We start from the raw sequence: 144,179 nt of genomic DNA, 5'->3' as shown, positions 1-144,179 counted from the left end.
AGAGAGAGAGACAGACAGACAGACAGACAGACAGACAGACAGACAGACAGACAGACAGACAGACAGACAGACAGACACAGAGAGAGAGACAGAGAGAGAGAGTAAGAGAGAGAGAGAGGAAACGGGACTGCCCTAAGCTTAGGAGCAGAATACCGTCTCCGGCCAAAGGTCACAGTTGTTACCGTTGTAACGAGCTGGTTCACATGGCCACAGATTTCTCTAATCCAGCAACTGATAGGGTGGATGATATCCCTAGAGAGGGTAGGAAGTAGGAAGTGTCATTTGACGCTTTAAACGTCAAGGGGTCAGTGTTAAGGATACAGACCTGATCCACAATGATAAGATCCTACCGGTCATAATCAGACAGAATAGGTCTGATTCGATGTTCCGGGTAAATGTGAAGGTTAACGGCCTTGTTGTATAGCTGTGGTAGATACGGCGGCTGAGATTACCATGGTTTCTGACAGGGAGTGGCTCAGTTATCGGAAGAGGTTCTGGTGTTGGAACATTTGTAATTGCAGGGATAGGACTGCAGATGAATGATTTGATTGTGGGACCAGTGACCATCCAAGTGAGTGACATTGTATTTCAAGAGAGGGTCTATGAAGCCCTGTTGACTAATACATGTTACTCGGGCTGGATTTCTTGACAAAGCATGGAGCCACTATTGACCAAGTAGGGACCACTATGTATCTAAATGGCCAGATAGTTCCCATGGCTCAAGAAGGAGGGTTAGTCGAGGCAAGAATGGCAAATGTGTGTCGCTCGAACTGTTATCATCCCACCAAACTCGCTGGACATGGTAAAGTGTTCTTTGGGAAACCCAATTTAGGCTTAGTGTGGTGACCTAATAGTGCATATGTCGGCCCATGTCAATGAAGCTGGGCTTAGGCTGCCAATGGAGAACATGAAGGGAATCCATGTTAGGCTAAAGCAAATGATATTGGTTGGACGGACAGAAGATGTACATTTAGTATGAGCCTTGCTCGAGATACTTACCTCAATAAATGGGGTACGGCGGCAAAATGTGATGAAGTTATCACGGTGCCGGACCATCTCGGAAACCCTTTTACACGTTCGAATATAAAACGGTAACGATGGGGAACAGGTGCAGATGGCTGGGTTCTTACGTGAGTTTGAGGATGTATTAGCTAAAAACGAGTATGATCTGGACAATTTCGCGGCTGTGGAGCATTGCATATATACGGGGGAAGCCAAGCCCATTAGGCAGAACATTCATATAATTCCGGTCGCTTTTGTAACTGGGTAAGAACACCATCTTAAAAAGATGTTAGAGGCGGGGATGACCCAGCCTTATAATTCAAAATGGTACCCCGCACCTGTGTTGGTTAGAAAGCGTGATGTGTCGGTTAGGTGGAGTGGGGATAACAGGAGGTTGAACTCAGTCACGGTGAAGAACGTGTATCCTTTGCCACTAATTGAAACTGACCAGAAGTGGTTTTCAAAGCTGGATGCTTATTCTGCATATTGACAGATTAAGATCAAGGAGTAAGACAGGAAGAAAACTGCGTTCACGACTAAGTATGGGCTATTCAAGTTTGTCCAGTTGTCATTCGGTTGATGTAATGCACTGCATGGTTTGAATTGGAACAGTGTTCTTGCCTTCCTGGATGACATCCTTGCTATGAAAAGACATTCTCTGAACATATGCATACACTACGGAGGTATTTGCCAGGTAACCAACTAAAATTAAAACCCAACAAGTGTGAGCTATTTTATTGCTTATAGTGGAGTTTTTGGGCCGTACTGTAGGACCACAGAGTTTGGGGTTGTCCTAAAATTACGTTAAGGTGATGGTTGACGTGCCGTCGCCAACCTGCTCTCAAGATGCAGAGCGGTTCTTGGGGCTGGTTAATTACTACCGTATGCTCATGCCTCAGTATGCCGGAAGGTCGAGGGCACTGTATGAAGTAGTAAAAGACAATGAGTGGGAGATGACCAAGATGTGGCTTTCCTTGATTTGAAAGAGATCCTTGTGTCTGCCCCAGTCCAAGGAATGCCTAATCGGAAAGATCTTTTGGTGCTTGACACCGATGCTTCTGATAAGGCGATCAGTGGCGTTCTCAGTGAAATACAGGCAGAGGTCCCTATGGTTGTCTGTAATGAGTCATATGCACAGACTAAAGAAAAGCGGCGGTTTTGTACTGCGCGCAGGGAATAGCTAGCAGTAGTGAGGTTTTTCTCTTCAGTTCGGCCACTACTTGCGAGGCAAACGGTTAAAGGCCCAGCCTCACTATGATGACGGTGGAGCCCCTGTGCGTGATCCGGGATCTACCGGGATGAACCGGGGCTCTACCGGGATGATCCGGGGCTCTACCGGGGACACCCTGGATTAACCGGGGACGACCGGGGACAACCGGGGCACAACCGGGTAAGTATTAAAATGTTTTATACCTCCGGGATGAACCGTGAGTCACCGGCAAAGACCAGCAACGACCGGCGCGTCACCGGGAACAACCGGAAAGGCACCGGGAACAACCATACAGACCCCGGCAGAGCTACGGCAACGCCCCGGTTGTCACCGGTGGTGCCCAGGTGGAGCCCCGGTGAATGCCCGCAGAGTCCCGGTTTAGGTACGGTACATCGGTTAACTGGCGCTCTGCCGGGACGCAACCGGCATTCACCGGGGCTCCGCCTGGGCATTACCGGCGACGACCGCGATTTAACCGGGGTGTTGCCGTAGCTCTGCCGGGGTCTGATGCCGGTATAGCCCCGGTGAGTGCCAGCGGTAGACCGGGGCTCTGCCGGGACGCTGTCGGCTTTCATCGGGGCTCCACTTGTGTATTACCGGCGACATCCGGAGCTCTGCCGGGGCTTCACCGGGTTAATCCGTAGCTAGTCAGAGGTTGACCGGGACTCTGCCGGGTTGTTGACCGGCTTCAACCGGGGCGGCACTGGGAAGTAGTGTGACCGCGTTTAAAATTTTCGACGAATCATCCCAGTTCTCGCCGGTCGACCAGCGAAAGCAAACGGGATGGACAGGGGCTCTGCCGGAAATAGTGAGACTTGGGCTTTATGGAGCGCAATGACCACAGTAACCTTACTTGGTTATTAAATTTCAATGTGCCACAAGGACAGTTAGCTCGATGAATGCAGGAGTTGAGTCAGTTCGATATGGGCATTGTCCACCGTGCTGGTATAAAACATGCGAATGCAGACGCATTGTCACGACTGATTGCTTACGGGGGAGACCATTATGAGCACGGTGGTCCCTGGAGGTTCTGCCATTTTGTGGTTGTCCGAAATGCACTTAGGCAGAGGATCAATGGGATGGGTTTATTCGCGTTGTTGAAAACGTTGTTTCACTATTATCGGTAACAATCCTAGAGGTTAAAACCGGAGAAGACACGTGTGTTGCGAACACTGATAGAGCTATCCCAAACAGACCGGGACGCTCTTCTTAAAGAACATCAGTGCGCGGTGGAAGACTTCCAGTTTATTCGAAAGTGGTTAATGCATGGTACCCAGTCCGCTGAGGGAGAGTTTTTTTCTATCAAAAAAGCCTCCAAGTTGAATTGGGTCAATCTTTCATGTTTTACAGTGGAAGATGATCTGCTTTGGCAAATCGACCCAAAGTAAGATCTTTCGCAATTATTGGTGCAACGGGCAAGAGATTATGTCTTGAACCATGATATCCCTATGTCCGGGCATCAGGGTGATCAGCGTACCATTGAGAGGGTTAAGGCCAAGTATTCCTGGTATCGCATGTCAAAGAACATAATCAAGTACGTATCCAGTTGCCCGCGTTGTTTTTTTCTGTTAGCAAAAAACCTAACCGTAAGTCTAACGGCGAGATGATTACATTTCATTTTAGACTCCCGATGAAGAGGGCTCACAAAGACTTTCTAGGTCCTTTGCCATTAAAGCAAAGGGGAAATCGATATTTAATGATGTTGGTTGATCAGTTAACTAAATGGGTAGAATGTATCCCGTTACCTTCGCAGACAGCTGAGATGACTGCGTAGGCAGTGGTGAATCAAGTGTTCTATATGTATGGGGTACCAATGGAAATAATGACTGATCGGGGTACTAATTTTGAGATCCTTTTGCTCGCGCAAGTGTGTAAATTATTGCCCATTCATAAGACTCGAACAACTGCCTATCGACCAAGTACCAAAGGTCAGGTGGAAAGGTACAACCGCGAACTCATGGATGCCATCAATGCTATGTGGGTTCCCGACAAAATACGTGGGATGAAAACCTACCGAAAATAGCGGCGGCTATGCCTTCACCAGTGTGTATGAGTATCAGTTTCACCGCTTACCACTTGGTGCTTGGGAGGGAAGTTTATACTCCTACTGATCTGGTCATCCCATTGTCATCTCATGAGGCCCAGTTTGTGACTGAGTATTACCACATTAAAAAACAAATCATAGTGTCAGTTGATGAAACTGCTCGGAAGTGTTTAAGTGGGTGTCATGCTCACATGAAGAGGGACCATCATGTGAGGTTTTGCCGGAACACCTGTTGGAAGGATGACCTGTTGTATGTGCTAAATATGTCGGGAAAAAAAGGCAAAGCTAAGAAGTTATTACCACAATGGATTGGACCAGGGGTTGTAGAGAAATAAATCACTAAATTCCCTATACCAGGTCCGATTACGGGCGAAGAGGGTTAATATGAATCATGACCGATTGAACAGTTGTAAATAAGACAATCCTACTGCATGGGTGGTTCGAGAGCGACAGTGTCGGTCTTGCGGAAGATGTGCAAGATAGGAGAATGTGTAGGGGAATTTATCATGGTCCCTTTATGATCGCTTCCGATGTGTGTGAGGAATGGTTCAATGGAATGTGTGTGGGAGTTGCGGGGGAACAGGGTGAACAAACAGATCTATATACATGTCCATGGTGTAGGATAAGTTAGATCTATATTTATCGTACGTATGCCGTTAGATCGTGTAACTTATGCAAATTATATGTTACATTTTTTATGTTTTGCAGGACGTTGTTTGTTGTAAGCTGCATTGATGGCGCGACGTATTTCTTGAGGTCGAGGAGGCCAATGGTCCGGAAACGTTCTGGAGTTCAAGGCGGCACCTGGTCATTGAGCTGGGGACCATGTTGCCCTTGGACCATGGAAGAGTAGAAAGGACAATGGAAGGCTAGGTTAGTTTAACATAAGCGTAAGGTCGTCTTAGTGTTTTAGCAGAGGTCAGAAAGTACGGCCACCAAATTCTGAGTGACTCGTTCATTAAGACGGTGTTTGCGGTCCTGAGAAACGGCGGAGGACTCCGGGGGCTTCATTCAGAAGGACGCCCCGGGGTAATGTAGAGCTATCCAGACCATGGCCAACGCCGATTCAGGTTCCGATAGCACTGGACATCCCTTCGTTGCAATTGAGGTCAGGGTCGGGGAGGGTTAAGGTTAAACCTGAACTAGAGTCGCTCGTGCCCAATCTAACATCGCTGGATTTTATTGCGTTGCCGGTTAGGTCGAAGTTTTGGAGGGTGATTGTCGAACACGAGGGAGAGGCATTTGTCTTAAATCCAATATCGCTTGACTTCCTTGCGTTTCCAGTGAGGTCGGTGGAGGTAAATGTCAAGCCAGAAGGGGAGGCAACCATGGTCTCGCAGCCATCAGGACTGGGCTTCACTGTTTTGCCATTGAGGTTGACGGAGGCTGTGTTCGCAGCTAGAGACTGTGAGAGACTGTACAGGCCTCTAGATAGAGGTGCAGATTGGAATAGAGGGGTTACAAGAAACAGGTCCCTGTCCAAGCAGGCTGATGTAGGCTTTAAGAGGAAAAAACGGGACTGTTACGTGTGTGGTGCAATGGCACGGTGTATCAGGTACTATGTTGAGACCCGGCATTTTCCGCCTTTGTTTCATCGAGAGGCATGGGCGAATCCGGAGATTGACCCTGCGCGATACAGTGGGCTCATATGCCTCATCAATAATCTGGATCTCCAGAGATTTAGAGAGGCTATGAGGGTCGTCCGGAGGTTCATATTTTACATCCACCTCCCTGTATTCCACGTTGCTCGGATAAACTCGCGGGCGCTCCTCTTACATTGGAAGGTGTTGGCTGAGTTGCCGAGGCTATGCAACCAAGAGTTCAGAGAAACTTTCTGGCCCAAAGGTTTGACTGGCGTCGCGGCGTGGTCCAGTGCTACTGGGCCGACTCAGGAAGCTAACTTGATGCAGAGACCCGGACCAGATTGTTGTCTGGTGGTTAAGGCGACTGTGTCAGCTCGGGAAACTGATTTGATACAGAGGCCCAGATCAGATTGATATGTGGCGGTTCAGGTGACCGGGTCGACCCAGGAAACTGATCGATACAGGGACCCGGACCAGAGTGGAGTGTGGTTGTTGAGGCTAACGCGACTGTGTAAAGTCCAGTAGTGGATTTGATTTAGAGACCGGGGCCAGTCATTTGTGTAATGGAAGAGGCCCAGATGATGGCGTCGGTGCAAGCGCCACAGTCGATTCAAGAGCACGGGTCTCTGATGGAACAGTGTAAATGGGGCAATAAGGTCGAATTCGCACCTGTGGTTCTTGAGTGGATTTCGGCTAGGAATGTGGAACTGTCCGCATTCGACAGCCATGATCACTTAGACAGCAGTAGTAAGGTGACCAAGGCTGGATCTATTGATGGTCTTGTGGGGCTAACACCTCATGTACCGTTGCGGATTGATGGGGGTATTGCGGTTTTCAGCAATCAACCCATCTACCCAAGGGAATATCCCTGTGTCACTGGCTTCGAGTCGGCTGTTGGTGTGCAGCCTAAGGGACGTTAAATGGTCGGTAGTACAGATGGAGAGTGAATTGAGGAAGGATGGGGTGGTAGCGCTGGGAGAGATCGGTTTGGACCGATCTGTGCCAGAGCGGGAGTTGGGTAGGCAGGAGGAGATGTGTGTAGGGCTGGAGGAGCTGGCCTAGGCGACCAGGGATCTTGCATATAAGGGACCGGACACTTGCTCGTGTGAGGATGGTGATAATGCTCTTCATCTTATGCGGGAAAACGTATGTCCCACTCAGCAAACACATCTTCTGAGTTGGTCCTTCGCTTTCCCTTTGTGCTACTTTAGCATCTCAGAAAATGGCCGCGCGCTTCGATGAGGTGCAAAAGTCAGCAGTGCAAGGAATTCCGACCGACCAACTGCTGGTGGAGACCGCCTCTCCCAACTTGTGGGTAAGAGAGATAATACTCCGGCGTACGTGGGTGAGGTTGCTCATAATGTGGCTCAAATCCGAAAGGTGAACCTCGGGGAGATATTGCGTACTTATACTGAGAACGGCAGACGTCTTTATAACCTGTAGGTGCATCGGATGCTGGTAATAGTCTGTTTGCAAGTTGGGAGTTGGTGTGCCACTTTTTGGGGCGTCCTTTAACTAGTGCATGGGGATGTCGCATGTCTTGTAGACACTGGCCGAAGGGTGTGAATAGTGAAATGTACACACTGAGGGTTAGACTGGAATAGATCCTGTGTTTACTGAGGGTCAATAATAAAATAGGAGTACGGTCAAACAATTGAATATGTGTCAGGATCCAGTAAGGTGGTATATTTGCCTTGTTAACACTCTAGAGGCCACATTTATGGTCTGATCTTCATAAAACTTGGTCCAAAGATTTGCACCAATGATATCTTGGTCGAGTTTGAAACTTGGTCACTTCAGACCAAAAACCATTTCACTTGATCAAAGTAAAGAAAAAGCTTGTTTACACTCAAGAAGTAACATGTATTGTCCAATCTTCATCATACTTTGTCAGAATATTTGTCCCAATATTACTTCATCTGAGTTCAAAAATGGTTTTGGTCAGATGAAAAGCATGGCCGCCAGGGGGCGGTGCAGTTGTCCTTATATGGCTATAGTAAAACCTTTTTAAAACACTAGAAGTCTTATTTTTAGTCCAATCTTCATAAAATTTTGTCAAAACATCTGTTCTAATCATATCTCGGCTGAGTTCTTAAATGGTTCCGGTTCGTTGCAAAACATGGCCGCAATATGGCGGGACAGTTTTGCTCATATGGCTATAGTAAAACCTTGTTAACAATCTAGAATTCTTATTTTTAGTCCAATCTTCATGAAACTTCGACATAACATTTTTGCCAATGATATCTCGGCTGAGTTCTTAAATGGTTCCGATCCGTTGAAGAAAATGGCTTTTTGCTTATATGGCTATATAAAACCTTGTTAACACTCTATGAGTCACATTTATAGTCCAACCTTTTTGGAACTTGGTCAGAACATTTGTTCTAATGATAGCTCGGCTGAGTTCTAAAATGGTTACAGTTCGTTGAAAAAAAATGGCCGCGGGGAAAGCGGCAGTTTTTCTTATATGACAATACTAAAACTGATTGGCGTGTGGCTATGATATTAATTAATGAATACATCATTTTAAATGATAAATAATCATATTAGCGTGTGGCTATGATATTAATTAATGAAAACATCATTTTAAATGATAAATAATCATATTATAACGAAAAATCAACTTTTCTGAAAAAAAAGTTCACTTTCAAATATATATATGACAAGATATTCAAAAGCGATGCACCCTGTTTTCGGGTGATTTCGAGTTGAATACCTTGTTATATATATTTGATAGTGAAATTTTTTTCCAGGAAAGTTTATTTTTCGTTATAATATGATTATCTATCATTCAAAATGATGATTTCACCAATTAATATCATAGCCACACGCTTATCACCTGTGCTAAAACCATGTTAACACTTTAGTTGTAATGAGAATGTTGGTGCACAATGATGATAATTAAATTTTTGTAGAAATTATAAATAGTGGTAAAACCAATAATACAACAAGAATTGTTACATATAAATCTTATTTGACCTTTTATTCACTTATTCTCTATGAAACTCATTTATACATGTGCCTGCATTGTTTCAGTTTAATACCCATGTGATTATTGTGTAACACTCCTTGGAAATTGGCTCTCATTAACTAGGCAATCCCTTAAGACCTTTGTCTTAATGTCAGATTGACACCATTCATAAGATAGATTACAACTTGAAACGTTTTAGGCCAACAGTGTGCAGTCAGTCAGTAGTTTGGGTGTGATTATGAAGGATTTGTGATTTTAACAGGCTTTATTGTTGTTTCAATTGGAAATATCAATGCAAGGTGAGTCTGAAAATTGTTTTAGTTGTTTAAAAGCAATATGTAAAAAATGTGAACAATTTTTAAGTAAAAAACAACAATTTATCACATCTTTTAAGAAGCACACAAACTGTCTGGTTAAAAAGAAAAGTTGTTTTGGCAGTTGTTTTTGAAAAAATAATGTATTTATGCTACATATTTTTGCAGTTAAATTATAAATAGTTTGACAGTTGTTTTAATATGATACATTTTCCAATGTCTTGTGTTTACTTCTATATTTGCTTGCACATATTTATAACTATGAAAAAATCAAGTAATGTTGTGGACCTTAAAAAAAGATCAAAATTAAATTTCTAGTACATTATTCCCATACTCATTTACTTCTTTACAACCGACTTTAATATATGATAACAATTCAACATATTTGTATTTAATTGTGCAAAAACTATTTCATGAACACTAAATCTTTTGAAAAAAAATACAGAGATGCTAAGCCATCATGTTTATCTCATGATTTCAAAGCTGGACAACAATTTGTGGAAAAAATATACTTCCATTTTCTTCTGCTGATGCTCATTATTAAATTACTGTCCTCATATTACTTTTTTCCAAAATATAGCTTTGTTGCAACGGTTAACACATTTTAAAATAGTTAAAAAACTGGTTTTTTAAAAGACATAAACACACACAAAACTACTTATAACGCATACATGTATATATCTGCCAAAACAACAAACCCTTTCTTTTCACAAAACAATGTTAACAACCCTTGCTTAGCGTTAATGCTAATCAGCTGAGCGATCCAGGGCCACCATGGCCCACTTGTTTAATTCTCTGTTAGTATTCTACATCATATAATGATGAGTTATTGAAATTCAAACAAGTTTGTATCATGTTTTACAACACAAATATTCCAACTTAAAGTTATAATTGAATTGTCATATTTGTAGCTTTTTTTATCCCAGTGCCTTATACATGATAAAAGAGGAAATCTAGCTTGCCTCGATGTAGAGTATAAGGTTTTCTCCATGTTTATTGGCTAACATCACCATTCATTAGTCTAAATAAACCTTCCTCCAGGAAAACAGGGATAAATGCATACGCATTAAGTCTTTTCAAGATGTGCAGTCCGCACAGTCTTATCATGGACAACACTTTCCATCTACACTTGCTTTACATTTTCCAGAGACTTCCTTACAATAAACATAATAAAATTGGAACGCACAAGAATCAAAGAATCAAACCAAGTTTTTCCGGAGCAAGGCTATAATATATATCTATCAAGCCTGTATAATTTACAACAGAAGACAGCAAGTTCCTTGACTTTTTGTTATTATTTCGCACAATTAGCCTCGCACTGTGAAAAGGGAGTTTAATGCATGTGCGTAAAGTGTCAACCTAGGCTAATCAGGGACGAAACTTTAAACTTTTATGATATTGTTTGTTTTAAAAAAAGTCTCAAAGTAGCAAAAATCCAGATAAGACAGAATCTGTCGTTCCAGATTAACCTGTGCATACCACACGGGCTAATCTGGGACCTCACTTTATGCACATGCATTACACCCCTTTTTCACAGAGCGTGGCTCACATACCGTGTCCGATAGATACTTGCTTATGACTGTGATACAATTTGTATAAAAATCTGTTTATTTATTATAAATAAAAAAAAAGTTTTTATTGCAAGATGTATCTGTTATGTTTGTAAAATAGATAATATGCCAGCTATAGTATGTAGTGTAAACTTGCTTCAACACTGTTCATTGGGGAATTGGTCAAGACTTGGTTATAAAATGCTTATTTAAACATAACCCTTTGTCAGTCTGTTTGGTCAAAGTTATACTTTACTGCACAACCTCTTGAATGCCATCACATGTATTTGCTTGGAACTTAAAATGCAAAATGAATAAACTTGAATTAATGTCTTTTTCAAGAACACAGTCGCCATAACCATGTTTAGTATTTTGAAAGATTGTCGCCCCATTTTAGCGAGAACATTTTGGTAAACATTTTTCAACTTACGGTTGAAGTCCAATAGCGACTTAACTTTCTAATCATGTTCTCAACAACAGAGGGCAACTCTACAACTATTTACTGCATTTTGGTAGTGTTATGCCCCTTTCTAGCATGGAATGTTGATTTCAGTTGAGCCTTGATTTCGGGGCTTATTGATGTGCGTAAAGTATCGTTCCAGATTAACCTGTGCAGTCTGCATAGGCGAATCATGGACGATAATATACGCCTTGACATGATTGCCGTTTAAGAGAGAGGTCCTTTGAACGAAACACTCCTTAGAATTGGAAAGTGTGGTACCTTATTAGCCTCTGTTGCATGCACAGGCTAATCTGGGACGACGTTTTACGCGCATGCATCATGACATGTTTTTCCAGAGCTAGACTGAGTTGGTGAAGAGCAGCCATTTACAGTTAAGCAATGCAGCATATAAATGCAAATTACTTTTATTGACACCATTCAATTCGGTGTTACTGAACTATTGCGTTTACCGGCGCATGTGTCATGGAAGTAATATTTGTTCAATTAAGCGAAATGCATTTGTGAATTGTACATTATAAATGTACCACGCATAATAACATTAGAACGGTTTTTGAAGAAAACAATGTTTGCTTTTTAGTCAATAATAGTTAATAAAAATAACTGGCCCTTTTAGAACAACAATAACATAAAAGTATTTCGAAGCATATTGGTACTTTAAGTCAATTGTGCGTTTGAGCTAAAACAAAAGTAATACAACTTGGGACAAAAACATGGCAACAAACAAAAAACATAGGTATTGATGCATGCTACCGATGGATTACAAACTACTTAGCGGAAAGGAAGAAATATAGCACACGATGCCATGCCAGTGTCTATCGACGACTAGGCTTCCCGTGCCAGAAAAGTGAGCCGATCGAGAGGCTTTCCGTGCCACAACGAAAGCAAAAGTAGGCATTTTTAAATAAAATTGATGAAAATTACTATATAGCGTACATTGAACATAAGGATTTGATCATAAAGATGATATCAATGACACTAGATATTTGACATATTAGGGAAAAACTATGTTAAAAAGTTATATAAGTGGCATGTATGCACGATTGTTCCACCAACCTCGTCATCATTCCATCTTCGATAGAGTTTGTGATAAGTGTTTGAACGGAATACTGTGAACCTGTAGCTGGATATATGCTTCAACTCATGGACCACCTCTTTTTATGCACAAATGTGTTTACGGGTTTTAATTTTAGATTTTCTTACCTGTTTTGTGAATGTCGATCATCCATTTCTTGTTTATGACAGAGAGGCAGCCAAGAATGAACATAGAGCTGCATTTTGACAGAAAGGCCAACGATATGCATCTACACCTTGTTACACGTAATAAACATGGAAATGCATGGTTATATTTAATTAGCATAATTCGACGTCATGTTGTGACGCGGGTGACGTGACGTGAGGCGACGTCAGTCCCTAAACAACACTGTTGCTGTGCGGACACAATTTGAAACACTGTTTCTTGTTTGTATTAATATGATATACTTCATGCGATAGAATGAAAACCCCGTAATGGACGATCGAACGAGGGCGCTCTTTATGGGGTGAGTAAAGATTTTAAAGTAATATATTTATGTAAATGACAATTTTCTGGTGAAAAATGAAGACTAGATCTACTTGTATTAAGTGGACGTTAGATGTTTCGAATCTATGACACCAACCTATATTTATTGTATAGCTAATCTGTTAATCGGTATTCATGCAATACAGTATGGCCCTGAATCTTGCGAACTGATATTTCAACAAGTACAGTTTACATTAAGGGTTGTTTAACTTGCAAAATTACAATTCGCACAAATTGGTAAAAATGCATACTGTCTTGTATCTTTTTTATAACTATTAATTTGATACATTATAGAAAGATAAAATACGATAAATCATATGTTTTATATTATAACTTAAATTTTGCTAACGCGCCTATATTAGACAAATATGTATGTAATTTATTTAATCGAAGTTACTTTAATGTATGGATGACTGTTAATTTTTTGCAAACGCCAAGCGTATTTTTATTTTGTACTAGTTGTTACTAAGTGTCGCATATAGTTCGCAAAAGTACACTAAACAAATATTAATATTGAAGTATTGTTTTCATTTCGAGCAAATTGGGTCTGGTGTTGAAACTTTAGAAATTTGAAACTAACTTTGAACATTTTTTTAAACAACTAAGCCTTGAATATTCATTATAATACAGCATAGTATCCTATATTGGTATGAAGTAAGGTATAAACTGTACATTTCTAAAGAGAAACAAACAACAGGGATCGCAAATGATTTCAATTATTATACACGCACTTATGGTACGTAGGGGGCTGTATTGAAATCAAAATAAGTCCGTATCGCTTGTTTTGAATGCCATTATAATAACGTGTCACTATTTGTCAATCATAAATCACCATGTCGAGCAAACGATCCAAGTGGTTAAGGTTAAGTTCAAGGCCATACTAAGAAGTCAATGTCAGACTAAGAAGTCAAGGTCATACTAAGAAGTCAATGTCAGACTAAGAAATCAAGGTCAGACTGCAGCTTTTTTTAAATGATTGTCTCAATAAGTTAATCATGCATTTGAGCTATAAAATCAGATTCTTCTCAATCAAGAACCATATCGCTACTTAAAAGATTATACTTGGAGGTCAGAGTTCAAAATGCACCATTTATTGTGTATCAATATGTCCATTCAATTGTCAGGAATGGATCTCGATGTCGTTGCGCATGGTCATGCTTATTAACTAAAATGATTAGCATAGCGAGTTTCTGATCATTTAATCTGCATTTAGCAATGACTTTTCGTTTTGCTGTAATTATTTCGTAAATTGACTCTAAGGTATTATGTCTGCAAGCAATTTATTGAAAAAAAGTGTTTCATGTCTGACATAAACTTCATGAAGGGAATAATAATGAGAGAAACAATATTATTTAAATGCACTAATTTTCTAAATCATAACTACCCTGTTTTTGTCTGAAGATGGTTTCTTAATTTGTGCCAAGGAAGACATATCAAATATAATTATTTCTTATTGTATATTTCGAAATAATTGTCTTTGAAAGTTATTACTTAGCGAAAATTACTTCATTACGCACAAGTTGTTGACAGTATTCTGGCTCTTGTCGAACGTAGTCAAAATCGCCAATCAGTTGTCATGCGGGATATGTGTTCTGGCTTATTTGTGGTGTCGTATTTTACCTGGATTGTCTGTTATCAAATATCATTTACATTTTTCAAAATGAAATTATATAAAATATAGTTCTAAATCGACTTATTTTAATGGTCTTAACGGTGATATACGTGATTAAATTTTGCGCTCGTATTAAGAAAACACACGAGTACCGCTTAAGTATGAAAATTGCGTCAATTTTATATTAGTAAATTGACCCTTCTTTCAAAAATTTGTTCTAGAAAACAGTTCATAGAAACGCCGTCAAAAACAAAAGTGGAACGTGTTGTCCTGATCTTGATTAAATATGGTATTATATAACTGTATTCGCGTAAATATCGATGCAAAAATGCTTAAAGTGATATTATGGGCATCTAACAGTTTATAGGTGTCTATCGCAACCGTTGTTTATTTTTGGTGTTTTCACTTCATATACACTTATATTTGTTAAAGCAGCATCAACATACTAAAACAATATCCCGGAAAGAAAAAAATAATGCACTGGAATACCAACCGTACTTTCGTTTGACAACTGATCATGCATGTACAATGTGAACCTAAATTTAGTTTTAGTGCAGATTCGTTCATACGACACAAAGACACAATTTTGTTTTACGGATCATTTCGGCTTACAGGACTGGGTGAGTCATGTAAGATATCGAATATAAAATATATTTTTATTTTTGACCTGGTAATTCTTTTCAGCTCAATTCAACAGTGAAAAATGCCCGTAATATCACTTTAAACTAACAATTTAACCAAGATTTGGATATATCATTAAATAATGTCAAATCTACTCATCAAGTGCACGATAACCATTACCATATATACGGTGTATATAAAATAACGGTTAGGTATTCGCAGTTCTTAGGAAATACAAATTTGTTACCTAAAATGTACACGTGCATTAGATTCTCTCTAGCCAATTGTCCAACAAACGCAACTGCACTTAACGCTCGTCTAGCACGCAAAAAGAGCAATGTAATTAATAGTCGAATCCTCAATCTTAAGTTAACTGTTGTGATTTAAACGAAAAATTTCGCACAAGTGTCTGAAGAGACGGACAGCGTAATTTAACAGAAACGTTTAGGCGGAATCGGCGCATGAATTAACGTCAAAGTCTTTGTAGCTATTTATAAATTTATCAACATCATGACGTTACATATGAAACGTTAGTCGCTTGACAACGCATGTTGCATAATTAACACGTTTAGAAGTATTTTTCTTCACAAAACGATTAGAGGATGTTATAGTGAATTATGAACGATCGAACTACAGCTCTCCTTCCTGGGTAGTATTTTTTGGTATTTTGTTAAGCTTGCCTGAACACGATATGCTGATGGGAGCTTGTATGAACGTCTTATGTATCTCGCTTCGATGTTAAAGTTTTTTTGAAACGACACCCTTAATCGTATGGAGATTTTTACGAGACTGCAATTGAATTTCATTTTCAAACCAAATGTATTTGCACTGAAGTAAACTACCGGTATTTGTGAAACTTTTTCAGCATGTGTTATAATTACTTAATGTTTTGTTTTGTCTGATTGAAATGTCATCGCGAGGAAACATAAATTACATTAAAGTAGAAATATGCTATACAATATCCAGTGATATGTACGTACGGGTGACATTTCAGTTTTCACAATATCATAATTGTCAATAAAGAATAAAACTCTTTCTAGAAAAACTGGGGTTTATAGTATGTGCATGAAGTGTCGTAACAGATTAGCTTGTGCAGTCCGTATAGGCTGATTAAGGGTGAAACATTCCGCATTGACATAATTTTCGTTTAGATGAGGCTTCCTTTAAACGAAGAATTCCATTAAAGATGAAATTTGTGTCGCTGATAAGCCTGAACAGACTGCACATGCTAATCTTGTATGACACCTTATGCAGATGCAATTAGCCCCATTTTCCTAACACTGGGCTTATATATTCCCACAGAGCGAACGAGTTGGAAGATTCTCAGAACACAAGCGTGTCCATGCTGCCATTGCAGTCTGCTACCAGATCTGCCATGGGCAAACTAGGCCTGAATGCCCATAGACCCATGCCCACCCACTTAGCCCCAAGCCAAGGGGCCAAGCATTATAACTATGGACCTGGCCCTATGCGTACAAACTTCGGCCCAGGCCACAGGCCTTCTAACTGGAGCCCCTCACCGATGATGCCGATAGTTCACAGGGATTCTAGTAGTCTCGACCGGTCAACAGCAGTCCGTGGCCTTGAGCGTCCAGTCTCGCGCAGCTTGGACAGATGTCCCTCAAGTCTTCTGGACAGGGGCATGGGAGTCCATGAGATGGATGTCATGGCAACAGGGTTTGGTTACTATGGTAACCATGGCGCCCTGGGAGATATGGAGGCCGCTGTTACGTCATCTAAGCCTAACAACCCCCAAAATAGGTAAAGGAAACACGCCTTGAACATTTAAACCATTTTGCTTGCTTTACAATAGCGTTTTCATTTTTTTCAATTGATAGATAGATATGTGCTAACAAGAATGATAGAATTTTATAAGACCAATAATTATTAAAAAGTTTTATTTTCCTTAAAAAGTGCCATGGAGTTTGTTTAGTCTTGTTCAATATGTTCAAAGTTCTTTGTAGCAATCATTTAACCCTTTGCATGCTGGGAAATGTGTCGTCTGGTAAAATATCGTCTGCTGAATTTCTAAAATTAGCATTTTCTTCGATTTTTTTCAAAGAATACTATCAGAATAGCAAACAGTTTGGATCCTGATGAGACGCCACGTTCTGTGGCGTTTCATCTGGATCCAAACTGTTTGCAAAGGCCTTTAAAATTCAGTTCCAGCGCTGAAAGGGTTAAAATGATGAACACAAATGCAAACAATGCTCTACAATTTCAGTGCATCCAAATCCAAAACTAAGATAAGTGCGAAAAAGAAATCTGAAGGCAGCAGTCTTGACTGGATGACGTCTGCACCTCTAGGACCGACCATTCCCTTCACTAGCAGGAAGTACAGGTAACGGGTTCGGTATGAATCACTTGGCAGAAGACAATTCTACATTTTAAGGGTTAAAGTAAATACACCATGTTAATCCCTAAAAATAAATACTAAATTTTTCCTTTCGCAAATAATAATTTCAATAAGACATTTTTTTTTGCAAAATATTTAGCTACACAACTTCATTATGTTAAATACTTGCTTTACAAATCTCCATGTTCTTTTGAATAGAATATAATGGACACTATGCCCATTAGATATGCTGTTGGTTTTCTTATCAATACAGATCTTTTATTACCACTCAACAGATAAACCTCACTTTGTGCAAACAGTGCTTAATGCCTGCCCGTTAAGGGTCATCCAATATAAGACTGTGCAGTCCACACAGGTTATCAGTAATCAAGAACAACGCTTTCCACTTTTTGAATATTTTATATTTTTTTAAGTTTCTTCTGAGCGGAAATCCAGTTTAAGCAAAAAGTGTCATCCCTAATTAGCCTGTGCAGAATGCACAGGCTAATCTGGGATGGCACTTACCGCACATTTTCCCAGAGCATGGCTTGTATGAATACCATGGTCCATGTTCTCTTTTTTTGCAGCGCTCCGTTGAAGCCTATTGCCTCCAGGTCAAGCAAACCTCTAGCGCAAACCAAACCCAGCATCACAACTCTCAGTGACAACAACTTGCTGACACAGGCAAGGAGGCAGAATGAGCCCCTAAAAAGGTATGTCATGTTTAATAGTTGATATGCTCTAGGAAAACAGGGTTTGTTGCATGTTTGAGTGTCGTTCCAGATTACCCTGTCCAGACACCACAGACCAATCAGGTACGACACTCTCCACTTTCAGAATGTTTCTTTTAAACAAAGTCTCTTCTTAACCAAAATTCAGTTTAGGCCTTTCCCACTTAGAAGCGAAGTGAAAATGGCTTTTGCAACCAGCATAAAGCCAGAACAGCCTGTGGGTAACTCGCAGTCTGTTCAGTTTTTATGCTGTTTGCTGCTCATCAGTATCTAAGGTTTGGAAATGAAGCCTTACAAACTTGAATCTAGTGTCATCCGTTGATACGCCTGTAAAGTCTGCAGATGCTTATCTGAGACGACACTTTTTGCAAATGCTGTAAGTCCAGTTTTCCCAGAGTGTTTCTCATATACTATCGTAGTTGTTTTATCTGACACAAGTTTGAATGTGGAGACAATGTAAATAAACAAAATATGCATGGCAAATAATTATGGAATAAACAAGAAATACCTTTAAAATTGATTTAGCATAAAGCATAAATGTTAATAGTGTTCTCCTCTACTAGTGAAATTTAATGATACACAACAAAAACTTGACTGGTTATTAAAAACATTTTGCCCGAAGAATGAGCCCCCAGTGATAAAGCCTTTAAAACAAGACGTTGAGTTGACAGCCAGTTTTTTAGAGACTCGGAGACCACAGAAACCTGATGTTGAGGAGACCAAATTGTTTACCAGGTGGAAGAAGTTAAACAGACAAATGAGCCTCCTTATGGGAAAATGGGGCTTAATGCATGTGTGTAAAGTATTTCCAAATCTTATCTGTGTAGTCTGCACAGGCTAATCAGGGATCACACTTTCTGCTTTCTGGCATTATGTGTTTAAAGGAGGTCTCTTCTGAACAATAATGTAATGTAAGCGGAAACTGTTTGTTTTTATAAGCCTGTGTGGACTGCACAGTGTAATCTGGGACAACACTTTTGCACAGTTTTTTCAGGACGAGGCCCAAATAATGGTCTGTTTTATACAGCACTGCTTCAGAACTGTTTTTCATATTTAACACTCATAGTTGAATTCAGGAATAAAGAAAGTTGTAAGAAAAATTGTGGAATTAAATGGTTTAATCGTCTTCCCTTTCTTGTATAAGTATCCTGAATTTCACCAATAACAAAAAAAAGAAGAAAAAAACATTTTTCTCAACGAAAATTTTACTTGTTTATATACAACTGTTGTTGTCAAGTATAAAAAATTATTGACTGCAACTTTATTAGAAAGTTTTGTGTTGAGTGTAAAGCTACTTGTAGAGCTGCATTCTGGGGAACCAGTTTTAATTCGTCTGCACAGGCTAATCAGTGACAAAACTTTCTGCTTTCATGGAAATTTTGTTCAAAGGAGGTCCAGTGCAGGTAGACAGTGTCATCCCTCATTAGCCTGTGCAGACTGCACACCCTAGTCTGGGATGATCCTTTAAGCACATGCATTAAGCCCAGTTTTCCCTGAATGAGGCTCAAGTCATGTGCTTGCATGTATTTCAGCGTGCCAATGCCACACCGGCAAGACTGGGTACAGCAGGCCCGTGCATCACTCAAACCTGCACCTCTCGGTGCTATGTAAGTACTAACATCGAGGAACAATATAATGGAATCCATGATATTCTTAATTGTCCCTCTACAATCAGACCGATTGCGCTCAAAAAAACCATCGTTTGACATTCAGCAGAGCTTGAACATCTTTTGTATTCCATTTGGTATTATTTCACCAAAATATAAGTCTTAGACTAGTGTTAACAATATTAGTGTGTGAATACCTTTCCTAAAGCTTTAATACTTCATGGTAAACACACCACTAGATATTTACCCTTTACCACTTCGATACATATTTTTACGCATTTGTAGTCCCTCATTAAGTTTAATTTAATTAAAGACCTTTCCTACAAGATTCAAATTTAAAAGGCTTCTTTCCAACCCTTAGATACTGATGAGCAACAAACAGTATAAAACCTGAGCAGACTGCGAGTTACTCGCAGGCTGTTCTGGTTGTATGCTGTTTGAACATAGCCATTTTCAATTTTCTTCTGAGTGGGAAAGGGTCAACTCATAGTTCTATATTATATTACCAGTATTTGTTTTTTTAACCAGAGCACTAAGGGGTAAAACTTGCCACGCCCCAAGGGGTTGAATGGTTAATATAGGCTTATATTGTTAATAACTTAAACAATCTTCTCCTATAAAACTGCAAGGGTCAGGGTTGAAAAATTTGGTGTGTAATATTGCAAGGTTGTCCTCTACAAGGTGTGCACAAATAATACTCAAGGGGTCCAAATTTGTCCTGCTTTGTGAGTTAACTGGTTATGCTTATATGTACACAGTGAAAACTTTTAAAATCTTCACTAAAACCGCAATGGCGAGAGGTTTGGCATGTGGTATGTTACGTTGTATGATGGTCCTCTTGCAAGTATGTTCAAATCATTCCCATGCGGTCAAAACTATGGGTTCCAATATTTTTATAGACTTAAAGAGTAACTAACTTTAAAAATATATGGAGCCACATGGTTTAGGAGTTTAGTATTTGGTGTTGAACAATAAATAAAAATCGGCCAAGCCCTACGAGTTACTCGTTATACAATCTAGGTACTTAGTGAAAAGTTTAAAATCTTCTCTGAAATCGCTTAATGTCTTAGTGGTCTTCTGCTAAGTTTGATCATGCCTGGGTGGTATAAGCTGGGTCACACCACACATGTCAAAAGATGTACATAGATTTGTATTTAGTAAATATCAATACACTTTTTCTCTGAAGCTGCAATGTTAATATTTGGTGTGAACTCTTGTAAAATGTTCCCCTTGTATGTTTGTTCAAAGCATGCCCCTAGGGTCATAATAAATCACACCCCTATTAATAAAAATCTTATGCTCTGAAACCGCAAGGGTTAGGCGTTTAGTATATGGTGTGCGACATCGCATGGTGGTTGTCCTCTTACAAGTTTGTTCTTGTCTGAATACTTATTGATTATATGCCATGTTTGATAATTTGAGATTTTATCAATGATTCACTTCCAAACAGCAAAAGTAAGGAAGATGGTATTAGTTCTGCTGGTTGGCTGACACAAGCCCGGGCCTCTCTAACCCCACCTACCTCTCCACCACCTGCACGAGCACATTGGTGAGTAGTCTGGGAAAAAGGGGCTTAATGCATGTGTGTAAAAGTGAAGTGAAGTCCCAGATTAGCCTGTGCAGTGTGCACAGGCTCATAAGGGACGACACTCTCTGCTTAAACTGGATTTTCAGTAAGAAGTCACTTTGTTAAGCATGTGCAGTTTGCACAGTCTAATCAGGGACGACACTTTCCACCTAAACTGGATTTTTGCGAAGAAGAGACTTTTTTGAAACAAAAAATATCATAAAAGCAAGCATTTGTCAAGGGTATTACACAAAGCAGGTTTGTTGGTCGTAACTAGAAGAACACTGAAGATTATTTACTAATAACACACTAATAACTTCTCAAAACATTTATTGTGGCCAAGGAAGGTAAGGTTGGTCATTACTATATAGCATAGCAAAAATCAAACCATTTTCATAAAGGAAAGTGTGTGAAACCATGCTTTGACTACAATTTCAGGTTAGATTCAGATTCTGAGCTAGCTGATGACATAATGGACAAATTAAGGAATGAACAAGAAAACAAACCCATTCATAGACTTTCTGCAGTAATGGCAAATGTACAAAAAGATATGCATTATCTTGATCACTCAGTCCAAGATGTGTCAGGCGAAAAGAACAAACGACAAGAAGTCAATCAGGTTACTGATATCAATGAAAAGAACAAGGAAAGCAATGAGACTCTTTCAGCAATTTCTGAGATTTCAGAAGCTTGCATTACAACCAAACAAGAAATCTTAAAGGAAATTGAAGCTTCTGTAGACAGAGCACAAATAGTGACTGTGTTAAAATCAGAAATCTTGAATGGTGTAGAAATACCTGCAGTGGATGACCCAGAATGTCTCAAACATAATATTTCTAAAGATGAATCAAATCCTCATATGCTGGCAGCTATAACGCATGCAAATACTGAGCCATCTGAAAATACTGATTCACAACAGAATCCAACTTCAAAAAACAAGTACACAAACGAAGAACTCAACAATGAAATTAAAAAAATGCTTTCTGAGAGGAAAATAGTTCGAAACTCTGGCCCATTAGAGAAAACAGTTTTTGATGAGATCCAGGATTCTGATGACAGAATTGTGATTGCTGAGAAAAAGTTAGAGAAACAAGACTGTTCTATAGAAACTCATGAGAATGGCATTACAAACTATGAAGATGACAAGTCCAAAATAAGTCCTGAACTTCCTATGGGTTGTTTGTATGAAAACAAGGCAACACTGAATGACATAAATAGCACAAAAGCTATTGGCGATCAGTATCACACTAACACAAATGATCAGTTTGAAGAACTCATTTTGGAGAGGAAAAAACTCCGAAACCAGAAAAGTTTACACCCAATATGTGCCACAATTGTTTCCCAAAAAAGCAAATCTTCACAAGCTGACCTCTGTCTTGCTGTACCACTTCCTCCAAACTACAAAGTTCCAAATAACCGCTTTGTCACAGCTGATGAAAATGAGGAAGACGTGGAATTTATCAATTTATCAGTTGAAGATACAGTACAGGGAGAATGCTTGCCTGCACAAGTTACTGAGAAGCAAAGAGCTAGTTCTCTTTCACTAGAGGCCCCTTCAGCACAGCATGAGGGCTCCAACAGGGATGACAAGTTCTTTGAAATCGACAAGAAAACCAAGATGCAATCAATGTCAATAACCTCTCCACTGGAAAGGCTAAGCAAGGAAGGATTCAATGTGATACAGTCCTTTCAGAGTGTTAAAGGAAACAAACCGAAACATGCTCAGGTAAAGATTAATGACAACCTGCAGCCAGACATACAATGATTTTGTAGACTTATATACACAGTCAGGCCAGATGCTTCACTCAGAAGGAAAAGCTTCCAAACCATATTCAAGATTAGAAATTCAAAAAGAAAAGGATAAACTCCTAAAGGAAAGTATGTCATTACTGCGAGAAGCCTGTCAGAAGTTCACTAAAAGAACAGCTGTGATGGGAAAAGCTGACAATGGTCCAACAAAATTTCAGAACATAACTGAGGAAAAACTCATTATCATGCAACAACATTGTCTTATTGAGCAATTACATCTGAGGCTTAAGATTTGTGAAGCAAAACTGGAAAATAAAGACAGGGAATTAGAAAATAAGGACAGAGAAAACAAAGAGTATTTTAGACATACAAACGAGTCACTGATGAAATACCAGTCTAAGCGCAGCTCATTACTCGAGCCAAAAACAACTAGCACACAGCTCATTGTGAACAGTCCAAAGGTGTTTGAAAGAAAGAGAAAACAATTGTCAAGATCAAATAAGGGAAAGAGTTTGTTTGGAGAACACATGAAAAACAGCAGTAGAGATATGCCTTGTTCCAAAAATATAGGTTCAACAAGAGCACCCATGATAAATGCCCCAGAGACTAGTCGCAGAAAGAAACAAATGAAAAATCAACAGACAACCATGGATTTTAGAAAAAGATGGGAACAAACGGAACTTCCAAAACGAGGTAACCTTAAAGACTTTAGAACAATAACAAAGTTGATTGGAACAGAATGTTTGGTTACAAAGTCAGATTTACATAACAATGCTTGTGAAGTTCTAGAGCAAGAAATTGAAAGTCAACCAGGCAATAGGAGATGGAAGCCGAAAGCAAATACAAGACAAAATAAGCCTCTTGGTGCAGAAAAAGAAGATCAAGATGTTGAAAGAAAGAATATTTCATTACGCTTAAAACAAAAAACCCTCGGAAAACATCATTATGAATCTGCTGATAAATCAGATGATCAAATCAAATATGAGGACATACATGTTGAAAAAGCATCTTTCAATCACCCAGAGTCTGCTGTTGAAAACATTGTAATAAAAAACCAGATGACTTTGAATGAACATAATTTTACATTCATAAAGGAGAAAACAACAGAAGTATCAAGTATTGATATAAAATCCATGGAATATTTTTCCAGTAAAGAACAAAAAGAGCTTGAACACACCAACAAAGATAATGATGCAAGGGTCAGTCTGTTATGTGGAATGAAGAGAAGGAAGCCAAGACGGAAAAAGGTAACTGAAAATCAGACAAACTGTGAAATAAAGAGCAAACACCAAATTTGTGCAGCCATTGAAAATTTTGTTGACAAAATGAAGGCAAAGTGGTTTGATGAAAGTGTTAATAAAGACAGAATACAGACACATGATTCCAAAGAAACTGCACAAGAAAATCTCACAAATTTTTCACATTCCACACAAACCCAAGAACTGGGCACTGGTACATTTCATTCATCAAAAAAACAGATAGTGAAGTGTGATATATTACAGATAAATCAGCAAGAAAATATTGATGAAAAATCCTATGGGAGTAAAATAAGGTCTTCTAAGCAAGAAAAGGAGATTATTACAGAGATTGGTGGACCATTAAAGACAACAAAATTGAAGTGGTTTGGAAAACTGCAAAACAAAAGAGAGATTAACCAAAATATAACTGTTAATAACACCCATCCTGCTTTAGACGACAGCGCAAGTGTTAAAATCCTTGAAATTGATGTTCACACAGATGAAAAGATGCTTGCTGCCAACACATCAAACAGAAATGAGAATGAAATGTGTCAAAATGAACTTAAGAGAATAGCAGACCTTTTCCGTGTAGTTAATAAACAGACAGATTCTGAATGTACTGTTGACAAGAAAAGTGATTCTGAAGAAAACATTGACAAGAAAAAGATTTTAGCTGAGGCTCAATGTTTAATAAAAAGAGATCAAGCTAAACATTTTTCAAAACAGAAAGAGTCTTTTATAGATAATCCTGACATAAGTCATGCTGCTGTAATTCAAAAGTCAGTGGATGCTGATAAACTTGATGTCAAAAAAAGGGTGAAGGAATCAAATGACATTACTTTAAATGTGAAGAATATCAGCCCCATGACACCAGACGATGAAGAATCTGACACCAATTCAAGTGACACTGAACTGGCTGTTTCTGAAGTAAACACCAGACCTAAGTCACGAATATTTGGAATATTTAAACAGCAATATTCATCAGAAGGAAAGGCAAATCATCTACAAGCACCCAAAGATGCCTTTGACGATACACACAATATCAAAAACTTGAAGAAGAAATCATATGACACTGAATTAGGTGAAAAGGAGGGAAGCCCCAACACACCAGCAGATAAAGAATCTGACATTGATTACAGTGACACTGAACTTGCAATTTCCGAACTGAATACAAGACCAAAATCACGGATATTTGGTATATTTAAACATCAAAATTCTCCAGATGGCAAGACAAATCAACAACTCCCACCCAGGGATGTCTGGAAAGCGTTTCAAGAACAAACTGATGAACAAAACATAACTGCTGAAGATAACAAAATGGATATACGTGACATCGAACTTAAGGAAAACTATATGAAACAACCAAAATCTGATATTTTTAGAATGATAAAAGGAAAGTTTTTATACAAAGAAGGAAATAAAACAAAAATCTCAAGAAGATGTTGCTGAAAATATCGATGAGGATTTGACTGTCTCCTCACTGAAGTTTTCTGATGAAGAACATGGTGAATATAAAAGAAAACAAACCAAAACTGGATTTTTAAAGAAGTTAAAAAGAAATTTGTTTACAAAGAAAGAAAAACTAAACAAATCTCAAGAAGATATGACCGAAAATATTCATGTGGACACAAATGAGAGTTTGATTGACATCTCAGTGGAGGAGAAGAAATGGCCATCAAGAAACTTTCTACACAGAATAAAAGAGAAGTTATTCTCCAAGAAAGAGAAAACACAATACCTAGATCATGGTGTTGCTACAACAGATAAACAGCATGCAGATGATGGCGACTTTATTGATAGGGATGACATTGATGACTTTGTTACTAAATCAACTGAAAACACTCAAAAGATGAAAAATCACAACAATGTTAATAATCATTTTAAAATTAAATAAAAATATAATGACTTAATATAAAATCAAGCCTTTGTTGTCAAAATAAAACCTTTATTACGGTATTACTCTATATTTCACCTCGTACAAAAATGACCTAATCCAATTGGCTAAGAGCGGTCCATGCCCATGGAGTATTTTCCTTACACCCTGAGTAACTTCCATACACCCCGAGTAATCGAGTTGTCAGTTGAGACAAAATCGTTACACAGTTAATAACTGATGGTGTATGAGATATACACCCTCAGTACTTTCATACCATACTGGAGCTTCGCTCTCGTTTGGTATGAAATTACTGAGGGTGTTTATCCCATACACCATCAGTTACTAACAGTGTAACTAATAGTAACTCTATCTCCATGATGCAGGGGGATGACTAAAAGGCTAGAGTTTGTAAAGATGTCCAGATATAGAAATTGAAAAGTTTCACTTAAATGTTTAACTGTGTTTGAATGTCAGTGCTATTAATAGTTGGCGACCTGAATGTGTACTTTGTTTGATTATATTTTTACTTTTTTTGTTACAAATGTATTACTGCAATCTGCAATTAGTGGTCAGTGTTATTCCATGATGTAAACTGCATACCAGCATAAAAGATAATGAAGTTTATAAAATAATAAGGATTTAAATTTTGCTTTTACACTGACAACATACTTCTAATTAACTTGTGTTAAGAACACATCTCCTTAATCCATTTGCAGCTATCACAAAGTGTGAACGATTTCAGAACAAGAATATCAGTGAAACTGATGGATGCTCCCCGATGATGCGCTTTGTCAATCTATGTGTTAATAACCACCTAAATAAAATCTATTATTAGCAATGTTGACCTTGACCTTGACCTCAAACCTCATCAAAAGGTAGAGGTCCATGCAAGGTACCTACATACCAAATATGTAAGAGATTGGTAAAATATTGAAGGCGCTATGAGAAACTTTAACAAAATTGTGATGGAAAAATCTATTTTTAGCCTCTGTGACCTTGACCCCAGTGACCTCAAACCTCATTTAAAGGTAGAGGTCCATGCAAGGTACCTACATGCCAAATATGTAAGAGAATGGTAAAATATTGAAGGCGCTATGAGAAACTGTAACAAAATTGTGACATAAAAATCTATTATTAGCCTTGGTGACCTTGGCCTTGACCCCAGTGACCTCAAACCTCATCAAAAGGTAGAGGTCCATGAAAGGTATCTACACGCCAAATATATATGAGATCGGAAAAATATTGAAGGGGCTATGAGAAACCTTAACAAAATTGTGATGAAAAAATCTATTATAAGCCTCGGTGACCTTGACCCCAGTGACCTCAAACCTCATCAAAAGGTAGAGGTCCATGCAAGTTACCTACATGCCAAATATGTAAGAGATCGGTAAAATATTGAAGGAACTATGAGAAACTGTAACAAAAGTGTGACGGAAGGAAGGAAGGAACTTAAAACTGACAACTATATGCTCCCCGACAATTTTCGTGATATGCTCCCTGAAAATTTTCGGGGAGCATAAAGACCTTGTGTAATGGTGGGTAATGGTTAGGATAAGGGACTGGTACATGTATCAATGCTCCAGTTGAGGTGGTCATTTCATATTGTTCAATAAATGATTGTGTAGGGTCAATGAGATTTGTTGGGAGTTACCTTGAGTGTTCAAGTTATTGATGCTCAAGTTAAAGAAGTTATTCTGTATTTGGTTTCTGTTGAATTAAGTGTGTAAAACAAGTACTTTGAAATCACAGTTTGGAATGCAAGACAACCCAGAAGGTTAAAGGTGCGTTTTATAGTCCGATCTGACCCCCTGATCACTGGGATTTAAGTTGTCTGTTTACATATGGCGCTGAAGGCAGCCACGGCACATTGACTTATTTCCCTCATAGGTACCCATTTATACACCTGGGTGGACAGGAGCAAGCTAGGATTAATTTTTTGCTCAGAAAAATCCAGTGACCTGGGCGGGATTCGAACCAGGGACCTTCCAATCCCTAGACCAGCATCTTACCACTAGACCACTGTCCCCACTAGACTGTTTCCAGCAGGCTGAACTAATTAGATATTAAGATATATTAAATTAGTTAGTTTAAACTTATTTATTTTAACTCTTTTGTATCGCAAGCCTAAGGCTTTTTCGCGTCCATTTCCTGGGCCTAGAACCAGTACTTGGTGTCTACGGGGGAGATCTAAAGAATGCTTCCATGGTGGGGATCGAACCCATGATCTCCTGGTCACTAGGCGGACACCACATCCACTACACCATGGCGACCTGAAAGTATAAATCACAAGTAACAGAACTAACATCACCACACCACTATGTCAGTTATGTTCAATGCCAAATAAATAGAAATGGATGGAGATGACATTTGTTTAAACATCCTTTTTGTGGTCATCCCTTTTTTTTACATTTCTAATTAATTTCCTTGAGAAAAGTGTGAGTAATTTTCCCCACAAACTTATTGTCTTGCCATTGCAGAAACTCATGATACTTCCATGCCCATAACAACATTGTAACCCTTTCCCGCTTAGATACATATTTTGACGCGTCTGTAGTCCCTTTGAAACTTGAATTTAATTAAAGACCTTTCTTACTAGATTCATTTTTTAAAGGCTTCATTTCCAACCCTTAGATACTGATGAGCAGCAAACAGAATAAAACCTGAACAGACTGCGAGTAACTGGCAGGCTGTTTTGGTTTAATGCTGTTTGAACGTTTTCGCCATTTTTACTTCGCCTCTGAGTGGGAAAGGGTTAAAGCATACAATCTGCTTCACAAACTTAGAACATTGTATGCTTATTCCATGCCCATTGCACCAATCAAGGGGCTTTAGCCAGAATGTGTGAATCCTAGGGCATGAAAACAGTGTCTTCTTCATATATAGTAAGTTAAAACACATACAACATGGGGAGGTAATTTGCTTAGCATATTTATATGTTATGTGGACAAACCGTCCAAATTTAAACTGACACAGACAAACCACCGGACTGACCTAACCAAGACAGACTCAAAATTATCCCATCTGAAACTCTGTTTGCAAGTGAATTATAACTAGAGCTTTGTCACAGATGTGACGTATACCCCCACATGCAGCATTGACAAAGAATATTTTGCATGTTGTCTTCACAAAAAAACAGCCGATAACATGCTCAATGTTTAAAACGCACTAAGTGACCCCATGACCTAGTTTTTGACCCGCCATGACCCATGTTTGGACTTGGCCTAGACATCATCTAGACACAACTTCTGACCAAGATTGGTGAAGCTGGGATTAAAACTACTTGAAATAGAGAGCTGACACCATGCTCAATGTTTAAAACGCACTAAGTGACCCCATGACCTAGTTTTTGACCTGCCATGACCCATGTTCAGACTTGGCCTAGACATCATCTAGACACAACTTCTGACCAAGATTGGTGAAATAGAGAGCTGACACCATGCTCAATGTTTAAAACACACTTAGTGACCCCGTGACCTAGTTTTTTACCTGCCATGACCCACGTTCGAACTTGGCCTATAGACCGTTCCATAATCGATAAATTGACCGCCGCCATATTGTCAGTCACGTGACTGTCCACCATTACACTGCTGCTAACTGGTGCAAGTCTGCGATTCCAAAAGCCAAAGACGTAGAGAATACCCGCTTTACCGTTGTCGGATAAATAAATTACTTAATGAATTAATGTGAGGCGATTATCACATTTTTGTTGTTTAAATGATTGTTTGAAGATGAGATTGATTGTTACAAATAAAATTTTAAAATGCTTTCGTGTATTTGTTTTTTTTTATATCTGTAATCAAGTGGTAATCATCGGCGAAAATGTGCCGGTTCAGTCGCTCATACTATGTCTTTGATTAGACTTGTTACTTTTAACGTTTCACAAACAATTCACGCATGTATTGTTGTGTTGATGTTAATAGCCGCAACATCAAGCAATTTATATTTTAATTAATACTTATTAAAGATTCTCGCGCAATTAATTACCGCTAATTGTTTGTAATTGGTCTCATTTGGTAAAAATCTACATTCCAAAACCATAACATATTATATTAAGTACGGTATGATATTTTTGATACGCCTTCCATTATTTTTCTTGTTCTAACTGATATCAAAGATAAAAAATTGTGGTTTGGATTTATATTTAATTTTTTTTAGATGAAATTTTGTCACGTTAAAAAACGAGCTTTTTATCAATAGAGAGTGATATTGATCTTGACGACCTTTTATGTGATTATTCGGAAGATGAAGAGAATGTGGTCTATGTGATATATCTATATTTTCATCTGTGAATCATTTAACAGCTATAAAGCTAAAAAATACTAAAAAATGTATTTTATAGGTCTTTGAAGTAACGCAAAACATATGGATAACGACACCAAATGTTTAGTCAATTAATCCACACAAAAAAACTCCGAAAAAAACACCTAAATAATATTTCAAAAATATATTATTAAGCGCCAAACGAATTTATTAATACATTTATTTGCAACTTTAAAAACGCTGCATAAGCATCAAATTAAAGATTATCTGAAGACTGAAAGGCCAACAATTTGACACAACAAAGAGCTCTATGCATAAGCCGTAATATTTTTTGCAGAAAAGCTTCAATAAATTACAATAGTAATACATCTAATTATAAAAAATATAATTATGAATGGCATGAGTACGTTAGTGTGATAAACACGTGAGTAATAGAAAGTGTAAGGGGTGCATTGAAAATAAACGTACTACAAAGCCCTATTAAAAGCGAAGTGCATGGCAGTATTTACATGTAATTTTAATTTGATGGGTTTTGTACAGAGAATGACGCTATTGAGGAATATTAACATACAACTGAAAAACACAACTTTACATGATGCAATTTGAACTGTGTATTCATGTATATTGAAAACTCGTTACTAGTGAGTATGAGTGGCAAATATCTAACATTTTAACACACATATATCTATATTAATATTTTTTTTTAAACATTATTTACCTCCGTTCGTGTCAAATGTAATTTCTTGTTTTTATGATGTCGTTCGTGCATTGCCGTAACATTAAATCTTCATACGAAATGACGTATTTTTAATTAACCGATACCCGCTAAATACGTTAAATGTTATGTTTTTAGGTAAATTTTATATTTATCAAATACTTTTTTTTCATAAATTAAACCAGGGATTAAACGGGCTAGTACGGTGTACAATTTCTGATATTCTATATTGGACATAACTTTTAATTTGTACAATATGTAACATATCTAATGAACGCAACTGTTAAGTATGTCGGGGGTAAAATATTAAACCAAATGACTGCTTAATACTACCAAAAATAGAAGACATGGTGGCATCATCAATTGTGTTTAATGACCAGACTGTCAGCTGCCACCCAGTGTGGTTTATGACACCCCGGGATGACGCCATGTTGTTAGTTAAGTCTGGATAATATCTGATCAAAACAAGATAATCGGATTATGCAGAACAAACGGGCAATTCAACACTGGAATGCAAAGGATTACGCGATTTTAAGATTGATGCATATAATCAAATGATAAATATTGCATTTAGTTTAATTAAATGTTGTTTTTTTTATGTTTCAACGTGTTTATTTTCCTAGACAAATACCTAAAAAATGCACGTTTTTCAAACATTTTTCTGTTATAACACTAGCTTAACATCTCCTCTAGCAGAAAAACTTTATTTCATACAATTTGCATGACAAACAAAAAAGTTGTACAAAAAGAAAGAAATTCACCCGTTGAATAATCTGTGCTCGTTGAATAATCGGTATATATGTTACCGGTTGTTTGGCAGTAGTGTAATGGCGGACGCGGAGAGTATTCAGGGGAGATAATTGGGTAATTACTAAATTATGGAACGGTCTATACATCATCTAGATTCAACTTCTGACCAAGATTGGTGAAGCTGGGATGAAAATTACTTGAAATAAAGAGCTGACACCATGCTCAATGTTTAAAACGCACTAAGTGACCCCGTGACCTAGTTTTTGATCCGGCATGACCCATATTCCAACTTGGCCTAGACATCATCTAGATATAACATCTGACCAAGTTAGGTGAAGATCGGATTAAAACAACTTGAATTAGAGAGCGGACACTTAATACGGACCGCCCAACCGACAGACTCTTATAAACCCCTCTAAACTTTGTGTGTGGGGGTATAATAAGGTCTTCTTTTTTGGAGATATATAGAGAATAATAGGTTGGTTATGTGGATGGAGAATGGTTATCTGGCAAGTCGGATGAATTTACCAAAGGCGAACCCGATGAGACCCTCCGACGAGCCAGATAACCATTCTCCTTCTATGTCACCAACCTATTACTAGTATTCTATTTATCCTGTCACATTAACAACATTCGTTAAAATGTTTCTAAAATATCTAATTTTCGAGTATTTTGTGTTTAAATATTTAATAAACATTGTGACGTCACGTCAGGCAAAGCGCTTAGGCTAATTTCCATCTTGTTAAAACACACAGAAATCGAGTTACTCGTTATTAATTCAATACACAAAGACAAAATTATGCTGTTTAAATAATAATGTTTAAACAAACAGTTTTTACATGTATTTGGTATTTTATTAATAGAAAAAAGTATATTTTATTAATAGAAAATAGTAAATGCATGCGCATGCGCGGATAGCAACTGACGGATATTCGAGGTCATGTGGTCATCTAGCCTAATATCTTTTGAGATATTAGGTTAACTGGTTATCGGGCTGATTAAAAGGCATGTGACAGGATAAACATGTATAACCTTTAGCCTGATAGAATACAAAATTAAATTTAAGAAAGGATTTGATACATGTTTATTCCTCTCATGATATTACTGACAAAGCATTAAGTATTCATACAAAAATAATACACAAATGTAATAGTCACACTTGCAAGCATATCAATCGTCTTTTTTAGGGGTTGAAATTGGAAAAGTATCAACAGATTTCTGTCTTTTTGAACTTAAATTGTGATCTTGACATGGTTCTTGTGTTTGCCACTCTGCCTCAGTTCTGATTTGGACAAACATTCAGGGGGGCATTTTTTATATTTGATCTGTTCTTGACCTTGGACCAAAAAGCCCGATTCTTGCATGTACATTTTTTTCATGTTATGGTGATAACTTCTGTTAAGTTACTTGAAAATGTATTGATGTAGTACAAAGATAGGATCCTGACTGTGTATTTACAATAGTGGACTTTGATCTTGATTGTGACCTAGAACTTTGCCCTTCGGGCGAGATTCTTCTGTGTAACACTTCAGTCCATCGTGTTTATCATGTTATTCAACAAACCATCAATGATGGACCAGCACATTAAGTGTTCAAGTAAATTGTTTAACATTTTATCTTGGAACTTGAAATAAGACCTTAACATTTGCTTGGAGGCCTTCATAATGCACCAACACTAAATTTGGTCAGACAAAATCTGTAACAACTGTCCCTGGATCATTTACTTAACATTCCCATAAAACAGCTGATTTTCAAACTGGCGTATAAAAGCTAAAATAATTCAGCATTGAACATTGTATGTAATCACCTATGGTATACAACTGTCTTTATCCTCAACCTGTTGAGGTCAGCACATATGATGATAATAGCACATTTAAATTCATGTATCTGCATGTATTTCTAAACGAAAGAAATAACACATTTGTTATAATTTCCCTTAGCAAGGCTTATTGCTTCTTTTCTTTCTCCATTTCTCTGATGAGGGCTGCCTTCTCAGCAGCAGCTGCTGCCAGTATCTGCTGACTGTGTGATATGGTGGAGGAAGTTGTCCCCCCTGTTGTTAATATCACACTGGTCTGCCCACCAGGGCTTGCACTTGACACCAGCTTACTCAGTGTCTGCCGTAAAGCAGACTCATTATGTACACTGATAGTCTGTCCACCAGCACCAATAGTCTGAATTAGCTGCCCTTTGATATTGCCCTGCGGAGTGATAAGCCTTGCAAACATTGGTTGCTTCCCCTGCTGGGCTGGATTTCCTGAGGCCCGTGCCGTCTGCAGGATCTGCCCAGATGGCAGCACCTGCCCGCCTTGCTGTAAGGCCTGCTGGGATATCAAGATGGTGGCCTGGCCAGGCTTGAGCCCAGCTTGCTGGGACAGCACGGTTCTCACCATCTGCAGACTGGTGGCACCGGGAACCGTCTGACCCGTGCTGGAAACCAGCAGCGAAGAGCTTCCTGCAGGGTGACAGAAATATCATTCATTTTATTAAATACAAAAGTAACAAGAGGGCCATGATGGCCCTGAATCGCTCACCTGACTAACCTTGCCACATCAACTTAAATTCTATCAGCCCATATACATTCCCAAGCCAGATTTCATTAATTCTGACAAAATTTCATTAAGACCTGATGAAAACTGTGACCTCTTTCATCTACACAAGGTTTTACTAGCATTGGCCCGGTGACCTAATTTTTGACCCCAGATGACCCATATACGATCAGGGCTCCCCCTGGCCCAAAAATTTCTCTAGCCAACATTTTAGCCAAATGTAATTTTTTGTAGCCAAATTTTAGAAACTGTAGCCAAAGTTTTAGCAAAGCATTAGGAACCACCTGATGTAAGTCTAGGCTAAGGGGTGTAAAAGAAGAAACTACAAAACAAAGCTTTAATATGTTTATTACTATAATCATCATGTGTGCATAACAAAAATAAACAGTTTACAACAAACCATTTATAGAAGTACATACATCATAACTCAAGCACATGTTCATAAAATAAGCATATGATAAATTTACATTACATGAGCACGATGATATCCTGAACATACATTTTAGCAGAAGGCCATAATCCACATCATGTGTGCATAACAAAAAAACAAAAACAGTACAACAAAACATTTATAGATATACACACATCATAACTCAAGCACATGTTCATAAAATAAGCACATGATAAATTTACATTACATGAGCACATGATGATTTCCTGAACATACATTTTAGCAGAAGGCAATAATCCGCCTCAACTTCAATCCAGCCCAAATCTTGAAAGCACGTATGAAATCAAACTTTTCCATTGGTGGGCTGTCTATGGACAAAATCAACAAGTTCTCCAAGTTTTCAATTTTAATAGAATTTCTAAGAGATGTTGAATGTCAATAACCTTTCTACCAAGCAAATTAACTACATTCTCATATATGCTCTTTGCATTTGCTCTTTGAAGTTCAGCCATTCCAAACTCATCAGTTTCCAAAAGTCTAACATAGGTCACTAAATTTTGCTTCACTGAAAGGTCTGTACTCTCATCGATCATGATACTGTATTTGCATGATGTCTGTATCTTCTGGAGAAGATCACTCCTCAGAACGTCTGCCATACAGTTTTGAAATTCCGACACACTGGAGCTGTGTTCATATGACGTGTGGCTGTCAACTCGAAGGTCATTGAGCTGGGTTGCACCCTGAAAATCTATTAATACAAATTTGCATCCTGAAAATATAATTTATGATTTCAAGTATATTTTGCTCAATATTTGTAGCAAACTTAAACAAAATCAAATTTTATCAATCAATTTTAAACAAATCAAATTTGTTTTAAAGATGTTTTATTTATTTTTTTACCTGCAAGACACACTATCTGTTCAGGTCTGGAACCAGCGATGATGTGAGAGTATGTTGTGCAGCAAAGTACACATTAGTCATAGCCGACACTACAGCCGCTTCACTTTTGGATATTGCTGCAGCCTGCGCATTTGTCATTGATGTTTTCAGACTTCAAGCTTGTGAGGCCTCTTTGTGATCTGAAATAAACAAAATTAAATATGTTAAATTTTAAAACAAAAAGCTCATTTTGAAAAGTGTCAATATATATTTATTATGAACATAACAAAACATTATTGTTATTTTTAATATATTATTAATAATATAAAAATTGTTCATGTATATTCATTTTAATATTGATTGTCATTCTTTTTTATTACCTTTTGATTTTTCTTGTTTTGAAATGTTGTCTTTTATTAATATACTACACCCAAAGTGAATGAATTCGATTTTTTAAACTGTATGCATATTTTGCAATACATCGTTTTTGACTTTGCATTATAGTCTAACCACTTGAAAGCCAAACATCTTTGAATGATCTATTATCAGATTTGATTTTTTTTAGACCGTGTCATTAGATTCGTCAGAGTCCAAAGGACGCTTATTGCCTATGGTCGCCATAATGGTAGTCGCAATTTCGACACTTTCGCCGAAAATGTCAAGGGTTTTATACCCATTCATCTATCGTCATTCACAATTGTAACACATTTAGCCTTTAATCATTACAAACATAACGAACTTCTGGAAATTAAAATCAATTATTAACTTCTTAACTTACGTTCATTGTGTGACTAAGTTGATAATTCGCTAACGGCTTTAACTCAAATTGATTGAAATTGACAGCAATCTTATATCTTAAATCAGATGTAATTGTTTATTTAAGCCGATAAGATGTACGATTACACCATTATTTTGTTTTCAAACCAGTCATTTTCTTTTGTCTCGATGACCGGTTCTGACCGGTGTTAATGCTGACTGCGTATCAATTTTTCGGGTCAATAACACGGCGATGTATTGAAGCACAGTCTACAGCTGAAAGAGTTTATTATCTGTGACGACATTTGTCAGAAAAAAAAACGTGCACCGAACGTTTTTGCCAAACGATTATTTTATTCGCTGAATTTGCTAAATTTTCACAATTGGCGAATCTGGCGAACGGCAGCGGGAGCCCTGTAACAATTCAAAATCAGTTATTATCAGGATAAACATTCTGACCATATTTCATTAAGATCAGATGAAAACTATGACCTCTATTGTCTACAAACGGTTTTTCTACTATTTGACCTAATGACCTAGTTTTTGACCCCAGATGACCCAAATACAATCCCAACCCAGATTTCTTCAAGATAAACATTCTGACCAAATTTCATAAAGATTGGATGAAAACTGTTACCACTATTGTCTACACAAAGCTTTTCTGTTATTCGACCTAGTGACCTAGTTTTTGATCCCAGATGACCCAAATACAATCTCAACCCAGATTTTATCAGGATAAACATTCTGACCAAAGTTCATAAAGATTGGATGAAAACTGTGGCCTCTATTGTCTACACAAGGTTTTTACAAGGTTTTTCTATTATTTGATCTAGTGACCTAGTTTTTGACCCCAGATGACCCAAATACAATCCCAACCCAGATCTCATCAAGATAAACATTCTGACCAAATTTCATAAAGATTGGATGAAAACTGTGACCTCTATTGTCTACACAAGGTTTTTCTATTATCTGACCTAGTGACCTAATTTTTGACCCCAGATGACCCAAATACAATCCCAACCCAGATTTCATCAAGATAAACATTCTGACCAAATTTCATAAATATTGGATGAAAACTGTGACCTCTACTGTCTACACAAACAAATTGTTGACGGACACATTCACACACACATGCACGCACACACAATGGACGCCGGACATCACACGGTCACATAAGCTCACCATGTCACTTCGTAACAGGTGAGCTAAAAAAAATATGAGCCTTGCTTTGGGAAAATGGGGTTAAGGAAGTCTCTTCTTAGCAAAAATCCAGTTAAAAAAAGAAACATTATGCATATCAATCAATCATGACAATAGCAGAAGCAACATCCAAGAAGGCAATAGGCCTTAAGGCGCTCGCATGAAGAAATAATTATGAGAATGCGGAGCAAAAAATTAAAAATTGTTTGTGAAACATAAATATGTAATTTCTTGGCACATTTATATTTTAAAATTCAGCTGAAATATAATAATAACAAATGTACTGACCAAATTTAAGAAATATGGGACAAAAAAATGTAAATTCTTGAGTATTAACATTATCTTAAATTTTCCCAGTTTACCTTGTTTTTGATCCCCCTTGACCCAGATTTTCAACAAATTTTCAAATTCAGTTAGGATACCATCAGAACAATAATGGACAAAAGCTGAACACAAAAACTCAACATAAGCATGTTGTGCTGATGTGAGCAAATAAAACAATAAACAAGATGTGTTTGTGAAACACTATGTCCCCTATATTTGACCTATGACCTTAAAGGATGACTTTGACCTTTCACCACTCAAAATGTGCAGCTCCATGAGATACACATGCATGCCAAATATCAAGTCGATGTCTTCAATATTACAAAAGTGTACATTAAATGAGCGATTTTACCTTTGACCTTGACCTTTCACCACTCAAAATGTGAAGCTCCATGAGATACACATGCATGCCAAATATCAAGTTGCTATCTTCAATTTTACAAAAGTGTACATTAAATTTTGCGATTTTGACCCATATATTTAACCTTGAAGGATGACCTTGACCTTGACTTTTCACCACTTAAAATGTGCAGCTTCATGAGATACATATGCATGCCAAATATGAAGTTGCTATCTTTAATATTGCAAAAGCTATGGCAAATGTTAAAGTTTGATGCTTGACCTTTGACCTTGAAGGATGACCTTGACCCTTCACCACTCAAAATGTGCAGCTCAATGAGATACACATGCATGCCAAATATCAAGTTGCTATCTTCAATATTACAAAAGTGTACATTAAATGAACGCTTTTGACCCATTTATTTGACTTTTGACCTTTGACTTTCAAAGATGACCTTGACTTTTCACCACTCAAAATGTGCAGCTCCAAGTTTGACGCATACAAACACACAAACAAACAAACAGACAGGGCAAAAACAATATGTCCCCCACTATAGTGGTGGGGGACATAACAAGAACTGTCAGAGGACAGCGCGCTCGACTATTTGAGTGCTTGACAGTATAACGTCAGCCATCATGGGGAAATTGTTCAATAATTTATTAGACGATCTTCCAAAAAAAAAAAAAAAAAAAAAAAAAAGTTTTTATTATTTATTTTTTTTGGTGGGGGGGGAGGGTAGGGGGGTTGAGAGGGGGGTATAATGTGGGGTGTGGTCATTTATAAGACGATCTTTCAAATAAATAAAAAGGCAAAAACAAATATTTTTTTTGGGGGGGGGGTAGGGGGGAGGTGAGAGGGGGGTATAATGTGGGGTGTGGTCATTTATAAGATTATCTTTCAAAAATAAAAAATAAAGGAAAAAAAAATTGGGGGGGGGGGTGGGGGAGCAGGGATTCTTGGTTGGGGCATGGAGTTTTGTTTAGGTGGAATCCATTGTGGTATTCAGATCATAAATAAAGAAGTTATGGCAATTTAAGCAAAATGTTCAATTATCTAAGTATAAAAGGGGCCATAATTCTGTCAAAATGCTTGATACAGTTGTCTGCTCTTATTTATAGGTTGGGGTCATGTTGGTAAACAATATGCAAAATATGAAAGCAATATGTCAAGGGACACAGGAAATATTTGGGGTAGTACGCAAACTTTAACATAGATTTATCAATAATATGCATATTTTAAGTATAAAAGGGGCAATAATTCTGTCAAAATGCTTGATACAGTTGTCTGCTCTTGTTTGTAGGTTGGGGTCATGATGGTAAACAAGTATGCAAAATATGAAAGCAATATGTCAAGGGACATTGAAAATATTCGGGGTAGTACGCAAACTTTAACACTTGCTGCATATTCTAAGTGGAAAAGGGGCCATAATTATGAAACAAGAGCTGTCAGAGGACAGCGCGCTCGACTATTTGAGTGCTTGACATTATAACGTAAGCAATCATGGGGTAATTGTTCATATTCAATAAAAAGGAAAAAATAATATAAAAAAAATTTTTTTTGGGGGGGAAGGGGGTTGAGAGGGGGGTATAATGTGGGGTGGGGTCATTTATTAGACATTCTTTAAAAGGAGGAAAAAACAAATTATTATATTTATGGGGGGAGGGGGGTGGGGGGAAAGAGGGGGGTATAATGTGGGGTGTGGTCATTTATAAGATGATCTTTCAAAAATAAAAAAAAGGAAAAAATAAAAATTTGGGGGGAGGTGGGGGGGGGGGGGCAGGAATTCTGGGTTGGGGCGCAGAGTTTTGTTTGGGTGGAATCCATTGTGGTATTCAGGTAAGTGTTGTTTTGTCAAAGTATTAATAAAATCTGATCATAAATAAAGAAGTTATGGCAATCTAAGCAAAATGTTAAATTGTCTAAGTATAAAAGGGGTCATAATTCTGTCAAAATGCTTGATACAGTTGTCTGATCTTGTTTATAGGTTGGGGTCATGATGGTTAACAAGTATGCAAAATATGAAAGCAATATGTCAAGGGACATTGGAAATAGTTGGGGTAGTACGCAAACTTTAACATTTGCTGCATATTGTAAGTGGAAAAGGGGCCATAATTATGACAAAATGCTTGATTGAGTTGTCTGCTCTTGTTTATAGGTTGGGGTCATTTTGGTAAACAAGTATGCAAAATATGAAAGCAATATGTCAAGGGACAATGAAAATAAATGGGGTAGTACGCAAACTTTAACATTTTGCTGCATATTCTTAGTGGAAAAGGGGCCATAATTATGACAAAATGCTTGATAGAGTTGTCTGCTCTTGTTTATAGGGTGGGGTCATGTTGGTAAACAAGTATGCAAAATATGAAAGCAATATGTCAAGGGACAAAGAAAATATTTGGGGTAGTGCAAAAACTTAAACAATTGCACGCTAACGCAGACGCTAAGGCAGACGCCGGGGTGAGTAGGATAGCTCCACTATATATATTTTATATATAATAGTCGAGCTTAAAATGCTTGATAGAGTTGTCTGCTCTTGTTTTTAGGTTGTGGTCATGTTGGTAAACAAGTATGCAAAATATGAAAGCAATATGTCAAGGGACGATGAAAATAATTGTGTTAGTACGAAAACTTTAACATTTGCACGCTAACGCTTACGCAGACGCTAACACTAACACCGACGCCAGGGTGAGTAGGATAGCTCCACTATATATATTTCATATATAATAGTCAAGCTAAAAATGATTGAACAACATTTTCAACTCATTGATCAATAAGATAAAATACTAATATAATGTGTTTTTTCTCAAAAGCTTCAATGACTTTAAGACTGACTACCCAACCTGCAGTTTCAGCTGCTTTATCCACCGCTTTAAGTCCCATTGGGGTTTGTTGCAGGATCAGTTGAGTGGGAATCAGACTAGACTGTCCTTGAGGAATCACTTTTCCTTGGCTTACTGTTCCTGAAAATACATATGAGCCTTTCTCTGGGAAACAGCTATAAGCATGTGCATAAAGTGTCGTCTCAGATTAGCACAGGCTCATCAGGTACAACACTTTCGGCTTTTATAGTTTCTTTATTCTAATGAAGTTTCTTCCTTCCTTGCAAAAATCCAGTTTAGGCAGAAAGTGTTGTCCCTGATTAGCTTGGCACGCACTTTATGAACATGCATTAAGCGCGGTTTTCAGAGAGCCCAGCTCCTATTCAGAATTATTCACTCAAATTATCCAAACAAATTTTTTAACTAAAATTCATTTTAATTATTAAGTACTTACCTGCAATCTATTAGCTACTACCTTTCCAAGGTGGGTTTATTCATCCAGAAAAATCTGGAGCTGGAAGCCACCACCTTTATACGCCAATTAGACTAGGTCGGATCATAGTGATATGTAACCTAGGCTAAAATTATCCCATAAAACCCCAATCTTCTTTCCAGATGATTACAAGTAAACAATGTCCATTTTGTTGACTGTGAAATCGATTTAATTTTCGATCTGTTTATTTTGTTTTTGTCGGTTATTGTTCGGATAAGTTGTATAACTTGTCTAACAACTTTTTATCTGTGTTATTTCATATGTATTATATTAAACTTTTGTTAAATTTATACAAGACTGAGTGTTCTCAAGCGTCCACATGGAGTTCTCATTTACAATAATAACTGGAGAATGTTAATCGTTTGCATTATGTGCTATTAATTATTATCCTGTGCAGTATGACAATCTGGTCATCAATAGATGACCAGTTGTTTGGTTTAATAGCATAAATACGTTACCTGCTATCTCCTAGCTACTACCTTCCAAGGTGAGTTTATTTATCCTGAAAGATTTCTGGAAGCTGGGAGCTGCCACCTATATACTCCAAAATAGACTAGGTTGGAACATAGTATAATGTAACCTTGGCTAAAACGACACCCTACAATTCAATCTTCTTCCAGGAGAGTGCTAGTAAACAACGTTCATTGTATTGGCTTTTAAATTGAATAAATTTTACGATTTGTTTACTGTGTACTCGTGGGTTATTGTTTGGATAAGTATTATAACTTGTTCATCTATTGTTTATTGGTATTATTTCGTTTCGTTTGTTGTATTATTTCTGGTTTAATTTATGCCCTATGGGCAGAATGTATTCAAGCGTACACGTGGTGTTCTCGTTTACAATAATAAACAGGAAGAATGTTAATCATTGCCTTGTATCTGTTTAGACAAGTTTTAGTATTTATGACATTAAAATATGTTTTCCAACGTGTAGTGTTGTACTCTGGTTACTGACAATACTTGTTCAATCACATTCAAGTTTGCTGTGGATTGAAAATTCTAAGCTTTTTTAAAATTAAATTTTTCATTTGAACCAGTATTGTACAGTACATCTTTATGATTAGGAAAAGACCTGTTTGCTTGATTGAACAAGTTAAATCAGATAATACTATAAAAATGGTAATACTGTAAACGATTCATACATATTGGGAAAAGGGTTAGACTTCAAGTTCTTAAACTTTATTAAAGGTCTTAAGAAATAGTGGGAGAAAAAAACATCATTGCTTATGTACTTACTAAACTGACAAAGATCTTCAAAACAGCAATAAATCATTATCAATTTATGGGAAGTGAACATCAGGATAGTCGCAAAAAAATGAATAAACATAATTGAGCCTTGCTCTAGGAAAACGGGACTTAACACATGTGCGTAACGTGACCGTACCAGATTAGACTGTGCAGTACGAAAATGCTTTTGACTGTTTTTACCACTTGGGTTGTATTTTTTGTTTCAAGGAAGTCTCTTCTAAACACAAATCCAGTTAAGGCGGAAACTGTAATTCCTGTTAGTCTGTGCAGACTGCACAGGCTAATCTGGCACAACTCTTTACACGCATTAAGCTCAGTTTTCCCACAGCACAGCTCTATGGTATGATCACCACAAATAAGCAGCGGTACTCACCTGCTGGTCTGAAGGTGATATTGCCTCCCGGGGTCAGCTGAGTCACCACCATTCCACCTGACCCTGGGGTCACCGTCTTGGGCTGACTGGTCACATGACTGACCATGGTAGCAGCTGCAGAATAACCAACTGAACTGGACACTGTCATCACCGCCTTGGTTGAATCAGCAACTAAAGTGATTGTCAGACCCAGCTTTATAACAATTGTGTGATAATCAAGACAATCTATAGGGCATGAATTTCCCCACATTCCACTCAAAACTCCACAATGTCCAAAACAAGCTGTTATATCACCGAACTTGACTTTGACCCTCTATGTGTGACTTTGACCTTTAAGGTTAGGAGACGGTTGATGCCCACTTCACGCCATCTAATGTTCAGTTGTAAGTTACTTTAAATTGCATTATCAAAACTAAAAATTATAGTCCTGACAAGCTGACGTATCTCCAAATGTGACTTTGATATAAGTGTAACCTTGACCTTTGAGATAAGATAATAGGTGAAACACAACGTCCGATAACTGTTTACATTTTTTAAAGTTATTTTTTAAATACAGTCAAACCTGAATTCAGCGGTCAGTCAAGGGAAATGACCAAAGTGACCGTTGTCCACAGGTGACCATTGAATTCGGATCACAATTTTAAGATGGTTTGGCAGTTGGTAGTATTGCTACGTCGTTACCCCACCCAGTCGTTTGCATACGGTGTTAAACAAATGCTCATTGCTGTTAACTAAGCATAATAACAGAATTTATGTACATTGAAAAATACAGAATAATATCTTATAGATTGATTTAATTTCATATTATTAAACTTAAGCAATGACTTTATCAACGCTTGTATAATTGTTTACTCATGCATCTTGATCATTCAATAAATAAAACTTGTCACAAACCGTTGACGTCACGTCCGTACAAGTCTAAAAAGCGGATTCGCTTTCATAAACCGATAGTAACGTGATATTGTACCGTTCTAATAAGAAAAAGACGCAAAAAGTTTGTTAAAATTTATTCGAACGCAAACATCACACAAAAAGCATTTTAATTCAACAACCTCATAAAAATACAACGCTTCAAACTCACATTTGCATTCGATTCATACTCCTACATAATTTCTCGCTTATGCTTAAGCACACTCTGCACTTGCGTATGCCCAACACAGAGCTCACTTGCTTTTACACGCGAAGTTTTTCCAGATTCAAACAGTTTCAAACACTTGACTCGCTCCTCTAATGTGAGGAACTTACGTTCACCACTCATTGTTATTCCGTGATTTATTATTCCGATTGCTTTTAAAAGTGTTGTGAACGCTAGAAAGCTCTTTTAAAGAATGATCCGAAAATGTTATTTTAAAATCGATACTCAATATTGTAAGTACAATGTACTAATTAGCGGTCATTTAATTAGCGATTATTACTTTAAATGTATCAAAAACTCTCACATATTTTCTGTTGAAGAAACCCCCACAATTATCCCGGGAAAACAAACCTTCTCAACACCTTATTATTTGTTTACTCGCAGCGGGCCGCTTTAATAATATCAAAGGCAATTACCGCTATCAAACGCTTTAACCGCAAAATAGACGGACAAATGATGTGCAGTGTTTTTAATTTTCGCGACTCGAGACGATTGACGCGTGACTGTTGATTTCAGTTCAAATATGAATTTCGGAGTTGAATATAGTGGCCGTTGGCCGTTATGGACAGGTGGCCGTTAAATTCAGGTGTAATATAGTGTTTTTCGTCGGGGGGATTCCAGACTGACCGTTGTCTGCAGGTGACCGGTAAATTCAGGTGGCCGTTAGGTCAGTTTCGACTGTACATCAAAATAAGGATGAGTCAGGAATGTTTAAACAGTTAGGACCAAATTTTACTTTTGACCTGTGTGACCTTGACTTCTGAGTTTGGGAGACGGCTGGTACATGAGTCACCTTATGATGGTTTACAACTGTACTAATTTATTTTTAAATCCATTCATATATAACTACGTTATGGCTAAAACAGGATCTATCAAGCAATTTATGAAAAATATGGCGTACAACCTTAAAAAGGTATAACATGCAATTAAAAACAATATTAATTCTGTTACTTATAATCATATTTATAATGCTTAATTTTTCCCAATTTCATGGTTAATTGCGCTATTTTTCCCAATTTCATAGCTTATTGCACTAATTTATCCAAATTAAATGGCACAGGCTGTAACAAATAAAAGCAAAAAAAAAATACTGAACCTGATTGAGGTAATGAACCCGATTAGAGCAACAAACCTAATCTAGGCAACAACTCTGATTAAGGCAATGAACCGGATTAAAGCAATGAACCTGATTAAGGCAACAAACCTGATTAAGGCAATAAACCTGATTTAGGCAACAAAGCTAGTTTAGGCAACAAACCTGATTTAGGCAATGTCACAATAGATGCTCCAGACTGTGGGATGAGATTAATAGTCCCCTGGGGTGTCTGGATCAGCCCAAGAGTCTGCTGACCTTTGGCCCCTAACTGTACCAGCTGACCTTTTGCTTGTGCAAGGGGTTTCCCTGACAGTTGCAGGGGTTTTCCAGAAACACCTTGAACGATATTTCCACCTAAAAACAGATAAACATTGAGAGTGTATCCAAATTTGTGAATGTATAAATCTGAAATAAAAAAAATCTTGAATGCTGTATGCCAAATCAATCATAACAAAAATAGAAAAGATGGTGAGGATGACTCAAAAGCATTATCCTGGTTCAAACGCTTCTTTTGTATTACCAAAGGTAAAAAAAATCAATCTTCTCATAAAACAAACAAGAGATGTGTTTGTCAATAACACAATGTCAACTACTGCGCCGATTTGATTTTTGTAAAATATAATTTGGCAGGTACAGATGATTATCTCCCTTTGAAGCTTATTACTTCTCTTGGATTTGTTTTTTTGACCTTTGACCTTGAAGGATGACATTGACCTTTCACCACCCAAAATGTGCAGCTTCATGTGATGCACATGCATGCCAAATATCAAGTTGCTATCTGAAGCAACATAGAAGTTATGAGCATTTTTTGAAACCTCAATGCAGACAGACGGACGGACGGACTGTCCGAACACTATATGCCCTCCTTCGGGGGCATAAAAATTCAATTTTAAGCAAACAGATTTAAACAAGAGATGTGTTTGTCAGAAACACAATGCCCCCTATTGCGCCGCTTTGATTTATTTTTTATTTTTTTATCATTTGGCAGGTACAAATAATTATCTCCCTTTAAAGCTGATTTCTTCCCTTGAATTTGTTTTTTTGACCTTCGACCTTGAAGAATGTCCTTGACCTTTCACCACTCAAAATGTGCAGCTCCATGAGATACACATGCATGCCAAATATCAAGTTGCTATCTGAAGTGACATAGAAGTTATGAGCATTTTTCGAAACCTAAACTCAAAGTGTGACGGACAGACAGATGGACGGACAGTCGATCACTATATGCCCTCCTTCAGGGGCATATAAAATGACTAAAAAAAAGTACAAAGTTAGTTTTGTAAGATGTATTTAGAACTTTACCTGCCAAATCCCTATGTTTAGTTTTGAGAAGGAAGCTTCACAGTCCTCCATCTGACCACATATTTTAACACTTTACCACTTAGATACATATTTTTACGCATTTATTGTCCGAAGAAAGTTAAAATTAATAAAGATTCAAGTTTTAAAGACCTTATTTCCAAGCTTTTGATACTGATGAGCAGCAAACAGCATAAAGCATAAAAGTTAATCGCAAGCTGTTCTGGTTTAATGCTGTTTGCACATAGCCATTTTCACTTTGCATCTGAGAGGGAAATGGTTAACAAAGCTTATTTAATCTTTTACTTCTTTGTTATATGCTGTAGGCCTATTCTGATAAAGCAAGTGAACAAAGTCAGTTTTGCATACACACTTCAAACTTGTAAAGCCAAATGTCCAACAGTAAGAGCAATGCTCTGGGAAAACAGGGCTTAATGCATGTGCCTAAATTGTTCTGCTTTTACGGAATTTTTCAATGAAAGGAAGTTTTTTTTAAACGAAAATCCAGTCAGGGTGGACAGTATCACTAGAATGCACAGGCTAATCTGATACAACACTTAACACACAAACATAAGGCACTGTTTTCCGAAAGAGTGGCTATATTTTTTCCCAAGCACTGCAGTGCCCCCTTGTCCTCATCTGACCTTGTATTTTGAAGGCTGTGGGTCGTGGCTGGCTGGCCTGTTGCAGGGACCTCTGGGCCGCCAGAAGGCTGCTCACTGACACCATCTGACCTCCTACAAGAACATGGGAAGTGTATATGAGTCTCGCTCTGGGATAACGGGGCTTACAGCATGTGTGTAAAGTGTAGTTCCAGATTAGCCTGTGCAGACAACACAGGCTAATCAGAGACGACACTTTCTGTCTAAACTGGATTTTCGCTAGGAAAAATTCCTTGACGAGCCTAAGCGGACTGCACAGGCTAATCTAGGATTACCCTTCACGCATTGCGCCCGAGATTGAGGATAGAATGTTTTGAAAATACACAAAACAAACTGGTTTGATTCCAGAGCCATACATTATTTTATTACATGAACAATGTTTGTTTTGAAACTTGTTTTACAAATAAAAGCTTTTTATACTGAAAGCAAAACAATACTTAAAGCCAACCATGACATGAGAACAATAGTTTATGAGCCTCTCTTGATAAAACTGGGCTTAATGCATTTGTGTAAAGTGTCGTCCATAATAAGCCAGTGAAATCTGCACAGGCTACTCACAGATGACCCTTTCCAATTTTATGCAATTTTTAATATAAAGTTTTTCTTATAGAAAATCCAGGTGGAAAGTGTTGTCCCAAATTAGCCTAAGCATACTGAACAGCCTTGTATGTGACAAAAATGTTCACAAATGCATTAAATTCAAGATTTGCCAGAACGAGGCTCATATTATCTCTAACATAAAAATCATCTTAATACCCACCAGCTGACATCTGCTGCATAAGCCTCGCCACCAAGGGATTGGTTCCAGCTTGTGTAGGGCTGATAACACTGATAGGGGACCCAGCAACACTGGCCAACACCTGTACACTTGCTGAACTTTGACCTTCAGACTGACTGCCTGCAGGTGCTTGCAAGGTCATGTTGGGTGGGGCTAGGTTAACCTTGGAGACCGAGGTTGACCCCAGTGGCTGGGATATGACCTTCAACTGACCTTGAAGCTTTGAAACAAAGTCTGCTTTAGATGGCGAACCTGAAAACAATAGCAATAATCAACACATTTGTTACATTATTGTATGGCTGAAAGGTATTGAAAATAGGCAAGATAAACATAGACATGCTAATAGAATTGGTCGCTTACTTCTGTTAAATTGTTGATTACCCTTAATTTTTCTTAATTTAAAATAAAATGTCTGATGTTGAATTTGGGATTATTGATTATATAAAGTCAATTTCTTCTCTAAAGGCTGATTGAGAGCTCCACACTTGTCACTTTATCAAACATATGAGCCGAGCTTAAGCTCAAGGAAAACTGGGCTTAATGCACTTGTAGTGTTGTCCCAGATAAGTCTGTGCAGCAACACTTTAAGCTTGAAAGGATTTTTTTGCTTGACTCATTAAAGACTGGTAAAAACTAACACATTCTAAAATTCACAGTATCACCATTTCATCAGTACTACCTTTTCCCTTTGCCCCTGCATGTGCCTGTGCTTTCGCCATCTGGGCAGCCTCAGCCTGTGCCTTCTGTGCAGCCTGCGCGGCTGCAGCCTGCTGTAAGAGCTGGAGTTGGGCAGGCGTCAGAGACTGGGTCATACCAGGAGCCTTACCCCCGGGGGTCTGCAAGACAGTGAGCAACAGATTGGGACAATGAGCAACAGATTGGTACAATGAACAACAGATTGGGACAAGGTTTTTATTTAGGAATAATAGTTCGGAAATGAAAAAAAAATTGTTCATTGCTCTGGACATGGGTCTCAATGCATATGCATTGTGTCCTCCTTCTTTTGACTGCAAAGTCTGCATAGCTAATCAGGGACAAAACTTTCCACTTTTATTGTATTTTTCTCTTAAAGGATGACTACTCTCAGCCAATAACCAGTTCAGGCCGAAAGTGTTGTCCCTGATCAGCCTAAGCAGACTGCACAGACTTATCTGGGATGACACTTAATGCACATGCATTAAACCCTGTTTCTCCAAAATAACTCTCATTTATAAATCACAAGAAATAAATCATGTTATAAAGCAGTTTTCCTAAAGGACTAATGTAGTCCAATAAAACCAAAATCTCATATCAAACAAATATTATTTTTTTTTACTAATATCCTAGAGGAGTATTCTTATTAGAGCCCAACCAACCTGTTTGCCAGTCTTGGCTACCGCAGGGCTGCGTGTGACCACAGGAGGGGTGGGGGGCGTGGCCAGGAAGGTTACAGGGGTCACAGGGACCAGCTCCTCCACCACACCGTCGCCCGCCCCTACCAGGCTAGGGGTGCCATCAACGCTGGACGACTGACTTGACGGCAGGTCACGCAACTTGGGCTGTAGCACAACACTCTTTATTCCTAATAAATTGCTAGTAACTAAGAAAATTATAACTGTAAACCATTATCTATTAACTATTAACTTGATCAGAATGAACTGGTATGCTCTCTCTTATTTTAGTTTAGAACAGTTATAAGACAAGTCTTGCAGATAGAGAGATAAGTTTTAAACACTAAGCAAACTGAGGTTGATTATATGTAGTCAGTGAAGAAAATAAGTTTTGCAGTTACCTTTTGCAAAAAGGCTGTTGCAATGCAACACCCAATCCAGATACACTGCAGCTCAATCTTTTGTCTGACTTATTCCTTTACTGCAGCTCAATCTTTTGTCTAACTAATGACTTTGACAAGGATTTATTATTGTGAAATGTCACATCATGCAGTTACGGACCCTGCTAGGGGTCCAAGGTCCAAGGTCACGTTCAAAATTTAAGGTAAAATGTTTAATGCAACAAATCAACTGTTTAACGTTTGTCAAGGGCATATATATAATTGTCCATTTTACATGGAATTTTTAAATACCTCTGTATGAAATACAGGCTTTGTTTGACGGAGTGAGACAGTCAGGAATGGTCAAGGTCACATCTTAAGGTCAATGCTACACGTCTCATGTCAAGTTCAAAGGTTAACAAGAAGCCTAACTAAGACTTTCAAATAACCTGCATACTGAAACATTTCTTAAGGTCAACTCTAAAAGTCACATTTCAAGGTAAATGGTAAAATCTTTACCTTGAAAAAGACTTTATTGATAGGCTAACAAAATAAAATGTATACTTTTTTATATTCTGAAATTGTTGTGTTGTAAAGCAGACAAAAGCCAACTAGTTTATATATCAGGACCATTCATTCTTTTGAGAGAAGTTTCTGTATGACTGTATAAGAAAAATGTTCTTTCAAATGCAAGTACATGTAGAGTAACATAACCGATCAGTTAAGGCAACATACTTAATCCAAATTTAATATGATATAATATATAGTAATGCTCACAGTTGATGATTTCGGAGTCTTGGGTTTTGCCAGTGATTTCTTGGCCTTTTGTGCAGCTGCCTGTGCCTGATGGAGATGTTCTGTAAGAGATAAATATGTAGCACTGAGTGTATGATGATAAAACTTAGTGTATGAGAAATAGAACTGAGATTAAAGAAATAGGACTGAGTGTATAGAAATAGAACTGAGTTTAAAGAAATAGAACTGAGTGTAGAGACATTGAACTTAGTGTAAATAACTAGGACTGAGTGTAGAGAAATAGAACTGAGAGTAGAGAAATATGACTTAGTGTAGAGAAAAAGGAAAGAGTGTATGAGAAATAGAACTGAGTGTATAGAAATAGAACTGAGTTCAAAGAAATAAACCTGAAAGTAGAGAAATAGAACTGAGTGCAGAGAAATAGGGCTGTGTGTAGAAAAATAGAACTGAGTGTAAGATGAACAGGATCATAACTAAATGAAGACATGAGCCTCGCTCTGGTAAAATGGTGTTTAATGCATGTGTGTAAAGAGTGCAAAGCTTAATCAGGACACTTTCGGCCTTGGTGTTTAATGCATGTGCGTAAAGAGTGTAAAGCTTAATCAGGACACTTTCGGCCTTAACTACAAAGAAGAGACTTCTATTACACACAAAAATACCATAAAAGCTGAAATTGGCATCCTTGATTAGGCTGTTTTGACTGCACAGGCTAATCTGAGAATACACTTTACGCACATGCATAAAGCCCTGTTTTTCCAGAATGAGTTAAACAAACAACTATGTAGCTAAACAAAAAGACACAATGAGACTCAAGGAATCTCAGCCCAGTGTGTACTCACCAAACTCTTGCTCAGTGCGGTTTCTATGGAGATAGATCCAGACCTTCCTGTTCACGTCATAGCGCACACATGGGTCCTTCTCCGAGTGAAGCCTGTCCAGCGCCCCACTGACCACCACATTGATCTGGGAATAGATACAAGGGCAGTGTCATGCAAAAATAGGTCTAATGCCATATGCGGCAAGCATAGCTCCATCCACGCACACTGTTCAGGAGCTACACTGTCTGCTAATGAGACCATTAAACATTGAGTGATTTTATAGAGAACCACCATGTTGATCTAGAGAACCATCAAATTGATCTGATAATACATACAACAAGAGTCATGTCATGCATAAACGGGTCTTAGGACATACCAGCCGTGTTCAGATAGAAAAAACTGGGCTTAATGCCTAAAGTAATGCATCAGATTAGCCTTCCAGTCTGCAAATGCTCATCAGGGACAACACTTTCTGCCTAAACTGAATTTTTTGTTTAGGAGAAACCTCCTTTGCTTAAATTGCATTAATGTGGTATGAGTGGTCCCTGATGCACATGCATTACGCCCAGTTTTCCAATAACGTGGTTCATCTATGAACAGTGCAACCCCAGATATGCCTTAACATCCTTTCACTCTGATGAGAAGTCCACTAATGAGACAAAAATAACTTGCATCATATTAAAGCGGACAGTAAAGCTTCTGTACAGACTGAGTAAACGAGCTGGCAGGTCTAAAGCTAAGCTGTCTGGGCTGATGCTAAGCTGGCTGCATAAGTACCATTTTCACACGATCTGACTCATATTATTACAGGTATATAGTAAAACCTGCATAATTATTCAAGTATTGTTTTGCATTTAGATTACTTGCATGATTTGTTATGTATTTTACATACTGAGGTAACTAGAGCTTAGTCACAGACGTGACGCATACCCCAACATGCTGCATTGACACAGAATATTTTGCATGCTGTCTTCACAAAACAAGACAGACTAATTTATGGCGATTTTTAAGAATTATCATGCCATTATCATTTATGGCCATTTTGACCTTTGAACTCTTGAATTTTTTAGCATGACACGCCGACCAATGACTTTGAACAAAATTAATGTACAGAGTAATTTTAAACTCTCACAATTAATGACTTAGTTAGGGCCCAGACAAGCTCATTTATGGCCATTTTTGACTTTTGTACTCCAAGTGTGTCCTTAACCTTGGAGATATCAACGTAATTCTTTCACATGACACACTGTCCAATGATGGTGAACAAATGTGCCAAATGATTTTAAAATCTCACAATGAACGACAAAGTTATAGCCCGGACAAGCTCATTTATGGCCATTTTTTACTTTTAAACTCAAAGTGTGAACTTGACCTTGGAGATATCGACGTAATTCTTTTGCATGGCACACCGTCCAATGATGTAGAACAAATATGCCAAATGATTTTAAAGTCTCTCAATAAATGACAAGGTTATGGCCCGGACAAGCTCATTCATGGGCATTTTGACCTTTGAACTCCAAGTGTGACCTTGACCTTGGAGATATTGACGTACTTCTTTTGCATGACACACCGTCCCATGATGGTAAACAAATGTACCAAGCCATTTTAAAATCTAACGATTAATAACATAGTTATGGTCCGGACAAGCTTTCCGTTTAAAACGCACTAAGAGACCCCAATGGAAATGGGGGTATAATAACAATTCTGGGATAAGAGGGTTCAAGTTGCAAATATTTTATAAAAAATGGGCCTTGCTCCTTGAAAAGGGGGTTTAATTCATGTGTATAAAGTGTCGTCCCAGATTAGCCTGTGCAGTCCTTCAAACATAAAATATCATAAAAGTGGAAAGTGTCGTCCCTTATTAGCCTGTGCAGACTCCAAAATGCATTAACAAAATCAAAACATCATACAATTGAATAAATATTGTAGCAAGTAATTGGCTATTCTTAAAGTGTTATAACTGATTTTATATTATATTACTGAGTCCAAGTGTTATTACTGATTTTATATCATATTACTGAGTCCATGTGTTATAACTGATTTTATATCATATTACTGAGTCCAAGTGTTATTACTGATTTTATATCATATACCTGAGTCCAAGTGTTGTAACTGATTTCATATCATATACCTGAGTCCATGTGTTATTACTGATTTTATATCATATTACTGAGTCCATGTGTTATTACTGATTTTATATCATATACCTGAGTCCATGTGTTACTACTGATTTTATATCATATTACCGGTACCTGAGTCCAAGTGTTATAACTGATTTTATATCATATTACTGAGTCCATGTGTTATAACTGATTTTATATCATATTACTGAGTCCATGTGTTATTACTGATTTTATATCATATACCTGAGTCCAAGTGTTATAACTGATTTTATATCATATTACTGAGTCCAATTGTAATTACTGATTTTATATCATATTACTGAGTCCATGTGTTATTACTGTTTTTATATCATATTACTGAGTCCATGTGTTATTACTGATTTTATATCATATTACTGAGTCCAAGTGTTATTACTGATTGTATATCATATTACTGAGTCCAAGTGTAATTACTGATTTTATATCATATTACTGAGTCCAATTGTTATTACTGATTTTATATCATATTACTGAGTCCATGTGTTATTACTGATTTTATATCATATTACTGAGTCCATGTATTATTACTGATTTTATATCATATTACTGAGTCCATGTGTTATTACTGATTTTATATCATATTACTGAGTCCATGTGTTATTACTGATTTTATATCATATTGCTGAGTCCATGTGTTATAACTGATTTTATATCATATTACTGAGTCCATGTGTTATTACTGATTTTATATCATATTACTGAGTCCAATTGTTATTACTGATTTTATATCATATTACTGAGTCCAAGTGTTATAACTGATTTTATATCATATTACTGAGTCCAAGTGTTATTACTGATTTTATATCATATTACTGAGTCCAATTGTTATTACTGATTTTATATCATATTACTGAGTCCAAGTGTTATTACTGATTTTATATCATATACCTGAGTCCAAGTGTTATAACTGATTTTATATCATATTACTGAGTCCAATTATTTTTTAATGAACAACAAATTTAATAGTCCATTTAAAAACAGCTAAATATTACATTTGGCTGATGTTTTTTTTAATAGCTATTTGTAAAAGGCTTTTGATTTTTTACAAAATTCTGCAAATTCTGTCCCTTCATTGTCTTGAGTTACAAAATTGATTTTCCGTTTTTATGAAACTTTTGGTTTAAAGAAGGTCTCTTCTAAGCAAAATCCCAGGCTAGCCGGAAAGTGTCATCCCTGTGGACTGTACAGGCTAATCTGGGACATCACTTAACCCACAAGGATAGAGAACATTTTTTTCAGAACTAGGCACAAATGAGGTTGACAGTTAACACAAAATAAAAAGTATTAACAATGATGAAGAATAACATCCGTCACCTTAGTTCTATGCCTACCTGTGCATCAGTGATGCCAGGAGCGAGGAACTGGGAGTCCTTCAGTAGCTCACAGATGTCACCTCGTGTCCCTTCTCCGTTTGGCAGTCTGGCAACAGAGTCACGCACTGAAAACACCAGTCTACAATGTTCACTACATTCTTTGCGTGCGTCATTGAAATACATACACATTGAGACTCTCTCTTTGAAAAGGGGGTCAAATGCATGTGCGTAAACTGTCATCCCAGATAAGCCTGTGCAGTTTGCATGGGCTAATCAGGGAAGACACTCTCAACTTTCATCAAAGAGAAGTCATTCATTTTTTAACACATGCAGTCTTGGTAACCTGTCAGCCAATCAAGAAGATGAATGGCACAAGGTTTTGTATAATACCCTTTGCCTTCCATTTTACCTTAAGAAACACAGCATATTCAGTACCTACCTAATGTAAGTATTGTGACATAGGCAGGCCTGTTGTTAACAAGCAGGGCATGTTCGCGAGCCTTGGTGGTGTCAGTTTTCTTTGAGAACACCCCTTTGACTGGTCCCACCACAGATTTGTAGCCATGCATGTCATAGGTGAATGACATGTGCGGTTCCTCAAACCGACACTTCTCCTAGAATATCAACATTATACTGGTAAAAGGTCCTGGATTTCATAAAACAACATTTAGCCCCAAGAAAACTGGGCTAAATGCATGTATGTTAAGTGTCCTCCCAGATTAGCCTGTACAGTCAGCACAGGCTTATCAGGGACTACACTCCACATTTAAGGATTTTTTTGTTTCATAGAAGTCTCATCTAAACAAAAATCCAGTATAGACAGAAAGTGTCAACCCTGATAAGCCTGTGTGGATTGCACAGGCTTATCTGGGATTACACTTTACGCAAATGCATTTAGCCAAATTTGTCCAGAGCAAGGCTCAAAGGATAAAGACAAAGGATAAAGACAGATAAAATGGCCTTTGCAAGGGAAGAAACAAATATGCAAATTCAAATGCAAAGTTAACAAGAAACCGTCGGAGACGGGTGATGCTCCCCAAAGTTTTTTTTGGTCACAATATTGCACTATATATTCAGATAAAAGGAAACGTCTTGAGGGGCATAACTTTGGAAAAAATAATATGATGGATGGTTTAGCAACTTAAACATTTCAAAGGGCCATAACTCTGTGAAAAATCATCTGACTAGAACCGGCTGATAATATGTACATGTCCTCTTGGTAGTGAAGCTTCCCATAAAGTTTCATTGAATTCCAGTCATTAGTTGCTGAGAAATAGCCTAGACAAGAATTGCACTAAATGTACAGTTAATGGAAAATTTCAAAGGGCCATAACTCTGTGAAAAATCATCCGACCAGAACCGGCTGATAATATGCACATCTCCTCTTGGTAGTGAAGCTTCCCATTAAGTTTAATTGAATTCCGGTCAATTAATGCTGAGAAATAGCCCGGACAAAAATTGTGCACGGACAGACACACGCACAGACAGACAAAGCGGCGACTATATGCTCCCCCCCAAAAATTTTTTGGGGAGCATAATCAAAATATTAAAATACAGTCATGCAAATAGCATATTGTCACAGGGACTGAATAATTACGCATATATTGTGGTTTAATTTAAGAGAATCAACTTCATGCTTTAAGGTGAAGCAAATCATTTTAACCATTTTCTTACAAAACCGGGCATTAATGCATGTGCATAAAGTGTCGTCCCAAAAGTCCACACAGGCTAATCAGGCACAATACTTTATCCCTTTCTATAATTTTCAGCCTTAAAGACATATCTACTAAACAAGAGGGGCAGAGGCCAACTGTCGCTCACCTGAGACTTCAGGGAACTGAACTGTTCTAAGCAACTTTTGAGATGTTTCTGAAACCATTTTCAAACATGGCCAAAATATCAACAAAAGAGTAAACAAGGTTTTACTTTAGCCATATCAGATTGCCCTGCCTCCTGGCAGCCATGTTTTTCAACAGACTTGAACCATTTTCAAACTCAGCCTAGATATCATTTGAACAAATGTTTAGACCAAGTTTCATGAAGTTTTGACTAAAAATGTGACTTTTAGAGTGTTAACAAGATTTTTACTTTAGCCTTATCAAGAAAATGCCCCGCCCTCTGGCGGCATTATGTTTCAATAAACTAAAACCATTTTAAAATTCAGCCAAGGTATCATTAGACAAATGTTCTTACCAAGTTTCATGAAGATTGGACAATGACTGCAACTTCTAGAGTGTTAAAACAAATTTTCTTAAAGTAAAATTCATTTTAATTATTAAATACTTACCTGTTATCTCTAGCTTACCCCTTTCCAAGGGAGTTATTTCATCAGGAAAATATTCAAGCGCTGGGAATCGTCCACCTCTATAAGAATCCAAATCAGGTTAAACATAGTACAATGCAACCTAACAGGAAATCAAGAACCACAACTCATCTTTCCTTTACGCAAACATAAAAAGGCGATGAGCGGGGTGGGAGGTGGGACTTACCGATAACAGGTAAGTATTTAATAATTAAAATGAATTTTACTTTAAGAAAATTTGTTTTAATATCATAAATACGTTACCTGTTATCTCTAGCTGATTTTGCAGCTGCGGCGGGAAGGTTCGCATATTTTTTCCCATCACAGCAGAACCCATATAGAGGGTTTACAGCCAGAGATAGTAGAATCACGTCCTCTTATAATCTTTGTTAGTACAGTATAGTACTTAATTCTCGGATGGCACCAGTGTACTTACGCCATAGAAGAAACTACAGTTTGAGCCACTACAAGAGGACCCAACTTATACAAATTGTCTTGTTGGCACTCAAGAGAACGAAGATAAAAGAGGAGAAGGTGGTTGGATTCCTCCAGAAAGCAGCTTGAAGCACTTCAGATAGTGGGGTCTGATTATTATAAGCCCACGAAGCCGAAAGAGCTCTTAATTCATGCGGTCTTATCTTAAACAGGGGTAAATCCCTCGATGAAAGAGAAGAATAAGCTTTCCTTATAGTCGAGGCTATCCAACGAGAAATAGAAGCCGCAGACACATCGCCCCCCCCTTTTAATGGAATGAAAAGTTTCTTGCGAGAACCTCGAATAGACTTTACCTTTTTAAGGTAGAACTTCAAAGCCCTGACCGGGCAAAGGAGTCTATCATCATCTTCATGTCCACAAGTTCTAGATAGACTTGGAACTTTGAAGGGTTTGGAAGCCATAGAGGGGAGTTGATTTTTAGCAAGGAATCCTGACTGACATAACAATGTAACGGATCCATCAGAAGAGTCAAAACGAAGATGACTATCCTCGATAGAAAGAGCATGAATTTCACTTCTCCGTTTGGCTGAAGCCATAGTAAGAAGGAAAACGGTTTTCCATGTTAGGAATTGTAATGAAGCCTGATCAAGAGGTTCATAGGGAGCCTTGATAAGCGAACCTAGCACACAAGCTAAATCCCATTTAGGAGCAAGTGTATGAGATACAGGACGACTAAGTTCCATAGCTCGAACAAGTTCTGAAATAGCTGGATCAGCACAGACTTGTGAAGACTTAGTGAAAGCCAATGTATGCGAAATCATAGATCTGTATCCTTTGATGGAACTAAGAGAAAGTTTCTTATCATCAAAAAGATAAATGAGAAAATCCGCTATTCGTCTAGCAGAGGGATTGAGGGGATTAATTTTCCCTCGAAAACACCAATTGGAGAAGAGTTTCCAACGAGCATCATAGACTGCTCTGGTGGATTTTCTCCTTGCCAAAGCAACGAGGGTTGAAGCCCTGACAGAAAAACATTTCTTCTGCAAAGATTGCCTGATAACGGCCAGACGTGTTAGTGGAACATTTTTGGGTCCACAGGTAGTCTGCCGCTTTGAGACAGAAGATCTGACCTGTGAGGAAGATTCCTGGGATAATCGTACAGGAGACTGAGAAGATCGTTGAACCAAGATCTTCTGGGCCACCAAGGGGCAATCAGGAGTATCCTGCAAGAGCTCACCCTGATTTTCCCCAATATTTGGGGAATTAGAATGGGTGGGGGATAGGCGTAAGCGTCCAGTTGGTCCCACGCGAACGAAAGCGCGTCGATTGCCCACGCTGCTGGATCGTAAACTGGACTCACATACAGAGGAAGTCTGTGATTGTGTCTGGTTGCAAATAGATGGACCAGGGGATAACCGAACTTGAAAATGATCTGGTTGGTCACTTCTTGATGAAGTGTCCACTCCGATGGAAGTAACTGGTGTTTGCGAGACAAACCATCCGCCAGCGCGTTGAGGCGACCTGGTATATATTTTGCCAGCAGATGAATGTTGAGTGTTTTGCAAAGAACAAGTAATTTTCTGGTTTCCAGATACAGGGATTGAGAATGTGTTCCCCCCTGTGCCTGGATGTAAGCCACCACAGATGTGTTGTCTGTTGACACCATCACACAAGAGTCTCGAAGATGTGATTGGAAATGAGATACAGCTAGAAATACTGCTCGCATTTCTAGATTGTTGATATGTAGGTGAGATTCCTGATGAGACCACAACCCTGAAATTATCAGACTGAGAGGTTCCAGGTGAGCACCCCACCCTTCCTTGCTCGCATCCGTTATTAGATATAATGACGGTTGCGGAGGAAGAAGGAGTACTCCTGCCAACAGAGTCTCCTCGTCTAGCCACCACTAAAGATGAGACCTTAAGGAGGGAAGGATTGGAATCTGTGTTAATAGATTGCCTGGAGACCATTTCCAACAAGCTGAGAGATAGTGCTGAAGAGGACGTAGGAAGAGACGTCCCAACTGCACAAAGTCTGCTACTGAGCTCAGGATACCGTTGAGAGAGAGGAATTCTTGAGCTGTTATATGAGATTGGGACAAAACCCAGTTGACCTTCAACAGAAGGTCTGATATACGTTGAATAGACACTCTGACCCGATTAATGTGGGTCAAGAAATTCATTCCCACAAACGTAAAGTCCTGTGAAGGAATGAGGTCTGATTTGTCTACATTGAGAAGGAGCCCTAACAAGAGGAGTTCCTTCCAAGAGAATTCTAGGTTGTACAGAAGCAATTGACGATCGAGCTGGTGTAAGAGCCAGTCGTCGAAATACTGAAGAAGAATAATCCCGTGAACTCTGAGGTGTGATCCGACTGCCGACATTAGTTTGGTAAAAACTCGTGGGGCTGTCGCCAACCCGATAGGCATAGACCGGAACTGGTAGACTTGGCCTTGAAAGGCGAATCACAAGTACTTCCGGTAGTTGGGATGTATAGGAACATGGAAGTAAGCATCTTCCAGATCCAAAGACCCCCCAGTGCAGGGGTTTGATGGATTCCCGTATGAAAGAAGGAGTCTCCATTTTGAAAGTTGGTTTGAGGAGATACATGTTGAACACTTTTAAATCTATATCTGGTCTCCAGGAACCATTTTTCTTTTGAACAAGAAAAAGACGACTGTAAAATCCTGGAGAATAAGGATCTTGAACCCTTTCTACCGCCTGTTTTTCCAAGAGCCCGAGAATGGACTCTGGAATATGTGGATGCCGAGATACCAGCTCTATAGGGCTGCGAGAAAGTGGAGGCCTTTTTTCGAATTGAAAAGTCAGGCCTTTTGTCACAAGAGAATGAACCCATGCGTCTGAAGTAATTTGAAGCCATCGATTTGAGAAATGGAAAAGTCTGGCCCCGACTGGTATTTCCGGCATCGGAGGTTGTGGCGGTAGAAAGGGAAGGGACCTAGGGCTGATAAGCAGGAGGTGCGCCCCTGCCGGTAGAAGGTTTGAAATTCCTCTGTCCCGGCTTGGGTTTGCCCTTTTTCCCAGAATCTTTATTAGAAGACTTGTGTGACAAAGAAGGTCTGTTATAGGAAGACTGCCTATTAGGACCTGACCGTGGATTAAAAGAAGGCTTTTTAGAGAAAAGGTTATTTCTCTTAGCCGTCTTGAATGCTGGAACTGCTGGTGGCTAGAAGCAGGATGCTTAAAGACCCCTTGGCGTTGTCCAGAGTTGTTTCTAGCTAAAGAAGCATGAAGTTGGTCATCCTTGTCAGCTGTGATTGCTTCTTGTATCCTTCCACCAAAAAGGAACCCTGATGTGAGAGGAGCTTTTCTGAGCGAGTTCATACCAGGTTCCAACAGGAAATCTTTAGGTAAAGAAGTAAGGATAAGATCTCTACGAATCCTTAGCATCTCGGACATTGAAGAAGCAGAAGTGTGAGATAAGGCCAGTGTGGTCCGTGAGAGATGAATTAACAAATCACGGAGTTCCTCCGGAACAGATTCCGACCAATCACACACCATTTGTAAAATTGTCGCTAGCATAAAGTCAATTTGGTTAGTCAAACCTAATGATCTACGTTCCCTCATTTCCCAAGTTTCCAACATTGAAAACGGAACAGAAACTGAATTGGAACCACTTGGCATTACAAGAGATAGCTTGCTAATGTCCGGATCTGGAACCGGAAGTTTTGAAAAATCCAACCCAGATGTTGCATGTGGTACAGGAGGTTTGAAACTTTTACTACCTTCCTGGTGTTTTGGATCAGCTAGTTCCTTAGGAATTTTCCATGTTTCTCCTCGTTTTGGAATAGTCTTATTAGCTGATTCCAATGATTGAAGAACAGATAGAACAGTAGAACCAATGGGAAGTCGCGGGTCAGGACGAGCCGTCGACTTAATAACCCTGTTGGGATCAAATGTACGAAAAAGTTGTTCTGTCACAGAAATCGTCGCATTTGAAGACAGTTCAGCAGGTCTTGGACAGTAATCTTCACCAAGAGTACGAAACATCAGTTCATAGATCTGACCAATCGGAGCTAAATATTGATCCGTCTCAACATTAGATTCTGCATCTGAATCAGCCTCACTCTCTACAACACCAGCGGTTTGTATAGAATCAGCAGGAACAGAAGTGAGAATATCTTGTACCGGATTGTAATTGTCTGGTAACAGCGAATGATCATCCCCGACGTCAGTAAACTGATCATGTAAACCGGAAGATGGTAAATTATCAGCATTGACCGGTACAAAATGTCCCGCCGAATTCTGTATCCATAGTGTATCAGGATTCGACGGGGTAGCTGTAGGGGGTACACGACTAGATACGGTAGATGATACCCGTGGTGTTGACACTGACGCCGTAGTAGTGAGATGAGCTCCTGAAGATGCAATACGTGTGGCAGTCAACGTTGGAACCGACACATTTGGCATGGAAACATGCGATTCCATAACGGAATACGATGGTGAACGACTATACGAATGGTAAGTCCGATGCTGTCTACGTGAACGTTGCCGACGTCCTCGTTTCCTGCAATGTCGAGATCTGGATCGGCTGCGCTGTCGAGATGTGGATCGGCTGCGATGAGATCGAGATTTTTTTGGAATACCGTCTCCGTGAGTGACGACGTGATCGCTTATGAGCGCCGCGACGATGATAACTGCTCGACAAAGAAGAGCGTGTCCGATGTCCACTCCTTGATGAAGACGATGTATTCGACGACGAAACGGATGTAGAAGAATACGCCGATGATGAAGACCGAGTTCTTCTTGACCGGCGATTGGTGTAATCGGTGGCAGGCCTAACTGATGACTGTTGACCGGACCGGACCGGTGACCGGACCAGTGATCAATGACCGGACCGGACCGGTGACATGACCGGACCGGACCGGTGACATGACCGGTGACCGGACCGTTGACCGGCCGGTCATATTATGACCGGTTATGTCACCGGACAAAGACCGTAGAATGGCGGCTGCCATGTGGTCTGACATTGATCCAGTCGTTCCATGATCAATGTCGCCGGTATGCATGGTGTGAGTCATAAGATCTGATGACGATCGACTGACAACAACACCATCTTGCCCGGTACCCAGTGACTGACAAAACCGCTGGTCATCCTTGACCAGTGGAGTCACCGGGTAATCAACGTCGGATGGAGGTTCATTGCGTTTGCGGCTGATCGACGTCCTCCGGCAACCTGCTTTTGTCCATACGTCGTAAGCCCACAAATCGCAAACCGCACATTTGTTATTAAATGTGCAACCGGTACATGCCAAGCAAGTATCGTGGGAATCCCACCTTGCTTTGATATGACCACAAGAACCTCTATCCTGTAAGTTCATTCTGAAATAAAAGAAACAGAAAGAACCTACAAAAGACAAATTAATGATTATAAATTCAAATAAAAAGTTAAACCACAAAATGTAAACACAAAGAACGCTGTCCAATTGACCTCAATTACTTATTGGGGAATAGGCACGAATTCCTCGTGGTTCACGTGCTCATGACGTCATGTACATGAGCGACGATGTAAACAAAGAAACCCAGCAAAAGCAGAAATATGACAATTACTGCAACAAAAAGTATAGAAATATAAACCGAATGATACAAATAAAAGATAAATAAACTTTATCCTTTTAAACTCCGACAAAAACACAGTGAAAAGAACACATTAGTCCTGAGCCTAAAATAGGCGTGCACATGGTTTTATCCGGAAAGGAAAGATGAGTTGTAGTTCTTGATTTCCTGTTAGGTTGGATTGTACATTGTTTAACCTGATTTGGATTCTTATAGAGGTGGACGATTCCCAGCGCTTGAATATTTTCCGGATGAAATAACTCCCTTGGAAAGGGGTAAGCTAGAGATAACAGGTAACGTATTTATGATATTAAAAAGGTTTTAATATAGCCATACAAGGAAAAATGTCCCGCCCCCTGGTGGCCATGTTTTTCAACCAACTGGAACCATTTTTGAACTTGTCAAAGATTTGAGACTAGTTTCATGAAGATCGGACCATAAATGTGGTCTTTAGAGTTTAATCCAGGCACATGTTGATGACACACAACAGACGACCGAGGGCGATCACAAAAGCAGACTATGAGCATCTTGTGCTTAGGTGAGCTAACAAAAATCCAGTTTAGGCAGAAAGTGTCTTCCTGATTAGCTGGGGCGACACTTTATGCACATGCATTACACTGCTATAGTCCCAGAACAAGGCTTATTTGTGTGCATAAGGGTGATAATGGAGACATGAACTGGAAAAGAAGTGTCACCTGCTTTTGGAAGTCAGTCTTCTCTTCATCTGTGGCAGCCTGCACTACATGACTCGGCTTCCTGAAAAGAGACCATACCATGTGACCATACCATGTGACCTAACACTTGTCTTTCTGAAATGAGACCGTACCATGTGACCATATCATGAGATCATACCATGTGACATCGCCATGTGACATGTCCATGTAACCATAATATGAGACCATATCATTTGACCAACCATGTGATTATATCATGTTACTATAACAAGTTACCAAACCATGTTGCATTTGCTATGTGACCATATCATGTGACATTGCCATGTGACCATATCATGTGACATTGCCATGTGACCATATCATGTGACATTGCCATGTGACCATATCATGTTACATTGTGATATGACCATATCATAAAAATTTCCATTTGATCTAATTATTTGACCATATCATGTGACCTCATCATGTGACCATGTCATGTGCTGTTGTCATGTGACCATACCTTGCAACCATAACATGTGACATTGTCATATGACCGTATCATGGGCAATATACATGTGACCATAGCATGTGACCATATCATGTGACCAAATCATTTGACTTTATCATGTGACATTTACATGTGACCAGACTATGTGACCATACCATGCGACCAAATCATATGACCATATCATGTGACTACACCATGTGACATTATCATGTGACCATATCATGTGACATTGCCATATGACCATACCATTTGACATTGTAATATGACAATACCATGTGGCCATACAATGTGACCATATCATTTTACCATACCATGTGACATTGGCATGTGACCATATGATGTGACCATATCATATGACATTGCCATGTGATCAAACCATGTGACCGTATCATGTTGGATTGTCATGAAACTATTTCCTGTGTCAGTGCCATGTGACCATATATGTGTTCATATCATGTGAAAATATAATGTAAGATTGTCTTGTGATCATGTCAAGTGAAAGGTCCATGTTACATTGCCAAGAGACAATGGCTGAGGAATATACTAGCTTTGCAATTACTGGGTAAAGAGCAAATTATAATATTATGTTTACTCTGCAACCTTCAGAAAGGCTCAAGTTCCTTTAAGTCAAACTAGGGATATTAAAGTTGTTATGGCATTCTTGATGTTAGTTCAGCTGTATTACAACATTATAATGACTACATATTTATTTATTGTGATTTCGGAATATTCAATATTTGGCATGTCTTGGCTATCAATTAGAAAAAAACACCTGCTATAATATTTAAACAATCAAATTTACACGCCACCAAGAAAAATACATATGAGCCTCACTCTGTGAAAAAGGTGTTTGATACATGTGCTTAAAGTGTTGTCACTGAATAGCCTGAGGAGTCAGCATAGGCTTATAGGGGACCAAATTTCTGATGAGACTGGATGCTAAGAAGAGACTTCCTATGAATGAAAAGAAAAACTGTTCACTTGTGAACTGCACTGGCTAATCAGGAACGACACATTACACACATGCATTAAACTCCCTATTCTCAAAGCATGTCTCATTTATAAACAAGAGTGTTCGATGAGACATAAACATACAGTTTAAGAGCTGGAGGTGACTCCTGGCCGTCAACAATGACTTCTCCCACGTCATCCTTGTGTTTGAGCCAGTAGGCACACAGCCTGTCCAGGGCCTCATCAGAGTCACGCCCCATTCCAATCCACTGCCATTGCTGCGTCCTCTCCTTGTAGTCCAAGTAGGGCACAAACTGGTCCATGTTCACGCCTGTAAACAGAAGGCTTGGGTGTAAAATGTTGTTCCAGATGAGCCTGCGAATGCCACACAGGTTAATCAGGTATGACACTTCCTGATTTATGGATTTTTTTTGTTTCAAGAATGTGTGTTCTAAAACGAATTCTAATCTAGGCGGAAAGTGTTGTCCTTGATAAGCCTGTGCAGACTGCACAGGCTTATCTATGACAACACTTTAAGCACAAGCATAAAATGACATAAATTTGTTAATGTTCAAGGCTGTACTAAGCAGGCACTAACTGGTCAAGGTTTAAGCCTGCAAAAAAGAAAGCTTATTATTACTGTTATATAGAGGATATTTGTTGGATTCGGTGGATTATCGATTTTAATTCACGAGTGATCATAGAAAATAATATTTTCACGAGTGGCGCAGCCACGAGTGAAAATATACATTTTATATGATCACGAGTGAATTAAAATCGATAATCCACCGAACCCAACAAATTTTCTTTTTATTTTATGCTTTATTTCACAGTTTATATACATTGTTAACGAGTTTAACTAAAGAATTACGTTGGGAAAATGACGTCATTTCGTCCAAAAAATGACGTCATTTAACATAAACAGTGAAAATTATCGATAATTTTCACTGATAATTTTCATTGTTTGAAACAGTGAAATTATCAGTTTTAATTCACTGATATTTCTCTATAAACCACCGGAAAGTATAAAATAAAAAGGCGTCAGGTTGCAGAAAAAAATATTTGTATACAAGCATACCTGAGTGTCGCAATATCTTGTCAACAAGCAAAACCCATCAAAAGTTTCTCCTGCAAAAATCTTGAGGGCTCCTTGTATATTTTTACTTTTGAATCTTATTTTTAATCTTTTAAGGCATTGTCTGTTTGTCACAATCGCTAGTAAACAAACACACCACACCTAGAGATTCTCCGGCGAGGAACTTGAGGGAAAGAGGGACTTGGTCCAGCCAATCCTCTCGCTGCGCAAGCCACACGTTGTCATCAACATCCGGGGAGTCCATCCAGCAGCGTATACGAGATTCTAACTGAAAGTCATGTCAATAAGTTATTTTATCACATGCTAAACCCTGTTTCCTATGTAATACAGCCATTACATATTTTCTTATATTACACATGTGTAATACAACATTTTAAAGTGTTTTAATTGGCTAAGTTATCGTTTATTGACCAATCAGCGATCGCACTTTGTTATATATTTTGCTGGAATGATCCTGTATATGTCTAACATCGTCTTAAAACAGATTATGCCATTTTTAAACAAACACACACATTCGTTTAATTGATAATCCCCACAAAATACAATGTTTATTGATGGATGCACATCCCTTGATATATAGTATACTCCATAACAAAAAACATTATTAAGTGTAGGGTAATTGTTTCCATGCATGGTTCTTCTTTTCATTAATATCTATAAACCTGTGAAGTTTCATGTTAAAATCTTGCATAGTATCAGAGTTATAGCCATTAAATATTACATCATACAAAAAAACAAAGGGCAATTACTCTTATTAAAGAAAGTGTAGGGTAATCCTTCTTGTTCATGACACTTCTCCTCATTGATACCGATACATCCATGAAGTTTCATGTTTATATCTTGTTTAGTTCCTGAGATATAGACCTGAAAAGATTGCGAAAGGCGGACTGACTGACACTGATGAATGGACAACACCAGGGACATAACCTCTGCCTTCGGCAATAAACATGCATTGTATAAATTCACCAACTGCTTTCATAAGCAAACAGTTAAATATATATACCATAGCTCATATTATAGCAGTAAAGGTGGGGGATAGAAGAATGCATAACAAGAGTGCCAAACTGTCACAAGATACGCCCGTTCGAAGGTTTTGGACACCATGCTCAATGCTTGAAATGCACTAAGTGACCTCAAGACCTAGTTATTGACCCGGCATGACCCATATTTGAACTTGACCTAGATATCATTTAGATGCAACATCTGACTAAATTTGGTGAAGATCAGATGAAAACTACTTCAATTAGAGAGCGAACACCATGCTAAAGGCTTGAAATGCACTTTGTGACCTCTAGACCTCGTTTTTTACCCGGCATGACCCATATTCAAACTTGACCTACATATCATCTAGACACAACTTCTGACCAAATTAGGTGAATATCAGATGAAAACTACTTAAATTAGAGAGCGGACACTATGCTAAATGCTTGAAATGCACTAAGTAACCTTGTGACCTAGTTTTTGACACAGCATGACCCATATTTGAACTTGACCTACATATCATCTAGACACAATTTCTGACCAAATATGGTGAAGATCGGGTGAAAACTACTTCAATTAGAGAGCGGACATCATGCTTAATCCTTGAAATGCACTAAGTGACCCCGTGACCTAGTTTTTGACCCGGCATGAACCATATTCGAACTTGACCTAGATATTGTCTAGACACAACTTCTGACCAAGTTTGGTGAAGATCGGATGAAAACTATTTGAATTAGAGAGCGGACACTGCTGTGGACGCCGCCCGCCTGCCACCCGCCTGCCAAGGGTGAAACTATAATACGTCCCGTTTTTTAAAACGGGCCTATAAAAAATGATTTATTTTTTAGCAGATCATTCAACTTTTCAAGATATGGGCCCTTTTTCAAGTCTTTATATTTTCTTAAGGACTGGGCGTTAAATATTTAACAGAATGCTGCGCTCAATTAATATACCCTTAGTGAAAGACTTTTCTTCAGTATTGATTCATGGGCCCATTTGAATAAGTCAAAGTACAAAAGGCGGTCAATATCAAGAACAAAAAGAGGTCAGATGATGTGGGCGAGTCGAGATTGCTCACAGCTAATATCGATATAAGTATAAAACCTTTGTAGGAAGCAGTGTTGATGTAACACGAAACACGTCATTTTGCAAAAGCAACTAGAGCTTTGTCACTGAATGTGACTTATACCCCCATACCACTTTGACGCAGGATAAAAAGTTGTTTAAAAGTTTCGGATGAATACAATTTGAATTAGAGTCCGGACAAAGTGGCGCCGTTGAAAATGCACTAATTGACCCTATGACCTAGTTCTTGACCCGACATGACCCATATTCGAACTTGACCTAGATATCAACTAGATGCAACTACTGACCAAGTTTGGTAAAGATCGGATGAATACAATTTGAATAAGAGTCCGGACAAAGTGGCGCTGTTGAAAATGGACTAATTGACCCTATGACCTAGTTTTTTACCTGGCATGACCCATATTCGAACTTGGCCTAGATATCAACTAGATGCAACTACTGACCAAGTTTGGTGAAGATAAGATTTATACAATTTGAATTAGAGTCCGGACAAAGTAAAATGCACTAATTGACCCTTTGACCTAGTTTTTGACCCAGCATGACCCATATTCGGACTTGACCTAGATATCAACTAGATGCAACTACTGACCAAGTTTGGTGAAGATCGGATGAATACAATTTGAATTAGAGTCCGGACAAAGTGGCGCCGTTGAAAATGCACTAATTGACCCTATGACCTAGTTTTTGACCCGGCATGACCCATATTCGAACTTGGCCTATATATCAACTAGATGCAACTGCTGACCAAGTTTGGTGAAGATCGGATGAATACAATTTGAAATAGAGTCCGGACAAAGTGGCCCCTTTGAAAATGCACTTATTGACCCTATGACCTAGTTTTTGACCCGGCATGACCCATATTCGAACTTGGCCTAGATATCAACTAGATGCAACTGCTGACCAAGTTTGGTGAAGATCGGATGAATACAATTTGAATTAGAGTCCGGACAAAGTGATGCCTTCCGCCCGCCGCCCGCCACCCGCCCGCCGCCCCGCCCGCCCGCCAAGGGGTTTCACATAATACGTCCCGTATTTTATACGGGCGTAAAAAGTTGTTTAAAAGTTTCGGATGAATACAATTTGAATTAGAGTCCGGACAAAGTGGCGCCGTTGAAAATGCACTAATTGACCCTATGACCTAGTTCTTGACCCGACATGACCCATATTCGAACTTGACCTAGATATCAACTAGATGCAACTACTGACCAAGTTTGGTAAAGATCGGATGAATACAATTTGAATAAGAGTCCGGACAAAGTGGCGCTGTTGAAAATGGACTAATTGACCCTATGACCTAGTTTTTTACCTGGCATGACCCATATTCGAACTTGGCCTAGATATCAACTAGATGCAACTACTGACCAAGTTTGGTGAAGATAAGATTTATACAATTTGAATTAGAGTCCGGACAAAGTAAAATGCACTAATTGACCCTTTGACCTAGTTTTTGACCCAGCATGACCCATATTCGGACTTGACCTAGATATCAACTAGATGCAACTACTGACCAAGTTTGGTGAAGATCGGATGAATACAATTTGAATTAGAGTTCGGACAAAGTGGCGCCGTTGAAAATGCACTAATTGACCCTATGACCTAGTTTTTGACCCGGCATGACCCATATTCGAACTTGGCCTATATATCAACTAGATGCAACTGCTGACCAAGTTTGGTGAAGATCGGATGAATACAATTTGAAATAGAGTCCGGACAAAGTGGCCCCTTTGAAAATGCACTTATTGACCCTATGACCTAGTTTTTGACCCGGCATGACCCATATTCGAACTTGGCCTAGATATCAACTAGATGCAACTGCTGACCAAGTTTGGTGAAGATCGGATGAATACAATTTGAATTAGAGTCCGGACAAAGTGATGCCTTCCGCCCGCCGCCCGCCCGCCCGCCAAGGGGTTTCACATAATACGTCCCGTATTTTATACGGGCGTATAAAAAGGCTTTCAGTGTATAACCCAGTCCTGAAAGATCAAAGAAGCACATTCTAGGTCCAGGAGTGAAAGACTTTGGCCAGACTGTAGATCATAGAGACCAGGACACCCTAGGCAATTCAGCAGACATGTTACATCCCCCGTTTATAGTCTCTTTGGGTCAACTTACTGGTGCCACAATCCACCCCCACCCACCCTAAGCAGGCCATAGGAATCATTTACTGCTACAAAATAACCACATTATTATTTATTGATTTAAACAGTGTTCTGTAAGTCAAAACTCGTTCGTTTTTTATCTTAAAGGGGCCTTTTCACAGATTATGGCATGTTTTGAAGTTTGCCTCTAAATGCTTTATATCGATAAATGTTAACATTCGATCTTAAAAGCTCCAGTAAAAAATCAAGAATAAAAAAAAAATTAAAGAAAAAAAGGTAACCCACAGCAGGACTCAAACCACTGACCCCTGGAGTCCTGGAGTAAAAAGTCTGCTTATTTATCCACTCGGCCTTCCTTCCGTTTACAATGATAGATGTATTTTATACTTCATATAAGCCATCCTCGTAGTTTCACAAAACATAACGACAACAACAGAACTCTCCAAATTATTAATTCGTTTCGCGGTGCAACGCTCTATAATTTTCAGGTTTTTAAATCGTCAAAAAATGCATATAATGGATATTTGAGAGCATGGTGAATGTTCAGTATTACTGTTTCCTCACAAATATCATAACTAAAACGAAAATGTGCGAGTCTGAAACAATTTTTTTCAATTTTGACAATTATCCAAAACGTGAAAAGGCCCCTTTAATTATTGAAATACAGACCACCAGTCATACCTTAACAGTGGACATTACAGACCACCAGTCATATCTTAACAGTGGACATTACAGACCACCAGTCATACCTTAACAGAGGAGATTACAGACCACCAGTCATATCTTAACAGTGGACATTACAGACCACCAGTCATACCTTAACAGTGGAGATTAAAGACCACCAGTCATACCTTAACAGTGGACATTACAGACCACCAGTCATACCTTAACAGTGGAGATTACAGACCACCAGTCATACCTTAACAGTGGAGATTACAGACCACCAGTCATACCTTAACAGTGGAGATTACAGACCACCAGTCATACCTTAATAGTGGAGATTACAGACCACCAGTTATACCTTAACAGTGGAGATTACAGACCACCAGTCATACCTTAACAGTGGCGATTACAGACCACCAGTCATACCTTAACAGTGGAGATTACAGACCACCAGTCATACCTTAACAGTGGAGATTACAGACCACCAGTCATACCTTAACAGTGGAGATTACAGACCACCAGTCATACCTTAACAGTGGAGATTACAGACCACCAGTCATACCTTAACAGTGGAGATTACAGACCACCAGTCATACCTTAACAGTGGAGATTACAGACCACCAATCATACCTTAACAGTGGAGATTACAGACCACCAGTCATACCTTAACAGTGGAAATTACAGACCACCAGTCATACCTTAACAGTCGAGATTCTCTTTTCTGGGGTGTTCAGGATGATGTTCTTGATGAGGACAAAGAAGCTGGAACATCTCACCACGTCCTGTATCAAATCTTCCGGTGCCCTGCAGTTACAGCAGGGAGCAATTGAAAACCAGTCAGATTGAAATAATCATATGAGCAGCATTTCAGGATAACTGGGCTTAAACCGTGTATTTAGTGGTGTCCTTGATCAGCCTGTGCAGTCCCTCTCGACTGATTTTTCTGAAACATCTTTTTCTTAAAAAATTCCATAAAAGAGGAAAGTATTGTCCTAGATGAGCCTGTGCAGATTGCACAGAATAATCTGGGAGGTCACTATACACACATTCATGAAGCCCTCTTTCCCCAGAGCAAGGCTCAATTATATAATAATACACTACTTGCAATCACAGGCATTTTAAACATCTAGAACTTTGCATAAATATGATGGGCTTTTTTTATTACATGATATGTAAAATATATTGTTTAAGTTTAAAATTAGTGCATTAATACTTTTGTAAACCAGCTTAATGTTTTCCTTAATATTGATCAACAGCTGTTTCCTAAAAGGTTTTAAGTTTTCTATTAAAGTAACTTGTTTACTTATTAAATTACCGTACACAACTTTTTTATGTAACAAGAGGGCCTGAAGGCCCAAAGTCGCTCACCAGAGATAAAAAGAAAAGACCTGTTTTTTGCAGCCCAAGATATCAATGGAACAAATGTTCTAACCAAGTTTCATGAAGAATGAACAACAAATGGCCTCCTGGCGGCCATGTTTTCCAACAGACCTGAACCATATTTGAACTCATCCAAGATATCATTGGGACATATTTTCTGACCAAGTTTCATGAAGATCCGACAATAAATGTGGCCGCTGCAGTGTTAACAAGGCAAATATTCATGACGCACAACAGTAGACAGACAATTGACAAAAGGTGACTACAAAAGTTCACCATGAGCAAAAAAAATTATGCTCATAAAGATTGTCACCATGTTTGAAGATGGTATTATTAAAAAATAAAAAAATTATTAATTGAGTAAACTAAATCAAGATATGATAACAACACTTGCACACAGCAAGTGTCATTCAGATTGAACTAAAAAGTGACTAAAAGTATTCACAGTGTTTTACTATAAACAACTGTAGACATACAAAACAAGAAACCATCGGAGACGGGTGATGCTCCCCAAAGTTTTTTTTTGCACAATATTGCACTATATATTCAGATAAAAGGAAACATCTTGAGGGGCATAACTTTGGACAAAATAAGTTTAGCAACTTAAAAATTTCAAAGGGCCATAACTCTGTGAAAAATCATCCAACGAGAACTGGCTGATAATATTCACATCTCCTCTTGGTAGTGAAGCTTCCCATAAAGTTTCATTGAATTCCAGTCTTTAATTACTGAGAAATAGCCCGGACAAGAATTGCACTATATGTACAGTTAATGGAAAATTTCAAAGGGCCATAACTCTGTGAAAAATCATCTGATCAAAACCGGCTGATAATATGCACATCTCCTCTTGGTAGTGAAGCTTCCCATAAAGTTTCATTGAATTCCGGTCATAAGTTGCTGAGAAATAGCCCGGACAAAAATTGTGCATGGACGGACGCACACACACACGCACACACACGCACGGACAGACGAAGCGGCGACTATATGCTCCCCGAAAAAATATTTCACTATATATTAAGATAAAAGGAAAAGTCTTGAGGGGCATTACTTTGGACAAAACAAGGGCTGTTTGTAAAACATGCATGCCCCCCATATGGGCTGTCAGTTGTAGTGGCAGCCATTGTATGAATACGTTTTTTGTTACTGTTACCTTGACCTTTGACCTAGTGACATGAAAATCAATAGGGGTCATCTGCCAGACATGATCAATGTACCTATGAAGTTTCATGATCCTAGGCCTAATTATTCTTGAGTTATCATAAGGAAACCATTTAACTGTTTTGAGTCACTGTGACCTTGACCTAGTGACCTGAAAATCAATAGGGATCATCTGCCAGTCATGATCAATGTACCTATGAAGTTTCATGATCCTAGGCGTAAGCATTCTTGAGTTATCATCCGGAAACCATTTTACTATTTCAAGTAACTGTGACCTTGACCTTTGACCTAGTTACCTGAAAATCTATAGGGGTCATCTGCCCGTCATTATCAATGTACCAATGAAGTTTCATGATCCTATGTGTAAGCATTCTTGAGTCATCATCCTGAAACCATTTAACTGTTTAGAGTCTCTGTGGCCTTGACCTTTGACCTAGTGACCTGAAAATAAATAGGGGACATCTGCCAGTCATGATCAATGTTCCTATGAAGTTTCATGATCATAGGCGTAAGCATTCTTGAGTTACCATCCGGAAACCATTTTACAGTTTCGAGTCACTGTGACCTTGACCTTTGACCTAGTGACCTGAAAATCAATAGGGGTCATCTGCCAGTCATAATCAATGTACCTATGAAGTTTTATTATGATCCTAGGCCTGAGAATTCTTGAGTTATCATCCAGAAACCATTTTACTATTTCGAGTCACTGTGACCTTGACCTTTGACCTAGTGACCTGAAAATCAATAGGGGTCATTTGCCAGTCATGATCAATGTACCTATGAAGTTTTATGATCCTAGGCCTAAGCGTTCTTGAGTTATCATCTGGAAACCATCTGGTGGACGGACCGACCGACAGGCCGACCGACCATCATGTGCAAAACAATATACCCCCTCTTCTTCGAAGGGGGCATAATAATACGATGGATGGTTTAGCAATTTAAAAATTTCAAAGGGCCATAACTCTGTGAAAAATCATCCGACGAGAACCGGCTGATAATATTCACATCTCCTCTTGGTAGTGAAGCTTCCCATAAAGTTTCTTTGAATTCCAGTCATTAGTTGCTGAGAAATAGCCGGGAGAAGAATTGCACTATATGTACAGTTAATGGAAAATTTCAAAGGGCCATAACTCTGAAAAATCTTCCGACGAGAACCGGCTGATAATATGCACATCTCCACTTGGTAGTGAAGCTTCCCATAAAGTTTCATTGAATTCCAGTCATTAGTTGCCGAGAAATAGCCCGGACAACAATTGCACTATATGTACAGTTAATGGAAAATTTCCAAGGGCCATAACTCTGTGAAAAATCATCCGACCAGAACCGGCTGATAATATGCACATCTCCTCTTGGTAGTGAAGCTTCCAATAATGTTTCATTGAATTCCGGTCATTAGTTGCTGAGAAATAGCCCGGACAAAAATTGTGCATGGACGTACGCACACACACAGGCACACACACACGCACGGACAGACTAAGCGGCGACAATATGCTCCCCCCCCAAAATTTTTTGGGGAAGCATAAAAAACCCTGAGAGCCTTGTTTATAAACAATAATTTACTATTTTCAGACTCACCATGCAATTATATTTCCAATTAAAAAATCAATCAGTCCGTTTTAAATCACAAATCTTTGATAATGTGGGTTATTGTGTTAAACAATAAAACCCAGTTTATTTTAGCAGAAATGTGGACCTTTCAAGGCAGAGTATCTTGAGCATACTAGTATGTTGATGAATAAAGAAATCTCTCAAATTCCTGAGTAAGAGTTACTGCCCATTCTAAAAATTATATAAAGTTCTGAGATCACTTCCTTTCTGGCATTGGAATCCAAGGATTAAACCTACAGAACAAATCTAAATTAAAAAATCTACATTAATATGCAGAGATATTTCTTAGTTATATAACAAAAGCATCACAAAATGTCTGGAAGAGGTAAACCAGCAGGAAGGAAGAGGAAAGCTCAGACAAAACTGCCAGAAAATCAGGAAACTAGAGTGTTCACAAGCTTTTTTACTATATAAATATAGGGAAAAAGACCCCCCCCCCCTGGCGGCTATGTTTTTTTTACCTATCCAAACCATTTTCGAACTCAACTGTTGTATCCAAGAAACAAATGTTCTGACCAAATTTCATAAATATTGGGCAAAAAATGTGTCTTCTAGACTGTTCACATGTTTTCACTATATACATATTGAGAAAACTGCCCCACCCCCTGGCGGCCATGTTTTTCCACCCATCATGACCATTTTTGAACTAGTCCGAGATATCTATTAAATCGATGTTTAGAGAAAAAAAAATGATGATTAGGCAAAAAATGTGACTTCTAGAGTGTTCACAAGCTTTTTTTACTATATAAATATAAGGAAAATGACCACCCCCTGGCAGCCATGTTTTTTTACCGATCCGAACCATTTTCGAACATGACCGTCATATCCAGAAAACACATGTTCTGACCAAATTTCATTTAGATTGGACCAAAAATGTGACTTCTAGAGTGTTCACATATTTTTACTATATACATATAGAGAAAACTGCCCTGCCCCCTGGTGGCCATGCTTTTTCACCGATCTGGTCCATTTTCGAACTCATCTGAGATATCAATGAAACTAATGTTTTGACCAAGTTTCATAATGATTGGGTAAAAATTGTGACTTCTAGAGTGTTCACAAGGTTTCTATATAGCCATATTAAGAATACTGCCCCGCCCCCTGGCGGCCATGTTTTTCAATGCACCGGAACCATTTTTGAACTCAACCAACATATCATTTAGACAAACATTTTGACAAAGTTACATGAAGATTGGGCATCAAATGTGACTTCTACAGTGTTCACAAGGTTTTTCTTTTTTTTTTGACCTAGTTTTTGACCAATCATGACCCAGTTTCGAACTCAGTCGAGGTATCAATGAGACAAATGTTCTGACCAAGTTTCATGAAGATCAGACAATAAATGTGGCCTCTGGAGTGTTCACAAGGCAAATGTTGACGACGGACGACGCATGACAGACGACAGACAAAAGGCGATCACAAAAGCTCACCATGAGCACGTTGTGCTCAGGTGAGCTAAAAATCCACCCACAAGAACATGTTCTGTGAAACAAGAGTGTTATAAAACAAGAGATTGCCAAGCAATATGGTCCCCTACCGGTGAAACTCCATTTTCTGAATTTTTTATTTTTTTTTTTTTTATATTTGTTGCCATAGCAACCAGAATTCTTGACGTAGGAAAACAAGAAACCTTCAGAGACGGGTGATGCTCCCCAAAGGTTTTTTTGGTCACAATATTGCACTATACAGGGCCTTCCACAGGCCATTTAACGATCCCTCGCCGGGGCACTTAAATTTCGAAATCAAGAGTCCCCGGGGCGCTTGACATTTCCGATAAGTGTATTTTTCAGTAAAAGAAAGTGGAGATTGTCAAAAAAACAAGGTTTCTCTATCAGTGTATCAATATTCCCTGTTTTAAAAGAGCACTCGGTACCTACTTTCACAAGTAATCGCCATAAACACCACATGGGGTAATGGATAATCCACTGATAAGAGAATAGCATGACGCGCGTATCGATTATTCTAGCCACATTACACAGTCATTTAAATGCTGACAAGGATGTATCTGGTAACTTTCCAGTCGTCAAACTGTGATGTTCATCGTCCAATCGGTTACACGAATGCTTATGAGGGCGGGGTTAACTATCGACCATAATTTTTGATTGACTTTGGGCATGAAGTAAGAGTTTATCGCAGCTTGATTAGCAAGAAGTTGTACCATTTACGTAATATACGTAATATAAAACCGGTAATTAGTACAGTACAGTACATTAAAGACGGTTTCGGGCATCATAATAACACCTTTTTACTGTAAACAAGTGTTACCTATGACTCATAAATAATACAAAATTAATTGCAAGTGGTAAACAATTAATTACTTATAGCGAGCAAGTTGTGTAAATGACTCCCGGTTACAATTATGCGATAACAATTTAATTCCAGTACATGTATATTTCATCATGTCCATTTATAGAACTGATTCACCTCGTTTTTCTGACATTTATTCGACACGTAATGCGCTTTAACAAATTTTCGTTGAATTAATTACGCACACCTGTAAATGTTTCGTCTGATAATCGATGGCTAGAAGACTGATGATGGCAACTGGCCGTAATCCTCGTGGACAACGTGAATTTCATGCATAATTCCGTCAAAACAATTATTCGACTCGTAAAGTGTTTTAACAAATTATCGTTAAATTCATAATGCAACAGTTAATATTTGTTGAAATCTCAAATGGGAATAATTAAATTTGTAATACGAAACCCATTCCCGTAAGTCGATGTTAACGCGTTTTTAATCCGAAACACACTTCCGAATGTAAATGTTACCGCAAGATTAAATATTTTTGCTTCAAATTAGCAGTGCAAATTTATTTTGTGTCGAATCTTTTTCTCAATTAAAAAGAGCGCGAAAATTATGCAGCATGTACAACGTCGCGTCATTTGTATAGAAAAGCGTGCGTGTATTGAGCGTTTTAACAAGCAGACAACAGGTCAGGGTATTGACGCATGTTCAGAGGCAATATTTCATCAAATCTATAAATAGTCACTTAAAATTTATTTGATTCTATAGAAAAATGGCAAGGTTTGAGTTAAAGAAATAATTGAGAGCTTTTATCGTAAATATATTTACCAGAAAGTGATCTATAAAAACGGAATAAACTGGATTATCTGGTAATAAATAGAAACTTGAAAAGTAGGAAGTATACAGTAATAGAGTCGGCTTGAAACGGATGTATTGGGGTATCGTTCAAGTCGGAATTTTACTATCTGTGCAGGAAAGTTTTAAAACAATTAAACAATATAAAAAATTATATATATTTTAAAATGACTGGGGGATTTTCTTGAAGAGTCATAGCGCACCAAATGACGTCTTTTGACGCTGTTTTCTTTGAGTTATAACGCACCACAGAACGTGAATTGACAAATAAAAAAAAAAATCAACGTCGGGAGGGGTGTACCACCCCTATCAGTCCTGGAGCGCCTGACAAAAATCCTGTAGAAAGCACTGCTATATATTCAGATAAAAGGAAAAGTCTTGAGGGCACAGAAGTTGGGGGGACAAGAATTTTTTTATAGAAAATTTCAAAGGGCCATAACTCTTTGAAAAATCATCCGACCAGAACCCGCTGATGATATGCACATCTCCTCTTGGGAGTGAAGCTTCCCATGAAGTTTCATTGAATTCCGATCATTAGTTGCTGAGAAATAGCCCCGACAAAAATTGCACTATATGTACAGTAAATAGAAAATTTCAAAGGGCCATAAATCTTTGAAAAATCATCCGACCAGAACCCGCTGATAATATGCACATCTCCTCTTGGTAGTGAAGCTTCCCATAAAGTTTCATTGAATTACGGTCATTAATTGCTGAGAAATAGCCCGGACATGAATTGCACTATATGAACAGTTAATGGAAAATTTCAAAGGGCCATAACTCTGTGAAAAATCATCCAACCAGAACCCGCTGATAATATGCACATCTCCTCTTGGTAGTGAAGCTTCCCATAAAGTTTCATTGAATTCCGGTCATTAGTTGCTGAGAAATAGCCCGGACAAGAATTGCACTATATGTACAGTTAATGGAATATTTCAAAGGGCCATAACTCTGTGAAAAATCATCCGACCTGAACCCGCTGATAATATGCACATCTCCTCTTGGTAGTGAAGCTTCCCATAAAGTTTCATTGAATTCGGGTCATTAGTTGCTGAGAAATAGCCCGGACAAAAATTGTGCATGGACAGACACACAGACGCACAGACACACGGACGGACAGACAAAGCGGCGACTATATGCTCCCCCCAAAATAAATTTTGGGGGAGCATAAAAATGAAATGACGTTCATTATCCCCATATTGCCATCTATCCATAATTTAAGTTTCATAAAAAAATGTAAACAACTTTTAAAGTTATCGCAGGATCCAAAAAAGTGTGACGGACTGACAGACTGACTAACGGACAGAGCGCAAACCATAAGTCCCCTCCGGTTTCACCGGTAGAGGACAATAAACCATTTTTAAATAGGTCTGGGTTACATTGATCTGCGAACAATTTATTAATAAGTTGTACAAATGATAGCACAGAAAATAAAGGATAATCAAATTTGTTTAAACTAAATTCAGATGCGGCAAGTATAGAAGCTCAAAATTTCTTGTAATTGTCTAGCTATAAGTACATAAACATTAACATACGGCAGGGAAGAATGATCAATTGTGCTGGCGTTATCCTCCGTGACATCTATGCTCATATTAGTTTTGCTTTCATCATCTGCATCATCAGCGTCTGTCACTGACATGCCAATGTCCATGTCTCGTATTTTATTTGACGGCTTCTTCCTCACACGTTTTTCTGTCTTTTCTTTTTTCCCTCCTTTGGCCTTGGATAGTGATGGCGGCAAGATAATTTCATCTGAAATATATTTTATAATCATCAAAAGCAGCAGCATTTATTACACATTCAATTTCATTTTACGATTGTATACAATAACCTTAACAATGGCTGATCTTTTAAACATTCACGAAAGCAAAAAATAATTGCATAATACACATTTTGAAGAAAGACGATCCTAAAGTAGATGTAACAGGCCTAGAAGCCAAACTGCAGACCACAGATAAGATGTAACAGGCCAAGAAGCCAAACTGCAGACCACAGATAAGATGTAACAGGCCAAGAAGCCAAACTGCAGACCACAGATAAGATGTAACAGGCCAAGAAGCCAAACTGCAGACCACAGATAAGATGTAACAGGCCAAGAAGCCAAACTGCAGACCACAGATAAGATGTTACAGGCCAAGAAGCCAAACTGCAGACCACAGATAAGATGTAACAGGCCAAGAAGCCAAACTGCAGACCACAGATAAGATGTAACAGGCCTAGAAGCCAAACTGCAGACCACAGATAAGATGTAACAGGCCTAGAAGCCAAACTGCAGACCACAGATAAGATGTAACAGGCCTAGAAGCCAAACTGCAGACCACAGATAAGATGTAACAGGCCAAGAAGCCAAACTGCAGACCACAGATAAGATGTAACAGGCCAAGAAGTCAAACTGCAGACCACAGATAAGATGTAACAGGCCTAGAAGCCAAACTGCAGACCACAGATAAGATGTAACAGGCCAAGAAGCCAAACTGCAGACCACAGATAAGATGTAACAGGCCAAGAAGCCAAACTGCAGACCACAGATAAGATGTAACAGGCCAAGAAGCCAAACTGCAGACCACAGATAATATGTAACAGGCAAACAGCCTCAGGAGCCATATGAGCCTAATTCTGGGAAAACAGGGCTTAATACATGTGCTTAAAGTTCTGTCCCATATGCACAGGCTAATTAGGGACAGCATTTTCCACTTTAAGAAGTTTTTTGTTGAAAGGTAATATTTTATATAAAAAATCCTGTGTAGGCAGACAGTGTTGACCCTGATTAGTCTGTGTGAAAGAAGAGCCTTATCTGGGACGACACTAAAGGCACATGCATTAGTCCAGTTTTCCTAGAACAATGCTAATTTTCATGAACACCAACTCCACCGCCTACATGTACAGACTGTCATCGGGCTTATTGTACAAGCCACATCAAAGACCCCACATAACATGTTACAGGCAATGAGCCCATGAAACCATTTCTCGAACAGCAACACCTGCCCCAACTGACCGTCATCAGGCTCGTAGCCACCCTTGCGACTGGCCTGACACCGCGACATCACGTCCTGCAGCGTGATGTTCTGTGTGTTGTACTCCGGGTGCTCCTGTGGGCAAAAAAAAGCATTCAAACTTGAGCCAAATCATGCGAAATTGGGTCTAATGGCATATGCAGCCAGTGTAGCTCTGTGCGTCCGCACAGTCTGGTCTGGAGCTACTATCTGCTATTGAGACCATGGAAGCTCGTGTGACTTTAAAGTGGATAAGGTAGCTCCTCACCAGACAGCGTTAAAGCACTGACTGGTCTCAAGCTATCTTGGTCACATATGGCATTAGACCCATTTTTGCACGATGCAGCTCATTTGTCAGAGGGTATTTGCCATGACAAGGAACATTCTTAAGTTTGAATCTTTCTTCTAATCTCCACTAGTTGAAAAGTTGAAATTGGTGTACAAATCTTCTCTAAGCTAACATTCAAATTAAGCTAAGATTTTTTGTACACAAAGGTGCAATAAAGCATTTTGCATATCATCTTTTCAGATATGGCTACTTTATTTGAACACATCAAAAGAATTACACATAAGACAATAACAGACTTAATATTTTTTATTAAACATTCTGATTCTCCATTTAAACCCTAAACTTATCTATTACTGAATAATTATTTATTTATTATAAAATGCCATTCCTATTACCACAAACCATCTTACATCTGATTGCCTTAGATTATTTCAAAAGTCATAATAATGCTTCAGCCACATATACAAACATGGAAGGACAACATCTGTCAGCCATTTTTCCTTCTTAATACAACAAGAGAGTCATGATTGCCCCGAGTTCACTGTACATCAAATGTCAAAAGACTTGAACTGCTGCCCTAGTTATTGACTCACTTGACCAATATTCAAACAAGGCCTTAATATTATCAAGATAAACATTATGACAATAAATTATTACATAAAATCAACTTTCATAGAGGTAACAAGATAACAATTTTCCATACATATAAATGCAGAGATAAACATTCTGACTTATCCTCTATTCCTATAACTTCGTGCAGCCCTATAAGATCATGTACTTTTTTATGACGTAAACTTCTAAGCAATATTCGAACGCACGTGCCCGAAAACTATTCACTTTTGTAACGCGAGAATTTCCACAGCCGATAAGACAACAATCATGTGGAAAAAACAATAAATATCATATAAATTGTCCGTTTTTCTGACCTCGTTCCAAAGAAATTGCCTTAAAAATGTTTAAAATCTGCACATTTCCTTCACCAGATGGCTATTTGTCAATGTTTTGATCGTAAAATGTTGTAAGAGTAGTTTCCTTTGGATGCCCGTCTCGAATTTGTATTGTTCTCTCTGTACTTTGCACTACAATACGATTAAAGTATGCTATGTATGCGGAAAATTTTACCCCCAAATGATGACACGAGACCATACGTTAAGATCGTGACCGGCCTATTGCGATAAAGGTTCTCACTGCGTCAATTTGGGATTTTGTCACAAAACAACTGTCATTAGAAGAGGTGACAGTCTTTTATAACCCCATTGTGAATAGAATTTTATTTAGCTATTTTCCGTTAGTAAATACACTTTATCTAGACCTCTGAATACAGTAATCACAGTTCATATTTGTTTTTATGAAGACCAGTTGTGTTTAAACCATTCTTTTCAATACAGTTTATTCATGAAATTCACCTAAAACAACACATATTTAATACAAATAAACACATATTCACAAAAACATATATCGGTTATTATAGACACATCCCAAGGCCTCGCTGTGACGTCATCAAAATCGGTGCACGATCTTATAGGGTAATTCTGTGTGACGCAGACTACGATATACATGAATGTTTAAAGGTACGTAACTCCATTATTATTATCTGTCAACCAACATATTTCACTCGTTATTTGTTAAACAAAAGATAAATCATAAAGTATATATCAAGTTTAGTTATTGTCTAGTGATTTTTCATGAAAGATATGTCTTTGAAGTTTAAGGTGCACAAACTTATAGGTTTAGAGGCTATGTGTCCCCAAGACTGAGTCATAAATGTGGCTTCTAGAGAAGTAACAAGGTTCTGATGACCTCATGACCTAGATAATAAAAAGTCTGTCCAAGTTCCAACAAGATTGAGTTATAAATTTGGCCTCTATAGTGGTATAATAACATTTAATATGCAGACCTAGTTTTGGATGCATGCTAGATCTTGTCCAGATAAGTTTTGACCTTGTGACCTAGTTTTTGAGGCAACAAACATTGATTCAAAATGGGCTAAACATGTGTCAAAATAAACATTCACACCAAGTTTCATCAACATTGAGAAATTAATTTTGCCTCAAAAGTGGTAATAAGGTTTTTCAAATATTTATTACTTTTTGGGATGTACATGACCAACATTCGAACTTAGCTTAGATATTGCAGCCCTCAGTGTTTTTAAGCTGACAGTTGACAACAGACGATTCAAAACACAGAACACCAGATACAGACACAATAGCTAGTGATTGACCACAATATTTAGTGCTTGACCACAAAAGCTATTGCCTGACCACAAAAGCTAGAATTTGACCACAATATTTAGTACTTGACCAACAAATTTATTGCTTGATCACAATGGCTAGTGCTTGACCACAAAATATAGTGCTTGACCACAATAGATAGTGATTGACCACAATAAATAGTGCTAGACAACAATAGATAGTGCTTGACCACAATAGATAGTGCTTGACCACAATAGATAGTGCTTGACCACAATAGCTATGCTCAAGGGAGCTGAAAACAAACACGAAGACAGTTCTATTTAAGCCTCTGTGCAAAGTGGGTTGAATGCATGTGCATAAGGTGTTGTCCCAGATTAGCCTGTGCAGTCCACACAGGCTAATCAGGGACAACACTTTTCCCTTAAACTGGATTTTTGTCAAGAAGAGTCTTCCTTTAAACGATAAAGACTATACAAGACTTAGTGTAAAATGTCATCCCTGATAAGCCTGCATCAACTGCACAGACTTATCTGGGATGACACTTTACACATATGCACTTAACCCCCGAGGCTCATTTGCCCTTATGTTTACATGTTAGTCTGACATGATACCTCCTCATCATAGTCATCATACAACTGTCTCCGTCGATGCTTGGTCAGCATATCACGGTACGACTCCTCTGTGACTTCTGGCGGTGATATCGGCCGAGGTCTTTTCAATGACGATACAGGTGTGTCTGAATCATAAATATGAACAATTTGAGCCATGCTCTGAAAAATAATCAGCTTAATGCATGTGTAAGGACTTGTCCCAGACTAGCCTGTGTGTGTGAGGACTCGTCCCAGACTAGCCTGTGTGTGTAAGGACTCGTCCCAGACTAGCCTGTGTGTGTAAGGACTAGTCCCAGACTAGCCTGTGCAGTCTAAAGTCGACACTTTCGACTTACAAAAGCAAGTCTCTTCTTAGCAAATATCAAGTTTTGAAGGAAAGTGTCGTCCCTGATTAGCCAATTCAGACAGCACAGGATAATCTGGGATGACACTTTATGACATGCATTAAATCCAGTTTTACCAGAACGAGGCTCAACAAGTTTTGTACCCACCTACATGACACTTTGTAGGGGCATAGAAACAAGGCAAAACAACGATTGTGTACCCACCTAGATCCCCGTTGGCATACTCTGACTTGGCTGCGTATGTGGAGTGTACGCTGGAGGTCACGGGTTCAGGGGAGGGAACTGGGTTCAGGGTCTTCAGGAGCTGCTTCTTGCTCCTCGGGGTTACGTCTGGTAATGGAACAACAATGTCAGTTGTGTGATTAGAGTATGGGCCATGTTCAGGGAAAACTGGGCATTATGCATGTGCCTTAAGTGTTGTCCCAGATTAACCTGTGCAGTCCGCACAAGCTAATCAGGAATGACACTTTTTGCTTTCCTTTTTTCTTGTTTAAAGGCAGTCTCATTTTAACAAAAATAAAGTCTAAGTGGAAAGTGTTGTCCCTGCTTTGTCTGTGTGGACTGCAGGGACTCGTCATGGACAATACTTTATGCGCATGCATTAAGCCCAGTTTTCCCAATGCAAGGCTTATATCTGTTCTCTAAGGCAGCAGGATAATATTCTTTGCTTAAAGGGGGAAATAATCTTCTCTTTAATGTTGTTTATCTGCTAATAAACAATTAATTGTAGTTTTGGGTGCATATGAATTAAACTATGAGAGCATTTGCCCATGTGGTTTAATAGCTGAGCATCAGCCGGACCAACAATTAACATTTAACTGATTTTCATTCTTAGGTTAAATATGAATGTATTGCATTTGTCAAAAAATTGCCTCTAATAGATGCTAAATTTTACTAAATTGTGTTCAAGGCACTTTCTTTTTGGTTTGAATGTTGGCTGCTATCCTAAGGTTTATTTCATACATAAATGCCTGCAAATACTCCTCAAAGATCACTTACATCCAAACTCATCCTCAGAAGAAGTATCATCAAGACCACATTCCCTGTGAACTTCATGAAGGTATCTGACATAGAAAAGAGGATATTGTTACAAACAAAGTCTTAACCCTTTCCCCCCACTCATAAGCAAAGTTAAAATCGCTATATGGAACTAACATAATAAAACTTTATCAGGGAAAACATGATGGTACAAATGCGTATCAGAGTGGAAAAGGGTTAAACAAACATTAAAGAGACTTGTTTACAGAGTTAAAAAAAATAATTTAGGAACCACCCTACTATATATAAAACAATTATAATAACAAGAGGGTCATCATAATCCTTTAGGTCTGACCTGAACTTGTAGACAACAATTACAGAAGACTTGACATTACAAACTAAGTACGAGAACAATAGGAAGGACCTAAGTGGTCAAGACACACATCCATTAGGCAAGGATGTCTCTACATATCACTTTTTCTCAAAACTCTCCTGATGTCAATCACATGCTGTATATGGCAAATTTGAGTTCTAAATGTGAAATTGATGTTATGGTAATGAGACAGTTAACTGGTCCCCTGTTGAATTTAACTGTTGACTATAATTAATTTTAATTGGATAACACTAGGACCAATCAGTAGCGTTGTTCATGACGTAAGGTTACAATGTTATTGTTCGTGCGCGGTGTTTCATCGATTTGTTTTTGGTTCATAACTACATCTAATACAAAGATTCACATGCTCACAAATCAAGAATTTCCACTTTTAAGTAACGCAAGGATATTATGTATCTTGTAGTATTCAAGTTGCATATGTATTATGAATCTTATTGACTAGAACAAGCTTTTATTCTCACTTGTCAGCTGTCAAAAAGTTCAGGAAAATAAACCGGAAATGGTACACGGATTACTTCACCTGAACTTCGAATGCAGGCTTCACAAGCTAATTAGGGATGATACTGTCTGCTTTTATGAACTTGTAATATTATAAGGAATTCTTTTATAAACAAATATTCATTGTAGGCACAGGCTAATCTCGGACAACACTTATGCACATGCAGTAAGCCCAGTTTGTAGGCATGTCCTACCTCTTGTACTTGTTGTGGGCGCGCCATTTGAGGGGACTCTGTCTCTGCTTTGGAGGGTCATACTCAAACTTGATGTGCTCGTCTGGACCCAGCTCTGTCAGCTGCTCAAACACCCTCTGAAACGTTATCAATTACTGTATAGCCCTGTACCACTTAGCTACGTAATTTGACGCGTTTGTAGTCCCTTACAAAGTAAAATTTAATTGAAGACCTTTCTTACTGGATTGAAGTTTTAAAGGCTTTATTTCCAACGTCTACATACTGATGAGCAGCAAACAAAATAAAACCAGAACAGACTGCGAGTTACTCACAGGCTGTTCTGGTTTTATGCTGTTGGCACATAACCATTTTAATTTTGCTTCTGAGCGGGAAAGAGATAGTGTGCCCTACATATATTTATCCTCCTGTACTTCTTAACATTATCTAGGGGAAGTAATCCAAATTATTTAGTATATTATTGAAATAAATAAGAATTATTTTAATACTTTTACCGGATATATCCATTATCGCATGAAAATAAAATCAACTAAGTGAAAATTTAGAACATAATAATCAATTAACTTTAATTTTTTTTATAAGATACGACTTATAGTGGTATTTCAAGCAATCGGCAATATTTCTTTGCTCTGGACTGTCTTAGTTTGGGTATTTAAATCAAAGATTTAACAAGAGCACCGCCTTGCAGGTGCAGACCGCTCATCTATTTTTCTTTTTAAAGGTGCAGGGACCAATCTCAATACTTCAATAAAAAAAGATGGAGGGGTGGGGTGGAGAGGGGTGTATAGTGTGGGTGTGTGGTCATTTATAACATTATCTTCCAAAAATAAGAAATAAAAATGCAAAAACAAAACAAAAAAATTTGAGGGGGGGATTCTTGGGTGGGATAGTTGGGCGGTCTTTCAAAAATAAAAAATAATAAAAAATAAATATTGTTCTTTTTTAACCATATTTCAAAAAAAAATTGGGGGGGGTCTGGGGGGGTATAGTGTGAGGGTGTGGTCATTTATAAGATAATCTTTCAATTTAAATAAAAATACTTTTTTTGGAGAGGGGGATTCTGGGGGGGGGGGGGGGGGAGCATGGGGGATGGTTTGGGTGGAGTCTATTGTAGTATGTCAGGTAAGAGTTGTTTTGTCAAGGTATCAATCAAATCTGATCATAAATAACGAAGTCATGGCAAGTTTAGCAAAATTTAATTATTTGACCTTGAAAGTCAAGGTCATTCAAAGGTCAAGGTAAAATTCAACTGGCCAGGTTGATAGTACCCTCATGATAGTATAAAAGTATTTGAAGTTTGAAATCAATAGCCTTGATATTTTAGAAGTAAAGTGGATGTAAACACAAAATTTAACCATATATTCAAAGTTACTAAGTCAAAAAGGGCCATAATTCTGTCAAAATGACAACTTGTCCTGTACAGTCCCCTTATGATAGTTTGAGAGTGTTCCAAGTCTAAAAGCAATAGCCATGATACCTTAGGAGTAGTGGACAAAAACACAAAACTTAACAAAATTTTCAATTTTCTAAGTATAAAGGGGCCATAATTCTGTCAAAATGCCAGTCAGAGTTACATAACTTTGCCTGCACACTCCCCTTATGACAGTTAGTAAGTGTCGCAAGTATGAAAGCAATAGCTTTGATACTTTAGGAATAAAGTGGACCTAAACACAAAACTTAACCAAATTTTCAATTTTCTAAGTATAAAAAGGGCACATAATTCTGTCAAAATGCACGCCAGAGTTATTTAACTTTGCCTGCATAGTCCCCTCATGATAGAAAGTAAGTATAACAAGTTTAAATGCAATAGCTTTGATACTTTATGAGAAAAGTGGACCTAAACACAAAACTTAACCGGACGCCAACGCAGACGCCGACGCCAAGGTGATGACAATAGCTCTTTTTTTTTCAAAAAATAGATGAGCTAAAAATTGATTATTCAAATGCTTTTTGTAATAAAGCAAAACAAATATTCGAATATCATTTTCAGTAATTTATGCTCCCATCCCTCCAATATAGTGAATAAGTCAATTACTAAAAGCAAACAAGAAACCGTCAGAGACGGGTGATGCTCCCCAAAGGTTTTTTTGTCACAATATTGCACTATATATTCAGATAAAAGGAAACGTCTTGAGGGCACAATAGTTGGGGGGACAAGAATTTTTTTATAGAAAATTTCAAAGGGCCATAACTCTGTAAAAAATCATCCGACCAGAACCCGCTGATAATATGCACATCTCCTCTTGGTAGTGAAGTTTCCCATAAAGTGTTTCATTGAATTCCGGTCATTAGTTGCTGAGAAATAGCCCGGACAAAAATTGTGCATGGACGGACACACGGACGGACAGACGAAGCGGCGACTATATGCTCCCCCCAAAATATATTTTGGGGGAGCATAAAAACCCCACTTATAATGCCAATATTCCATAGTAGACACCAAACATGGTCTATAATTATGTACTAATAATAAAGGGGGGGGATTATTTCAAGTCAAATTAAATCCCACAAGACATTCTTGATAAGCTAGCTTACCTATAAACTTTAAGTGTACCTTGCTCTGTGAAAAGGGTGTTTAATGCATAAGCGTAATGTCGTCCAACATTAGCCAGCCCAGTATGCACAAGCTATTCAGGGACTGCACTTTTTTTTATTTAAGTTTTCTTTGAAAGGAAGTCTCTCCTTAATAAAAATCCAGTTTAGGTGTTGTCCCCAATTAGCCTGTGCAGACTACACAGGCTATTCTGGGATGACACTTTAAGCACATGCATTTAACCCCCTTTTCACATAGCGATGCTCAAATGTAATCCCAACAGTGACAAAGGGGAGAGCAAAACACTTTGCCTTGTCTGCAAAAAATTGAGCTATAAACAGATAAGAGCCTAGATCTGGGAAAATGGAGCTTAATGCATGCGCCTTAAGTTTCTTCCCAGATTAGCTTGTAAAGAAAGCACAGGTTACTCAGGGACCAAACTTTCTGTCTTGACTGGATTTTCATTTCAAAGATACTTCTTCTAAATATAAAATACAAGAGGAACTAGAAATGGCGCAGCAGAGGCCGACACGTATTCCCACGCCGCATGTTTGACCCAGGGGCGCCCCAGGGTTGGTAATGGGGCCATGCATAGCTGAGATTGATCGTATTGTCATAAGAGAAGTTCAATATCAATTTGAAGTGAATCGGTGTAGAAATGAAGAAATTATAGTAAAGGCAATTTTGGGTGGGTGTGGTCTATGTGGGCGGGGCCCCAGGGTTGGTTATGGGGCCATGCATAGTTGAGATTGACCCTAATGTCATAAGAGAAGTTCAGTATCAATTTGAAGTGAATCCGTGTAGAAATGAAAAAATTATAGTAAATGGAATTTTTTGGTGGGTGTGGCCTATGTGGGCGGGCGCCCCAGGGTTGGGATTGGGGCCATGCATAGTTGAGATTGACCCTAATGTCATAACAAAAGTTCAGTATCAATTTGAAGTGAATCCGTGTAGAAATGAAAAAATTATAGTAAATGGAAATTTTTGGTGGGTGTGGCCTATGTGGGCGGGGCACCCCAGGGTTGGGAATGGGGCCATGCATGGTTGAGATTGACCGTATTGTCATAAGAGTATCAAGAGGTCCAGTATCAATTTGAAGTGAATCGGTGTAGAAATAAAGAAGTAAATGTAAAATAACCTAAAAAAATAAGTGATAATTTCTGACGCGACCCCACCCCAACCGCTATAACTTTTGACCCAGGGGTCAGATCAAAATTCCAAATAGTGCAGGGTCGCACATATGCTCATAGCTACCATGTGTGTAAGTTTCAAGGTTCTAGTGCTTTTAGTGTAGGAGGAGATAGTGGCCAGGACGGACGGACACACAGACAGACAGACGGACGGACGGACGGACGGCGGAGATAACCACAATATCCCCACCTTTTTTTCAAAAAGCGTGGGGATAAAAAGAAGTCCCTAATCAGCCTGTGCGGACTGCACAAGCTCATCTGGGACACCACACTGCACATGCATTAAACCCTGTTTTCCCAGAGCAAGGCACATTATTACAGGCTGCCTGTCATCCAGTTATAGAAGTTACCTGTCTGGATAGAAGGATCTCTTTCAGCAAGCTGTGGTAGTACCTCTTCTGCTTGTCTCTGTATTCCTTTTGTTTCATCTTTCTTATCATCAGTGTGTACTTGGCAATGTCAGGGGAGAAGGAACCATCTAAATGAACATGATCTTGAGCAGCACTATGGCAAAATGGGCTTCATGCATGTGTGTAAAGTAGTAAACCAGATTAGTCTACACAGTATGCACAGGTTAATCAGTGATGATACTTTTTGCTTGTATGGAATATTTGTTTTATAGACGGTCTCCTCTTAACAAAAACCAGTCTAGTTGGAGTGTCCTCCCTGTTTAGCCTTTGCCAACTGCACAGACTAATTTGTGATGACACTTCAAGCACATAAAATAAGCCCGGTTTTCATAGAGTGGGGCTCTCTAGCTTACATCAGCCATGAACAATGAAAGAATGTTGAATATTTAACAGAAAAGAAAACACATTCAATTAAATCATTATCCGGAGAAGCGCCCCCTTGGAGAACTGCCCCCCGGAGAACTGCCCTCTTATTTTAAAGGTGGCTGAGAAGTGCCCCCCCATCAAATAGGTAGGGGCGGAGAACTGCCCCCCTGTAAGAATTTAGTAGGTGGATATCTGCCCCCCCCCCCCCCCATCAAATCTGTAGGGGCGGAGAACTGCCCCCCCCCCCCCCCCCCCGGTGTCATATTAGTTATTAGTTACGTAGTGAAAACAATACTTACGGGTAATTTTACGTTATCGCCGTACACATTTTATCCGGTAACAATTTAATTTCCATTTATCGAACTGAAGTACACAAATTGTCTAGAGGCATGTGATAATACTGTTTAAGGCCCTTGGTACGCATCTGCACCACTCACTATACATGAATGCCATGTAAAAGTCGTATTTTAATAACAGCGCGAAACATAGTCGAGATCCACACAGGAAACGCGTGCGTGTTTATACTGGCCATGTGTCGCAACTAAATATAGACGTGCAACTCAGTACTTATGGAGGAAAAGCTACATAAGAATTAATTTACATTATAAAAATAGTATTGACCCATGGGAAAAAAAACGTAAATTTACGTATAAAAAAGTAAATTATTAGGCAAAGCAAAGGCAATAATTTAGCTGACTTGAAGAAAAAAGTGAAGTGAAGTCGAATTTATAATCAATTTATTTATGTTGTTTAGTTAATTCATGTGACATACAAAATAACATACTTAAATACACACATTACATGCATACATACATTCACAGTTACAATCATACATACATACATTCAGACATACATTAAAAAATATATACATGCTTACATAAACGTTCAAAACATACATTCATAGCAGATCTTGTCGACATGCCAAACAAACAAACACGGTAACAGTTGCTTTAATTAGCAGCTAATTAGGCAGGCAGAGAACTTGTTACCGTTAACGATAAGCACCGCGATCTTTTAATCTTTTAATTGGTAGACCGGACCGACCTTAATTGTTAAGAACTTGTTAGCTTTGAATAAAGCCGCATTATATATATTATATTGAACCGTCCAAATCCGTAATTGGCGAAAACAAACAAATCAATTATTGTTTTCAGCTTGCATAAGGATGGATTAAATTGCATGCTAATTGTTTGTTTTAATTACGGGGAAAATATAAAATAATTCAGCCGCGAAAACTTTTTATTAGCAAAGTGATTTGTTTTTCTTTGTTCACATAGACGAAAATCACGTGATTATCAAGATGGCGACGTCCATGCCGAGGCAGGCATTTTTTGCCGTTTTATAACTTTTATTACTTGTACAACTTTATATTATATTACTTTTGAAATTTCACTCAATTTCCAGACATAATAGCAAGAAAGTTACTGGCGTTATTGTCATTATAATACTCGCTTTATATATCGCCGCGAAATTTCTTTAATTAGGGGGCACTTCTCCGGGTCATCAATTCTGACAGGGGGGCAGTCCTCCGCCCCTTATTAATCAGCAGGGGGGCAGTTCTCCGCCCTATAAAAAAACAGTGAAGGGGCAATTCTCTGCCCAGTGAAAAATCTTTGGGGGGGCAGTTCTCTGGGGGGGCACTTCTCCTAGAGCCTTACTATCATGATTATGACATCATAAAATGTGCAGTGTGTATAGTCAGTTACAACAAGCACGACCCAGTCAATCTTTATTATATTAATTAAAGCCTCGTTCTAGGAAAACTGGGCTTAATGTATGTGTGCAGTGTCATGAAGTGGTCTTCACTGGCTTATATTGGATGACACTTTACACACATGCATTGAGCCATGTGGTCTTAACTGGCTTATATTGGATGACACTTTACACACATGCATTGAGCCATGTGGTCTTAACTGGCTTATATTGGATGACAATTTACACACATGCATTGAGCCAAGTGCAGTGTCATGAAGTGGTCTTCACTGGCTTATATTGGATGACACTTTACACACATGCATTGAGCCATGTGGTCTTAACTGGCTTATATTGGATGACACTTTACACACATGCATTGAGCCATGTGGTCTTAACTGGCTTATATTGGATGACACTTTACACACATGCATTGAGCCATGTGGTCTTAACTGGCTTATATTGGATGACAATTTACACACATGCATTGAGCCAAGCTGTGTCATGAAGTGGTCTTCACTGGCTCATATTGGATGATACTTTACACACATGCATTGAGCCAAGCTGTGTCATGAAGTGGTCTTCACTGGCTAATATTGGATGACACTTTACACATATGCATGGAGCCAAGCTAATCCACAACAAGGCTCAGTTATGTCATCTGGTAAAAAAGTTACCTACCCTTTAATTGCCGATGAAACTTCTGGAGAGGGTTTCCAAACTTTATGTTCTCTCCATTGAAGAGCTTCCTTAAAATAAGAAAATCAATTTAAATAATTCAAGTAAAAAGTTCTAAATGAAAATGGTGTTAACATATAGATGGCTACATTATTTAAAATCCTTTGATTGATTCTGCCAATAAACTTATGTGCATTGTTTAACAACAATCAAAATAGTTTGGTAAGCACATTTGAGACTTACATATGAAAGTTATTGGATAATCTCTAAATATGTCACTTAAATAACACACACTTTACAACCCAAAGACTTTTACATGGATTTCAAGTTCATTTTATGCCCCCGGATCAAATGATCGGGGGTATATTGTTTTTTGCCTGTCTGTCTGTTACTGTGTGTGTCTGTCTGTCTGTCCCAAAACTTTAATCTTGGTCATAACTTTTGCAATATTGAACATAGCAACTTGATATTTGGCATGCATGTGTACCTCATGCAGCTGCACATTTTGAGTGGTGAAAGGTCAAGGTCATCCTTCAAGGTCAAAGATATGGCTTCAAAGCGGCGCAGTAGTGGGGCATTGTGTTTCACAAACACAGCTCTTGTTTCTTTTGCATACTTTGGTTATTTATTTTGGATATTTGTAAAAAACTAAGATAATCCCCACCTGGTAAACAGGCCAGGACTTTGTCCCCTTACCTGAGACATAAAGAATACTATGTAAGCGTCATTTTGTACTTGAATTTATCCGACGAGTTAAAGAAAGGTTTACATGGCTTGCCAAGCTTTTTAAAGGGGCCTTTTCACGTTTTGGTAAATTGACAAAATTATTTAAAAACATTCAGATTCGCAAATTTTCGTTTTAGTTAAGATATTTGTGAGGAATCAGTACTACTGAACATTTACCATCCTCTAAAATAGCCATTATATGTATCTTTTGACGATTTAAAAACCTGAAATTATAAAGCGTTGCAACGCGAAACGATTGAATAATTTGGAGAGTTCTGTTGTTGTCGTTATATTTTGTGAAACTACAAGAATTGCTTATATAAAGTATAAAATACACTAATCATTGTATGAGCACGGATGGCCGAGTGGTCTAAGTGGGAGACTTTTTAGTCCAGGACTCCAGGGTTGAGTGGCTCGAGCCCTGTTGAGGGTTACTTTTTTTTCTTTTTTTAATTTCATTCTTGATTTTTTACTAGAGCTTTTTAAATCCAATGTTTACATTTATCAATATGAAATATTGAATGACAAACTTCAATACATGCAAAAATCTGCAAAAAGGCCCCTTTAAGCCTTTCTGAGCCTAGTTTAATAAATTCAAGAACACAATGATACTATTCTAGTATTCTATTTATCGTACAATTAATTATAAACAAAAGCTGTCAGAGGACAGCGCGCTCGACTATTCGAGTGTTTGACAGTATAACGTAAGCCATCATGGAAAGGGGGTATAATGTGGGTGTGTGGTCATTTAATAGATGATCTTTAAAAAAGAATAGAAAGAAAAAAAAAAAATTTTTTTTTTGGGGGGGGGGGGGGGTAGGGGGTGGGGCGTGGGGGATGGTTTGGATTTGGGGTTGAGTCCATTGTGGTATGTCAGGTAAGTGTTGTTTTGTCAAAGTATGAATCAAATGTCATCATAAATAAAGAAGTTATGGCAATTTAAGCAAAATTTATTAATTTGACCTTGAGAGTCAAGGTCATTCAAAGGTCAAGGTCAAATTCAACTTGCCAGGTACAGTAACATCATGAAAGTAAGAAAGTATTTGAAGTTTAAAAGCAATAGATTTGATACTTTAGAAGTCAAGTGGAACTAAACACAAAATTTAACAAAATATTCAAAGTTACAAAGACAAAAAAGGGCCATAATTCTTACAAAATGCTTGATACAGTTGTCTGCTCTTGTTAATAGATTGGGATCATGTTGGTAAAGAAGTCTGCAAAATATGAAAGCAATATGTCAAGGGACATTGAAAATATTTGAGGTGGTACGCAAACTTTAACAAAGAGTTATCAATAATATGCATATTATAAGTGGAAAAAGGGCCATAATTCTTACAAAATGCTTGATACAGTTGTCTGCTCTTGTTCATAGGTTGGGGTCATGTTGGTCAAGAAGTATGCAAAATATGAAAGCAATATGTCAAGGGACATAGGAAATATTTGGGGTGGTACGCAAACTTTAACATAGAGTTATCAATAATATGCATATTCTAAGTGGAAAAAGAGCCATAATACTTACAAAATGCTTGATACAGTTGTCTGCTCTTGTGTATAGGTTGGGGTCATGTTGGTAAAGAAGTATGAAAGCAATATGTCAAGGGACATACTAAATATTTGGGGTAGTAGGCAAACTTTAACATTTGCACGCTCACGCTAACGCTAAAGCCGACGTTGGAGTGAGTAGGATAGCTCCACTATATATATTTCATATATAATAGTCAAGCTAAAAATCTGTTTTGATTAAAAAAAGTTGTGTTTAATTTTTAAAAAAGCAAAAACTTATTAAATTAACTGAATCAAACCTTGCTTATTTCTATCAGAAGTATTTGTGATTTTTGCTGGTTACCGCACACATAAGTCTTAAACAATTCAATGAAAAAGCAGAGTAACAAGACAGAGTACGGGTATATGTCTCGATTAAAATTTAATCAGAATTTCAAATGTTACACACTTAAGTAGAACACAGAATGTTTTGTTAAATTTCACCTAAGCAAAAGATCAAAAACAAAGATGGTTGCCATTTCCACAATACAAAATGTCTACCCCTACGTCAAGAATGATGCAGCATTTATCAACAACCATATTGTTAATTTAAAAGCATATAAACGACTCCTCTTTTGACTCACTTTTTAATAACTGCATATTCAAGTCAAACCACTAATGATTAATGCTCTACTCACCAAAGCTTTTGTATCCATGGTGACAACAAAGTATAGTAAAAGCTCCTTAACCCTTTCCCTCTCAGAAGTAAAGTAAAATGGCTTTTGCAAACAGCATAAAACCAGAACAGCCTGCAAGTTACTTGCAGTCTGTTCAGGTTTTATGCTGTTTGCTGCTCATTGGTATCTAAGGGTTTAAAATGAAGCCTTTATAACTTTGATATAGTAATAAAAGTCTTTCATTATATTTAACTTTGTATAGGACTACACATGTGTCAAAATATGTTTCTAAGTGTAAAAGGGTTAAGAGAACTATTTACCAAGGTGAGCTGATAACAGGCATGGATACTCTACCTGAATTATTCTAGTGTTAATATTACAAAAATTGATCACATACCGTAATGTGTCCCTCTTCTCTTCGTTATCATTCTCAGGAAACTTTGGCAAAAATGTCTGGCAAAATAAAACACATTTACAGAAAACTGACAATCAGAAAATTTAAGTTTAAACTTAAATTCACATAACGGTAATCATTTTAATTCTCAAAACAAAATACATGAAGCAAACAATTAATTATACATTTTCAATTACATTTAAGAAAAATCACTTCTTAGGAATATTAAATCTGAATAAAGTTCAAAATTTTAATTGAAGCAACTTATCATGTGATACCAATGACTGATGCATGTGTGTGAAGTGACCTCCCAGATAAGCCTGTGATTCTGCTCACGCTGATCAGGGAGGATACTTTCCACCTGAACTGAAATTTTGATATACAAAATTTAACTTTTGAACTTTAACCAAAAATACCATTAGAGCAAAAAGTGTCATCTCTGATTAGACTGTGCAGACCCCTCTGCATTTAGCCCCATTTTCCTAGAGAAAGGCTAAAATGGTTACCATCAAGTGCTGTCTTTCTCCTTCTGTTAATACTTTGTTCCACGTTTCTTGACTCACAATACTATTGAACACTTGTTTCTGAAAGCAAACATTAACAGCATTTCATTATTGGCCTATACAATTGAATTCATTAACCCTTTCCCACTAAAAAGCAAAGTAAAAATGGTTATATACAAACAGCCTAAAACAAGACCAGCCTGCGAGTAACTTGCAGTCTGTTCAGGTTGAATGCTGTTTGTAGCTCCTCAGTATCTAGCGGTTGGAAATGAAGCCTTTAAAACTTTAATCTAGTAAGAAAGGCCTTTACCAGTATTTAAATTTAAAATTCTAAGGGACTCAAAATGCATCAAAATACATTTCTATGTGGTAAAGGGTTAAAGAAATATAAGGGATGCAAGACGACCAGTTAACCGGTTACATGTTCCGAGAAACGTTAACCTGATCTTTTTTTAATTATTATGCTTTTTTTATGAAATAATTTGTGTGATTTTATGTTTTGCGTGTGACATACTACCAACTTGCGCTGGTGACTTGTTCGAACAACATCACCATGGACGTTAACAAATAATGTGTCAACAAAGTAATAAAGCAATAAATCAGTACTTCTGAGGTTACAAACAGGGGGTAAGTTTTGATAATTGGCCCCATTTTTTTTATTAGCAAATGTTTAACCGCGGGGAGTGGGGGCTATAAGCCAAGATGATATTGACACATTTATCTAACTGGCGATAAAAATCAGCTGAGACATTGAACAGCTTATTTTGATGTTTTGTTAATCAATATCCAACACTGATTGCTTGCGAAAATAAAGAATTTGTAAGTAACAATTTCATAAAAAAAATGCATTCTTACTTAAAAACTTGTCGAGTTAAAGTTGTATTTAAGTTTTGCCGTTAATTTATATCTTTAGTAGTAATTTACGTCACCAATGATGCCACCATTACCGTCTGAGGCAATTTTTATTTAAGAAAGCAAGTAATTAAAATCATTTAATTAATAAATATCAATTCAAAAGTTATTTAAAAAACAAGAGGGGCTGAAAGGCCCAAAGTCGCTCACCTGAGATTCAAAGGAACTGACCTGTTCTGTGCAGCCCAAGATGTCATTAAAACAAAATGTTCTTACCAACTTTCATGACCAGTTAACACCCTGGCAGCCACGTTTTTCAACAGACCAGAACAATTTTCATACACATCCAAGATATCATTTAAACATATATACTGACAAAGTTTCATGAAGATTCATAAGTCCATATAAGGAAAAATGCCCTGCCCCCTTGGTGGCCATGTTTTTCAAGCAACTGGAACCATATTCGAACTCATCCAAGATATCATTGGGACAAATCGTCTGACCAAGTTTCATGATGATCGGACAATAAATGTGGCCTCTAGAATGTTAATAAGGTTTTACTAAAGCAATATATAGCCATATTAGGAAAAATGTCCCGCCCCCTGGTGGCCATGTTTTTAATTGGGACAAAGATAGGAAAATAAATGCGGCCTCTAGAGTGTAAACAAGATTTTACTATAGCTATATAAGGAAAAATGCCCCGCCCCCTGGCGGCCATGTTTTTCAACAAACCAGCATCAATTTTGTACTCGTCCAAGATATTATTGGGATGAATCTTCTGACCAAGTTTCATGAAGATCTGACAATAAATGTGGTCTCGAGAGTGTTAACAAGATTTTACTATAGCCATATAAGGAAAAATGCCCCGCCCCTTGGTAGCCATATTTTTCAAGCAAACGTAACCATTTTTGAACTCATCTAAGATATCATTGAGAACAATCTTCTGACCATATTTCATGAAGATTGGACAATAAATGCCGCCTCTAGAGTGTGAACAAGGTTTTACTAAAGCAATATATAGCCATATCAGGAAAAATGCCCCGCCCCCTGGTGGCCATGTCTTTTAAGCAACCGAAACTATTTTCGAACACATCCAAGATATCATTGGGACAAATCTTCTGACCAAGTTTCATGCAGATAGGAAAATAAATGTGGCCTCTAGAGTGTTAACAAGGTTTTACTATAGCCATGTTAGGAAAAATGCCCCGCCCCCTGGCGGCCATGTTTTTGAACCAACCACCATCATTTTTGAACTCTTCCAAGATATTATTGGGATAATTCTTCTGACCAAGTTTCATGAAGATAGGACAATAAATGTGGCCTCAATAGCGTTAACAAGATTTTACTATAGCCATATATAGCCATATAAGGAAAAATGCCCCGCCCCTTGACATCCATGTGTTTCAAGCAAACGCAACCATTTTCGAACTCATCCAAGATATCATTGAGGCCAATCTTCTGACCAAATTTCATGAAGATTGGACAATAAATGTGGCCTCTAGAGTGTTAACAAGGTTTTACTATAGCCATATAAGGAAAAATGCCCCGCCCCTTGGCAGCCATGTTTTTCAAGCAAATGTTACCATTTTCAAACTCATGCAAGATATCATTGAGACCAATCTTCTGACCAAATTTCATGAAGATTGGACAATAAATGTGGCCTCTAGAGTGTTAACAAGGGAGTTAACTATTAGAAAGTATGCAAGTACAGGTTATCTTTCTTTAGCAGACTGTTCACATGTTTTCACTATATACATATAGAGAAAACTGCCCCACCCCTGGCGGCCATATTGTTCCACCCATCATGACCATTTTCGAACTCTTCCGAGATATCTTTAAAATCGATGTTTAGAAAAATTGTATGATGATTAGGCAAAAATTGTGACTTCTAGAGTGTTCACAAGCTATTTTTACTATATAAATATAAGGAAAATGACCCCCACCCTGGCGGCCATGATTATTACCGATCCGAACCATTTTCAAACCCAACCGTCATATTTAGAAAACACATGTTCTGACCAAATTTCATGAAGATTGGACCAAAAATGTGACTTCTAGAGTGTTCACATATTTTTACTATATACATATAGAGAAAACTGCCCCGCCCCCTGGCGGCCATGTTTTTTCACCGATTTGGACCATTTTCACACTCGTCCGAGATATCAATGAAACCAATGTTTTGACCAAGTTTTATGATGATTGGGCAAAAATTGTGACTTCTAGAGTGTTCACAAGGTTTCTCTATAGCCATATAAGGAATACTGCCCCGCCCCCTCGCGGCCATGTTTTCCAACGGACCGGAACCATTTTTTAACTCAACCAACATATCATTTAGACAAACATTTTGACAAAGTTAAATGAAGATTGGGCATCAAATGTGACTTCTACAGTGTTCACAAGGTTTTTCTTTTTTTGACCTAATGACCTAGTTTTTGACCCAGCATGACCCAGTTTCGAACTCAGCCGAGGTATCAATGGGACAAATGTTCTGACCAAGTTTCATGAAGATCGGACAATAAATGTGGCCTCTAGAGTGTTCACAAGGCAAAATGTTGACGACGCACGACTCACGACGGACAAAAAGCGATCACAAAAGCTCACCATGAGCACGTTGTGCTCAGGTGAGCTAAAAAAACAATTTAGTATTTGTGCAATTGTTAAAAAGCAGCCCGGCACGATATGTTTACAAACATGCCTGTGAATGATCAATCTGATGGCGACGCTTGACATGGTGGTGTGAAAATAAACAATATTTCTCAACAATTGCGCATGTGGTCAAGAAGTTTTGTCCGTGCCATCAACATCCTTGCGATCGGGGCGAATGTTCTTGAAAACAGGTTGTTTTGTAAGCAAGTGGACAAAGTCATTTTCTTTACCAAATGAACACTGTTGTTTTGTGCCTGTTCAGCATATACATGTATGTTTGCTGATTTGTTTGAACTGTGAGATATTGTTTCACTAGTTAAACAATTATTTTGAAATACTCTCATATATTATAAAGTTAATTTTAGTAAAAACAAATAAAACAGTATGAACAAAGAAAGACAACATATTTCACACACAAGTACTTGGTTAAAGTTGACAAGTCAGTATACTTTTGTACTTTGGGTCAGTTATAGTTACCAGACCTTCTGGCCAGTGATGATTCACTGCAAAAGACTATAATAAAATGAGGTACTGTACAAAACCATTATTAGTTACATAAAAGGTGTGTATAGTAATCCCTGTATATCCTATCAGATATAGATCTTTGCCCGAGGTAGCTATGATTAGGCTTAGGCTCCACAAAGGGGCCACACTGATGGGGTCGGCACATAATGAGCCTCGCTTTGGGAAAACCAAATTAGAGAAAACACTTTCTGCCTACACTAGACTCAAGTTTAGTAGAGACTTCCTTGAAACAAAAAATTACATAAAAGCAGAAAGTGTGGTCCCTTATAAGACTGTGCTAAGGCTAATTTGGGATGGGACGACACATTATGCACAGGCAGAAAACTCGTCTCAGAACAAAGCTCATATGTTGATGTTTTTTTGGGACTACTAGTATATTATTATTGTATGCAGAATCAAAATGCTACAATCTTATTAAGCAGGGCTCAACACTAACAGTTGTCCTCTTGCCCCTGGCAAGTAAAAGTTGGGTTCGGGCAAGTTATTTTACAATCTAGTTGTCTGCCTAGGCAAGTGCAAACAAGAACAAAGAGCATTTAATTTAGACTGTAATTAGACTTATATTGCTGTAATCATTTTGTTAAATGTGCAAAAATAAAAAAGGTTTTGCGGTGTATTATTTGATATTTATTAAAAAGTTATGAGGTTAAGAGTTAATGTGATATTTCATGTTTGGGCAAGTGGCTTTACGTTCAGGGCAAGTACATTTTCAAAGTACTTGCCCGGGAGGGCAAGTTGGTTTTTAGGTTAATGTTGAGCCCTGTTAAGCAAGTTTATTTCAACCAAGCAATATCAGCAATGATATTTTTATACTTAGTATACCTGCTCTTTGTCTCATTGGAGCTTATCAAACTAACATATAAGCATTGTTATCAATAAATCAGGTCTTGTTTGCCTTCATACCTGTTCTAAGAAACATTCTGGAACCTGGATTTCAAAGTTTCCAAGAATGCACCTCTCTAGCTTCCCTGAGGGCAGACCTCCCATCCATTTCCCATCAACAGCCATTGCTATAAACAAAAATATTTAAGTGAAACGAAATGAGAAATTATACTCCATTTTGATGAAGTAAAATGAATAAATCACTTATGTATCCAAGGCAGGGATCATATTTTCCCATGTCATGAGATCGATTGTGAGTTTCGTACACAGTGCACATGCTAACACACCCTAATTACATTCTTATCTTGATTAGGTGTGATAAACCAATCGCTGCAGTCTCTAAACAGGTCAGGACCGGTTTATTGCACGTTAGACCAAGAATCAAAATCTTGTGAACAGCGGATTTAAGACGTGTCCGAAATTAATGAGGGTGGTTGAAAATTTGCCAACTGTAAAAGGCCTGTGATGAACATATCATATCGTTCGATTATCGGTGTCATTGTGTGTCTATTGATAGTTATCATTGTTATAGCGGTTTCTTTGTTTTGTCTGCTAAGGTGTCTGTGCCCACTGGTTTAAAATCGAGCCTTCGGTCTTTAATGTTAATTGAAGTTCTTGTGAGACAAAACAATATGTTGCGATTGTTATGTATTGATATCAAGCTGTGAACTGTAATAAATTTCATAATACAACTGTACCTTAGATAAAAGTAAACAAGGGCTGTTTGTAAAACATGCATGCCCCCCATATGGGCTGTCAGTTGTAGTGGCAGCCATTGTGTGAATACGTTTTTTGTCACTGTGACCTTGACTTTTGACCTAATGTAAGTTATCATCCGGAAACCATTGTACTATTTCGAGTCACTGTGACCTTGACCTTTGACCTAGTGACCTGAAAATCAATAGGGGTCATCTGCCTGTCATGATCAAGGAGGGAGTAAGAGGGGGGTATAATGTGGGGTGTGGTAATTAATTAGATGTTTAAAAAAAAAAATGGGGGGGGTAGGGGGGGTGAGGGTGAGAGGGGGGTATAATGTGGTGTGTGGTAATTTATTAGATGTTAAAAAAAAAAATGGGCGGGGAGAGGGTGGGGGGTGGGGGGTATAATGTGGGGTGTGGTAATTTATAAGATGTTTAAAAAAAATTGAGGGGGTGGGGGGTGGGGGGTAGGGGGGCGTGAGAGGGGGGTATAATGTGGTGTGTGGTAATTTATTAGATGTTTAAAAAAAAAGTGGTTTTTTTTAGGGGGGGGTGGGGGGTGGGGGGTAGGGGGGGTGGGGGTGAGAGGCGGGTATAATGTGGGGTGTGGTAATTTATAAGATGTTTAAAAGAATAAAAAAATTGGGGGTGGGTGGGGGGGTAGGGGGGTGTGGGGGTTGAGAGGGGGGTCTAATGTGGGGTGAGGGGTAGGGGGTGGGGGGTGAGAGGGGGTATAATAATGTGAGGATGTGGTAAGTTATAAGATGTTTAAAAAAAAAATTGGGGGGGTGGGGGGGTAGGGGGGAGTGAGAGGGGGGTATAATGTGGTGTGTGGAAATTTATTAGATGTTTAAAAAAATGGGGGGGTGGAGGTTTGGGGGTAGGGGTGGGGGGTGAGAGGGGGGTTATACTGTTGGGTGTGGTAATTTATAAGATGTTTAAAAAAAAATTGGGGGGGTGGGGGGGGGGTAGGGGGGTGAGAGGGGGTTATAATGTGGGGTGTGGTAATTTATTAGATGTTTAAAAAAAAAAATTGGGGTGGGGGGGTGGTGGGGGTAGGTGGAGGGTGGGGGGGGTATAATGTGGGGAGTTGAAATGATAAGATGTTTAAAAAAAAATGGGGGGGGGGGGTGGGGGGGGTAGGGGGTGGAGGGGGGGTGGGGGGTGAGAGTGGGGTATAATGTGGGGTGTGGTAATTTAATAGATGTTTAAAAAAACAAGGGACAAAATTGTCACAAAACCAGGTTTTCATTGTGAAAAAAAATCTGATTAAGGGAGACAACTCAAACTGAACTTTTGAAATGAACAAACAAAATTAACCCCCTTTGTAAGTTTGTTTCAAAAAAAATCTATTTTAAGTTGTGGTGACCTTGACATTGGAGATATTGACGTGATTCTTTCGTGCGACACACCGTCCCATGATGGTGAACAAATGTGCCAAATAATTGTAAAATCTCACAATGAATGACATAGTTATGGCCCAGACAAGCTCATTTATTGCCAATTTTTACCTTTGAACTCAAAGTGTGACCTTGACCTTGGAGATATCGACGTAATTATTTCGCGCGACACACCATCCAATGATGGTGAACAAATGTGCCACATGATTTTAAAATCTGACAATGAACGACATAGTTATGGCCCGGACAAGCTTGTTCCGCCCGCCCGCCAGCCCGCCAGCCAGCCAGCCAGCCAGCCCGCATTCGCCAATCTAATAACCAGTTTTTTCCTTCGGAAAACCTGGTTAAAAATGGGGGCGGGTGGGGGGGGGGGGAGGTAGGGGGGAGTGAGAGGGGGGTATAATGTGATCATAAACAATAACAAATGATCTCACACTGACATGAACAAATATCCTCTATTTATTAAGCATGAAATTTAAACTTATTGCATTCTCCTGTATATAAGAAAGATATAATAGTGTATTACCTCCCCTGTCCTGCTTATATTTATATCAATCAACAAAATTAAACATTAACACAATATTTATTATACAAAATATACAAAAAATCTCATATTCTGAAAATATTTTTACTGATCAACTTTATTTTACTCAAAGGATGATGTTTCATTGGACTGATAAGTATAGATTTAGGATAACAGACCATTTGCTTCAGTTATATTGTTCAGAGTTCGCCCTGTTGGCCGCGTATGCGTTCTTGAGTTATCATCCAAAAACCATTTTACTATTTCGGGTCACCGTGACCTTGACCTTTGACCTAGTGACCTCAAAATCTATAGGGGTCATCTGCGAGTCATGATCAATGTACCTATGAAGTTTTATGATCCTAGGCCCAAGCGTTCTCGAGTTATAATCCGGAAACCACCTGGTGGACGGACCGACAGACCGACCAACATGAGCAAAGCAATATACCCCCTCTTCTTCGAAGGGGGGCATAAAAACAATTATTTGGTTTTTGTTATTGTCAATAGCCAACCTCCGCACAGACATTTTTTTGGTTCCGTGTATGTTTGTATGCTATTATCGAGTTGACGATTTAAAACATCGGTATAGACCTACACAGATTAATAAAAGTTGACAATGATGAAAAAAATGTCTAATGAAAACAGCACACGAAACAACAATAAAAAATCCCATTTAAATCCAGACCATTTGATGTTGCGGGAAAATATGATCCCTGATCCAAGGTATGTTTAAAAGTTCAATTAATTACCAAGAGAGGCTAGGACTTTCATAAGATTTAGTTAGTCAAGAGTAAAAAGTAACTAATAGACTCGCATCTCTGGCATTTTTTAAGTAGTTAATAAGAGAATAAGTGCAGTGTTTTTTCCAGCATTTTGGCATTTGGAATGGTTTAATGTGGATTGGGAAAAATCGCCCGGTTTTTACTAAAATTGAGAAATTAGCGTTGCTGTTGATTTGCTTACAAATGCTTTAAAATTGTGATTAAAAGTGTTTTCAGTATCATATTTTAATATGTGTATATGTCTGTCTACACATTAAAAAAAGTTAAAATGTTCATAAGTAGTTCATTTATATGAGCCTCGTTCTGTGAAAAGGGGGTTTAATGCAAGTGTGTAAGGTTATCCCAAATTAGCCTGTGCAGTCCACACAGGCTAATCAGAGTCGACACTTTCCGCTTTTAAGATATTTTTTGTTTCAAGAAAGTCTCTTCTTAGCAAGTTTAAGTGGAAAGTGTCGTCCCTGACTGGCCTATGCGGACTGCACAGACTAATCTAGGGAGACACTTTACGCACATGATTGCAGTAAAAAAAACTTTTCATAGAGTGAGGCTCGTATCTATTTTTGTATATTGACATCTTGCACTTGCTTGTATACACAAGACCTCTGTGTAAGTGGGCATGTATACACAAGACCTCTGTGCCAGTATGCATGTATACACTAGACCTCTGTGCCAGTATGCATGTATACACTAGACCTCTGTGCCAGTATGCATGTGTACACTAGACCTCTGTGCCAGAATGCAGGTATACACTAGACCTCTGTGCCAGTATGCATGTATACACTAGACCTCTGTGCCAGTATGCATGTATACACTAGACCTCTGTGCCAGTATGCATGTGTACACTAGACCTCTGTGCCAGTATGCATGTGTACACTAGACCTCTGTGCCAGTATGCATCAATACACTAGACCTCTGTGCCAGAATGCAGGTATACACTAGACCTCTGTGCCAGTATGCATGTGTACACTAGACCTCTGTGCCAGTATGCATGTGTACACTAGACCTCTGTGCCAGTATACATGCATACACTAGACCTCTGTGCCAGTATGCATCAATACACTAGACCTCTGTGCCAGAATGCAGGTATACACTAGACCTCTGTGCCAGTATGCATGTATACACTAGACCTCTGTGTCAGTGTGCATGGATACACAAGACCTCTGTGTAAGTGTGCATGTATACACTAGACCTATGTGTCAGTATGCATGTATACACTAGACCTATGTGTCAGTGTGCATGTATACACTAGACCTCAGTGTCTGTGTGCATGTATACACTAGACCTCTGTGTCAGTGTGCATGTATACACTAGACCTCTGTGTCAGTATGCATGTATACACTAGACCTATGTGTCAGTGTGCATGTATACACTAGACCTCTGTGTCAGTATGCATGTATACACTAGACCTATGTGTCAGTGTGCATGTATACAATAGACCTCTGTGTCAGTATGCATGTATACACTAGACCTCTGTGTCAGTGTGCATGTATACACTAGACCTCTGTGTCAGTATGCATGTATACACTAGACCTATGTGTCAGTGTGCATGGATAAACTAGACCTATGTGTCAGTGTGCATGTATACACTAGACCTATGTGTATAAGTGTGCATGTATACACTAGACATATGTGTCAGTGTGCATGGATACACTAGACCTATGTGTCAGTGTGCATGTATACACTAGACCTATGTGTCAGTGTGCATGTATACACTAGACCTATGTGTCAGTGCGCATGTATACACTAGACCTGTGTCAGTGTGCATGTATACACTAGACCTCTGTGTCAGTGTGCATGGATACACTAGACCTCTGTGTTAGTGTACATGTATACACTAGACCTATGTGTCAGTGTGCATGTATACACTAGACCTACGTGTCAGTGTGCATGTATACACTAGACCTATGTGTCAGTGTGCATGTATACACTAGACCTGTGTCAGTGTGCATGTATACACTAGACCTCTGTGTCAGTGTGCATGGAAACACCAGACCTATGTGTCAGTGTGCATGTATACACTAGACCTATGTGTCAGTGTGATGTATACACTAGACCTCTGTGTCTGTGTGCATGGATACACTAGACCTCTGTTCCAGTATGCATGTATACACTGGACCTCTGTGTCAGTGTGCATGTTTACACTAGACCTCTGTGTCAGTGTACATGTATACACTAGACCTATGTGTCAGTGTGCATGTATACACTAGACCTCTGTGCCAGTATGCATGTATAAACTAGACCTCTGTGTCAGTGTGCATGTATACACTAGACCTCTGTGTCAGTATGCATGTATACACTAGATCTATGTGTCAGTATGCATGAATTCACTAGACCTATGTGTCAGTGTGCATGGATACACTAGACCTCTGTTTCAGTGTGAATGTATACACTAGACCTCTGTGTCAGTGTGCATGTATACACTAGACCTCTGTGTCAGTGTTCATGGATACACTAGACCTCTGTGTCAGTGTGCATGTATACACTGGACCTCTGTGTCAGTATGCATGTATACACTAGACCTCTGTGTCAGTGTGCATGTATACACTAGACCTCTGTGTCATTATGCATGTATACACTAGACCTCTCTGTCAGTGTGCATGTATACACTAGACCTCTGTGTTAGTGTGCATGTTTACACTAGACCTCTGTGTCAGTATGCATGGATACACTAGATCTCTGTGTCAGTTTGCATGGATACACTATACCTCTGTGTCAGTATGCATGTATACACTAGACCTCTGTGTCAGTGTGCATGTATACACTAGACCTCTGTATCAGTGTACATGGATACACTTCACCTCTGTGTCAGTGTGCATGTATAAAGTAGACCTCTGTGTCAGTGTGCATGGATACACTAGACCTCTGTGTCAGTGTGCATGTATACACTAGACCTCTGTGTCAGTGTGCATGGATACACTAGACCTCTTTGTCAGTGTGCATGTATACACTAGACTTCTGTGTCAGTGTGCATGTATACACTAGACCTGGACACCCCGGCTGTGTCAGTGTGCATGGATACACTAGACTCCTGTGTCAGTGTGCATGTATAACTTTTCTAACGCATCACTTTTCAAACTTGAATATCTCAGTTATGAGTAAAGATATTGATATAAAATTTTACATACAATTATTTGACTATGTTCTATGCAAGCTCACGATAAAATCATTTATCCGTGACGATTGGACGCTTTAGCACGTGGGTTAGGTGTGGTTCTATATTTTTGCACGTGAACATGTTGAAACGCGATTTAATTCTAGTTTTATTTCAATTTAATTATTTTAGGTGGGTTCTTACATAAGGAAAACATAAAATTAATTAACAAAACAATATAGCTTGTATGAATATTCAGGAGCGCAATCGCGCACTTTGCATTTTACAGGCTACCTTTCCCATATGCTAAAGCGTCCGATCGTCACGGGCAACATTTCCCACTTGCTAAAGCGTCCGATCGTCACTGATGAATGATTTTATTGTTAGCTTGCACATACTGTAGTCAAATGATCACTTAAATAAAAATATTTACTCGTTACTGAGATATGTAAGTTTTAAAAGTGTTGCGTTAGAAAAATCACCAAGTGTAGTAAAAGGCGATATACATATTATTCCAATTTAATTTCAATTTCATAATTCTAGGTAAGTTTTTACACAAGAAAAACGTAACATTAATTTAAGAAAAACAATATGGCTTGTATGAATATTCACAAGCGAAATTGCTCAATCGGCATGTTGCAAGCCGGTAAGTTATTAAGACGTCAGGCCATCAACTGACTTAAGGTGAAAATATAAAGGAAAAAATATAGGAATTTTTACATCAAAATATAGGAGGTTTGGGTTTGTTTAGGGTCAAAATATAGTAATTTTATGGTAAAAAGTAATGTTCTAGAGATATGTAGAGAACTTCTTACTTACTTGTTGTCCGTCAATAATCATTAAATTCATGTTTTACTTAACAAAACAGTCCCTCATCTTCCCACCAAGGCAGATATGCTGATGCAGCAACACACTATGGTCATCAATGTGGACACCTGAAATTTATAATTAAAATAGTAAACAATCAACAAAACACAAAACATTATTATCCCCACGCTTTTTGAAAAGGGTGGGGATATTGTGGTTATCTCCGCCGTCTTTCCGTCTGTCCGTCCTGGCCACTATCTCCTCCTCCACTATTAGAACTAGAACCTTGAAACTTACACACATGGTAGCTATGAGCATAAGTGCGACCCTGCACTATTTGGAATTTTGATCTGACCACTGGGTCAAAAGTTGTGGGGGTTGGGGTGGGGCCGGGTTAGAGATTTTCACTCATTTCTTTAGGTTATTTTACATTAACTTCTTTATTTCTACACCGATTTACTTCAAATTGATACTGAACCTCTCTTATGACAATACGGTAAAACTCTACTATGCATGGCCCCATTACCAACCCTGGGGCGCCCCGACCACATAGACCACACCCACCCAAAATTGCCTTTTACTATAATTTCTTCATATCTACACCGATTCACTTCAAATTGATACTGAACCTCTCTTATGCTAATACGGCCAATCTCAACTATGCATGGCCCCATTACCAACCCTGGGGCACCCCGCCCACATAGACCACACCCACCCAAAATTGCCTTTTACTAAAATTTCTTCATTTCTACACTGATTCATTTCAAATTGATACTGAACCTCTCTTATGACAATACGGTCAATCTCAACTATGCATGGCCCCATTACCAACCCTGGGGCGCCCCGCCCACATAGACCACACCCACCAAAAATTGCCTTTTACTATAATTTCTTCATTTCTACACAGATTCACTTCAAATTGATACTGAACCTCTCTTTCGACAATACGGTCAATCTCAACTATGCATGGCCCCATTACCAACCCTGGGGCGCCCCGCCCACATAGGCCACACCCACCCAAAATTGCCTTTTACTATAATTTCTTCATTTCTACACTGATTCACTTCTAATTGATACTGAACTTCTCTTTTGACAATACGGTCAATCTCAACTATGAATGGCCCCATTACCAACCCTGGGGCGCCCAGCACACATAGACCACACCCACCCAAAATTGCCTTTTACTATAACTTCTTCATTTCTCCACCGATTCACTTCTAATTGATACTGAACTTCTCTTATGACAATACGGTCATTCTCAACTATGCATGGTCCCATTACAAACCCTGGGGCACCCCTGGGTCACCCCTGGGTCAAACATGCGGCGTGGGGATACGCGTCGGCCTCTGCCGCGCCATTTCTAGTTAAACATAGTTTTACAACCTAACATAAGAGAGCAACATGACATTGATAATGAAATTATTGAAACCGAAAACATGAATCACATACATGTAGTATCATATCATGGTATATAATATAAATTCTGTATTTTATGCACATTAAAATTTCTATACACTCTTCAAACATTTTTAGGACATGTAAAGAACACAAAAACATCCTATATGATAAAAATGTACATACAGAATATAATATTTTTGGCAGCTTCTGCATATGAAATATATTTGAAATTGAACATCAAAATAATTAATTGAACAAAATTGCACTGTATTATTAATACCAATTGTAAAACAATATTATCTCATGGTTATCAGACACACAATGGTAGATGCATATCTTAAAAACAAGAGCACCGCATAACGGGTGCCACGCTCGGCTGCGAAAGCTTGTCATAATTTTTTTAAAGGTCACAGTGACCTTGACCTTTGACCTAGTGACCCAAAAATGGGTGTGGCGTGTAGAACTCATCAAGGTGCATCTACATATGAAGTTTCAAAGTTGTAGGTGGAAACACTTTGATTTTAGAGCCAATGTTAAGGTTTTAGCACGATGCCGGCAGACAACACGACGAGCTGGCTATGACAATACCTCGGATTTTCTCTAAAAACAGCCTCGCTAACAAGAATAATATGGCAAAATGACAATAAAACATCTCAATAATCAGCTCAATTCCATCTAAGATCAGGAAGAGCATTAAATATCCCCTCAGAAGAGCATCCCTGGGGAAAGACCTGTAACAACTATCTGCTAGGATTTGTTCTCACCTTTGAAATGGTTGTATTTTTCTTCATCAAAGGTGTCCATATAGATATCACAATGGTGTACAACAGCACTCCTGCAAGATGCTTTAGAGGAGGGACAGCTTTTTTACACTGTAAATTAAAATATCTAAAGGCAGTATTACTTCTTATACGTATTTAAAAAAAGAGGACATTTTCAGTACAAAATAGAGGAAAAGTCTAAAATATAGGTAAATAAGAGGAAAAAAGTAAAAAAATATAGGAAAATATAGGTTTTGAAAAATATGGGAAAATAGGAATCAGTTGACGGCCTGAGACGTGTAAGTTTATGCGTTTTACTTTTCACATTATTATTTAACGTTGTACCAGTCTGAGAATTTGACTTTTGAAGTGACGTTTTTAATTTAATAAGTTTTACATTTTGTTGTTTTTCAATGTCAATTAAATTTTCAGGACTTAGATATGTGTTAAATTATTTCTTGGTCCAAATTTCAACACAAGCCGTTCAAAAATAAGGGAGATATATTGATATGATTATGCTATAGTCTGGTTGAGTCGTGGGTATTAATTTTCATGAAGTTGTTACATCACAAATATTTTATAAATATATGACCATGAATCATTATGAAAATAATAATTAACCTTTCTTCTTTAAGATTTGTTGCTTTTTTCCAAATGTTTATTGTCTTTTATCATCAAAATAATCGACTGTGTTGATAGTGTCAAACCACCATCATGAAAATAAGCTTCCGGTCGATTCGTGGGTTCTGATTGGCTGCCAGAATTTCAAGATATGCATACTATAAATAGCCTTTAAACTGACCTTGCAGGGCAGGTTAATTTCTTGTGAAAAAATGTCAACAGACAATGGAGCATGGTAAATACTTCTAAATAAACGATTTTGTGTTACTTTGAAACACTATATGAACAATACCAGGGTCTTCCCCAGGCCATTTAAGCGCCCCTTGCCGGGGCGCTTGAATTTCGAAATCAGAGTCCCTGGGGCGCTTGAAATTTTCCGATCAGTGTATTCTTCAGTAAAAGGAAGTGGAGATTGTCCAAAATAATCAAGGTTTCCCTATCAGTGTATCAATATTTCCTGTTTTAAAAGAGCACTCGGTACCTACTTTCACAAGTAATCGCCATAAACACCACATGGGGTAATGGATAATCCACTGATAAGAGAATAGCATGACGCGCGTATCGATTATTCTAGCCACATTACACGGTCATTTAAATGCTGACAAGGATGTATCTGGTAACTTTCAAGTCGTCAAACTGTGAAGCTCATCGTCCAATCGGTTACGCGAATGCTTATGAGGGCGGGGTTAACTATCGACCATTATTTTTGATTGACGTCGGGCATGAAGTAAGAGTTTATCGCAGCTTGATTAGCAAGAAGTTGTACCATTTGAGTAATATAAAACCGGTAATTAGTACAGTACAGAACATTAAAGACGGTTTCGGGCATCATCATCACACCTTTTTACTGTAAACAAGTGTTACCTATGACTCATAATTAATACGAAAAATCAATTGCAAGTGGTAAACAATTAATTATTATAGCGAGTAAGTTGTGCAAATGACTCCCGGTTACAATTATGTGATAACAATTTATTTAATTTCAGTACATGTATATTTCAACATGTCCATTTATAGAACTGATTCACCTCGTTTTTCTGACATTTATTCGACACGTAATGCGCTTTAACAAATTTTCGTTGAATTAATTACGCACACTTGTAAATGTTTCGTCCGATAATCGATAGTTAGAAGGCTGATGATGGCAACCGGCCGTGTTCCTCGTGGACAACGTGAATTTCATGCATTATTCCGTCAAACATTTATTCGACTCGTAAAGTGCTTAAACAAATTATCGTTGAATTTATAACGCAACGGTAAATATTTGTTGAAATCTCAAATGGGAATAATTAAATTTGTAATCCGAAACCCATTCCCGTAAGTCGATGTTAACGCGTTTTTAATCCGAAACACACTTCCGAATGTAAATGTTACCGCAACGTTAAATATTTTTGCTTCAAATTAGCAGTGCAAATTTATTTTGTGTCGAATCTTTTTCTCAATTAAAAAGAGTGCGAAAATTATGCAGCATGTACAATGTCGCGTCTATTGCATACAAATGGCGTGTATTGAGCGTTTTAACAAGCACACAACAGGTCAGGGGATTGACGCATATTCAGAGGCATATTCAGAGGCAATATTTCATCAAATCTATAAATAGTCACTTAAAAAATGGCAAGGTTTGTGTTAAAGAAAAAAACTGAAAGCTTTTATCGTAAATATTTACTAGAAAGAGATTGATAACAACGGAATAAACGGGATTATCGGGTAATAAATAGAAACTTGAAAAATAGTAAGTATACAGGAATAGAGTCGGGTTGAAACGGATGTATTGGGGAATCGTTCGAGGCGGGATTTTACTATCTGTGCGGAAAAGTTTTAAAACAATTAAACAATATAAAAAAATTTTTTTTAAATGACTGGGGGATTTTTTTTAAGAGTCATAGCGCACCAAATGACGTCTTTTGACGCTGTTTTTCTTTGAGTTATAACGCACCACAGAACGTGAATTGACACGTTAAATAAATAAAAAATCAACGTAGGGAGGGGACAACCCTCCCGAACCCACCCCGTCCCGCGGCGCCTGAAAAAATTCCTGGGGAAGGCACTGCAATACATAAATCAGGAAATATTTCATACCGACCTATCAAGTTATGATGAATTACACTATTTACTTGTTTTTGACGCATTTTTGATCGAAAAAATGGTGACTTTGTCTAAACATTTTTCTGTAACGAACTGCATCATGTGCGAACATTCTATCGCGAGATTTCAGGCGATTTCTATACCCACGAATCAAACAGAACCCACGACTCAACCAGCAACAACCATAAGTGATGCATTAGAAAAGTCTCCAAGTGTATATACTAGACCTCTGTGTCAGTGAGCATGTATATACTATACCTTGCATTTATGAAACTAACAGATTTTCAATATCAAAAAGCACTGTTTGTTGCAGGCCATTGCTTAGGCCAATTCGGATACAGTTTATACTAAACTACATGCGGTTATTTGATAATAATTTTTTATAAATGCCTAAACCCGAATACATGACACTCATATTATACCCACATCTCAGTCAATTTAAATTTAAAGGTAATTAGCGGTTCCGATAGTAGAGTACTAAACAGTTTAATTTAACTTTATCTTTGGAGTCTGGTACAATATTTCGGATAAATTGCGATTGCGCAGTGAATAAAAAATGTTTACACATATTTCTTTAGATATATAAATTATATTTATACAAAAGATTTTATTTTCATAATAAATGTTATACGCATTTATTGTCTTTAATTATTTGGATTATTTTCCCTTTTTTAATTAACATCTGTCCTTCCTTCCATAATGGCGGCCAATCTCGTGTGTCAGATTCATCCAGTTGTTTTGTTTACGATTGTAGATTCTTACGAAAGAAGAAATGAGGACGCAAAGCGTGTCATAGGAACATTACTAGGTATTCTATATATTCATGCCGTATTTATGTCCATATTAATGTCTCTGTCTTCAAAATCGATGTTTGTATGTTACCGGTACTTGTTAGACGGTATCTTTCGTACTCATCTAACTTCGCTCCGAGTGTGATACTTACAGATACTTACAGATGTCGTTCTAGCAGTAGGTTGGTGTCACCATCCTTAAATGCTAGCTCCTCGTTTTCATCACTAGAATTGTCCATTATACCTCCAGTAAATTTGAGACACTCTGTGAATTGATATTTAATGGGTTCATCTCTTAGGAATTTATCTAATCGTCTTTCAAAAGAGTGTACCGTCTTGGCGGATATCACTTGTTCGGGTAATTTGTTCCATGTGTCCACAATACGACAACAAAACGAATATTTCCTAACATCCAGTCTTGATCGTAGTTTAAAAAGTTTATGCTCATGCCCCCTTATTGATTGACTAGAATTTTTCTCGAATAAGTTTGAGACTGCTGGGTCATATTTCATAGTTATTATTTTGTATGCTTCAATGAGGTCTCCTCGAAGTCTTCTATAGGCAAGAGTAGGTAATTTCAATTCATTTAATCTCTCCTCATATGACATTTCGGATAAACCAGGGATTTGTTTGGTGGCACGCCTTTGGACATTCTCTAACATTTCTATGTCTTTCTTTAAATGTGGATTCCAGACTGGATTAGCATATTCTAGGTGTGGTCTTACTAACGATGTGAACAGAGTTTTAAAAACTTCTTTATTTATATATTCAAACGTTCGCCTTATTACTCCAACTATTGAATTTGCTTTATTAACTTTTTCATTTATATGTTTATCAAATTTCAATTTGTTGTCAATAACAACCCCTATATCTTTCTCTTCAATACTTTTTGCCATAGGTTTCAAGTTCCTGTCTAACTTGTATTCAAAGTCACTATTTTTATTTTTACCAATTCTCATCACTTTACATTTGTCCGGGTGGAATTTTAATTTCCATTTATCTGACCAGTCTTTCATTTTAAATATATCTTCTTGAAGCAATTCACAATCATTTAGATTCATTATTTCCCTAAAAATTTTAGTATCGTCTGCAAAAAGAAATATTTCACTTTCATTTGATAGACTCAGGGGTAAGTCATTTATATATAGTACAAAACATTTCGGCCCGAGCACAGATCCTTGCGGTATTCCACTCACAACACTTTTCCATTCTGAACTCGCTCCGTTTACTAAAACACGTTGTTTTCGGTTGCTCAAAAAAGCCTGTATCCAGTCTATATATTTTTGACCAAAATTATACATTTTCAGTTTGTGAATTAACTTTACATGACTTACTTTATCGAATGCCTTCATGAAATCACAATAGGCCACATCTACAGCTCCCCCTTTATCTAAAATTTCAGTCCACCTATCTATAACTGTTAGGAGTTGCAAAACTGTCGAGCGACCAGAGATAAAGCCATATTGCTTGTCACTAAATAACCCGTTTACTTTCATATGATTCACCATTTCCTCCCTGACAATGGTCTCCATAACTTTACATAAAATACAAGTTAGACTAACTGGTCTATAATTTCCCGCATCTTTGCGATCACCCTTCTTAAACAACGCAGTTATATTCGCACATTTCCACTCATCTGGTAATTCACCTTTAGTCCAAGAACTATTAAAGATAATCGATAATGGCTTAGCCAAAACTGTACGTAAATCATGAAGTAATCTTGGGTGCAATTTATCCGGCCCCGGGGATTTACTAATATTTAAATTTTTCAACCTTGTCTCAACAATTTGAGGAGTTATTGTTAAAAAATCCAAAAATGGTACATCTTGAGGAGCACTAATATATTGTTGTGTAATATCCTCATCTAAAGTAAAAACTGATGTAAAAAAGTCCGCCAAAACCCCTGCTTTTTCACTATCGTTTGTTGTCATGTCTATTTTATATTCATCTTTATATAAGTCTGTAACTGATACTTTAGTTTTAGTTTTCCTGTTTACATAGTTCCAAAAAGCCTTCGGATTACTTTTAGAATTGTCAGCTATTTTCTTCTCTCTTTGTATAATCATTTTCCTTGTCAAATTCCTAATTTGGTTTCTTGTGCGTTTATAATCCTCATAAGCCCTTAAGTCACCTTCTTTTACATATCTGTTCCATAGTCTTTGCTTTTGTCTAATTTTAGATTTAAACTTCTTGCTTTCAAGGTTAACCTTGTTTTTCCTATTTCTATTGACTGATATTTTTGGTATGCATTGGTCAACAGCACTGCCTAAGGTTTCCTTAAATACTTCCCATTGCTCATTTGTACTTAAATTATTACATTTACTGTCCCAGTCTATATTTAGTATTTCCTTCATTCTATCCCAGTCCGCCTTATCATATTTATACACTATTTTTTCACAATAAGGTCCATACCTGTGGACATTAAAACAGTAACTGATAAATGCATGATCACTTTTTCCTAGAGGCGCCTCAATCAGTGTCCGACAAATTTCTTATTTTTCAGGTAGCCCACTGGGCTACCAATAAAAATATTTGGTAGCCCATAAAATTTTCCTACAAAATAATAAGAGGCAGGTTTTCATCTTTATTTTATTTCTACATTTACATATACATAATATGTATGCATACATATACATAATACAGCAAGTAGTCTTATGTACACAGTCAATATCGTTAATTAATGTTACAGTACAGGCACCTTGTACTTAAATGTAAATGTACCAAAGAAAATCATATACTACATGTAGATATTACATGTATGTGCACATGCATGTGTACTTAAATTCGGACAGCACGTTAAGGTGGAAACGTAAATAAAGCGTTTAGATGATCAATACGATTGATTCGTACGGTGTTAATCAATGCAATTGCATTTTTAAACAACAAATACCGAGTTTCAAGAAATTAAGAGTATTAAATCATTTATTTACTTGTGTCCGACTTTAAGTACTGTCCGAATTTACGTATTGCTTCCGTATGTTACGACACTTGTGTGCAGTCAGTATACAATACAATAATTGTTTCAATAATGAAGGAACTGATACAGTGTAACGGTAACGATACAGCGTGTTTACATTATATTTTATTAAGAGGAAACGTCAATGCCAAATAATTCGCGAGATACCCCGGTACTTTAGTTGAAATTCACAACGAAACTTTTAATGGAAATTAAATAATCTCAATGTTGTACCCGCTACGAAATTTTTATTTACAAATAAGTACTCCCATGCCAATTTTTGCGCGCTTTTTATCTGGACAGAGAAATTCATTTATTAAATGTAGAATTTTGTAACCTAAAATAGCTGTACACATACACAACGCGCGCAAACCGTGGCAGGTGATTAATGCATGTTGCAATTGAACGGTCCTGATTGGGAGCTTGTTTCATCATATCTTTAAATAGAACCATATGCCGAAATTCATTTGACACTTTAAAATTGCAAACGTTTGTGTTTATGACTATCATCATCTATATTACCCTCCCATAATTTGGTTTAAAAAATATTAATTGGGCATATATGGGATTATTGATTAACAGTCGATTAATCCAATTATTAAATTTACAATGCAAACTAATAAGCAGGTGTTAACCGCGTTCACACCGTTGTTATTAATATTAATTTTCAGTTTCGTTACCGTTTTGAAGAATCCGCTATTGTTTTGATTTATTTAATGTCCGGCGTCCTTGGATATTTAACGACATCAAAAACGTCATTGTTGCGGTTAACAAAGAATTCCAAACTGCGAAATGATGTTGCATCATGTGCGCCAACTATCCAACCGGCTCTCATTATATTATTAGCAGACGACAAATGTTAAAATACACTGTTACTGTTTACGACATTACCGCAAGTGATCGGTGACTGATTAGATAATTAAATGCACTTTGTTATCGGATTATAAGCAATACACGGTGTTGAAACACATGGTCAGCGTGTTTATTCTACGTATGTCTGTCAATCAAACGGGCTACCGCTCTTATAGATTTACAGTAGCCGGGCGGGCGTCAGCTGGAAAATTTCAGTAGCCCGATGAAAAATTTCGGTAGCCCCCGGGCTCCGGGCAATGGATTTGTCGGACACTGGCCTCAATATTCAAATCTGAGATCATACCTTCTTCATTACTGTGATGTGACAGGTCACAACTGTTATTTATTACGCCCCCATCAACAGTGTTATTTCACTTCATTTATCTATCCCCACTATTTTTCAAAGTTACTTTTGAATTCCTAGAATAGACACTGCAGTTACATGTTCAACCAGTGTCCGAAAAATTCCTTATTTTTCAGGTAGCCCACAATGAAAATATTTGGTTGCCCATAAAATTTACATACAAAATGATAAGAGGCAAGCAGAGCTCCAAATAAGGATTTGTGAAATTAGTAACGATACTGCCACTGACAGAAAGAAAAGGAGTAACGCTTAAAATCAATTAGTACCTGTACTACCATATCCAAAAATATTCTTGGATATTGAAGGGTGTATAACTGACTTTACAGAAACATTTGCAGCAATTATAATAAATATATGTAGCTTCTTAAACAGTGTTACTGTATTAGGTTTTCCATTCTGAATTATGATGCTATTACAACTACACATTTAAACTCATGACTAATACTATTTCTTCATTTTTCTTGACCAGAAAACACAAGCCAACTAGTAAGCTAAGTACATGAACACTTATTTCACTGTCTCATCCGTTTCCCATCGTGTTTTCTAACGTTTTACGCCACCGATGCAATCAAATCGTTTAATATCGGGGCGACAATGTCTTTTTCTGGGTTTACAGATTTAATGTCAGGATGGTTAGAAGACACAATATGTAGTCATTATATGACAACAAAGTGTTGTTTTGAGCCGCTTTCTGTTAAGCCGGCATTCAATTGAGCGCAGACATATCGTTTTTGACGGATTTACAAGTTACAGGAAATGACGCGACAGAATAGACAATAATATATGAACCCAGTCTACAACTTTTCAGTAGTTTAAATTAACGAAAAGCGCCGCTAGGTTAGAGACCAACAAATCACGGCCCGCAGACGTATCGGTATGGCCAGATTTTTTTCATAAATGCGTAAAATGGATATTAATGTGACTATGTCGTAATTGTACGTCGAGTTTATAAAAATAAATGCGTAAATCTTCATAAAAAAGGCGTATTTACGGCTGTATGGCCCTTATCCGGAGCTCTGAGACAAGTTTTCATCTTCATTTTATTTCTTTATTTACATATACATAATATGTATACATACATATACATAAAACAGCAAGTAGTCTGATGTACACAGTTAATATCATAAATTAATGTTACAGTACAGGCACCGTGTACTTAAACAAAAATGCCTGTCCGCAGTGTTCACTTTTCCCGATGGGTGACATTTCGCGGTGGGGGGGGGGGGTTCTATCAAATCTGCCCTGCCGCCGAATTTCGGCTGCAGTCCCCCACCTGAAAAGTATATGTTTTTCCCCCTAATTGTTCTGAGTGTGAGTCAGAAATTTGAAAATAACAGCGCCTGTTTGCAAGACCTGTTGACTGGCTTGAAAATTTTAAATGCAGTTTCAAAGCAATCATTGGACTTTTTTAGATTGAAGTTTTAATAATATGATTAATTAATTTAACTTTGATGAACCTTCTGAAATAATTAAGTAAAATGTGGAAGTCAACATCCAGTGTGTAAAAAAGGCTGAAAAGAGTGATTCAGTGAGTTATGATGGAACTGTTTTAAATGCTCCAAACTACTAAATAGGATTGTTTCTTAGAATATTTACTTTGTATTGTTTTCTTATATTATGCTGTGTTTATTATAGTTATATTGTACTACAGTAATTATCTGTTTTGGCAGGTGGTTTACCTATAACATTTAACATGAATGCTCAAGCCAGTTTATAATCTTTGCAGTAATTTCACATTTTATAAAATACATTTAAAGCAGTCAAAGGTGTCTATATCTAATTGAATGTTTTTTGCCATATAATCAAGATTTTTGTCATTTGTGAAATAGAAACCAAGTGATAATAAGCTCCATCAGATTTTCAGATAAAGTTTTTGTATTCCTTAAATTTAATTAGTGAATGTTTTAGTGAACCAACATGCATAACTGTTGATTTTTGGGTATAAAGTTTTAAGCCAGATATTTCACTAAAGTATTGAATTGCATTTATTAAAGTAGTGAATGAGTTAATTGATCCGTCAATGAAGTATGTTATGTCATCTGCAAAAAATGTTTGTTTTATGACTGACTTTATCTGGAAAAAGATTGAAGGGGACATGTTGTTTTTGTGATTTTTAGCTCTACTGCCAAAGGCAGAAGAGCTTATGGGATGGCATGGTTTCTGTCTGTCTGTCTGTCTGTCTGTCTGTCTGTCTGTCTGTCTGTCTGTCTGTCTGTCTGTCTGTGTGTGCGTTAGACTTTTGTTGTTTATCCAATAAAGTCCACAGTTTTCATCCGATTCTTTTCAAACTTGTTCAGTGTCTTTATATTAATGAGGACTCGAACCCTATTGATTTTAAGGTCACTGTGTCAAAGGTCAAGGTCACAGTGACTCGAAATAGTAAAATGGTTTCCGGATGATAACTCAAGAATGCTTAGGCCTAGGATCATCAGCCAGTCATAATCAATGTACCTACGAAGTTTCAATACTATTGACTCTTATGGTGTTAATCAATGCAATTGCCCGTTTTAACAACAAATACCGAGTTCCAAAAAAATCAAGAGAGTATTAAATCTTTTATTTACTTGTGTCGGACTTTAAGTACTGTCTGAATTTACATATTGCATCCGTATGTTACGACACTATGTGCACATGTATGCGTACTTAAATTCTGACTGTACGTAAAGTCGGAAACGTAAATAAAGCGTTTAGATGATCAATACTATTGACTCTTATGGTGTTAATCATTGCAATTGCCCTTTTTAACAGCAAATACCGAGTTCCAAATAAATCAAGAGAGTATTATATCATTTATTTACTTGTGTCCGACTTTAAGTACTGTCCGAATTTACATATTGCATCCGTATGTTACGACACTTGTGTGCAGTCGGTATACAATACAATAATTGTTTCAATAATGAAGGTACTGATACAGCGTAACGGTAACAATACAGCGTGTTAACATTATATTTTATTAACAGGAAATGTAAATGCCAAGTAATTCGCGAGATATCCCAGTACTTTAGTTGAAATTCACAACGAAACTTTTAATGGAAATAAAATTATCCCAATGTTGTACCCGCTATGAAATTTTTATTTACAAATAAAAACACCCACGCCAATTTTCGCGCGCTTTTTATCTGGACAAAGAAATTCATTTATTTCATGTAGACTTAGTAACCAAAATAGCTGTACACGACGCGTGCAAACTGTGTCAGGTTACAGGTGTTCTATTAATAAACAGAAAACCGGAAACATTCCGCTTACTGAACGCACTAGTGATTTACGCATGTTGCAATACAACGGTCCTGATTGGGAGCTTATTTCATCATACCTTTAAATAGAACCATATGCCGAAATTCATTTGACATTTTCAAAAATTTCAAACGTTTGTGTTTATGACTCTTATCGTCTATATTACCCACCCATAATTTGGTTAAAAAAAAATATCGGGCATACAGTCCAACCTATCGAGCGACCGCCTGTTAATAGCGACCAACAGTCAATAACGACCACACCGATTTCCTCTCGAACGATTTCACTATATATTGAACCTGCGAATAAAGCCCACCTGTGAACAAAGACCAACGACCGCGCTTTTACATTCCCAAATCTCCATTTTGATAGCTTACAACGACCACTGCAATCATAAAAATCAACGATTTCGCAACTTTCAAAAAACAAAATGGCCGCCAGGACGCTGCGTAGTCACTTGATACACATCTTACTAGTGGACTCGTCGGTCGCTATGGAGATATTGGCAAGTGACAGTTTATTGCACTCGATAGCAGTTGTTTGTTTATTTAACATATATTGCTAATTGGTAGTCGCCTGCTTCTTTTATGCATTTGACAGATTGTCAAAAGTGTAAAAATTTGCCTTTGTATTTAAGTGACTCGAGATTATTGTACTAACTGCCGAAAATATCAAAGACAAATTTGGGGCTTTTATAAACTCATTTAGGAAATTAACGGTTTCATATCATTTACGATGCCTGTTAAAGACAAACATTTTGATAGTCATTCTCTTCTTAAATTTCTCCGTAATAAGACGTTCATAGATTATAAAAAAGTAAATTGTCAGTTCAAGTTAACCATCATGGCTTCCAAGCGTTAGTTCTTGACGTTGGAAGAACGCGTTAAGGTCATTAGTTTGTTAGGTAAAGGACAGTTGTAGACGAGTGGCTTGTGATCTTGGTGTAGGAAAAACTCAAATTCAGAGTATTTTAAAGCGTAAACATGAGATTATGGACGAATTCGAGGAGAACGTAAACTGTGAAAGTAAACGCCCTCAGCGTGAGTCGGAATTCGCGTCAGTGAATGACTTAGTCCATAAGTGGTTTGTTGACGCAAGTGCAGGGCTCTTGCCTGTGTCTGGACCTATGATCCAGGAGAAAGCCTTGAAGTTTGCGTGTGAGTTAGGATATTTGGACTTTAAGGCTAGCAATGGCTGGCTCGAGTCAGTATATGATCAATTAAATAAATAATAAAATCATAAGGGAATAGAAATACAACATGTAATAAATATACAAATGTAAAACAAAACTGTGTTTTCAATCCTTTATTTCATTATACATGCATAAGTATTCAAACATTTAACAATATAGCACATACATAGATAAGGTACCTTTTAAAAAACTACTAGCATATAATGCAAAGTTTCGATCGACCCTGCGAACAAAGACCACCTGTGAACAAAGACCACAACGACCAAAGCCCTTGAGTGGTCTTTATTGACAGGTTGGACTGTATATGGGATTATCGATTAACATTGTTTCCTTTAATCCAATCATTAATTGACAATGCAAACTAATTAGCAGGTGTTAACCGCGTTCACACCGTTGTAATTAATATTCATTTTCGGTTTCGTTACCGTTTTGAAGAATCCGCTATTGTTTTGATTTCTTTAATGTTCGGCTTCATTGGATATTTAACAGCATCAAAAACGTTGTCGCTATTACTCATTGTTGCTGTTAACAAAGAATTCCAAATTGCGAAATGACATTGCATCATGTGCGCAAACTATCCAAGCGGCTCTCATTATATTATTAGCAGACGACAAATATTGATTCTGATTGGATGATTAAAATATACTGTTACTGTTTACAATCGACATTACCGCAAGTGATCGGTGACTGATTAGATAATTGATTGCACTTTGTTATCGGATTATAAGCAATACACAGTGTAAAAACACATGGTCAGCGTGTTTATTCTACGTGTCTGTCAATAAACTGGGCTACCGCTCTTATAGATTTATGTTAGCCCGGCGGGCATGAGCTGGAAAATTTCAGTAGCCCGATGAAAAAAATTGGTAGGCTCCGTGCAATGGATTTGTCGGACATTGTCAACATATGAGATGATATCGGGTTGATTGTCTAAAATGCTGAATTGTCTTAATTTCGACGCTGACTGAATGACCGTTGATCATTCTACATATCTAGATAATTATTTTTCAACTACTGTTATTTCAGAAATATTAGATCTGTCGCACTGATCATACTTATATTAAAATAAAAGAAAACAGCTTATAAGTTTGGTGTGTCCATAGCAAGATCATTACAATAAAAACATGATTTAGTGTGAACTAAGCACACTTATCAAACATAGCCAAAGGAACATCAATGACTTGCAGGGCCTGCTCTATTATTCGCCAAACTAGCTAATGGCTACTAGAGCTGCAAAGATTCACCAAAAGCTCGATTCGATTTCGATTTCAGACAGTTCGATACCAATTGTTTCGATTCGATTTATCTTTCTACCTATTTTTATCATATATTCACTCTTCTGCCTCAAAATAAACCTTTCTGTTCAAACCTGTTGCATACCTAGATATATTGGGCATTTGTGTGTTTGTTAGATATAGTTCTTTTGGTTCAACAGTGTTTTAAAAACTGTTGAAAGTGGGTTAAATTAACATTTGTATTTAAAGAGTTTCTGACAAACTATGTCAATATTTCAATAAAACACACACAAAAAGAATAGCAAATTAGGAACTCAATATTAATATCAATTAACTTCTGACTAGAAGATTGTGTTGACTACAAAATAATATAATAAATAAATAAATAATAATAAGGCTGGCGACTTGAGTAGTTTCACTGGTGCTACCTCCTGCTAAATCAACGTTATGTTTGCGTTTGACTTGTTGCATTAGATTAGTGGTTGAGCCAGACTTAAGGTACGCCACGTCCGTGAAGCACAGTTTTAAACTTTACACACAGCTTTATCGGGAGGGCTACCATCCCGAAACCCAAAAAACTGCCACACTTTTGATTTTAGCTTCTTAGGCACATCTGATAATTTCAATTTGTCGGCCACAACTTTTACAGACGCTTTTTCCGAAAGAAGACCGTAACACGCTTATTGATTTGATGACTAAAGTAATAAGTAACCAATCGCGCGCGTCCTAATTACAGGTAAAGATAAAACATATACTTTCCCATATCAAATAGTCCGTGAACAGCGTGCTTAACGTATATATGTCTATATGTTAAAGAATCGAATCAAATTTGGTAGGTTTGGTACCTTAATCGAATCGACGCATTTAAAACCCATTTCGTTGCAGCTCTAATGGCTACAAATTAGAAAATTTGCCGCAAGAAAGTTCCATTTGGCGTTTAAAATGTGATAGACTGATAAAATGTGAATGTGACTTGGATTGAATGTCATCTTGTTGTTTTTGTCAAATGTGGGGCCAAATTCACAATACTTTGCCTTAAATTTCCAAATTGAAGGTTTCCATTTTACCATTTAGTTCATTGCTCTAATCAGCTCTGAAAGTTGAACCCTAGTAAACATACTAACAATAACACTTTTCTTCTCTTTTCTTCAATTGTTACTTTTACTTTTTAGCAAAAAACAACACACATTTCAGAATTTTAATCATAACAACATGATTTTGCCCAATGCAGAGGACCTCACCCAAATCCCAAAAATGGTGAAGGAAAAACACTAAATATTTCATCTTAAGATTGATTCTGTAGGTGAATGCACTCCATATTTTTACTGACTGATTAAATAGCATTCTTGGAAGCTAACGATTGCCAGGTCGAACTAGAGCACTTCAGTAACCATGGCAACACATTTCTACTTTTTCAGGATCATATGATAAAGGGGTAGTGGAGGTGACCAATGCATTTGCTGTCCCACACAATGAGTCCGAGGATGAAGTAAGCAATATTACGAGCCTTGCTCTGGGAAAACGGGGCTTATTGCATGTGCAGTGTATACCATGATAAGCATGGCTTATCACGGAGGACACTGTTGGCTTTAATTGATTTTTATGCCCCCGCATCGAAAGATCGGGGGTATATTGTTTTTGGTTTGTTTGTCATTCACTGTGTATGTCACAAACTTTAACCTTGGTTACAGTTTTGCAATTTACTTTTGCAATATTGAAGATAGAAACTTGATACTTGGTATGCATGTGTATCTCATGGAGCTGCACATTTTCAGTGGTGAAAGGTCAAGGTCATCATTCAAGGTCAAAGGTCACGAAAAACAAATCTAAGAGAAGTAATAAGCTTTAAAGAGAGATAATTATCTGTACCTGCCAAATGAAAAAAATAAATCAATCAATCAAAGTGGCGCAATAGGGGGCATTGTGTTTCTGACAAACACATCTCTTGTTTGTTTATATAAAGTGTCTTTCTAACAAAAATTATGTTTAGGCAGAAAGTGTCGTCCCTGATTAGCCTGTGCAAACTGCAAACACTTATTTGGGATGATATTTTACGCACATGTATGAAGCCCCATTTTCTCAGAACGCAGCTTTAGTATATGTCTTACTGCTTTTGTTTACTGGTTAGTTCAAACTTCTAGATGCCTCTTTGAAAAAAGTACAAGTACTAAAGAAGTGTTGTAATATGCTAGTTGTGCAAAATATATGTATGTTCAGATTCAATTGTTTTGGCTATTCTCCTCCTATTTCTAATCAAAGTAGGGCCATTGTGAATTAGTCAGTTACTGGTGTAAGTGAGCGCACTTAGTGCTGATAAACCAGCTTACCCAGTTTGCGTTTGTTATCCCCAGGTTTTTCGGAGAAAAAGTGGGGATATTGTATTGATGTGCGTCTGTCTGTCCGTCCGTCCGTCCTGGCCACCTGTTCCTCCTACACTATTAGCACTAAAACCTTGAAACTTACATACATGGTAGCTATGAGCATATGTGCGACGGTGACATTGACGGAATTTTGATCTGACCCCTGGGTCAAAAGTTATGGGGGTTGGGGCTGGGCCTGGTCAGAGATTTTCACTCATTTTTTATGTTATTTTACATTAACTTCTTCATTTCTGCACCGATTTACTTCAAATTGATACTGAGCCTCTCTTATGACACTACAGGTCAATCTCAACTATGCATGGCCCCATTACCAACCCTGGGGCGCCCCGGCCACATAGGCCACGCCCACCCAAAATTGCCTTTTACTATAATTTCTTCATTTCTACAGCGATTCACTTCAAATTGATACTAAACCTCTCTTATGACAAAACAGTCAATCTCAGCTATGCATAGCCCCATTACCAATCCTAGGGCGCCCCGCCCACATACATGTAGACCACACCCACCCAAAATTGCCTTTTACTATAATTTCTTCATTTCTACACTGATTCACTTCAAATTGATACTGAACCTCTCTTATGACAATACAGTTAATCTCAACTATGCATGGCCCCATTACCAACCCTGGTGCGCCACGCCCACCCAAAATTGCCTTTAACTATAATTTCTTCATTTCTACACCAATTCACTTCAAATTGATACTGAACCTCTTTTATGACAATATGGTCAATCTCAACTATGCATGGCGCCATTACCAACCCTGGGGCACCACGCCCACATAGGCCAAGAAAACCCAAAATTGCCTTTTACTATAATTTCTTCATTTCTACACCGATTTACTTCAAATTGATAATGAACATCTCTTATGACAATACAGTCAATCTCAACTATGTAAGGCCCCATTACCAACCCTGGGGCGCCCCGCCCATAATAGGCCATACCCACCCAAAATTGTCTTTTACTATAATTTCTTCATTTCTACACCGATTCACTTCTAATTGATACTGAACTTCTCTTATGACAATACGGTCAATCTCAACTATGTATGGCCCCATTACCAACCCTGGGGCGCCCCGCCCATAATTGGCCACACCCACATAGGCCACGCCCACCCAAAATTGCCTTTCACTATAATTTCTTCATTTCTACACCGATTCACTTCAAATTGATACTGAACCTCTCTTATGACAATACAGTTAATCTCATCTATGCATGGCCCCATTGCCAACCCTGGGGTGCCCCGCCCACATAGTCCACACCCACCCAAAATTGCCTTTTACTATAATATCTTCATTTCTACACCGATTCACTTCAAAATGATACTGAACCTCTTTTATGACAATACATTCAATCTCAACTATGCATGGCGCCATTACCAACCCTGGGGCGCCCCGTCGACATAGGCCACGCCCACCCAAAATTCCCTTTTACTATAATTTCTTCATTTCTACACTGATTTACTTCAAATTGATACTGAACATCTCTTATGACAATAAGGGCAATCTCAACTATGTATGGCCCCTTTACCAACCCTGGGGCGCCCCGCCCATATAGGCCACACCCACCCAAAATTGTCTTTTACTACAATTTCTTCATTTCTACACCAATTCACTTCTTATTGATACTGAACTTTTCTTATGACAATATGGTCAATCTCAACTATGCATGGACCCATTACCAACCATGGGGCGCCACTGGGTCAAACATGCGGCGTGGGGATACGCGTCGGCCTCTGCCGCGCCATTTCTAGTTTACTGACTGCATTGATATTACTTACATACTGAAAATAGCGTAAAACACAACAAAACAAGCTTAACAAAAAGTCATTGATTGTGTTTCCAATAATGCATCTTCACTGCAGCTGTTATTGGTAATCATGTTCTTGGACAAAATATAATTTGCTTGGATGTGTATAAATATAATTGTATGTAATAAATGCTTTTATGAATTGATAACATATTTTATTCTTCATCCATCAATTCATTATCAGCCTGTGGATCTAAGAGCCTGTTTATGTGTTTCTCTCCAGGTTGCTGCAGACTTGGAGTATGCCAGAAATATGTTTGAACTGCATAAAAAAGTGAACTCGTCAGAAGTGATTGTGGGATGGTATGTTGTACTCTTTAAATCAATTGCCACTTTACTGCTTTGTGTGCTCCTGATAGGTGTGGAATAAGACTGCTGGAGTAGCTAATGGCTAAAGTCACCATGGTTAGATTAATACTACGATTTTTACCAATCCAGAGGGTCCCAGCACCATGTCCAAAATGGTGAAAAAACAACACTGCAAACAAATCATGCTCCTGCATAGGTTTAACATTGTTACAGATTCTGGTACATACTGGTTGTGGGATTGAGATAATAATTACACTCGTCAAACTTTTACATGGGAAACAACAAATTTTGTGTGTTCAAAATTGTACTAAACTATAAGAAGAAAAGAAATGTTCTCTGTAAGTTTGATTTGTCTTATAAATGCCTGTAAATGAGCTGGTCACAGCACAGGCTTATTTGGGATGATACTTTCTGCCTAGAATGGATTTTTGTTTAGAAGAGACTTCTTTTAAAACAAAAAATTAAATATAAGCAAAAAGTGTTGTTCCAGATTTGCCAGTGGGGAATGCAGGGGGTAATTTTAGAGAATACTTTACGCAAATGCATTAAGCCCATGTGCTCCAGAGACCAGCTAATATTGTTTGATTGCAGGTATTCCACAGGTGCCGATGTATCTGAACACTCCTTGCTGATTCACGAATACTATTCACGGGAGGCTAAACATCCCATCCATCTCACAGCTGATACCACCCTACGAGGCAACAAGTTCGGTTTAAAGGCTTATGTAAGGTAAGAAGCAGGATTTTCCTATATACTTCTTTGCAATCTATTGTATTGTAATATTATGGGAGTAGCGCTCTTGGAAAACTGAAAACTAGGCTAAATGCATGTGCTTTAAGGGTCATCCCAAATTATTCTGTGCCGTCCACTCTGGCTAATCAGGGAAGACACTTTCCGCTTTACAGTATTTGGGTTTAAAAGACGTCTGTTCTTACCGAAAATCAACTTAAGAAACCGCACTGGCTGGTCTAAATGTATGACAGCTTTTTACAAACATAATTTAGCCCAGTTTTCCCTGAACAAGGCTTATATTCATCGAGATTTAGAGTTCACATCAAAATACATTCGGCTTTCATTTTACCTATAGTAAGACATACAATATATTCAAACAGTGGTCAGAAAAAGACTTACAAACAAGGCATACTAATATATTTAGAAATGCTAATTTTATCAATCTATGATTTACAAAAAATAATTTCCTTTACAGCACACATATAGGAACGCCTGGCAAGACCATTGGTTCCATGTTCACCCCAGTCCAGGTGGAGATAAAAAGTTATGAACCAGAAAAGGTTGGAGGTATGTAAACATGCAATGAGACTCATGTTGTGATCTTCCTTTACTTTATTGTGTCCAGTGAATGAACCAATTCATGAAGGAAACATGGTTGATTTGTTCCCTTAACACAAGTTATATAATCTAAAATGCATAGGAAGTATTCATCTTAATTGTAATTCACTTAATTAGTTGTAAAGTGTTATTATTGCTAAATATTTAAATACAGAGATGAACCTATATGACACTACACATTATTTATGTAAGTAAGACTTCAACTTCTCCAATTGTTAAGATTTCATATTATGAACTTCTTGTTGGTTCAACAAATTGTGAACAAAAGTAGCTGTACTTGTATCATACACTCTAATAAATGGATGTGACATGCTATGGGAAACTATTGTTTAATGCATGTACATTGTTCAGTCCCAGATTAGTCTGCTATCTACACAGGTTTATAAAAGAAAACTCCGCCTCAGCTGGATTTTTGTCAAGAAGGGACTTCCTTAAAAGAAATATACATTAAAAGCGGAAAGTGTTGTCCCTGGTAAGCCTGTGCAGACTGGATGTATTAAACCCTGTTTTCCCAGAGCGAGTCTTATATTTAAAGCACGTGCCTAAGTAGTTTTATTTGCCTGTCTGCAGTGAGCAAAGTGAAACTGACTATATGCAATCAGCATAAAACCAAAACAGGGGTCAGCCTGTGAGTAACTTGCAGGCTGTTCAGGGTTTATGCTGTTTGCTGCTCATCAGTATTTTAGGTTTGGAAATTAAGCCTTTAAAGCTTGAATCTAGTAAGAACACAAATTCTAAGGGACTGCAAGTACATGGATGCTTGTATCTAAGTGGTAAAGGATTAAAGAAGTATACATCCCCTTAGTGAGCCTGATCGAGGGAGGCAAGTACGCACATGCAATAAACCTCTTTTTCCTAGAGCGAGTCTTATATCTGAAGCATGTGCCAAAGTAGTTTTGTTTTCCTGTCTGCAGTGGGCCTGATCCAGGGAGGCAAGTACAACCCGAAGCGCACAGTAAACCTGGTGAATGATCTGAGCCACGTAGAGAGGGCCTGTGGCATGCTGCAGCAGAAACTGGCCATCGTGCTGGAATACGTCGAGGATGTACTGGTATGGCCATCTATATGAGGGTGGGGGTGGGGTTTTTGGTTAGTAGATAAATAAGGCCGAATGACATAATATTGAGATTATTTTCACTCATCATTGTATAGCGAAAGAACCAAATTATTGATGATACTGCCTTTATGACTTAATTGTTCATTAATTGTACTAAACATTATGTTGTTTCAAATAAATATTTTTTTGAGTAGTAGTTTATACTGTGGGCAAATTTCTAATGTTACAGAATAAACACAGGACCACAATAGTGCTACATTTACAACGCAGAAAACACACTTTTTATCAAGTTGTAATCCAAAATTTAAGAATGGTAACAAATAAATCTTTGTTTAAATAAAATCATATAATATGATCAAATTTCTTACAATTGTGTAATTTAATATTCATAGAAAACATAAAAAGGTTCAAAATATGGTCTTAATATTGCTAATTTTTATCGAAGGGGACTTATGGTTTGCGTTCTGTGTGGCAGTCTGTATGTCACACTTTTCTGGATCCTGCGATAACTTTAAAAGTTCTTCATATTTTTTTAATGAAACTTAAAACATGAATAGATGGCAATATGGGCATTATGCACGTCATTTCAATTTGTTCCTATGTCAAGAATTCTGGTTGCTATGGCAACAATATATATATAAAAAAATAATCTGAAAATTGTGGAGTTTCAGCGGTAGGGAACTTATGTTGCTTAGCAATAGCAATAGTCTTGTTTTTCACAATTCAAAGGGCCCTCTCCACTGGTACTCTAGAGAGAGAAAAAGTGATTGATTCAAATTATATAATTACATTATTAAGTATATAGGATCAACCTGTATAGATTAGAAAATATCAATATGAATTTGATATCTCAATTATGCATACAGGCTAACAAAATACCAGCAGACAATGTGATGGGGCGTTTCCTGATGGATCTAGTGACCAAGGTGCCAGTTATTGAACCTGAGGACTTTGAGGAGATGTTAAACTCCAACATGAAGGTAATCTGACGTGTGTGACTCCCGATACAATGTACACTTGTAAATGAGCCTACCTCTGGGACACAGGGCTTATTGTGTGCAGTCCTCACCATGTACACTTGTAAATGAGCCTACCTCTGGGACACAGGGCTTATTGTGTGCAGTTCTCACCATGTACACTTGTAAATGAGCCTACCTCTGGGACACAGGGCTTATTGTGTGCAGTCCTCACAATGTACACTTGTAAATGAGCCTACCTCTGGGACACAGGGCTTATTGTGTGCAGTTCTCACCATGTACACTTGTAAATGAGCCTACCTCTGGGACACAGGGCTTATTGTGTGCAGTCCTCACAATGTACACTTGTAAATGAGCCTACCTCTGGGACACAGGGCTTATTGTGTGCAGTTCTCACCATGTACACTTGTAAATGAGCCTACCTCTGGGACACAGGGCTTATTGTGTGCAGTTCTCACCATGTACACTTGTAAATGAGCCTACCTCTGGAACACAGGGCTTATTGTGTGCAGTCCTCACCATGTACACTTGTAAATGAGCCTACCTCTGGGACACAGGGCTTATTGTGTGTAGTTCTCACCATGTACACTTGTAAATGAGCCTACCTCTGGGACACAGGGTTTATTGTGTGCAGTTCTCACCATGTACACTTGTAAATGAGCCTACCTCTGGAACACAGGGCTTATTGTGTGCAGTCCTCACCATGTACACTTGTAAATGAGCCTACCTCTGGGACACAGGGCTTATTGTGTGCAGTTCTCACCATGTACACTTGTAAATGAGCCTGCCTCTGGGACACAGGGCTTATTGTGTGCAGTCCTCACCATGTACACTTGTAAATGAGCCTACCTCTGGGACACAGGGCTTATTGTGTGCAGTTCTCACCATGTACACTTGTAAATGAGCCTACCTCTGGGACACAGGGCTTATTGTGTGCAGTTCTCACCATGTACACTTGTAAATGAGCCTACCTCTGAGAACACAGGGCTTATTGTGTGCAGTTCTCACCATGTACACTTGTAAATGAGCCTACCTCTGGGACACAGGGCTTATTGTGTGCAGTTCTCACCATGTACACTTGTAAATGAGCCTACCTCTGGAATACAGGGCTTATTGTGTGCAGTCCTCACCATGTACACTTGTAAATGAGCCTACCTCTGGGACACAGGGCTTATTGTGTGCAGTCCTCACCATGTACACTTGTAAATGAGCCTACCTCTGGGACACAGGGCTTATTGTGTGCAGTCCTCACAATGTACACTTGTAAATGAGCCTACCTCTGGGACACAGGGCTTATTGTGTGCAGTTCTCACCATGTACACTTGTAAATGAGCCTACCTCTGGGACACAGGGCTTATTGTGTGCAGTCCTCACCATGTACACTTGTAAATGAGCCTACCTCTGAGAACACAGGGCTTATTGTGTGCAGTCCTCACCATGTACACTTGTAAATGAGCCTACCTCTGAGAACACAGGGCTTATTGTGTGCAGTTCTCACCATGTACACTTGTAAATGAGCCTACCTCTGGGACACAGGGCTTATTGTGTGCAGTCCTCACAATGTACACTTGTAAATGAGCCTACCTCTGGGACACAGGGCTTATTGTGTGCAGTCCTCACAATGTACACTTGTAAATGAGCCTACCTCTGGGACACAGGGCTTATTGTGTGCAGTCCTCACCATGTACACTTGTAAATGAGCCTACCTCTGAGAACACAGGGCTTATTGTGTGCAGTTCTCACCATGTACACTTGTAAATGAGCCTACCTCTGGGACACAGGGCTTATTGTGTGCAGTCCTCACAATGTACACTTGTAAATGAGCCTACCTCTGGGACACAGGGCTTATTGTGTGCAGTTCTCACCATGTACACTTGTAAATGAGCCTACCTCTGAGAACACAGGGCTTATTGTGTGCAGTTCTCACCATGTACACTTGTAAATGAGCCTACCTCTGGAACACACGGCTTATTGTGTGCAATCCTCACCATGTACACTTGTAAATGAGCCTACCTCTGGGACACAGGGCTTATTGTGTGCAGTCCTCACCATGTACACTTGTAAATGAGCCTACCTCTGGGACACAGGGTTTATTGTGTGCAGTTCTCACCATGTACACTTGTAAATGAGCCTACCTCTGGGACACAGGGCTTATTGTGTGCAGTCCTCACCATGTACACTTGTAAATGAGCCTACCTCTGGGACACAGGGTTTATTGTGTGCAGTCCTCACCATGTACACTTGTAAATGAGCCTACCTCTGAGAACACAGGGCTTATTGTGTGCAGTCCTCACCATGTACACTTGTAAATGAGCCTACCTCTGGGACACAGGGTTTATTGTGTGCAGTCCTCACTGGCTGTTCAGGGACAACATGTTCACCTTCACTGGATTTAAATTTAGAAGAGACTTCCTTTAAATAAGAAATGTCATAAAAGCGGAAAGTTTCATCTTTGATAAGCCTGTGGGGACTGCACAGAATTATCTGTTAGGACACTTTACCCACCTGCATTAAGCCCCGTTCTTTTTTCAGAGAAAGGCTCAAATATATTGTATTGAACATCAAAAGTGAATTTCCTCTGGTGCTATAAAGAAGGTAAATTTATCGACAAGAAGTTGTGGAACATCTGTAATAACAGCTCAGTCAATGAACAATACTGTTTAGTTGTTCCTAAACTGTGAACCCTGACTAATTATATGAAAATTTAAAAACACATAATTTAAGTAACAAAACCATTAACAAATGTGTAATTTTAAAGTTAATGTATACTATTTGTTTTAATTTTAGTTGACAAAAATACTCTTTTTAATTTAAAGCTATTACAAATTTCTTGTCATATTTTGGGACGGTAACACAATGTGTAGCTTTGTCTGGATGTACCCATGGAAGTTCTTCAGACTTCAGTTCAGAATTATGTGCCCTTTTTATACTTAGAAAATTGAAAATTTGGTTAAGTTTTGTGTTTAGGTCCACTTTTCTCATAAAGCATCAAAGCTATTGCATTCAAACTTGGTACACTTACTTACTATCATGAGGGGACTGGGCATGCAAAGTAAAATAACTCTGGCGTGCATTTTGACAGTATTATGTGCCCTTTTTATACTTAGAAAATTGAAAATTTGGTTAAGTTTTGTGTTTAGGTCCACTTTATTCCTAAAGTATCAAAGCTATTGCTTTCATACTTGCGACACTTACTTACTATCATAAGGGGACTGTGCAGGCACAGTTATGTAACTCTGACTGGCATTTTGACAGAATTATGGCTCCTATATACTTAGAAAATTGAAAATTTTGTTAAGTTTTGTGTTTTGGGCCGCTTTACTCCTTAAGTATCATAGCTATTGCTTTCAGACTTGGAACACTCACAAACTATCATAAGGGGACTGTACGGAACAAGTTGCATAAATCTGGTTGTCATTTTGACGGAATTATGGCCCTTTTTTGACTTAGTAACTTTGAATATATGGTTAAATTTTGTGTTTACATCCACTTTACTTCTAAAGTATCAAGGCTATTGCTTTGAAACTTCAAATACTTTCATACTATCATGAGGGTACTAAACCTGGAAAGTTGAATTTTACCTTGACCTTTGGATGACCTTGACTCTCAAGGTCAAATAATTAAATTTTGCAAAAATTGCCATGACTTCGTTATTTATGATCAGATTTGATTGATACTTTGACAAAACAACTAATACATGACATACTACAATCCCCCCCCCCCCCAAAAAAAAAGCAATGTTTTTTTTTTTTCTTTTTGGGGGGGAAAGATCATCTTATAAATGACCACACCCTCACACTATACCCCGACAACCCCCCCCCCCCCCCCCAATTTTTTATGGAAACATGGCTAAGAAACAAAAATATTTATTTTTAGCTCATCTATTTTTTGAAAAAAAATTATGAGCTATTGTCATCACCTTGGCGTCAGCGTCCGGTTAAGTTTTGAGTTTAGGTCCACTATTCTCAGAAAGTATCAATGCTATTGCATTCAAACTTGGTACACTTACTTACTATCATGACGGGACTGGGCAGGAAAAGTTAGATAACTCTGGCGTGCATTTTGACTGAATTATGTGCCCTTTTTAGCTCACCTGAGCGATAGCTCGGGGTGAGATATTGTGATCACTCACCGTCCGGCGTCCGTCCGTCCGTCCGTCTGTCTGTCTGTAAACAATTTGTAAACATCTTCTTCTACTAAACCATTGAGCCAATTTCAACTAAATTTCATGTGGAGCATCCCTAGGTCATGGGACAAAAGAATTGTTAAAAAAATTTGATCACATAACCAAGATGGCCGCCATGACCATATATGGTTAAAACCTTAAAAAATCTTCTTGTCAGAAACCGCTCATCAGATTTTCAAAAAATTTCACAGGGATGACCTTTGAAGGCTCCCCTGAAAAAGTTGTTCAAAGAAATTTGATTCGTCAAAAAACATGGCCGCAGGAGCTCGTTGAACTTTGCATGTTAATTCGTTTTTGCCTATTTTGTGAAAACTTTCAAAAATCTTCCACATTTTTTGTCCGATCCTTTCCAAACTTTGCACCGTGTCTTTGTATCAATGAGGACACGAACCCTACAAAAAATGAGCATTATTGGTCCATGAAGTACAGAATTACCTCCTCTTGAATTGAGAAAATGGTGTTTATGCAATAAAGTCCAAATTTTTCATCCAATTCTTTCCAAACTTGTAAGGATTTAGCATGGTTCAAACAAGGGAAACAACTACGGTTTATGCATGTTCTTTTTAATACAGATCACTTTAATTCATTCAAAATCTCATTTTACAGCAGAGATTCCAAATCTGACCTGTAAATGAGCCCCATATTTACTGCCAGTGCTAGGTTACCTTTTCCCATTTGATCATTCTTAAGTATTGGTCTTGTAATGCTGCTACTGCTTCTGATACTGCTACTGCTACTACTACTACTACTACTACTACTACTACTACTACTACTACTACTACTACTACTACTACTACTTCTACTACTTCTACTACTACTACTACTACTACTACTTCTACTACTACTACCACTACTACTACTACTACTACTTCTACTACTACTACTACTACTACTACCACTACTACTACTACTACTACTTCTACTACTACTACTAGTACTACTACTACTACCACCACCACCACCACCATTACTACTTCTACTACTACTGCCACTACTACTACTACTTTTACCACTACTACTACTACTACTACTACTACTACTACCACTACTACTACTTCTACTACTACTACTACTTCTACTACTACTACTACTACTACTACTACTACTACTTCTACTACTACTACTACTACTACTTCTACTACTACTACTACTACAACTACTATTACTACTACTACTACTACTACTACTTCACCACCACCACCACCACCACCACCATTCACAGTGACAAAAAACGTATTCACACAATGGCTGCTACTACAACTTATAGCCCATATAGGGGGGCATGCATGTTTTACAAACAGCCCTTGTTTCTATGGGATTTTAACCACAACTGTTCATGTTTATCTCCGACACATATTTTTAGGTCACCTGTCATGAAGTGACACGGTGAGCTTATGTGATCGTGTGATGTCCGTTGTGCGTGCCTGCGTGTGTCCGTGCGTCCGTCCGTCAACAATTTGTTTGTGTAGACAGTAGAGGTCACAGTTTGCATCCAATCTTGATGAAATTTGGTCAAAATGTTTATCTTGATGAAATCCGGTTTGGGATTGTATTTGGGTCATCTGGGGTCAAAAACAAGGTCACTAGGTCAAATAATAGAACAACCTTCTGTAGACAATAGAGGTCACAGTTTTCATCCAATCTTTATGAAATTTGGTCAGAATGTTTATCTTGATGAAATCTGGGTTGGGATTTTATTTGGGTCATCTGGGGTCAAAAACTAGGTCACTAGGTCAAATAATAGAAAAACCTTGTGTAGACATAGAGATCACAGTTTGCATCCAACCTTTATGAAATTTGGTCAGAATTCTTGATGAAATCTGGGTGGGATTGTATTTGGGTCATCTGGGGTAAAAATCTAGGTCAAATAAATAGAAAAACCTTGTGTTGACAATAGAGGTCACAGTTTTCATCCAATATTTATGAACTGTGGTCAGAATGTTTATCTTGATGAAATCTGGATTGGGATTGTATTTGGGTCATCTAGAGTCAGGAACTAGGTCACTAGGTCAAATCATAGAAAAACATTGTGTAGACAATAGAGGTTATAGTTTTCATCTGATCTTAATGAGTCAGGTGAGCGATTCAGGGCCATCATGGCCCTCTTGTTATACTTAGAAAATTGAAAATTTTGGTTAAGTTTTGCGTTTAGGTCCACTTTTTTCAGAAAGTATCAATGCTATTGCATTCAAACTTGGTACACTTACTTACTATCATGAGGGGACTGGGCAGGCAAAGTTAGATAACTCTGGCGTGCATTTTGACAGAATTATGTGCCCTTTTTATACGCCCGTATAAAATACGGGACGTATTATGTGAAACCCCTTGGCGGGCGGAAGGCATCACTTTGTCCGGACTCTAATTCAAATTGTATTCATCCGATCTTCACCAAACTTGGTCAGCAGTTGCATCTAGTTGATATCTAGGCCAAGTTCGAATATGGGTCATGCCGGGTCAAAAACTAGGTCATAGGGTCAATAAGTGCATTTTCAAAGGGGCCACTTTGTCCGGACTCTATTTCAAATTGTATTCATCCGATCTTCATCAAACTTGGTCAGCAGTTGCATCTAGTTGATATATAGGCCAAGTTCGAATATGGGTCATGCCGGGTCAAAAACTAGGTCATAGGGTCAATTAGTGCATTTTCAACGGCGCCACTTTGTCCGGACTCTAATTCAAATAGTTTTCATCCGATCTTCACCAAACTTGCTCAGAAGTTGAGTCTAGACAATATCTAGGCCAAGTTGGAATATGGGTCATGCCGGGTCAAAAACTAGGTCATGGGGTCACTTAGTGCATTTCAAGGATTTCATGGTGTCCGCTCTCTAAATGAAGTAGTTTTCACCCGATCTTCACCAAATTTGGTCAAAAGTTGTGTCTATATGATATGTAGGTCAGGTTTAAATATGGGTCATGCCGGGTCAAAAACTAGGTCACGAGGTTACTTAGTGCATTTCAAGCATTTAGCATGGTGTCCGCTCTCTAATTGAAGTAGTTTTCATCTGATCTTCACCTAATTTGGTTACAAGTTGTGTCTAGATGATATGTAGGTCAAGTTCGAATATGGGTCATGCCCGGTCAAAAACGAGGTCACATGGTGCATTTAAAGCATTTAGCATGGTGTCCGCTCTCTAATTGAAGTAGTTTTCATCTGATCTTCACCAAATTTAGTCAGATGTTACATCTAAATGATATCTAGGTCAAGTTCAAATATGGGTCATGCCAAGTCAATAACTAGGTCTTGAGGTCACTTAGTGCATTTCAAGCATTGAGCATGGTGTCCAAAACCTTCGAACGGGCGTATCTTGTGACAGTTTGGCACTCTTGTTATACTTAGAAAATTGAAAATTTTGGTTAAGTTTTGTGTTTAGGTCCATTTTATTCCTTAAGTATCAAAGCTATTGCTTTCATACTTGCAACACTTACTAACTATCATAAGGAGACTGTGCAGGCAAAGTAATGTAACTCTGACTGGCATTTTGACAGAATTATGTGCCCTTTTTACACTTAGAAAATTGAAAATTTGGTTAAGTTTTGTGTTTAGGTCCACTTTATTCCTACAGTATCAAAGCTATTGCTTTCATACTTGCAACACTTATTAACTATCGTCAGGGGACAGTAAAAGGACAAGTTGCATAACTCTGGATGTCATTTGTACGGAATTATGGCCCTTTTTTGACTTGGTAACTTTGAATATATGGTTAAATTTTGTGTTACGATCCACTTTCTTAAGTATCAAGGCTATTGCTTTCAAACTTCAAATACTTTCATGCTATCATGAGGTTACTGTACCTGGCAAGTTGAATTTTACCTTGACCTTTGAATGACCTTGACTCTCAAGGTCAAATTATTAAATTTTGCTAAAATTGCCATAACTTCTTTATTTATGATAAGATTTGATTGATACTTTGACAAAACTACTCTTACCTGACACACCACAATAGACTTCACCCAAACCATCGCCTGTGCCCTCCCCTTCCCCCCCCCCCCCCCCCCCCCCCCGAATCCACCCCCCCCCCCCCCATTTTTTTTTTATTTTTTTTTAAAGTCATCTCACAAATGACCACAACATCCTCACACTATACCCACCCCACCCCCTCCCCAATTTTATTTTTTTTGAAACGGTTAAAAAACACAAATATTTTTATTATTTTATGTTTGAAATACCGTCCAACCATCGCACACAAAAATCCCCATCCCCCACCCCTCCCCACCCCCGATTTTTTTTTCCTTTTTTTCGCATTTTTGGAAGATAATGTAAGAAATGTCCACACCACCACACTATGCACCCCTCTTCACACTACCCCTCCCTCCTTTGTGATTGAAAATGAGAGTCCCTTCACCTTTAAAAAGAAAATAGATGAGCGGTCTGCACCCGCAAGGCGGTGCTCTTGTTATTATTTTATCTTTGAAAGACCGTCCAACTATCCCACCCAAGAATCCCCCCCCCCCCCCAAATAAAATAAATAAATTATTTTTATTTTGTTTTTGCATTTGTATTTCTTATTTTTGGAAGATAATGTAATAAATTACCACACCCCCACACTATACACCCCTCTCCACCCACCCATCCATCTTTTTTGATTGAAGTATTGAGATAGTTCCCTTCACCTTTAAAAATAAAAATAGATGAGCGGTCTGCACCCGCAAGGCGGTGCTCTTGTTTAAATTCACAATCGCCTGTGTATTTTACTTGATTTTCTAAGGGACTTCAAACATGTCAAAAGTTTGTATCTATGTGGTTAAGGTTTAAACAAGTATAAATCCCCCTTGTTTGTTTGTTTCAGGACCTGTTGATGGTGACATATCTTGCAAATCTGACCAGAACCCAGCTTGCCTTGAATGAGAAATTGAACATTGCCCTCTAACTCAGCCCCTCAGTCACACGCTCACCTTTGACCCATTTGGAAGTGAAGAAAATCCTACATTGAAACTTTGTACCTTGATCACTTGAGAACTTGATAGATATTTATTGAACCACAAGACATGTACATGAACAGGTGGATGTTTTGTCCTTGGAGACTACATTTTGAACTGGTGAATCTTTCACAGATGTATTACAGACTGTTCCTTTCCAACACAGGGACTTGTAATCATCGATTAAAATGAAACATATATCAGTAGTCTGTGGTGTCATTGTTTTTATTCAGCATTTTTAGCTTCACTGGCCAAAGGCCAGCGGGGCTTATGTCATGGTCCAGTGTCCGTCGTGTGTGCGTCCGTGTGTTAACTTTTTCTTTAAACATCTTCTCCTAAACTACTGGTCCAATTCTGATGAAATTTATCAGGAATGTTCTTGTGGTGAACCTCTTTGTTCAAATTATGCCCCTGGGGTCAAATTTGACCCTGCCCTGGGAGGTCAAAAAATTGACAATTAGCTTATATAAGGCCTTTTTTGTGCAAACTTTATAAATCTTCTTGTCCATAACCATTGGGCCTAGGGCTACCAAATTTGGTATGTAGTGACAGTGTGCGGTAAAAATGCCAGAGGTAAAAATGCCAGAGGTAAAAATGCCAGGGGTAAAAATGCCAGAAGTAAAGTGGTAAAAATGCCAGAGGTAAAAATGCCATTGGTAAAAATGCCAGATGCTATATAGTAAAATAGAGTTTTGAGCAATATTTTTAAGGATATTGGGAACCGGTATTGATGGAATAACATTCTATGTTTATGTTACTTATTACATTTTTTGTTTTTGCCCTGTCTGTTGGTTGGTCTGTTGGTTGGTTGGTTTGCGCCAACTTTAACATTTTGCAATAACTTTTACTATATTGAATATAGCAACTTGATATTTGACATGCATGTGTATCTCATGGAGCTGCACATTTTGAGTGGTGAAAGGTCAAGGTCATCCTTCAAGGTAAAAGGTCAAATATATGTGGCCCAAATCGCTTATTTTATGAATACTTTTGAAATATTGAAGATAGCAACTTGATATTTGGCATGCATGTGTATCTCATGGATCTGCACAATTTTAGTGGTGAAAGGTCAAGGTCAGAGGTCAAATATATGTGGCCCAAATCGCTTATTTTATGAATACTTTTGCAATATTGAAGATAGCAACTTGATATTTGGCATGCATGTGTATCTCATGGAGCTGCACATTTTGAGTGGTGAAAGGTCAAGGTCATCCTTCAAGGTCAAATATATGGGTCAAAATTGCTCATGTAATGTCACTTCTGCAATATTGAAGCTAGCAATTTTATATTTGAAATGCATGTGTATCTCATGGAGCTGCACATTTTGAGTGGTGAAGGTCAAGGTCATCCTTCAATGTCAAACATCATATAGGGGGACATTGTGTTTCACAAACGCATCTTGTTTTACTAAGTGAACATGCTATCTTTATTCTAAATTTATACTGTAATTTAGTTTTTTCTCGTAATTTATTCATTATGTTTATTGAGCAATAGGATAATTAATATTGGATATATTAGATAATAAGAGTCGATAACATTGTCTTATTTGCATACCCCTCAATGTCTTGATAAATTGTATAAACTTTCAGCTAACAATGTAGGTAATAGTACCAAAAGCGATATGCAGTTAAATATTATATACACAATTTCAGTAGTGGGAAAAAATTAACTCTAATAAATCTATTTATTATCGGCTCGAAGTTTAAATGCTTTAATACAGATATAAGCTAGATGTATCAATACATATTTTCTGGTCTCATTTAATAACAAATGTAAACATAATCACCATCAAAACCCTGCTTGTTTGTCACATTGCTTTTATAATTTATTGTCCTCAAGAATCAAAAGATTCAATTCCAAAAATAAAA

At 38.1% G+C, this 144,179-nt stretch overlaps 3 protein-coding genes and 1 long non-coding RNA gene across 7 annotated transcripts; 3 read left to right on the top strand and 1 right to left on the bottom strand.

The window, feature by feature from the left end:
• Positions 1-12,546: 12,546 nt before the first annotated feature.
• LOC127879147 (uncharacterized) lies at positions 12,547-26,069 on the top strand. Of its 3 annotated transcripts, none has more exons than XM_052425818.1 (7): positions 12,547-12,672; positions 16,228-16,686; positions 17,150-17,266; positions 17,848-17,973; positions 19,524-19,598; positions 21,049-21,147; positions 21,604-26,069. In XM_052425818.1, exons 1-7 carry the CDS (start codon positions 12,641-12,643, stop codon positions 22,928-22,930), a joined length of 2,235 nt encoding a protein of 744 aa, XP_052281778.1. In that variant the 5' UTR covers positions 12,547-12,640; the 3' UTR covers positions 22,931-26,069. The 3 variants fall into 3 exon arrangements, with proteins under 3 accessions (XP_052281778.1, XP_052281776.1, XP_052281779.1); XM_052425816.1 differs by lacking the exon at positions 12,547-12,672 and adding an exon at positions 15,455-15,574; XM_052425819.1 differs by lacking the exons at positions 12,547-12,672; positions 19,524-19,598; positions 21,049-21,147 and adding an exon at positions 15,455-15,574.
• A 6,751-nt stretch (positions 26,070-32,820) lies between these two features.
• On the bottom strand, positions 32,821-115,251 carry LOC127879146 (nuclear factor related to kappa-B-binding protein-like). Of its 2 annotated transcripts, none has more exons than XM_052425815.1 (28): positions 115,131-115,251; positions 102,560-102,666; positions 97,637-97,714; positions 97,134-97,189; positions 93,855-93,922; positions 91,056-91,183; positions 86,989-87,104; positions 85,924-85,988; positions 85,129-85,254; positions 84,581-84,705; positions 81,491-81,584; positions 80,031-80,247; positions 71,949-72,054; positions 66,560-66,686; positions 65,467-65,653; positions 63,903-63,963; positions 55,334-55,508; positions 54,913-55,019; positions 51,441-51,564; positions 50,623-50,702; positions 49,451-49,633; positions 48,775-48,931; positions 48,078-48,347; positions 47,300-47,392; positions 45,519-45,710; positions 43,126-43,296; positions 41,033-41,152; positions 32,821-34,208 (listed from the first exon to the last, which is right to left on the bottom strand). In XM_052425815.1, exons 2-28 carry the CDS (start codon positions 102,662-102,664, stop codon positions 33,700-33,702), a joined length of 3,840 nt encoding a protein of 1,279 aa, XP_052281775.1. In that variant the 5' UTR covers positions 102,665-102,666; positions 115,131-115,251; the 3' UTR covers positions 32,821-33,699. The 2 variants fall into 2 exon arrangements, with proteins under 2 accessions (XP_052281775.1, XP_052281774.1); XM_052425814.1 differs by having other exon boundaries at positions 114,963-115,236.
• Positions 115,252-115,387: 136 nt separating this feature from the next.
• Positions 115,388-142,517, top strand: LOC127879152 (eukaryotic translation initiation factor 3 subunit F-like). Its single transcript, XM_052425827.1, has 8 exons — positions 115,388-115,512; positions 126,747-126,817; positions 129,739-129,818; positions 130,416-130,553; positions 131,032-131,123; positions 132,089-132,225; positions 133,098-133,211; positions 142,182-142,517. Exons 1-8 carry the CDS (start codon positions 115,404-115,406, stop codon positions 142,260-142,262), a joined length of 822 nt encoding a protein of 273 aa, XP_052281787.1. The 5' UTR covers positions 115,388-115,403; the 3' UTR covers positions 142,263-142,517.
• LOC127879154 (uncharacterized) lies at positions 137,838-140,157 on the top strand. The gene is made up of 2 exons (XR_008048942.1): positions 137,838-139,859; positions 140,016-140,157. It is a non-coding gene; the product is annotated as an uncharacterized LOC127879154 (long non-coding RNA).
• Positions 142,518-144,179: the final 1,662 nt, after the last annotated feature.

Source organism: Dreissena polymorpha, chromosome 4 (assembly GCF_020536995.1).
Source record: "Dreissena polymorpha isolate Duluth1 chromosome 4, UMN_Dpol_1.0, whole genome shotgun sequence".
Lineage (NCBI taxonomy): Eukaryota > Metazoa > Mollusca > Bivalvia > Myida > Dreissenidae > Dreissena > Dreissena polymorpha.
Note: the sequence above shows the minus strand (reverse complement) of the source record. Positions and strands in the feature narration are given on the sequence as shown.

What these genes read in the sequence shown, in the direction of transcription:
- LOC127879147 (XM_052425818.1), top strand. Translation starts at nt 12,641, where the DNA reads ATGGACGATCGAACGAGGGCGCTCTTTATGGG. An exon ending in CAGAATGAGCCCCTAAAAAG is followed by an intron (nt 17,974 to 19,523) that starts GTATGTCATGTT and finishes CATGTATTTCAG; the next exon opens with CGTGCCAATGCCACACCGGC. An exon ending in CCTGCACCTCTCGGTGCTAT is followed by an intron (nt 19,599 to 21,048) that starts GTAAGTACTAAC and finishes ACTTCCAAACAG; the next exon opens with CAAAAGTAAGGAAGATGGTA.
- LOC127879146 (XM_052425814.1), bottom strand. An exon ending in TTCTGAGGATGAGTTTGGAT is followed by an intron (nt 85,255 to 85,923) that starts GTAAGTGATCTT and finishes TTCCATTACCAG; the next exon opens with ACGTAACCCCGAGGAGCAAG. An exon ending in CCTCGCCGGAGAATCTCTAG is followed by an intron (nt 65,654 to 66,559) that starts GTGTGGTGTGTT and finishes TTCTGTTTACAG; the next exon opens with GCGTGAACATGGACCAGTTT.
- LOC127879152 (XM_052425827.1), top strand. Translation starts at nt 115,404, where the DNA reads ATGGCGGCCAATCTCGTGTGTCAGATTCATCCAGTTGTTTTGTTTACG. An exon ending in TCAGAAGTGATTGTGGGATG is followed by an intron (nt 129,819 to 130,415) that starts GTATGTTGTACT and finishes GTTTGATTGCAG; the next exon opens with GTATTCCACAGGTGCCGATG. An exon ending in AATACGTCGAGGATGTACTG is followed by an intron (nt 132,226 to 133,097) that starts GTATGGCCATCT and finishes TTATGCATACAG; the next exon opens with GCTAACAAAATACCAGCAGA.